Raw genomic sequence first — 141574 nt, 5'->3', positions numbered from 1 at the left:
TCCCATCCCCATCCTGGTGGCGGGCAGCCCCATGCGGTGCTGGAGCTGGCCCTGAGAAGTGGCTCTTGGAAGGCGTTTGAACAAGCTCTGCAAGAAGCAGCGCTCTTGATTGTCACTCCTATCTCTAATCCTGCTTCAAAGCCAGCTCCTTTTATTTACATATTGACGTATGATTCATTTAATTGACTTTCTTGCCTTGGAATTGTACTTACTTAATTAATCTGATTACATTTCTGCTTCTAGTTAAAGAGCTTCTGTGTTCCAGCCCAGAGGTGGCTGTGCTCCTGTGAAGTGCTGTGATTCTGGTCGATCTCACCCGCAGATAGGGTCTGCAAAGCATTTTGGGATCCTTTGGTAGGGGAAGACAGGCAAAAGACATGGAAAGTGCCGCAGCAATTTCCATTTTCACACACGCAGCAGCTTTACTTGTGGCAGAAGTAAGACACCCTCCTAGTCAGTGGGATTGAATTATCTCCATAAATTCATTACATTTTAAAAAATATGATAATCGGCACGAAATGAACATCCCGGGGGAGACGGAACATGTACATCTCAAGTACTGCTAATAATAAGCCTTTAATTTACAAATGCCCAGGGCTGACTCAAAGCCTCCACGTCCCGTGGTGGGGGCGGGGGCTCTGCACCCATCCTCGCTCCCCCCCGAGCGCAGCCACCACGGCTCCTACATGGCACAGGGTGCTGCCAAAGGGTGCTGGGGACCTCGTGGGATGGTGGCCCTTGGTATTCTCCACGTGGTGGCACGGCTCCTGCTGCTGGCCAGGAGCCGCCCCTCCTGGGCACGGCCTTCCAGCGCGAGTATCAATATTTATGAAAAGATTAGCGCCTGTTTAATGCGCGATTGAAGCAATTAGGGAGCAGGCAGCAGCGGCGCTGCAGCCATTTGTAAGCATGCAGTATTCATGGGGGCTGGTGGCAGGGTCCGGGCAGGGGCCTGGGGCTTGGCCCTGCCGAGCTGACCTTTGGCAATGCCAAAATTATGGCCTTGGAGCCCAGCAAACCAACCCAAACTCGCTTGGACGCCACCGCTGCAAACTTTGTCTCTTTTTGATTTTGGAGGCTCTCAGGCCGCCCCTCTTCTCTGCGTTTGTTAAATACTGATTAATTATTAAATTAGCCATTAACTATTAATGGCTGGTTTCATGAGTGTTAACGACAGCCATGTGCAAGGAGATCTGTGTCTATGGCAAACCTGCTAAACCTCAGGGAATAAATCCTCGATAATCAATATGGCATTCGTTCCATTTGCAATTCTTGTCTCATTTGGTCCGCATTTAGCATGCACTTAAGTGTATTTTATACAAATGTAAAAGCCAGTTTTATGGCTGGTGGAAATTACTGTCTCTCAGCAATAATGGCAGGACCCTTTGCTTGCCTCTGAGGCCCGGGAGGAGCCGCACCTGCAGAAGTTTCCCTGAGCCACAAGTTCTCATTGCATCCCAAGTCTCCGTCCTACCACTGGTGGCTTCTGCTCCGTGGGTGATGTCTGGAGTGAGCAGGAGCAAAAAAGCTCCTAGCTTTGCTGCTGGCTCGTCCATGCCCTTGCCCTCTGCTTCCTCCTTCCTTGGGGTGCATGAAAGCTGCAAGCAGAGTGCACAGCGGGGTGAGAAGCTCCATCACCCTCCCTCCATCCCCTCCTCCCCCCTAAGCTGAGGTTTCAGCCTCTCCAGTGGGGTCATGCTGGGCCCCAAGGGCTCTGAAAACACCCTTGGCTTCCTCACCCATCCTCTTCCTCCTGCAGGGATGGATCCTGGTGCCCCTGCCCACGCCAGCGGAGTGGCTTGCAGCAAGCCTGGCATTGAAAATGTGCTTGCTCATTGCGGTGACCCAAATGTTCCATCAGTGCTGTTTTTGGGATGCAATAATGCACCACTGGGGAGAAGTAAGGTAGGATTTATTTTTCCCATAAAATGTCCGTATTGCTTTCAGATCAGTAAGATAAGACTATTTCTAAAACCAACAAACTCCAGGCAGCCAACAAAGAAGCAAGTACCTTCCGAAACCACCCTGGGGTCCCCGGGCACCCCAGCTCCTGCCCACCTCTGTCCACTCTCTCTGTCCCTTGTCCCCAAATTTCTCCCAGTGACTCCCAGGGCAGGATGACCTGGGCAGGGCAGGCAGAGGTGACCATGAGCTGTCCCCAGGGTGCTGCTGGGCACCTCCAGGGGTGCTTCAAGGGAGGTTGGCCAGGCCTGGAGGTCCGTGGTGGAGGCAGAGCAGAGAAGCAGCAGGTCCCTGTGCCCTCCCAGGGGACACGGAGCGAGCGGCAGGGATGTGGAAGGGGAGCAGAAAGGGACACGGGGCTGGAGCCGGCCCATGGCCAGCCTGCAAAGCAAGCGGCCGCAGGCATCTCCGGAGCAAGGCTTTTGAAGCCGTCAGCCTTGCCCCAGGGAAGAGGTTTTGGCCTGGGGAGTGTTATTTTGACTGGTGCCTTTGCACGGTCCCAAAAAAGCAGCACGGCTTTTCAAGATGCCCTCAGAGGAGAACCATTGCTGCTCGAGAGAGAAAGAGGCTTGGATTATTTTCTCATGTCAATTAACGGGGCTTTCCAAAGGAAACCCAGGCTCCTCTGAATCCAGAGCACGGGACCCCGGCCAGGCTGCTCCCCCCGAAGAGCTGGAGCTGGAGGGAGAAATCAAGGCTCTTTGGCCAGCGAGCGGCTGGGCTGAAGCCAGCAAATAAAATAGTCATAACGAGGCCTTTTGAGATAAGTTTGGAGGCTTGGTTTTCTTCTTCTTCTTTTTTTTTTTTTTTTTTTTGGTCTGTTAGGGAAAGCACTTGGCCCAGGGGAAGCAGCAGCAGACTGTGAGCAGCATCACGCTGCGGGCACCCCAAAAGTGCATTTTGTCCCCCCAGCAGCCAGTGCACTCCAGTGGCTGCACGAACACGGAGCCTTGCTCCTGCTCCAACAGCCCCCTGGGGTAAATTCCTGGGGACGGCCCCAGGGATGCACCGAGGTCCCTAAAATGTGGTGATTTCAGAGATACCCCCTGGCAGGGTTGTGCTGCTCTCCCCAGGCAGGCGTGCTGGCCGTGCCTCTGTTGTGTGAGCCTTTCTGCCCAGGACTGAGCGTGGTGCTGTCCTCGGTGACTCAGGGCCATCCGCAGATGCTGTCAGGAAGATGTTTTCAAGTGGGACGCAGATGCCAGCTGGCACGGGGATGGCACAGAGGCTGGCCACGGGCAGGGATTTCTGGCCCCAGCTCCATGGCACGGTCCTGCTCCAACGGGCAATGCCGTGGGTCGTCCTCACCTGGCTGAGCAGGACGGAGCTCGTGCTGAAGGTCTTCCCAAGGAGGCTCCACAGCCTCGTAAACAGCTTGATCCACATCCCTCCCGGGGCATCGGCCGGGATTTGGCCCAGGGCAGCTCGAGGTGGGGAAGGGAGGTTTGCAGCAGGGCAGTGTTGAGGGGGGTGTCCGTGTCTTCTGGCTGCGTTGGCGTGCTCTTCACCCCGCTGCCCTCAATGCTATCTGACAAGGAGAAGGATGGGGACTGTCACGTGCAGCTGAGGTGGCTTCTCCCTGGTGCAGCACGGCGAGCTCACTGCTCAGCTCCTTGGGAAGGAAAGCAGGGCACTCTCTGTGCCCACAGCACCGGAGACACAGGGTTCCTGCTCCGAGGGAGCAACAGCCCCCAGAGCACCCCCTCAGCTGGCTTTTCACCTTTCACAGGCTCCCTGCACCCTTCGCCCTCCCCGTCCATTCCCCAGCACCCCTCTCCTTGGGGCATGCTGGGCTCTTGCTGCCTGCAGGGCTGCCGAGCAGCAGCAGCAGCAGATGAGGCACGGCCCCGAGAAGCGGGATGCCCCCCCCGGCCCCCATCTGCGCGGGAGGAAGCGGAGATGCTGCAGAGCTCCGGAGATCAGAGGGACCACGGGAGGGCTGCGAACCCACCCACGGCGCCAGGGCCGCCACAGCTGACGCCCGTCCTTCGGGGAGCCTGGGTGCCCCCCCTCTGCGATGGATGTGAAACCCCCCCAGCCCCCTGCTCCTCCACCCGTGGCCTCTGAGGCCGTGTCCTCGCCATCCCGTGGGTTTCTGGGGGGCTGCGGGCAGGGGCTGAGCTGGGAGCCCCCCACACCAGGGGGCTGTGCCGGTGTCTCCCAGCCTGGCGCTGCAGGGGACGCGCTGCGGTCAGCTCTGGTGACTCCCCGCGGTGTGAAATGCGGCACCGGAGAGAAGAAAGGCATCCCGGCTGGCAGCAGCAACCCTCACTTGAAAGACGATGACCCCGTTTAGGGTTTCAGAACAAATGGAGCGACAGATAGGCTCAAATCAGGCTCCCCAAACCCTCTTCCTGCCCCTGCCGCCCATCTGAGCCAAACCTCTGATCTCTCTCCAATTCCCTGCATAGCGCTGGGGGCCGTCGTGGGTCTGAGCCGGGACCGTGAAGCCACCCCGGGGGCGGCAGGGCTTTGCAGCCTCCTGCCTGCCCTGCTCGAGGCTTGCTGGGGCCGTGACCGTGGCCCCACAGCACCCTTATGGGATGAGGGCAGCTGGGAGCTCGCCCAGCCCCTGCAAGAGGGGTGAGGGGGGAAATCCGCACCCAGCAGGAAGGGGAAGAGCGAGGGGAGCACGGGCATGGCCTTGGATGAACAGGGTCCTCCCGCAGCCGTGGGCAGCCGAATCCAAAGCCGGGGGCTGGCTATTGGAAGCAGGTGTGCCGCCCCGCCACGCGATGGGAGCCATTAAGGAGAAAGCCTCGAAATAAAATTTATGCCTGTCTCTCCTCACCCCTCTCTCCTGAAACACATTACGCCGTGCTCCTGTCCCGCGCGGGGAGACCCGCTCCGTTTGGCCCCCCCGGGACATCCCGGGGCTGGAGGGGGGGGTGATGGGCATGGAAATGCACCAGGCTGTCCCGGCGGCCCCCAATTCATCTCCCTGGGAGTCCGTCGGGTCGGGACGATCCCACGGGAGGGATCCCACCGCACCTGGGCTGCTGCTCGCCCCCGGCCGCCCGCTTGGCAGCAGCCCCTCGCTGGGCGGGGGGAGCTGGGGGGGGGGGCAGCAGCTCCCCCCATCACCACCGCTTACCCCGAGGTTTATTATTACACAAATGTGAATTCCAGAACCGGCATCTGGGGAGCAGCTGCTGGGAGTTAACCCCTTCTGGGCTGCAAGAAGCAGGGCGGGAGCAGGGCCTGAGCATGGCCCTGGGGGGGTCCTGTGCCGGGGGGGCATGCTGGGACCCCCCCCGTGTGCTGCAGGGTGCCCCGGCAGTGGGAAAAAAGGGCATTGGCTTCGCAGGGACACGCTGTGTGTATGGATGGCGAGCTGGGTTCCTCCCTCTCCTTCTTTTTTTTTTTTCTCTCTCTCTCTTTTTTTTTTTCTCTCTCTTTTTTTTTTTTTTTCTTTTTTAATAACACGCACTTCTGTTTCCATTCAGAGGTTTTATGGGGATTTGCTCTGCCTCCTAGGCAAGGCCTGAATTTGCAGTTTGCTTTGGGACACAGCTGCAGGGGATGCTGCGCTTGGCTCCTGAGGAGCAGCCCCGAGATAAGGGGTGAGAAGGGGAGGCCGGGCGCTGCCTCGCAGAGAGGGCTCAGCCGCACGCCGTCGGTCTGGCTAGCACATTTCTGCCTGAAGACGGATGTTTGGGTAACACCCTTGCAAAGAAGACAGCTCCTCACAGCTCCTACCGTCCTGCCAGCCTTTATGGCACCTTTGCAAGGCTTTAGGGGCTGCTCAAAAAGACTGACATTTCTGCCACTGTGAGTGTCCTGCTCGCTAAGCTCTCCCTTGTGCCCCCCAGGGTCACCCACCGGCTGACCTGCCGGGGCTGGCCAAGATGTGAAAACCTCTCCCTGGCTCCTGGGAGTGGGGCAGCAGGGACGGGACAGCTCCTCGAAACCCTCAGTCCCTCCTGAACTGCAGGCTCCCGCTGCGGCTCTGCCCACAGACCCCCTCCAAGCTCCCGACACCAAAGTGAAGCTGACAGGGAGACTTGACAGACAAAATAACAGCAGCCAGAGCAATCACTGTCTCCTGAGGAGGTGTTTATAATGCGAGGAACCCCTGAAGGGATCTGAGCATGAACGGGAACAGAAGCTCTTTTGCCGGGGCTGAGCTCCTGCCTGCGAGCTGGAGCGTGGAGCCCAGCCAGCCCCGCTCTGCCCGCACTGCCTGGGGCAGGGGGAGCGGGGCTGGCAGCAGCTCCTGCGGCTCAGCAGTGCCTGCAGCCTGTGCTGCCATGCCAAAAAAGCCCCTCCTCGCCTGTCAGGCAAGTGCCTCATCTCTGCGAGCCCAGCTCCGACTCCTGCCCATTCTCCTCATCCTCTTTGTCCCCCTTTCCTACCCCGAAGCTCTCTCTGCCTGTTTTTCTCAGCCTGCAAGACCTCTGGGGCAGGGGATGAGCCTCCCCCAGGCTCCATACAGCCGCCCCGTGGTGCAGGGGTTCGGCTCTGATGGATCTCAGCGTGCGCCTCAGCACCGCGTCCCCGCCGCCCGCAGCTCCGGCAGCGGTGACCGCGCTCGCGTTCCCCGCAACGAGCTCATCCCGCTAGGCAGCAGGGGCAGGATGACAAATTGTTCTGACTAATAGTCTAAACAATGTGGAACAATGGGAGTCAGGGAGCAGCACGTAAAATATGCAGCGCGCGGGGGGCTGGGCTATTTTATTTGATTATCAGATGGGTATTCCAGTGCCGGGATCCATCGGGAGCAGAACAACGCGTGTCCAACTCAATAACATCTCAGGAGGGGCGGTGGGGGCTGCACGAGCTCCTTCCTGGGTGCAGCTGGGCAGCCTAGCCCCAAGCCAACACCTCTCCTTGGTACATGGGGGCTTCCGTGGCACCTTCCCAGGGAGAGGGGCTGCGAGGGGCTGACCCGGTCCCAGGGCTACCCGAAGGGGCCAGGCAGACAGGGCCCACAGAGGATGTGTTTGAGCACACAGGGCAGGCTTGCTGTCATCTCTCTGAAATTCCTTTGCATTCGGAGGCATTCTGAAAGTCAAAAGCTGTTAGTTTCCCCAGGATGCCCAGGGAGGAATATCGACTGGGTTTGCTCTGATGATATTTCTCTGCACAGCTGTTCGTGCCATCAGCAGCGGGGTTTCTCTTTAAAAAGAAGATATTTTATCCATTAAAAAGAAATCTGTAAATGATGGATATGTATTCAGCCTAAGACTGAGTGATGAAATCCTCTCGGAGGTGCAAGGATCCGGCTCTCTGCCTGTCCCGACCCCTGCCAGCTCTCACGGAGGCTGCGCGGCTCTCGGAGAGCCTCGGGGCCGGCAGCAATGTGCAGGGCTCAGGCCAGGAAGTTTTCTCTCCCGAGGCTCCTTTCACTTCCCGTGTCGGAGCAGGGCAGGAATGCTGTGAGAACAACCTCTCAGGAGCTGTTTGGAGACTCGTGCTTCCAGCTGGAGGAGAAAGCGTCGGGTCAGCAGAAGGGGAGGTGGAAGAGCTGCTGGCGGGGAGGAGCGAGCGCTGCTCTCTGCCCTCCGTGAGGGGCCCCGCTCCCCCTTGCCCACCCGGAGCAGATTGCTGCTCGGGCTGTCACCGTGCTGTGTTCCCCTGGATGTGTCCTGGACCCTGGAAATCTGCTGTTCCCGATGTCCTGCAGCCTGCCTGGGGGCACATGGGCAACAGAGCCAGTGCCGGCAGCCTGCAGGGCAGGGGGGGTCTGCTCCCAGCATACATCCTGGGGGGTGCAGGAGGTCTGATGCCATGCACAGGCACGGGGGCTTCTTGACTCCCATCACTCCTGCCTCAGAGCCTCACGGAGACCATCTGTGGGCTCTAACACCTTCCTCCCCCCACCCCAAAGGGTGCTATTTTATTCCCATCGCCATAACTTGGCCTTTAAAAGTCTGCTGCTTCGTTCAGGGGATAAATGCAAGTGACCTGAACCTCGCACGCCCAATTGGCACGCAACGCCTCCTTTCTTGTTTTACACTCCTCGAGTTTTCATTTATTTTTGAGCTAGGTCATTGATGTTGTATGGAAGGATGTGCCCTGGAGCTGGCAGGAGCACCAGCTGTGCTCGGCATGCCCTGCTCTTTGCAGTTGTGCCAAAACCGATGGTGACAGTGGCAACAGAAGAGGCTCGGTTTGACCACCACCCCCTCTTGTTTCCACGTCCTAAGAGACAAAAAGGAAATGCCACAGCTCCTGCCGTTCCTCCTCCCTGGGATGGACTCACCTGGTCAGTAGGAACGCCACGTAGGGTGGTGGGGAAATACCCAACACCTTCCCCCCTCGCTTACAGCCCCTCCTGCACGCAGCAGGACCTTCACCTCCTGTCTCGCAGGTCTCTGCGTGGCTGGAGCAAGGGGAGGAGAAGGCACAGACAAAGGGGGCATGGGAGAAGCAGGAGGAGAGCAGTGAGCCAAATCGCAGGGGCAGGAGGGGGATTTCTCCGCTGAAATTGGGGAGGAGGGCTCAGAGTTCGTCCCTGTCTGTGCCTGATGCAAATCTGCTCACTGGAGATGTTGGGAGAGCAGAGCACTGCTCCCGATATCACAGGTTTGTGTCGCACACAGGAAGATCCCAGGCACGGGGTGATAATAAACAAATAGGAGGAAAAAAGCGACAAACAAAAGGTCGCAAACATCGGCAGCGTTGGAAAGGGAGCGCTCCCCTCAGAGGCAGGCAGGCAGCGTGGCAGAGCCAAAATGCTTTAAAAACCTCCCTTTTATATGGCATTTGTTCTTCAAAGACATAAGGGCTTGTAAAAAAGCTCTGCCATTTACCTCTGCCTCTGACATGTTAATGGTTGTATTTTTGAGTCATTAAAAATTGAAATGTGTAACACTTTCAGCGGCTGCCAAACCTCTCCACAGCCCAGCTCTCCCCCTTCTGCTCTCCTCCACCAGCCGCCTCTCCCTCTGTTTTCCCCATGTGCTCTCTCCTCTCCTCTCTCTCTCATCTCTTCCTCCTTCCCCTCCCTGCCTCCTCCTCTTCCTCTGCCCCCCGCCCTCCCTCTCCCTGCCGCTTGCCCCCGGCCCCCTCCCCATCGCTGCTCTGCTGGAGCTCCCCGGCACAGGAAGCCCTTGATAATCTGCTGCTTTAATATTCGCACCTTGCCGCTCCCCTGTTCAGCGGGACTTGGAGAATTAGAAAATGTATTTATCTAGGTACACTGGAGAGCAAGAGAAACAAAGAAACCAGCAGGGCTTTTCTAACGAGGAATGACTAATATGGCCCAGGAGGGCCTGTCTTCTTCCAAGCACTCAATTTTCCCCGGGTTTTGCATCCAAAGATAACATTGGCAATGCCAGTGGCAACGCTGGGGCACCTGCCAGCCCGCAGCTACTGTGGGTACTGTGCTCCCCGCGGGGGCTGCCGGCAGCTGCAGCGAGCCGCTGTTTGTTTTACCTGCTGTCTCTGATGTGACACAACCTGCCGCAGCCCGAGCCATCGGTGCACAGCCCGCAGGAGCAAGGGCTTGGAGAAGCCGCCGTTTGGCTGCTGGTGGCCCTGCCCGAGGCTCTGGGACCGCTGAGAATTTCAGATCCCAAAGCACTGCCTCGGAGCAGCTTCTGACAGCGCGAGGACCACAAAGGAAATGCTTTGGGGTTTTCTCAGGACTGCCCATGACAAAAGCCTTCGTGGTCCTCAGCGTGGTCTCTGTAAGTTCCCGCAGCAACCACCACGTGCTGCCCAGGCAGTGCCCGGCTGGGTCTGCAGCCTCGCAGGACATCCTTTGGCTGGGATCTCAGCAGGCTCCTGTGACAGCCCCAGCGTGGTGGGGAGAAGCCTGCCTTCTGCTGGGATTTCTGAAGCCTTCCCTCTGCCGGGCATGGTGACCCCCATGTGGATAGGTTAAATGCCTGCTCGCCCCTGGGCTCTCGTTGGAGCCAGGCTCTCTTCCTGCCAGCCGACCTCTTCAGCACCCATCTTGCATTGAATGCATTTGAAAAGGACTGAAGACATCACGGTTTGCCAATTCGTTTGGGATTTTTATTGAAAACGAGGAGCTGGGATGAGATTTACTGACTTGAGGTGGATACAAGGCGTCAGTGGATTTCTTTTTCCCCAACAGAGCAGCAAATGCGGTTTAGTGGGCACAGGCAGGAGAGCTGGGTCTAAGAGTTTTGCTTGTATAGTCTAGAAAAATACAGAGGCTAAGAGGTTTGTACGCTGGGGAGGAAACACCCGGGAATGTAAGGAACTCTTTAAGCGAGAGGACACCGTCAGCATAAAGCTAAATTGGTAGAAACCTGTCACGAGTAAATGTCAGCTAAAAATTAAAGGTTTCTCCTAATCATCAGTTGAGGGAGTTTATAAAATAGCTTTCCAAAGGGGTAATTGAGGGGAGAAATGTAACGAGTTCAAGATGGGAGCCTGACACTTTTCTGAATTTCACTTTGGGACGGAGCTGAATTTGACAGCCCAGCCCCCCGACTAGGTCCCTCTCCAGCCCGCGACCCTCTGCACATGTGGATGGGGGCTCAGTCCTGTCCTGCAGCCTGCCGTGGTCCCAGGCCCTCCCTGCTGGCCGATCCCTTCCCTGCTGCTCCTCTCCAGCACACACGGATGTTCTTGCACACAGATGTTCATACACATGGATGCTTGTGCACTCATGGATGCTTGCACCCATACACACTTGCACCCACAGACACTGTCACCCCCACGGCAGACCCTCCTCCTCCTCCCTGCCCCATGGCACAGTGACCATGTGCAGCCCATGCACACCCCCCCCCCCCAACTCACCTGTCCCCAGCACAGAAGCTTCTCTGCTGGTTAATAAGCTGTGGCATGCCAGACATTGAAAGAATGAAAATTGGCCAATTTTTTAATATTTTAAATCCCATCACATGTGCTTTACAGGTCCGAGCAAAGCGCTTTATGACGCCTTAGCAAGGAAATGGAAACTATCACTGGGTATAATGTACCTGAGCTGGATTGCCCCCTGATCCCTGGTGGCTGCAGCTGTGACACCGGGGGTGCTGCCACCGAGCTGGCCGGTGTCCTCCCCAGCAGGAGGGAAGGAAGGGCCAGGAAGGGGTCCCAGAGCCCAGGAGCCCCTGACCTGGTGTGTAGGGCAGAAATGGGGCTGGCCAGGGGTCATGGGGGCTGCCAGGGGTTGCTGGAGCTTCTCGGGGTGCAGTGGGTGATGTGCAGGCTGTGAGTGCAGCCTGCTTGTATTTGGGTCACCAGAGAAAGCGGTTCCTTCCTGGAGAACTCCTACAATGGGGTGCAAAAGGCACTGGAGAGAGGGAAAGGAGGAGCAGGGGTAGAACAGCAGATGTCTCTGGCCAGCCCTTTTTTTACTGTGCTTTACTCATCCTTCCCCTTCGCTGCTGTTTGCCCCCAGCTCGTTCCCCGTGGAAGGGCTGGGATGCAGGCAGGTGATGTGCAGAAGCAGGAACGATGCCAGGTGAAACGCAGGAGCTGGGGCACTGCTCCCTCCTCCTGCCCCATCCCAGGAAGGGCTGAGCGAGACAGGCTTCTGTATGGGCTCCTTTTTTTGTTTTAAATCAGGGAAAGGTACTTTTTCTTCTCCCTCTTATTCCACCCTGAGTGTTGTGCTTTACCACTGACAAAGGAGCAGGAATTCCACGCATTTCTTTGGCTGTTTAGCAGAGCTGCTGCCCTACTCTCCCCTGTCAGACACTAATCTCTCCTAATATTTAACAGTCCCAGTAGGCAGCAGGATTTATCCTCTGGCCTTTCTACCTGTCATTTCATCCCTTCTCACTAAGGAGCCCTTTGATTCCCTTCCGAAAAGAGGTGCCAGGGCCAGCGTGATGGATTGGCTCACGCTGGCAGTTAGAGAACCAGCTCCATTTTTCTCTGTTCCAGCTGTCGGGTATTTATCTGGGGCAGCTCGGCACAGCTGGGGAAGGCCCTTGTGCCTCCTTGCAGGGAGCCAGGCGGATGGGCAGGCTCGCTGAGCAGGAAGGTGCCGTGGGTGTTAATGCTCCAGCTCCCACAGCCCTAACCGCAGGCTCGGCGGTTTTAGCTCCCGGGTTGCTCTGGATCTAATAGGATCATCCATTCCGGGAGCAGCTCCCCTCCCACCACCTCCAGCAGCCCTCATCCCATCGCTCTGCCCCTGCATCCCGCCCCTCAGCATCCCAGACAGCGTCTCCCCGGAGAAAGAGCCCAGAGGATTGGTACCCTCAGATGGAAGGAGGCTGGTGCTGAGACCTGCATGTAACCCAGCACAGCCCTAGCACCTTTTCTTGCTTCCCGTGGTGGGGCTGAGCAGATTGGGAACCAAAGGTGCCCCCGCCATGCAGCAAGGAGCCCTCTGGGTGCCCTTCCCTTGGTGCAGGGGCTGGAAGTGGTTAGGGTGCAGGCTGTGCACCCGGGGAGGGCAGGACCCCCGCTGCTCCCTGGCTGTTAGCCCCCTGGCAGGATGCGTGCGGTCCCCTCGGAAGGGATCGCCCCCTCCCACCTCCTCCCCGCTCCTTTTCTCACTTTGCTGCTTTCTCTCCTGCCTAAATAGTGGCAACCCCGGAGCTCTGCAGGGCACCATTAAAAGACAGATGATACTGCCAGAGCACAGCTGTCCGAGGCCATGGAAAACACGCTCCGTATAATCTTTCTGAAGGGGCATGTGTTTAACATTGACCTGGTTACTCAGCCCACAGCCGGGCCTCTCCCATATGCACATGCCATTTCAGACAGGAACAGCGGGGCTAAATTGGGCAGCCGGAGTGCTGACTCGGCTACCTTGCAGGCCAGTCCCTGCCTCCTGTCGCCTCCGTCCGTGGTGGAGCAGGAGGAGGAGCAGCAGCGAGATAAATCCTGCTCACTGGCAATCTCCTGGTACGGCGTGAGGAGCAGTCGGACAATAATTGCTATTAATAATTGTAATAATCTCCAGGTGCTAAAACCGTACGAGACTTTCTGGGTTGGAAAGGGAGCTGGAAGGACCCTGTGGGTCTCCCTTATGCGGGGACAGCCCAGCTCCTGCTGGGATGCTCCTGCGATGCTCTTCGCCCCACAGACCCCATGCAGGGCAGGGGGAAGCCGACCCACAGCGCTTGTCCTTGTGCCCTGCCTGGCCCCGGTGCTCGCACTGCTCCCTGCCACCTGGGGCCAGCCCTGCAGCCCTGCTCCCCAGCTCACCCGCCAAAGGTTCCTGCAGGTGGGTGGGGGGCTTAAGGAAAAGAAAATCCACAAAAGCAGAGACAGCAACACGTCTGCATTGCCAGGCTGGCTCTTTTTCTCCTGCACTCTGCCGTGATGCATTTCTTCCTGCCCGGGTGCCAGCCTATTGCAGAGACCTGTGTGCCACCTGCTGCAGGGCAGCAAGTGTGTCATTTCCCATTAATGCCACTTCCCTCAAGTGCTCATCTCTCTCTGCTTTATTTATCCCCTAGCCAGAAGGGGACTTTTCTTCCAATCTTCTCTGCAAATGCAAATAAACCAAGGAGAAAGACACGAGCAGGACCTGTCCCCCTGGCCACCCACGCAAGCATCTGATCACAACCCCCAGTGCAGCCCAGCGCAGCCCTGAGCTGGGCACCCCAATGTGGTTCTCCAGGGGTGACAAAAAATAAAAAATGAGTGGCAGAGGCAGGGACAAGGCCTCTGCTCCCAGTCTGCTTCCTGCAGGAGGGGGATGTTGCATGCACACCCCGAATATCGAGGGTTTCTGTTTGTTCCCCATGAGGGACCCGGGCAGGTGCAGGCAGGACAGACGTCCCCATCACTCCCCTTCTCCCCAGCTGCACATCTCTGTCCTCTCCAACGCAGCCACCACCGGTGCCTGTATTTTGGTCACAGCTCAGTGTGATGGGAACATAGCCACGGGGAAAAACATTTGCAATTTAAGCATCCGTCTGCAGCTATTTCACTACGCTGCCCAGGGGCTGGGGAGGACGGTGCCCGTGCTGCAGCACGCGGCCGCCAGGAAGCATTTGGACACAGCCGGGGCTGCCGGGAGGAGGTGAATAATCATTACTTTTGTCCAAAGCCCAGCGCCGTGGCTGCTGCCGTTGCACGCCGATCAGATGGAAATCCGCGTGCAGACAGCTGGCGAGCCACACCACACACGCTCCGGCCGCCGTGGGCTTAGCAGCCTGAGAGGGCCCCTTCGAAAAAGTCATTAGCGAGGCTTTCAGGGAAGGAGCGTGCACCGCAGTGTCAAGGCACCGAGCTTGTTTAAACAGAGCCAGCGCGAAAGGAAAAGCTCCCCGGGGGCCCCGTGGGAAGGTTTCCGGGAAGCCGAGGGAGGTGTCTCTGCTCCAAGCCCCCGCTGCCTGCCCGGCGCTGCCGTCCCGACCTGCTGCAGGCAGAGAGAGCTGCACAGGAGACAGGCTGCTGCTCCTCAGCCCGGCCTCCCCACCTTTCCCAGCAAAGGACACGCTGCTGTCATTGCCCAAGGGCTGGGGCTGCAGTTTGGGTGGGCATCGCTCAACCCCAACACTCTGAAATTTTCCCCAAGCAGACCCGGTGTGCATACAGCCTCATGGGCTCAAGCCCATCATTACTGGATCCAAATGAGCACACTTTCTACTAAAACTACCCCCCTGGCCCAAGGAACAGGGCAATTCCTATGCACAGCTTGTGAAACCGTGGTGCATCGCCGGAGGGTGTCCCGCTGGGACTGCCAGGGTGCCCCGGGACATTTGGGGGGCTGGTGGATGACAGCGGGGCCACCGTGCCAAACACAGCTCTGGGGCTCTGCGGTGACGGTGGCTGGGTCCGGCCCCAGCCCTGCACCTCAGTTTCCCCATCTGAAAATTAGGGATAAATGAGATCCTGAAAAGGTAGTGATTGGAATTAATTACTGTTTGCAAAGTGCTTTGAGGTCCTTGGGTGGAAGGCACCAGCAGAGCGTAATTGTAATGGCACTGTGCAATTGGCCCGGAGGGCTTTGGTGCGTTGGACAGGAAGGGATTACTGACTGGAGTTAGCAACAGATGCATGCCTGCACGTGAGGGCTCATTACGCAGCTACACATCCTCACAGTGATCGCGTGGAACACGTTTTGTCTGCTGCAGCTTCCACCTGCCGTGGCCGTGCCACCGCCAGTGCCCTGGGCAGGGGCTTCCACCCCCTGTGCCCCACACACGCAGCCCTGCAGCACCTCCTGGGGGGGCCATGGCAGGGGGTGAGGACCCACCAGGAGACCCCCAGATCTCCTCGCCCAGCTTCCATCGGACCCTCCCCTGCAGAGCTGCATCCCTCTCACCACCCGCTCCTGCCCCATCCCCTTCGCCAGGCTTCCCTGCCTGCTGCCCCTGCCCTCCCCTGCCGCTGCCCGAGCCGTGATGGATGCGATTAATATATGCTTGGAGAGCAGTCGATCCTTCCGTGCTTGCTTTCAGCCTCTGATCATTAATGCCTCCATATGGGCACCATTTCTCCTTGTCACGCCGCAGCTGTATCTGGAGGCAGAGGGAAGCAAGCCCGCTTCCCAGCGGCCAGACGCCGAAGAGGCACGGCCCCGGAGGTTTCTCCACCTTTGGGAAAGGTCAGAATATAAAGAGCTGTTGCCAGGAGGTCCTCGGGTGCAGAGCAGGAATGGAGATCACTGCTCGGCTGCTGCTGGGTCTGCCGGGGAAGGTTTTTGTAGCCTTCTTCTGCCTGGTTCTGAACTCTCACCATTCGGCTCTCTTCCCCTCCATCGCCCTCCTGCTCCTTCCCTCCCACTCATTTCATTTTTTTGAAGGGCCTCAATTTCTTTTCAGTTTTATTCCTCATTAAAAATAAATACCGTTGCTATAATTTACAGTGAGTTTAATTAGAAATGAGTTACGTGATCTAAGCGTTAGGATTTAATTGCTCGTTCCTAAAACAATTTTCTCATCTGAAATGTCCCCAGTTAATGATCATTCATTAAGCGGGACTGGAGTCCCTGAAGTGGAGCTGGAAGGGCTGCGGATCACCGCCAATCGCCCCCAGCCTGGCACCAGGGCACGGGGGTCCCGGCGGTCAGCTCCTGCCCCGAGGGGCTTGGCAGAGACGAAGCCCCCACCCTGTGTGCTGTGAGGGCTGTGGTGAGCAGCTCCCACCACAGATTTTGTGATGGCAGGGGGGCAGGAGATGCTTTTCCCGAGGAATGTTGATTAATCAAAATGGAAACTTTTACGGGAAGCATACAGCGATGTCAACCAAGCTGTTTTGTGCTTTACTTGCTCATTTTTATTCCAAAAATGTCTAATCAAAACCACATCTGGAGGCAGAAACCCTTTGCTTGCCCCCAGCCTGTGCCTGGGCAGCAGGGCTCTGGTGGAGCTGGGTGGGCACCGGCCTGGGTACCCCTGTGGGGCTGCAGCTGGTGGGCACGGGGCAGCAGGGATGAGAAAGGACAGCACAGGACAGGATGGGACAGGACGGGATGGGAGCTCTCTCCTGCTTCTCAGTTTTGACCAGAAGTTCCTGAAAAGAGTTAAACTGAAACTAGCACATTCCCGCAAAGAGACTTTGTTTTGACACATCAGCATTTTTTCCATTAAAAAAAAATAAAAATAAAAACAACAAAGGCAACCCTAACCCTCTCCGCTTGGTTGCAAAAGTCCAGCCCCGCTTCTGCTCTGGGCTTTTGGGGGTAGCAAGAGGCAGTGAGAGCTCGGCCACGGGGATGGATCCTGCAGGGATGGATCCTGCAGGGATGGATTCAGCAGTGCAGGGCAGGACCCCCACAGACCACCCAAGCCTCGACTCTGGGGGAGGCAGCAGCCCGTGCTGCACACAGCCAGCAGACCAAGCGGGCACCTTCTTCTCCCCAGGACCTCATGGTTGCACTGGAAGCAGCCTCGTTGTTTTCCTATTCACACCTCTCTGGGACTGCTCCGTGCAGCCCCGCTCTGTCTCTCTTATTCCTCTCCCCAGCCCCCTCTTTCTGACTGCATTCCTGGAGCAAGAGCTTTCGTTCCCCGTTCCCTGTCCCAGGGCTTTATTTACATACACATATTTATCTACCCGCAAAGCAAGGAAACCTGAGCAACGACTTTGGAAGAGGCAGATGATAAGTAACAGCTCCTTCCTCCCGGCTGGGACCCCCAGCCTGCGGGAGCCCCAAGGAGAGGGGTGGCACACCCAGGACACACATGGCACCCCGCGGGAGGACACGGCCACCTGGCAGCTCGTAATCAGCCACCAATGCTTCCCCGGGTGTCGAACATACCAAGGCAGGCATCTCTTCCCAAGGAAGTATAAAACGGGGAAGAGCAGGATTTGAGGAGAGAGACGTGAGCATGAGTCAGCCCCCGGGTAACCTTGAACGCATTAACAGATGGCTGGGACCCAATGAACAACGTTTGCAAAAGCACCACCGTTCAATCAACAAACCTTGTTTTCTGCGGAAAAAAAAAAAAAAAAAAAAAAAAAGAATGTTAAAAGGAAGCCGCAAGGCCGGGGCGGAGGGGTGTCTGATTGCAGAGCAGGGGCGGCCGCTTCCAGCATCTGTCAGTGCACGGCTTTCAGGAATGTATATATATAAATAAATGCAATGAAAAGGTCCCCAGTTCCAGTGAAAGGAAATGATTTCCTTCTCAAGTGATTATGGGCACCATTATGCAAATAGTAGCCAGGCCAACAAAGCGGCCTCATAAGGAAAGGGAAATAGAGCCAGCAAAAGCAGCTCTGGGATCTCCAGGCAGGGGAGAGCAAGATATTACCCATGTAATAACACCGCCGGCGAGTGGTGTGGTGCTGTCCACACGAGGGGTGGGAGCCATGAAAGAAGCTATCAAGGCACTTGTGATGTGTAAGAGTGGTTTTCTTGACAGCGGTGGGAAAAAGAAGAAAGAAAATTAAAGAGGGGAAAAGGGGAAATAAGAAGAAAGAGGGAAGGAAAGGAAAATGGAAAAGAGGAGAAAAAGGAAAAAAAAGTAAAAGGGAAAAAGAAGGGAAAGGAAAAAAAAAAGGAAAATGAAAGGAAAAAGGGAAAAGGAAAAAAGGAAAAGGAAAAAAGGAAAAGGGAAATGGAAAGGGAAAGGGAAAAAAGGAAAAGACTTTGGTGCCTGAGCACAAGCGTCAGGCCCCAGTTTCTCTCTGCTCGCCCAGCCCCGTGCTCACCGGTGGTTTCCCAGCAAGGACAGGAGAAGCCCAGACCTGCACTGTGCAAGCCCAAAGCTGGGTTTGGGGCTGTGCTGCCCAGGCTGGCCCAGCACAGCTGCTCGGCGCTTCCCAGCTCAGCACTGCCACAGTGGCAGGAGCTGCCCCCGCCCCGCAGAGCTGGGCTGTATCCCTTTCTTGTCTCCTTTGCAAGCATTTAGCGGTAGCAGATAAATAAACCGACATCAATCATCTGTGCATAGCAGCACGATCACCTTACGGGACTCATTTCCTCTCAAAATACACAAGTTTAAATTCTATTTAGCTTTCCTTAAATTTTAATGTCTACTTTTGACATAAATATTTTAGCAGTTGGGGAGGGAAAAAGTGGAAACGGGTTAGAGGAGATACCCGGAGCTTCCCCTCGGGCTGCAGAGCGCGAGAAGCCACCTCTGTGCTCCCCATGAAGGGCAGATGCCTGGGCTGTGGCTGGCCCCGCAGCCCCTCCTGGAGCTGGGGCTGGTGTGCAGCCCCCCCACCAAGGTTTGGGTGCTGCATCAGCTGCAGGGCGCTGTGGGGAAGTGATTGGGGAGCAGGGAAGGTGCCTAAGGCATGGCACTGGTTAGGGAGCGAGGACTGACCAAGGATACAAAGAGTATTTCCAAACCCAGCCATGGACCTGCAGGATGTCACCAGCTGCTCTGAGCCCAGTTATCACCCATCAGTGGGGGATGGCAGGCACTGCAGGTGGTCCTGGGGAGGGGGTGCTGCTGACAGCCCCCCACCACACCCCGAGGGCTGCCGGTGCTGGGGCCAGCGCCCCGGTGCTGCCGCGCTCTGCCCGGCCGGGTGCTCCATCTCTGTCAGCTCTGTCGGAGCTGATACGTGCTGGCTTGCCTTCAGCATTAAGCAAATCAGTTTGGCTCATTATTTCTGCAAGACCTTTAAAACAGAACGACCTCTGACTGCAAAAAGTCAGCCAAAGGGTGAGCTCCTTGCCAGGCACGGCAGGGTTAGGGAGGCTCTGTCTGCAAGCAGCCACCAGCGAGGTGGGCAGCACCGCTCTGCCCATGGCCAGCAGCCCCTCCGTGCCACAGGGATGTGCTCTGAACAGTGGCATCTGCAAACATGCCTACGTGTGAGCTGCAACGCCTCTGCCACAGGCCTGCGCCTCCTCTGCCCTGTTTACGTGGAGCTCTGTAAACTCGTCCCAGAGATTCCCGGGGCTGCAGTCAGATGGCTTCTGTAGGTCATCAGCAGTTTGTTTCCTCGTGGAAACTTACATTCCCTGAAAGAAAACGTATGGATAGCAAGAGGAACATGCCCCCGACCTCCTTCCCTCTTCCCCTGATGGAGACGGGGCGCTTTGCTCTCTGCGCCCTCCCCTCACTGTTTGGCTCGGGGGCTCAGGCTGCAGCATCACCGGTGGCAATTTTGGGCAGAATCCAGGTGTCTGGAGCTGGGGACTGCTTCATGGCTTAGGGCTTGCTCCCTGGGGCCCCAAACCCAGCCCAGCAGATGCACGAGGGAGAGGAGCAGCTCCAGCAGCCCCCGCTGCAGGCAGCAGCACCCCGCGGCACAACAAGGCTTGCCTTGGGAGTGACGTGTGCGCACAGCCCGGGCTCTCCATCACGCTGTACCACATGTGGTTATCTACGGGGGAAAACAGGTGCAGCGTGCTATCGAACCCATATGGTAACCGTTTAGCCTCACTTTGCTGCAGGATGAATTATGGCAGAAGGAGAAAGGCAGAGAGTCAGACCCAGCCAGGGCTGCCGGTTTGGAGATTCTGAAAATCAACCGGTTCTGGCCCAAAAACTGGTCACACCCTGGCCTGCTCCTGCTGTTCCAGGGACGTTGCCTCCCCTAGCCCTGAGGAACGCCAGCCTTGTCCTCCTACAGACACCCAAGCACAGCACAGCCCCTGCTGGGAGCAGGACCTGGGTGGCAGCAGGCAGGAAGGTTCGGACGAGAGTGGGCTGCTCTGTGGGTGCAGCAGGGGGGCTCTGCTTTGGCTCCCCCTTTCCACCTCTGGAGCACAGCCCCCGCTTGCTGTGATCTCCCCCAGTCCTGCTACTGTGCATTTGCTGGCTGGAGAAACGACCGCCTGAAAGAGAAGCACTGTGGTTTACCTGGGAGAGGGAGATCAATCCTGCAGCTTGCGGAGACCTCCAGCTGGAGGCCATCAATCCCTCTGTCAGAAGGAACTCCTGCTTGTGCTGCTGGAGTGAGCGATGGACTGACCAGTCCCCGTGTTGGTCATGGTGCATAAATAAAGCACTTTGTCAGCCACGCTGAAGGAACTGATGGGCAGCGCCAGGCTTGACAGGCCAGGACAGATTATCCCTCCGAGCTATTAGCAAATTTAGGGATGAGGCTCGTCTCGACACAGCCCCTCACGCCGGGCACAAACGTTGTCCATCACCAGCAAACCATCTTGACCTCTCCCGAAGAGCCACCAGGATGCTGTTGTTCACGTATTCCTCCACGTTATTAGTTCCAGCCTGGTCTGGGTCTTTTTAACCCTTGGCCTCATGGGCTTACCTTCATCTCAGAGGAGTTTATGGAATGAGATACATGTCCTTGCCCTTTCCAGCCCGGAGAAAGCTCCTCATGACATGACAGAAATCCAAGAAATCAACAACTCCGGAGGTTTGTAATAAGTCTGAATCCTTCCTAAACCCAGACACTCAGCACGAAGAGGGGTCAGTGAACCCCGAGCTCCTTCCCCTCTGCCTCCTGCCATCAGTCTCTGGGTGGATGATATGAAGCAGATGAGGCTCTCCTGGGACACCCAGCTGCTGTGAAGGTATTTCCATGGCTTGTGTCTCTGGAGCATGTGCTGGAGGCTGGGGAGCATCTCAGGGGGACGCCCCGGGGAGGGGAATGAGCCCTGCCCTGTGCAAGGGTCACCTACATGCACACACATGTGCACGCGTGTTCGTGTCCCAGCACACACATCTGTGCAGGACGGGTCCAAGCTCCTGTTCCTCGTGGAAGACCCTCGGAGTCAGCAACCACCCCCTGCAGGAGGAATAGCCACGGAAAAAGTGTTTAATCCTGCTGGGGACCCAGCGCAGCGGGCCTGGCTGCATGAGAGGGGCCCTGGGAGCGGGAGGGAGCCGGAGCAGCAGATGCATCCATCTTCCCTCCTTCCAGCCTGCAGGTAAAATAAACACAGCTTCAAAAACACCCGTGCAACACCACTTTACTTGCTTCTGCAAATCCCGGCTCTGACACTCTCCCTTTCTCTGTCACACACGCTTCCTCCCTGTCCTCCCCGATTTGGCCTCACATCTCTCACTCCTTCGCCTCTCCCGTGGAGCAGCCGGGGTGTGCAGGGGCTGGTGAGGACGGAAACGCCGTGGAGCTGCCCGGGGAGCGGGCTGCCAAGCCCCATAAATAAAAGAACCCTGTTTGCTTTCTCCTTGTCCAGCCCTGTGCAAATATTTACTGCCCCCATGACCCGCGGAGGCAGCAGCGGCCGGGGATGGGGACGGGAAGCGGCGGCTCTGCACGGGGTTGCTGCTGCGGGAAGCATCTGCCCTGCTCCGGGGACTGGCAGCCTTTGTACCGCTCCAGCAATTAGCAGAGCGTCTGAAAACCTTGCCAGCTGCTTGAGGACCTCATCCTGAGTTCGTCAGGTTCTTTCTTAATGGCCTTATGGTGTGTTTTCCCAGGGCCAGAGGCAGAGGTGCGGGGTGGGGAGGTGAGCAGCAGCACGCATCCTGCTCGTCCTCTCCCCAGGCTTTGCCGAGGTTTTACGAGCAGCACATGCAGCACTCAGGGCTGGGAAACCGGGGGCCTGGGGAGCTAGTAAAGCGTGTTAGCTCTCCAGGCAGCCAAAACGTGGTACCTGTGAATGATTCACATCCCTCGTGCTGCAGGGTGAGAAAAGTCTGTCAAAAGCAGTATAATGGCTCACAGGAGGAGATGCCCGCTGAATTGTCTGTCCGGGAGGCTCTCGGTTTCACCCAGGGCTCTGCACATCTCTTCCCCTTGCTTGCTCAGTTGGTGTCTCTCCCAGTCGCTCTGGGCATGTGCTTCCCCTCCTGCCATGTCTGCTGGCCACTGGCCTGCTTTTTAATTCAAAGCTAAGCCTGCACATCTGCTCCGATATACGGGCAGCCTGCAGCTCCGGGTGCCCACCTAGAGCAGTGCCAGGCTCCCAGACACCTGCAGGCACCCCGTGCCACGGAGCTTCTCCCACCAACAATTGGGAAAGCCCACAGCAGGCAGGAGAGCCTTCGCTTTCCCTGGCATCACCCCACGGTGGGTGTATAGCTCCAGGGTGATGATGGAGGGAAAGTGTTAACTGCCCCCCCTCCAGCAGCTGCAATCAACTTGTCTGACTGGGATTTGCTGGTGGCAGGGCTGGGCCAGCTGCAGGCCATGTAAATACTGCAGGGAGGGGACCATGGCCTGGTTTGGATGCTGGTCAGCTGCAGGTGGGTTGTTGGGGCCAGAGCCATCTGGAGATGAGTGTAGTTCAGATGGTACCAGCGGAGGGGTGGCGATGATGTTTCTCTCCCGGTAAGTCAGTCTGCTCTTGGTCTTTTTCTTCAGGGTTATTGTGTTACATGTGTCCCCCTGTGGGCTCTCTACGAGGGAGCCAGGAATGCATGGCAATATGAAATGTCCTCCTTGCCCTTTTAGTGTCCCAGGTGCCTGCAGGCTCCATATCCAGCCAGACCTGTGGCTGAACAGATTCACTAACAGCTTTCTTTTGTAATATCTCAGCTTGGAGGAGTTAATTATCTCCAAATATTGAAAAGGGCAGATGGATTTTGTAGGCTTTACTTGGCTGTGTAATTTTGGTGCCCCAGAGATGCCGCGTGGTCTGGCTGCGCTGAGTGACACGCCGTTGCGCCCGGGCGCAAATGTCACTTGAGTATATCACCTCCTTCCCCGCCTGCTCTGCCCACCGGGGAGAGCTGCCTCTGCCAGGCTGTGCCGAGACTGCTAATGCTGTGCCAGCCATCTGAGGACGTGCTGGAGGCTGCCTTGTGAACCTCCACGCTGTGCTTGTAGCCAAGGCAGAGCTGCAAATCCAGTGCTCCTGGCTCGAGCCTGCGTGCAAATGTCAGGGCAGGATTCTCTGCACATCCTGCGTGTGGAGGCAGCGAGAGGCCCGTGCATCCCCGGGGGATGGTGAGGAGCCCTTGCTCCAGCTGGCTGGAAGGCGGCCCCTCTCAGCCCCTCTTTCATCACTCCCCTTCCTCGAACCTCCTCTCTGGGGTTTCGGAGAGCTGTGCTAATGCTCTGGCAGAGAAATGAGGGGTGGGGTGTGAAGCCTTTCTGTCCCGGGGGGTTGTTCCACCCCTCTGGATCTGCTGTGTGTGTGCTGGAGGTGGGCTCAGCCCCTCTCCCTGCCTTAGTGGATCAGAAACCCACCTGTATGTTTGCATGGACCTGGCTGCGTCTGGGGACAGGGTTTTTGGTGTGATGCTCATGCCGGGGATAAACTCTCCTTGATTTTTATGTCTCCTCCATCTCCTTGTGCCTTGTTTCAAGCAGCGAAAGTTAAATGTGCCATCACATTATCAGCATGCTCAGCCCAGAAACTAAATAGAGATGTTCCTGGTGAACTCACTTTAATCTCCGTTTGTTTGCCAAGCAAAGCAATCTCCCCATGCAGTTATGGCTCTCAGAAGCTGTCGAGGTGGAGGTGACTGCTAAAAAGGAGACAGGCGCAGATTTTTTTGTGCTTGGGTTTAATGCAGGAGGTGAACTTTGTGGGACCTTTGCAACACTTCACTTCTGTTTATAGGTAAAGGTTGACTTCTATGTTTGGGGGATCTGGGTCAAATAGCTAGCGGGGCTGTCTTCCAGGCTTTCCCAATTGTTGGAGTTGATTGAATTGGACTGGGGAGGGCAGTGACCACAATGCTTCCCTCCGAGCCTCCAGCTGGTTTGACTTGCAATGCAAATGCTTTCTCCTGTCACCTCCTAATGATCCTTTTTCCCCTTGCGGGTGTATAATTTCCCCTAGAAGTCTCCAGTGAATGGTTTCCATCACAGTTATTTGTCCCTCTCTTTTCAAGTCTGTGGCAACTTCTATAGAATTGCAGACCTGGCATGATTTGGGGGGGAGTAGATTGAATTGCAGTATTTCATCTCTGGCTGTCAAGCGAGCCTGCATTACCTTCTGTGGGGCTGACAGCAAGGAGGCATCAAACCTGCTGTAATCAGGAAAATGAGCTGACGGTGGCCCACTTTGCAGAGCAGAGCTCCCTGGGCTCTGGCCGAGCCGTGCGGCTCCTGGGCCGGTGGAGAGGGGACGGAGGAGGAGAAAGGAATGCTTGGCTCGGCACAAGGAGGGAGGAAGGGAGAGCAAATGCTCTGCTGGGGGATGCTATTGGAAAGACATCATAGAGGAGGAGTTCATAAATCCGTGGGGCTTCTCACGGCCGAGGCTTGATTCATCTGAACATCAAAGGAGAGGGAAAAAGCCCCTCTGCGAGAGGCTGCGGGAGTTGGGGGGAGAGGGGGCAGCTGAGGCACTGGGGCCCCGCACCTCATCCCGAAACAAAGTGCTTTGAAACCCCTCGTAGCCAGCAGTGGAAAAAAACATCACCTGCAGGATGTGCCGATGTGTGTCTGGGGCCTGATCCACGTCCCAAACGATGGCAGATGATGTTGTGGTGCTGGCTGGAAACGCTGACAGCATCGGTGTGCTTTGTACAGTGCTCACCTGGGGCTGTGTGTGCAAAGGTGCAAACCCAGCCTGCTGGCTGCAAAGGCTCTGGAGGAACGGCCCTGGCCTGCTTTCTCGCAGCCTTTGGGTTGCCTGAGTGCTTCCCCCAGGCTCTCCCCAGTTTTGGTACTTGCTGTGAGCGTCGCCTGCCCCACGAGCAGCTCAGCAGGAGCACAGCCACCTAAAGCTGTGCCTGGGTTGTGAGATGCTCCTTATCCCAGGACGTCCTCGTGCTGTGTCAGCTCTGTTTTCCATTGCAGCGTGCAGGACAGCACATCTCTGCCATCCTCTGTGGCCCTGCAGGAGGCAGGGGCTGGGAGGTGGTGGCCGGGCTCAGCGTGGCTCGGGCTCCTGCCTTGGGCTGGTGTCAGCTCTGCTGATGGGAGAGGGCAGCCTTGACAGGCGATAAAGCACGTGCCGTGTTTATTGACCGCTGCTTCTGCAGGGGAACTAAACCTTTCCTCCCTGGGGGACTGTAAGGCTGATTGATACTTAGGCAGCCTCTTGCTGTGCGTTTTTCTCCTCTCTGACAGCATTCCTGGAGCAGGCGGTGTGGGCAGGGGAACTGCTACACAGAATGGCTGCTTTCCCTGAGCTCCAGTCCTGGCACAGGAACCCCTGCTGTGTTTTGGACAGGAGGGGACTGGTTTTCACTCCTGGGGGAAGGAGAAGCTGGGTCTGTGCAGCAAAGTGTGGGTCCTGCAATGGGCATGGAGCCACAGGGGCTGCGTACCCCCTCCTCACAGTTACGTGGGTCAGGATGTGCTGTGACACCTGCACAGGGACTGGATTTCTGATAGCTCCAACTCCTTGGGACATAGGTGCAATGGGATGGAAAAGGCCCTCTGCTTTTATGGAGACGTTTCCATTTTTGCATGGCTGGATCTAGAGATGACAGCTTTAAGGTTACATGTAGTGCAGCTCCCGTAGCACTGCCCTAAATCCTAAAGGGAAGGGCTGAGCAGTGGGTGTGGAAACTCTGCGGTGCCTCTGGTGTCCCTCCGCAGATGAAGGACGGGAAAGGATTCCCATTTCTGCCGGGACATGGTGCCCCATCGTCCTGCTGGGGTGGGAGGCAGGGTGTGAACCCAGGGCTCAAACCACTTTGTGTTAATGGTGCTGGTGGAAGAAAACTGTCTCAGCACAGGGCAAGCTGCTGGGGATATATTTGGAAGGGTCCACCTGGAATATATAGATCTTGGGTTAAAGCAGGAGGAACTGGTAATCCTTGAGGTCCTCCCTCCAGCATCACAAAACCTGCCAAACATGCTGCTGGGGACCACACGAGCCATTGCTGATGTGACTGCTGCCCAGGCCCCAGCCTTTGGGTGCAGCACTGCCCTGAGCTGCTGGAGCTTCTGCTGCCCCACGGGCTGCAGCGAGCTGCACGGAGCCTAACACATCTCCCAGCAGTTTTTCTTTGCTCCTCTTCTACTTCCCCAAAGTAGGGGAAGTAGTGCTGGAGGAGAAGGCTGTATAAATCAACCTGCTTTATTGCCATGCACTGTTAAACTGCTGCTGCATTTCACCCTGGAGATGGCTGCATTTCAGTGCAGGATGAATTGATTTCTGTATACCAAAGGTCAAATCCTGAGCTTCTGACTTAGTCCTTTCTTAGTCCGTACAAAGGCAAAATCCCCATTGAAGCAAGAATTTGGATATCAGCTGCTCTATAAATAACACAGAAGTAAGTGAGAACTAAGCCAGGCTCTGAAGCTCGCAAAGTGCTTGGGGATCCTCTGGAATGGATGGTCCTGGGTAACTTCTGATTTCGGCAGCAAAGGGAAGAACAGAGGCTTGGATCACAAAGTGGGAAGGCTTTTTCCTTTTCAGCTCTTCTGCAGCCGACTTCCTCGCTTTGACAGAGGAATCCCTGAGAAGTGCAGCCTTGCTCTGAGCCATTTGGTCTCATCACCTCGCAGGAGCTTTTTGGTGCCGGGAGGATTCAAACGGGCAGGCGTGCAGTAGGCAGGCGGATGAAATGTCTCGCGTTCCCCTGCACTTTGTTTCTCTCTATCCAGCTCTTTTTTCCGAGTTTGGCTTTCTTTTCCCCAAGGGAGGCAGTTAGCTTAATGAGGTAGCGTTCCTCTGATTGTTTCTGGAGATGCAGGCGGTGCCCCATCTCCACTCCCTGCCTCACTCGGATCCTGCCAGATAAATCATGCTGATTTAAAATTGATCGTTCTGGGATGTGGAAGAAAGTGGAGTGGGCGGATTTACCCCATTAGGGTGCATTGATCACCATTACTGCGTGTAATCAGGGTTAATCTCAGGATTAATTGGGGGGATTTGCTGATGGAAACGATTGGCAATTTGTGTTAGTTACTGCTCTATTCGCCTCTAATGGCTTAATCAGATTACAAATTAAAAGTGGCTTCTTCCAGAGAATCTCCCTGGACTTCAGCGGCAACAGCCAGAGCAAGAGGAGAGAGGCGCATCCAGAGCATATGGTTTGCAGCTCCGAGCTAAATTACCCAGACAGGAGGATGGATGGAGAGCCGTGTCTTGCTGGGCTGTGGAGGCTGCAGCAGCTCTGGTGCCTCCTCTGCCTGCGGTACCTGAGCTGGGAACGGCAAATGCATGGTGGGGATGTGCTTTGTTCAGGCATTTCTCTGGGCAGGGGGGAAATCCACCCCTAGCCTGGCTTCTATGTGCTGTAGAGGCACTTCTGGAGTGGCATGGGGGGGCTCTGTGGGCTGCGACCGGCAGAAGCAGCACTTGGGCTCTTTCAAAACAGGGAAAAACTTTAGGAGGGAACGGGCAGAATTTCAACTCGGAGCAAACCATTAAAATAACAGTGATTCTGCAGCAAATAAATTAAGGCTGATGAGCTGAGACTGGTAAAACTAATGATAGGAAGGAGTCCTGTCCTGGAAAGAGATTTGTCTAGTGGGAACTGAGCTGAAAGCATCTGAACTCTATTAGCTCCGTCGATTATAAAGCCAGCAGGGTCTGCCCATGAGCATCTCTGCTGCAGGATGCGGGAGAGGAGTCCTGCAGCAGTGCCATTCATCTCACCCAGGGAGCCAGCACCCACTGGCCAGGCCAGAAATGGGAAGAATTAGGTACTGTCAAGCCCAGCTCTTCTGCGGGAAGGCACAAAATACATCTTTTGGAAGTGTGCTACCATCCATTTACCTCAACAGATGGGGCTGGTTATAAGTGGGGAGGGCTCAGTCTCACCTCATTCCTAATCTGGGCTGATACCGATTGAGTTTTGGATATGTGACAGTCAGACACAAGTGTTGGAGATTTATTTATTCAGCTATTTATAAAGACATTAGCAAACGTGAAGGAAGAAAAGAAAGTGGATGTTTCAAGTGGCTGCTGACAAGTTAGAGCAGTTTAATAAATCACTTGCAATAAACTCCTTTACGTGCGGAGAGCAACACCATGGACTTCTTTAATAAGCCACTCATGATGGAACAGGCAACACTTACAGAACAGAAATTCATTTGTGGGGCTTGTTGGTGCGCTCTGCCTGTTCCCTGCTGTAAATTGCTTGCCAGGTACGTCTGCGTTTGTGCGCGCTGGTGAGACCGTGTAAATCTTAGGTCTGCAGCTCCCAGGGAGGGCATCTCTGCCAGGAGCTGCTCCTCATCAATTAAAAGCGGAGCAGGAAGGGGTAGCTCATTCCTTGCTGACACTCCCCTGTTTTTCCACAACCACCTTATCTCCCATCGAGCCAGCTGAGACGAAGCCCTTTTCAAGGGAGTGTATCAGGCAGCCACGTACTTTAGCTGTTGCTGTAAAACACATCTCATTTAGGATTAGGTAATGGCACTCCCTGCTTTTAGCATATCCAGCAGAGGCAGCTGCTGCTTGTCATTTTTTCCAAGCCTTTGAAACGCAGCAGCTCGAGCTGTGGCAGGGCACGGCTGGCCAAAGGACTGGCATTTGTGGAGGGAAGAGGTAAATACCAGGGATGGACTCCAGCGAGCCAAAAGGCGTGTTTGGCCTCAGGAGGAGAGGGGTGCTGGAGGCAGGAAGCTGCCCTCTGGGTTTCAGCAGGTCTGTGGCCATCCTGAGCAGCAGTGTGGCTGCAGCTCAGTCCCAGAAATGCCCCCGAAATCTGGCTGGATGCTGGCGGAGGTGAGCACGGCTGCAGCAGGGTCACGGTGCCTGCTGCATCAGAAAGCTCAGGAGAAAGCCTGGCCTTCTGGTGCCTATTGTATCCAGGGGGAAGAGAAGGAAAACTTTCTTTATTTTTTGTCTTCATACTTGGCTTAGACTGGGGGATCAACAACGTGCTTTGTGCGCGCCAGGCTTTTAAATGGACCTGATGCAGGCTTCGGAAATGTCAGGCATTGTTCTGTCTATCCTGGAGCATTTGTATGAAAAGGTGAAAAAACCCTGTTCAAATAGAGGCGAGACTATCTGACTTGACTTTGAACACTGCTTTTGTTATTGTGCTCCTCAGGCTATGTGGTGTTTTATGAAGGCTTTGCAAGAAATTGCAATAAATATCTTCTGTTTCTAATGTACATGCCTTCTTAAATGCAAACAAAAAGGGAGGAGGAGGTCAGTGGTCATTCCTTATATTTGTTTGCTTGCAGACTAAGTATTCCAGGGACAAAGCACAACCAGGATCTGTGGAAATGGATATTATTTCCTGGGTGGAAAGAATAAGAAATTCTAAACCAAACAAAACCCCTACATCAGTATTTTTTTAGCATCTACATGCTGGCATATGGCGTGTACAAGAACGACACCTTTCGCTCCTCACAGCGTTGGCTTCGAGGAGATACAACTGTGTCTGAGCCGTTCTCCTCTGCCAGGTGCAATTCCTGAAACCCCTTGGCAGGAGCTAGTGGGGCTGCTCTGTTATTTGTTTTTTACTGTTTCTTTATTAAAAAGCTCCAGACGCGGGCAGGCTTGCTTTGTTCCGCACTTTATTGGTGCCTCTGCTCCCCGGTCTGATAAATGGATTGTCTGAGGTTTGAACTGGGTGCTCTGTTTGACTTCCCTGCTTCCGTGCATTTTTTCCACAGCTTTAATCTTTCAATCTCTCTCACAGTCAGCCAGGTAACTTGCCACCACACGCTGGTGGTTGCCCACTGCTAACCTGTGCCTGAAGGCTCCTTGCCATGCAATTAACAGAGCCAAGGACGTGTGGCTGGGGAGGTGGCTGGAGATGGCTCTCCTCGAGAAGAGGGCTTGCTGGGGATACCTCCAAACCAGTGACTTTCTCTGCTGCAAGGCGTTCCAAAATAGCTCCTTGCAGCTTGAAGCACTGGTTATGTCAGGAGGGAGGCTGCCTGTTTTCCAGGACAGCAGCTTGGCTCATATGTGCCAGGAAGGCACCTCCTGGCCAAGAGCACCCCTCTGACATCCCGGCAGTGCTGTGAGCTCCCTGGGGGCTTCACCCTCCTCTGCTTCACAGCAGCCCACGGCTTTTATTGGGTCAGAAGCTGCCTTTCTTCTGTGCCCCTGCTGCTGTCCACTGTTCTTGGAGAGGTGGGGAGCAGGGCTCAGCACCAGCTCCTGCTGCCACAGCTTTGCTTCCCCGGCCAAGAGAGCCCTTGGCTGCCCACTTAGTGGGCAAGCCACACGTTTTTATGGTTGTGATTATCGCTCTGTGTTCCTCTCTCCCTTTTGGAGGTTTAAGAGAAAGCATTCAGAAAACAGTTTTGGTGCTTGGCAAGGCGGCTGGAGACCCCATCTGTTGCTTCTTACATTGTTAAGCTGCTCTTTGCTTCCCATGCCAGCCTGGTTTCTGTTAAATGAAGCCTCACCAGGTCACGAGAGCCAAGCAGCTCCTAAATTAGCGAAGACATTAATCAGGTCCCATTTGGATTAGTGCGGGGTGTCTACGCCCTCACCCTCCCCTCCATAAATTAAGCAGGTTTTATATCTTCAAGGCTCCTCTGGAATCGTGTCCTCTCTGCCCTCCACCCCCTTCTCAATTGCTGGTGACAAGTATACACAGCTTAATTGGTTGGCATGGAAAAGGGCTGACATTAATTGGCTGTGTTTGGCACGCAGACTTCCCATCTTGCAGCGCCTCCCAGGGATCTTATCAATCCCATCTCCGAGACCAGCAGCTCCGAAGCTCGGCTGCCAGCTAGATGGGTTTTGATTCTTCGCTTCTGATGATTGAGATTTTGCTTGGCTTCCTGGCACTCTGGCTGGGGAAGAGCAGTTTTCACACTGCAGCTGGCAGCTCCTGCGCTCGGTGCACGAGGGCGGAGGGGATCTGCAGGGATCTGCAGGCATCACCTCCCACCGCTCCGCAGGGCAGGTGGTGAGTGGGCACCAGCCTTCTGCCCTGCACCTCTCCCTTCCTGGGTGTCCACCTGAATTTCAACGTAATGCACCCTATATACTTCCATGGGGTTAGAAAATGAGCTGTAGATTAACATTTTTGGAAGCTGAGGATGTATGTGGGGATGTATATGTTGGGTCTCTGACAAGTTTCAATATGTGGTTAACTTATTTTAAAGGACAAATTCAATAGTTCCTTACCCTGATTTTTTTTTTTTTTTATCCCTCCCCTTACCTGATTAATTCTTAGCCCATCTTCATAATTAACAGTGTGAAAGACAGCAGCTGTCCCTCCTCTCCAAACAATCTTTTTACCATCGGGGAATGATACTTGTACTGGGATGAACAGGAACTTTCTGGTAGCTCTAACTATAAAAATAATTTGATGCTTTTTTTATTACCTGGTTATGACTGCCTGCTTTCACTGTATTTACTTAATAGGGTCCTAAATAGCCATGGATCCCTCCTTGGAGCAATCAGCAGTGCTGTATCAGTATTGGTGTCTGCACTTAATGGTGTTTAAAGCGTTCAAGTAGGATTACAAAGCAAAACGATTGCCCAGCGGAGGGCTCCGGCAGCAGGGCTGGGAGGGCGAGCAGCTGGGGGTGGTGGTTGGTGTGCCTCTGCATGTGATTGCGCTGCAGTTTTCCATTGATTGCCTCTTGGAAGTGATAAAATTCTTTAATTTAAGCATGCAAAATCTTCCCTTCCATTGTTCTTCAAACAGATCTTGGACTTTATTAAGATGATTTGGGGCTGAAAATGAAAGTCAGCAAAAAAAGAAGGCTCCAAAGGTGAGGTGGCCACCTTCAGACACCGGCAGCGCTCATTACCTCTGGCTCCCTGTGGGACAGGCACCTTTCCTGCCCTGATTTCCAGGGAGAAAAGGCCAGGAGAAAACAGGCCTGCTGACACCACATGAGTCGGTGGCAGATCTGGAACAAAACCTTTAACAGGCTAAAAGAGTTGAAGATAATTAGGCTTCTACAAGTTCTGTGAACAGGGGTAGTTGGAGTGCAGAGAGCAAGCAAGCTCTTAGCAGCTAATTAAAGCTGGGACCTGGCTCTTCCTTAGAAGCTGTGGAGGAGATGGATGTTAAAGGCCCAGCCAGAAGCAAAGGTTCATTTCAAGGGTTAATTTTGTTCTGCCATGCCACATGCAAGACCTTCATGGACAGTCTGGCCCTGAGGGGTGGGGATGACCATGGAGTTATTGAATTCTCAGAGATGGGGCACCCTCCTTTGCTGCACTGGCATGTTCTCACCTGATGCCCTCTCCTTACGCTGTTTCTGCAGCCCTCTCAGGGCTTTCCCTGAGGATCTGCCATCTCAACACACCTTCACTTCGGGAAGCTTAACAATATTCAGCCGAAGCTCTTCATTAACATGATCCCTGGCTCTCAGCAGCGTGTACCAGGAGCCTTTTTCCCTGCAGTGTTTATGCACTTTAGCTATTTGCAGGATGTTGTCATCTCTCCCCTTGGTTGCTGCTTGCTTGAAGTAGGCAGATGCTGCACTTAAAATACTTCTGTCTGGATTCCTCCAGCCTCTGGATCATTATAGCCTCCCCTTAAACTCTTCTCAGTGTATCAATATCTTTTCTAGTAATTACATGCTTAAAGAGCATGCAATAGCCCCGGTTTTAATACACCCTCTCCAGCCCAGTATAAACACACAGCAACTTGTATACAGAAAACAAACCCAAAGCCTTACTCGGGAAGCTTTCCACTCCATCCACAGCTATCTCTCTTGGGGAGTGAATGAGAAAGAGCACATGCTGCGACTGACAGGCTCTCGGCGTCTCTCAGAGCACTGTTGGACCGCGTTCAACAGCTAATGGCAGCGACGCTGGTGGAAGGACGCGGGGCAGCGAGCCCGGCTCGCCTCCCTGTCTGAGCCCGCCGTGGTTGGAGATTGTCAGAGCAGCCTTTCTGGGGATGCAACATCAAATGGGAATTGATTTCTGGTTTAATAGTCTAAATGCACCGTAGGAACATCTACTGAAGGAAAGAAGTTCTGCCAGCATCTCCCAGTGACTGTGGGCTGACGAGGTGCTGCCCTGGACTGGGGGACTGGAGGACCTGTGTCTGAAGACCACCAGTTTTCAGTGTTTCAGCACAAATTAAGATGAGCATCCATGAGGTGGTTAATGATGCCTGGTCCTTGCCGTGGGGCTGTGCTGGCCTACAAAGGCTGCCCCTGTTTTCTCATGGCCAGGGCTGGTGGGTGCTGACAGCATCATTCCCTGAAGGTGTGAAGCAGGCAGGCTTGCTGGTTTGACCTTGTCATCCACCAGCGTGGGGAGATGGGCTGTGGAGCCTGCCAGGCCCTCCCACGCTGGGCATCCCTCATCTGTCAGAGGGAAATGCAGCTGAAAAGTGTCACTGCATGGTGCTGGTGGGCCAGGGACACCCCAGAGCCCAAGGAGCAAATGGTCCTTTTGGAAATGACCTCGGGACGGGCTTGTCCCAGGGCTGCCAGCCTGCCACGTCCAGCACTCATTTCCTGGCTGAGGGAAGGAGAGAACAGCACAGGGGAAATATCCCCGGTGTCAGGTGCTTGCAAATACTGGGGTTTGCTGGTGCGTGCCCTGCTGGAGGGCTGTTCTTCACTGAGATAACATTGTTTTTTACCAAGGGTTTCAGTTTCCTCTAAGCATAACTCACTTTGCTGTTAAGACCTGAATCTCTGCTGATAAAGGAAGACTGAGCTCACAAGAATATAAAGTTTCCAGAGGGTAATTGGAGAACCTCCTCCCTGCCTTGCACTTCCCATCAGCAGGGCCTGCTCCTGCAAGGTGTCTCGCTCAGAGCGCAGCGAGGCAGGGACCCCAGCAGAGCATCCTGTTTGCAGGGGGCAGCTGCGGTCAATGATTTTTCCAGGACTGCAATGCTGTTCCAACAGAGGCCAGCATCTCTGAAATCCCAGGGGATGCTCTGTGGTTTCACATCACTCAGGTTTTCACTCTGAGGAATGGGACCTCGGGGTGACTCCTTCCTCCTTTGGCACACACAAAGAGCTCTCTTGCTGTAAGAAATGCCTTTTCATATGGCATTCCTTGTTAACATAGTTCTTCACCTTTGCCCTAAATTAAAGTGTGATCTAAATGACAGATAGTATCTGTTTTTATTGTACTACTCATTTTTCCTTAATCAGATATTAACCTTCATTGCTTTTGCAATGCAGAGGCATTATTGCAGGTGAGTGACCAGTCCCAAACATTTCAAAAGTCTGGCTAATCTGAGAAGAAAATGGGCCCAGCAGGAGAACTGCCCATGAGGAGGGAGATGAGCCAAGGGGTGTAGAGGGAAGGAGAGATCTGAGGGTGTGACTGTACTGCCTTTGTCCATCTGACACAGACAAACCCATCTTTTTCTCTCTCAAATCTTTCTTTTGGAGTAACAAATTCTTGCCCCTTTTATACATGTACAGCAGGTGAAACACACAGAAACAGGCTGCTAAAGGCAGAAAAAAATTAGTTAATTTTTGGGTCAAACTGTTCACTTTGTAACCAAAGTTTCAGAGTGGCTTTACTTTTTTTTTTTTTTTTTTTTTTTTTTTTTTTTTTTCCTTTGGGAGATTTGAGTTGATCTGGGGAGGGGAGACAAGTCTCCCCCTCCCCATCAACCCATGCAATTAGGGAGCTTTTTATTCTGTGTGCTGGTAATGTGGGGCCATCTGTATTGGCTCCAGCAGGTCCCGTTCCCCAGCTCCTGTGCTTAATTGCACTTCCATTGGCAACTTAAGCAGTCCCTGCATGTGTTTCAAATGAACTCCCCACTTCAGGCTGGTTTTACAGATCACCTTTTGTGATTGGCAATTAAAACCCTTTTCAGCGGAGGGAGAACTACTGCCTGACTTTCAGCTTGTATCTCCCTCCTTCAGCTTGCTCTTTCACATTTTCTAATATTCGCTCAGGTCCTTATCTATTGCACAGGCCCTGCCGAGGAGCTGTTTGTCTCCCCCGATGGGAAGCGTGCCTTTTGGGAGAGCAGCTGGGTTTTCCCTGCAGAACAGGACATCTCCAGCTGCGCAGCAGATCTGCCTGGCTCTTAGGTGCTCGTGGGGAACAGAGGCGGAGGTGAGCACAAAAAGGGATGGAGAGTAAAGGAGGGCAGGCCGAACCCAGTGGTAAATCCATCCCCTGAAGCTGCAGCGCAAACAGGAAATGATCTCTTAACGCTGTGCACCTGCATCTCCAGGAACAACATCCAAAAGGGGCCCAAGCCCGCAGCAGGGTCCAGAGGAATGGCGCTCTCGAGTCCAACGCAGGGATTTTTAAGACTCCTTGGCCAGCTCCAGTCCTCGCTCAGCTTCTGGTTCCTGCCTTGCGCCTCTGCCAGATGCGTGCTCCTTTCCCTCCCCTGCAGTAAAGGATTTCTGTGCTGTGGAAAAGCACCGAGGTGGCAGCTCTGGGAGCTGGGGGCTGGCGGTGCCTGGCTGCCCGGCACAGCAGCACCGCCGTGTTTCATGCAAGGCTGGTGTGTGGGGACAGCGATGCTGCTGAGGGCTTTCAGCAGCCAGATGACCTGGAACCATCAGCACGGTGAGCTCACAGCTCCCGGCTATCCGCTGCCAAAACTCCTCATCGGAAAAAAAATATGCGCTCAGATGAAAATGCGCTTATCCCGAGGCTGGGACGACTGCACCCAGCCCCTTGTGGAGCCGCCCCGGCTTAGCTGGGCGCCATCAGCCGGGATGGGAATGTCAACGGGACCGAAACCAGTGGGACAGATCTCCTGCCCGGCCAGGAATCCGGTCGGGCTGCTGCGAGGCGGGTGGGTGTCAGCACCCACACTCATTAAGCGCAGGCGAGGCTGTCACCTGGCCGAGCTGCCTCCCGAAGCACAGGTTCTACCAGGTCTGCTGGCTCTTCCATTCGGCTGTGACATGAATTAAAGTGTCTTTAAAGATCCAGTGCTGAGGGTTTCCTCTGACCTCGGAGGATCTGACGGGACTTGAAAGGCTGGGAAGCTGCAGCTGAACTCACAGCGGAAGGAAGGTGATTCCTTGTCAGCCAGACTCGCTGGTTCAGAGACAAATACACTCCCCTGTAATCACTGCTTTGCCAGGAGCTTCACCTTTCCTTTGCAGTGCAGGCAGTGTCCATGCAAAGCAGAGCCTGACCTTCGGAGGGATGTGGAGCACTCTGGTGTTGCAGCCACTTCCAAGCCAGAGTCCTCCCCCGTGCTGTGAGACCGAGGTCGGGCGGCGTTCCCAAATCCACTGCACTCGCCCTACAGATGTGGAGGAAGAAAGGGGGCAGAGAGCCTCTGGCAGCAAAGACCTAAAGCTTGGAAAAGCCTGAAAGAAATTGCCTGCAGCTGCTTCTGCAGCAGGCTAAAATGCGAGACATGACAGTACTTTTTGGATCGCAGGGGGGTGGGAGAAGTGTTTTCTGGAGGCTTGCTTCCCCTGTCCCATGGGGGCGTCTAACAGGGTGACTGTGGGATTTAGCTCCGTGATGGGGGGATTAGGCGTTCCTCAGCAAAGACGGTTTCACATTCTTTCACCCTGATTTACCACTCAGTGCTCTCCTTCCCTGCACAGGAATCGTCTCGCTCAGCCCCCTTCCAGTTACGGCGTTATAAGGGTTTACAGCCCAGCGTCCTTTTCTAGTGTATTTGCCTTGATTTAATGCTTTGATTTGAAAGTTATTTTTTACAATAAGAGAAAGATGGTCCATGCCAAAAAAAGCAGTTTCATAAAATGCTGAACATGACTTGCATTCTGTAATTGCAAACCTGAGAGACTTGGAGTAATTGACATTTTGGATGTATTGCAGAGTATCGTATTTAATCTTGAAAAGCAGGTTCCAGGCAAAGGAGGCAACTGCCAAACCAAACTCAGACTCCTCGCCGGGTTCCTACCATAACTCATTTTCAAATCCATTCAGCACAGTCCTGAACCCAAATGTTTACGTTTTTGATTTGCTAAGATAATATTCCTGGGTCACCGAAACTGTTTGTCAGGGAGCGTCTCGAAGAGACAGCCGGACTCGGGGATGTGCTGGCCCAAGTCTTGTAGGCGTGCGAGGGCCCTGGTGCTTTCTGGCTCTCTGATGAGCTCCTGGAGAATCACATCTGTCTCCCAGGAATGCAGTTCCCCTGCTGCATGGGAGGACTGATATCTCGCCTTGTTGTCCACTTGCTCTCACATTGCCTGCCTGATGTCGGTGTTGAGGCTCACGGCGCACGGTGTGCAGGCTCCTGCTCCAGGGCGCTGAGGGGCCGTGCCGGTGGCTTTTGAGCTGCCAGGATATCCATTCGCGAGTGTGTGAAATTGCATAAATGTGGGACCGGACACAAATTAAATTTCACAGGAGTGTGACTCAGTGTATGTGTATTTTTGTCGGTGCATGACTTCAGTGCGTGTGTAATTTTATAAATGTGTAGGATGTGACTGATGCTTGGTAAATGCATCTAAGGCGGGAGAAGCGTTGCAGAGGCAAGCCAAACTTTCAAGTTAACCCACGGGTTCTCCTTTTCCTTTGTCTACAAGTGCAGCTTCTGTAAAGTATCTGTCCCACATTATCGTGGTTTACAGCCCGGCTATAAACATTTGCTTCTGTTTGAAATGCAACAAATATAAGCGGAAATCTGCTCTCTGCTTTATGCGTCCCGGTAAAAGATACCAGTTGAAGTTTTTAAAAAGGCCAGCCCTCTTCTTGCAAACAGAGTGTTTACATTGCCACAGATTCCAGTGGAGCGAATACTAATTTACAACGGTGCAAATGAAAAGAAAGCAGAAAGCCCAGGAATGTAAGAGGGGAATTATACACCCTGACCGTGGAAATGAAGACGCAGCCCTGGCACCGCAGCTCTGAGAGCACCGGCTGAGCCGCATTCATAGCGGGCCAAGTTGTGACTCTGACTCGGGTGAGGCCAGCCCTGGAGCTGGTGGTCAGAAAGGTCTCCCCATTGGAAACCTTTGGGGGCCATAAGCGGCTTCTCCTGAGCGAGGCCATCAGCTTCGTGCCGTGCTTGTTTATTGTAGCAGCTCCCAGCATTGTCAGGATCGGGACTGTGCTGAATTTGGTGCTGTATGCATGTGCTGGGAATGCTGCCCTTGGCCTCAGGGGGCTCCCAGGCCTCCCCGGGCTGTGAGGGGAAGGGGAAGGAATCCATCCCTTCCTTCTGCGGGGATGGATTTTCCAGCAGCGCTGCCAGCACAGTTTGGGGACGATTTGGGGGTCAAGGCTGGCATCGATGGGGAAGGGGTTATTATTTGCCCAGCTGCACATCTTTATTCATAACGTGCCCATTGTTCTTAACATTTTGCATATTTCATTGTGAGAAATGGGGCGGGAAGGGGGGAAGCAGTCGCCGCATCTCTGGGAGTTCGGCTGCTCTTTTATTTCCTCCAAGGCAGGCTGCCGCGGGAGCCCGTGGCTGTCAGGATGTTCACATCTGTTCCTGATTTGTGGACAATGGAGCACCATCCACTCGCTGCACATGTACGGTCTGTGACAACTTGACAGCCTGCCCAGGAATTCAGACCGAGCGGTTACTATCCAAAGCCATCAGCGTTGTCTGATCCAACATTAGAAGCAGGGAGGGAGGGGTTTGCGATTTCAAAGAGAGGGAAATAAAAGTTGCCTTTTTTTTCCTTTTTTTTTTTTTTTTTTCTTTTTCCATTGGCACTTGTGATGAGTGGCATTAGAGACTCCCTTCATCTGGCAAGAGGGGGTGTTTGGAGCATGAGCAACAGGAGCTGGTACGCTTCAAAGCTGGCCCTGCCATGGGAGGGGAGGTGGGCAGGGAGTGGGTTCAGCCTCTGCAGCTCGTTCTGGAAGAAAATATCTGCTCCTGTAATTATCTGCCTGGCAGGAGAGAGGTTCTCCATCTGCCCCTCTCCATGCACAGGAGCAATCCAGTGTGGCATATCCTGCCCACGCAGCAAGGCAGGGGGATGCAGGTTCCTTAGAGTCTGCTGTTCCTCATCTCCTCCTTTGGCTTGGGATGTGATTCCCAAACTGCAGGGTGTGCTGCTCCCCCTTCCCCTTACACCATCTCAGTGCAAGGACAACAAAATGCAAGAGAAATGGAGGGTCTGGCCAAGAGCACAGCAGAGGAGGTGACAGCTCCGTGTGCGTGCTCTGGGGCTGCCTTCCTGCTCCGCAGCACACGAGCTGCGTCGCTTCATCTCCTTCTGAGCAGCAATTGGGTGTAAGTAGGTCTGAGCAAGCCTGACAAAATACAAGGGACCTAAATTACATTACCTTGCACACCAGCTCTGAATCTGACCTTGGGGATTAATTAGATAAACAACAATCTTGTACTGTACCTTATATAAATGTACAAGCAAGGCACCATTAAGGATTACCTTGTCACTAACCTAAGCCCTTAGTGATTTAATTAGACAATTAGAGGGTGCTTGGGAATGCTCTCGTAGTAACCAGAGATATTAACACCATTTATATTTATATTTAATGGCATTGCAGAAGGGATTTTAATTATTCTGAGTCTTACTTGTCTTTAAACTTCCGAGGAGGAAATTCTCCCCTGACTGTGACAGTCTCGCAGGTGCTGGCGCAAGCATTGGCTTGGGCAGGTCCAAGGGCCAAGCCCCTTTCCACTGGAAACCAGTGTTGCTCCTAGGAAGAAGGCTTTTTTTTGTGAGGACGGGGTGGGATTTACTGGTCCCTAGGTGTGGGCAAGAGGGGAAAACAGCCCCCGGCGTTCTGCCTCCCGAGCAGCAGTAAGTACTGAAGCTGGGTCCTGCTGTAATGACTGCGCAGCGGGAAGGTTTGTGCGATGGTGCTTGGGATGGCAAAATCAATGGCGCGCTCAATAACTGTACATGGAAGAGTGATCGGCGTGTTTCGTGGTCCTTGGCAGGCTGTAATGGAGTGGGATGTTTATTGGCACTGCAGCCAAGGTGTTCGATAGGGCCTCCCTCCGTCAGGCAAGGCAAACTCCGTCCCGCCCTGGTCCTCTGCAGAGTCCCGGTCACCAGTAGCCACACGGCAGCTCAGTGATAGCCGATGTAATCTGGCAACTGGGGGAAAGCCTTCAGCTCACGTCAGCTCCAACCTAATTTAGGATATGAGCTGGAATCCCCGAAGGAGGGGAATCTTTGTCTCAGCACAGGGTAGGTCTCAGCCCCTTCTTCATCAATAGCAGCCACGTGCCCTTTCTTCCTGCCTTCCTAAAGATGCCATTCTTGCAATCTCTCTGCCAATAATTGTATTTTCACTGTATTACAGCCCCAGTAATACAATTAAGCCTAAATAATATAGATGAAGTGGAGAGTAATCTGATTTGCTAACTAATGCTTGAGTCAAGTAGATTTTTTTTCCTGTTTTCCTCAATGTACAGTTGACTAAACCCACAGCCATTCCTCCACTCCCTGCCCTTCAGTGGAACGTGGATGCAGAGGGAGGGGTGATTCATCAGAGGGACGCAGCCAGCCTTCCAAAAAATGAGAGGACATTTGCTTTGGTTTTCTACGGGGAAGGGACTGGAATCCTCCGGGGAGCTATGCATGAGGCAGCGAATGGGATGTCCTCGGATAATCAAAGACGATGAGGAGAAGTGGGGTCAACGATCCGTTCAAGGAAAGCATAAGGCACATGATATATTGAGCAGCTCCGGAGTGCGGTGATTTGACAACGGCCTGCTCTGAGCCATCTGGGCAGGAGGCAGGGTGGGAGAGCCGGGGTGTGAGACAGGCACTGCGGGTGGGCTTGGGGGGCTGCAGGCACCGCCGGCTGCTCGACGCGGGCACACACGCAGCCGAGGCATTGGGGTTACGCGGTGCCTTTGCTGGCCTCCAAATGAAAGAAAAATCCTCTTTGGAATCTAAAAGGGGGATGTTCATGTATGGCCTGGTTTTCTGGGAGCTGATTAGCTGGATGTGAGCTCGGTGGGCTGAAGCAGAGGGTTATTGCAGCCATTCAGGGTCAGGACTTTGGTATGTTGTGTCGCTCTTTTCCATTTGCAAAGAGCAAAAATATGAGAGCAGACCTCGAAAAACCTGTGTAAATAAGAAATAAGAAAGGAAAAATAAAACCGCAGGGAACAGCTTCCCCTCATATGCTTTGCTCTGCCTTTTTTAGGCAAATCTGCTGCTGGCCCACGCAGCCCCCGTCTTCCCGAGCTGTGGGGTCCCAACATGCCAGGACCCCCCCCGTGCCCAGGCGACCACCGGGGGACAATGTAGTTTCATGGCACGGGGACCCACTTTGGAGGCAACCTGCAGCAGTGCCGGGGCTCCACCACCTTGTAGCTGTGCTCTGAAGAGGGCCGCAGTGAAATATTTTGCATATCCTTTTTGTTTATTTATATAATCAAAAAGATATGCTAAGCATTGTGTTTGGAGGAAGGAAAACAACAGTACGTGGCCTTGGGAGGGTGCCCCATGTTCAGGCCCTGCCTGCTCGGAGCAGTTGCTGACAGCCCATTTATTTGGGGGGCTATTGCTGTGCCAGGCCAGGTCTCTGGCACATCCAAGCAGCAGGCAGAGGCACGGAGGGAGCTGAAGCAGCAGTCAGCGGTTAGGTGATGGCAGAGGAAATGCCAGGATGTTTTGTTCAAGGTAGATGTGCTCCCCAGGCTGCCAGATGACGAAGGATTTTTTGGGGAAAAATAGTGTCTTTCATGTGGGTTTAGGTCCTCGTTGTGAGGAATTGGCTAGGATTAAGTGTCCCATTGGGTAAGAGCCCTGAGAGCAGCCTCCTGGGGGTGCCTGAGCTCTCCTACCGGGGGGTCTGGCTGGAGCCAGCAGGGTATGGGTGGGCAGGGAGGTAGGATGGGGATTCAGGAATGCTGCCCAGTGCCCCTGCACACCACACCCTGCTCTTCAACCTCCTGCTGCCTCCCAGCCCTTGAGCAAACCCAGAGCCTCGGCAGTGCCACAGGGAGCTGCAGCCCCTCCTTGGAGAGGGCACGGGCACTTCTGAAGCCTCCAAGCAGCCCAGCTGCACCCACTGCCTGTGGCCACCCTCTGGGGGAGCTGCCCCAGCCGTGAGGAAGCCCTCTTTGCTGCTGGAGGGTGGTGATGTCCAGATGAGCATCTGCTTTGAATTCAAACTGGAGCTGAGGGCTCCACTTATTAATCCTTTATTCCAGGCTACAAACTGGTTTGTGTTCCCCCTCACCCTGCCATAATCATGAAATGCCCCACAACAGCATGGGGAGGAGCTGAATTTCAGGCAGGGTTGGGATGGGGAGGTTTCACAGCAGCTAGCTTGTTCGTGTCCAGGGCGGAAGGATCTCGCATGGCTCTTGACGCAGCCCTGGCCATTGTAACAAAGGAAAGTGCCTAACAGAACTCATATGGTGGATAGCGAGAACAAGGAGGAAGGAGGAAAGGCTTGCCTGGTGAAATGAACAGTTTGTCTATTCAGGAGCCAGTGCCAAGGCATGGAGCCCTTGGGTTTGCACTTGGCATCGGTGGCCAGTGCTGGGAACCTCGGCTGCTGCCAAGTAAAGCCTCCTGTTGATCATGATGGAGCACTCTAAACAATTCTCACCCGAATGCTGCACATGGTGCATTAGGTAAGGCTGCTGGCTGACAAAATGCCCACCAGAGCAAACGTTGGCTCTCCTGCTGAACGTGCTTCAGCGATTCCGTGTCTGAGGCTGCGGGAGGAGCCTGCAGAGCGCGGTTCTCATGACAAACCCCGGTCCGGCTGGTTGCACTGGGACTACAGCGTGGCACTGCGGAGGCAGAAACTAACCACTCGTATTTATACGTGTGCTGATATTGTTTCTCTCTTCTACCTCCAAGCTGGAGCTGCCTTTTCCTTCCCAGCAGCTGCTCTTGGTGATTTGTACGTGGCCGATGGCCTCAGCTGTCCGCCGCGATGTCACCTGCGGAGCCCAGTGCCCCTCGCTGCGGTGCCGGGCTCAGGAGGTGCCAAAGGAGCAGAGCCCGGGGCCGTGCAGCTGCTGGCCGTGGGGGTTCTGCTCTGCCAGCTGGGGACCCGGGGAGCCTCACCAGCTCAGTGCCATGCCGTGCACTCACCCACGTGCCAAGCTGGCGAGGGAGCTCCCCGGCTCCTGCGCTGCGCTCCCAGCGCATGGTTGGCGGCACCCTTCATGCTGTCCTCCAGCCAGCAATGAGCCTCGCCCTCTGCTTCAGCCTCTGTCCCTTCCATCTTTCTCTTGGCAGCTAAGTTGTTAATAAGCTTCCTTTTGCTATGATTCCATCTAAATTACTATTTTAAAACAACTACAGATGTGCTAAATTGGCTCAGCATAATAGGATGAGATGGAGAATAAAGGTTCCCCCAGTGGGCTGTCGCCAGTGCAGGTAATTTATTACCTGGGTGGCTAATTATACGCTTCTCAGCTTTCTAGGGTGAAAACATCTTGATATTTCCTAGTTAAGGAGCCCTGACACAAGTGAAATGACCAGACATGTGAATAGGAAGCATGGTGATTAAGTACCTGAGAGATGAAGAATGCAAAGGAAAAGGCATTCTGCAGCCAGAAAAAATGAACTGTGTGATTTCCCTCCGCACCTGGGGGAGCAGGGAAGGGCTGCACCTCCCCAAACTCCAGCCAACTCCGGCACGCTGTGCACGAAAACTGCAGCTAACTGAATTCCAAGCTGGGAAAAACGTTCTGTAAATGAGAAGAGAAATTGTTCCATGAGCTCTGCATATGCGCTCACGAGCTCCAGGCTGGGGGTGGTGGGGAGGAGGAGAGCTCCCACTCCTCCCCTACTGGTTGCTGCTGGCTGCACCCACCCCGCTGTGCAGCAGGACCTCCTTCCCTAGGGGACAGCAGGGGATCCCCAGGACAATGGTTATGTGACCCCCACGTGCCACCCCATGCCCCCTAACCATCATCATGGCATTTCTATGGCCACTGCCACCCACAGCTCCTCATGCCCCTGCTGCCTTCAGCATCTTCAGGACTACACAGGAAACATTTTCTCCCCCATTTGTGTGCCGAGAAGAGGAGGCAAGAAATTCATATCCAATATCCTCACATTCATTATTTGCCTGATAAAACTTATTGTTTGCATAATTAATGTTTGAGACAAAATATCTTATAAAACACAGTCCGCTGAGCACTGTGAAATGGACCAGTTTTCTCAGCACTTAAAAGCTATGGCACGAGGCAAATCCCATCTAGAAGTAGGACACGTGGCTGGGCTGCTTGTGTCACCCCACAGCTCTGAGAGGCCACGCGATCCCACACTGTCTGGGGGAGATTTGTAACAGGGAGGAGGGAAGATAATAATAATAAAAAGAAAACCCTAAAAACCTTGGGACGGAGTTTCTGCTCAGCTGGATGAGCAGGGTGCTGGTGCCCGTCCCTCATGGCAGCTGGACTGGGTCCCTGGGCTCTGATCTTCCCGTGAGGCCATGAAACATCTCCCATAAAGCCAGAACCAGACCTGAAGACCTCTGGGTGCTGTCTGAGCACCCAAACCTTCCCTGTCTGGCAGCGAGGCTGCAGCTGCCTCTACTCGGAGCCATTTCCCACCCCATTTGCCCGTGCCCTTGGCTCGCCCCCTGCTCGCTGAAGGAAAACTCCCGGGGTTGACCCATAAAACAGCCAGAGATGAGCACGGTGCGGGCGCTCAGGCGCAAAGCCGAGCAGATATTTCTCATTGCAAGGCTCATGGAGCAGCAGGGACGGGGGTCACCAGCATCTCCCCCCGGGCTGCAGCAGGGCAGGACGGAGCTGGCTGCATCCCCCTGCTCGCAGGAAGCGGCTGCAGCTGCACCCGAGTCATTGCTCCCTGTGACTGTCACTGCCTCACCCCGGGGCCAAGGTCGAGCTTCTTCCAGAAATCCCCTATTTCTGCCTGACCCTCGGGGCTGTGCTGATTCACCATGTGCCTTGCGCCACGGCCCCCGAAACGCGTGGTAAGGAAGGGGAGGTCTGTGGGAAGGCAGAACTGGCGATAAAAGGGAGAAGCAGAAAGCAAGGTGTTTGCGCTATGAAAGGAACCTCATTCTCAGGGATGAAAGGCAAAAAAAAGTGTGTGCGTGTCTTTGGACTCCACAGCATGTCCCAGAGCTCTGGTTTTATGCTTCTTTATCCTTCAACTTCTTCCTTAATGAGAAATTAATTAGCGTTGTAGTTCCTGCCTGGGAACTTGTAAACACGCAGCAGTGGTGCTGTCACCCCCCCTTCCCTGTCCCGTCCCACCCCCTCCCCGAGGTGTAGTCCAAGATATCTGACAAAAACACTCGAGAACAAAGCTGCCTGGCTAATTCAGGGAATTATCAGGAAGCCTGTAGCAGAGCTGAGATAATGAGCCTTAAATAGCAGCCTGATGGCGCTTCCTCCAGGGGTCTGCAGCAGCTCCCAGGGCTGGGGGGATGCTGGGACCCCAGGGTGGGAGCGAGCCCCAGGGAAAGGCCCAGGTGAGGTGGGAGCACAGACACTTCTGCAGCCTCCTGGTGAAGCCTTGGTGCAAAAATTGGAGTCCCTGAGCCCAGCGCTCTGCCCTCGGGTGCCCTGATGGGGAGAGTGGTGGGGACGTGATGCTGCCCTGTGCCCGCTCGCACAGCAAAGGCTCCTGCAGCCCCGCTGGCATCTGTGAGCCCTCGGGATGGGAGCCGTGGCTCCCACACCGATATTCCCATGTGCATCACCAGAAACAGACAGAAAACATCACCCTGGCAAAGGGAAAAACTGTGAAAGGCTCTGCTTAAGGGCAGCAAGGAGCCAGCAGAGGAGGTGGGAACAAGGCTGAGAAGTGAGGGGCGGGTGAATCCCACTGCCCTGCCACCTCACCCGAAGGAAAAAAGCCATGTTTGTGACAGGAGCATTTTTTTTTTCTCATTAAATGTTATTTTCCATAATGGGGAACATTCAGAGCCCCGTTTCAGTGCTGACACGTCGCTCCCTGGTGCAGCTGGTTGACAACACAGGAGATCCCTACCCCGGAGGGCAGGCGGCTTCCGCACCGAGGAGAGGAGGGACGAGGCAAGGGAAATCTTCTGATGCAAATGTCAAGCCTTTCCCCTGTGATGCTCAGATGATGGGGCCGAAAGGACTACTGTTTTTTTAATTTCCTCATGGAGGAAATGTACTATTCTGAATATGACTTGTAGCTGCTTCAGGAATGAGTCATTACTTTGTACATAAGCTAAACACTGGAGCATAATCATAAATAAATAAAACTGGCTTCATAAACTGGAAATTAAATATATCCTTTCCTTGTTTGAAATGCGCCGTGATTCATGCTGTCGCTTCCTAGTTTAATTTTTATTTTAAACCAGGTTTTGAAGCCTTGTAGGGCTCTTTGCAGTGCTCTCCTTGTTGTGGGTTTGATTTGTCCTGTGATACTGCTTGAGGAACATTGTTTGTCTCCATGCTTGGTGTTAATAACAAAGCCACCCCCCATGTGACTTCTCCTTTGCTGTGCAAAGCACAGGTGAGCTTCAGGGCTTTCAGCTGATCAAATCTTTTTTTTTTTTTTTTTTTTCTCCTTTTTTTTTTCCTCTTTTTTTCTGGGGCAGTTTCCAGGTGGATCAAGAACACCGGGGACAAGCAGAGACTGCAGTGCCACCACGGTGGGTCTGTCATCTTAAGGAGACCACACGGAGCTGCCCAAAGCGCAGAGCTTCCACCCTGCCTGGCTTTAAGCATCAAGCCCAGAAGCACAAATCCTGTGTGTGCACGGAGAGGTGAGGATGAGCCTTGTGCCTCAGGCTCTGTCCCCTCTTCCAAGGCACTAAACTGCAGGGTGAGGGGCTGCTGGGCCACGTCCTCACCCCTGCAACAGTTGGGGACAGTTTCTGCTCCTAATCCTCCCCCAGCCACCTCCGGCTCCTGGGTGTCTGGCCGTAGCTGCAGGGCCGGTGCTTAACGCAGCTCGGGAAGGCTCGCTGGGTGAGGAGGTCAGCGCAGGCATCTGGGGTCAGCGCAGGGTTACCCAGCTCTTCGTTTAGGTGAGAAAAAATAAGTCTGCCTCTCTCCTCCCCTGAGCTCCCACGAGGCAGGGGTAGGGGAGAGGGGCTGGGCAACGCGGGTCTGCAAACAGCTGCTGCTTCCAGGACGGGATGTCCCACATGCTGCAGGGCTCAGGCTGAGCATGGCCTTCCCAAGTCCAGCACCCCTAAAACTGATGTATTTGCTCCTACTTGTGCTATTCCTATGCCTTACTCCAAACCACAACGCACTGGATTCATCTGTTCCCTAAAGCCGAGCCTACCGAGACCAGACCTGCTCTCTGATTTCCACTGTGCCAAGAAACCCCAGAGACCTCGGTGCATCACGGTCCAAGTCGCGTCCCTAAGTTAAATACCTGCAGTTGCCTGTTTTGGCAGAGCTCAGCTGCTAGACCTGCTCCCTGTGAAAGCCAGGCTGGAGCATGTAAAACAGGAACGTTAACTATTTTTCCAGCTGTCTGCAGCTCATGAACTGTAAAACACACACTAATGTTACACCTCCACACCTTGCCAAGGAGATGCCAGGGACATTATTATTTTTCTTCCTTAACTCTGGTTTCTAGAAGTTGGAGGAAGTCTCTGACACCGTGATGCTCCTGCAGGAGCACACACATGTCTGTAGCAGGGACCAGACTGCAGGGTATTCCCTGTGTTGCTCCAGCCCCAGGCAGGACAAGGCAGGCGAGCCCTTCCCCACCAGTGGCTCCATCTGGTGCCTCTTTCTGGTCATGAGCCTTCGGATGGGGAGGTGAGGCAGCCCCAGGTCCCGGTGTCCCGTGTGCCCCCGCAGCACCTGACGGGTCAGAGGGGCAGAAGGCAGCAGCCAGAAGCTGCACGCGCTCCGGGCAGCAAGGAGCACGAGCTGCCCAGCCAGCCTGAAACTAATTTGTGTCTATCTTTGAACCTGATTCCTCCTTAAGCCTGTTTTGGCTCTGTTTGTTTGGAATAGACCCGAATCTAAAGGGAAAAGCAGACAAACCAGACTAAACATCAAATATTAAATAGCAACTGCTAATATGACAGCCATTAAACACAAGCACTCTCCTGCCTCTGGAGCAGCTGGAGGCTGGGCTGCACACCCACCTCTGGATCCCCGCACTGCCGAAATCGAAGTCAGGCTGCACGTGTATATATCAAATTGCTGGAATGAAGAAGAACTCCAGTTTCCTGCTGCCAATCTTTCTGGCACTCAGTCTTCTGCGTCTGCTCTGAGCCCAGGGAGGAGGAGACGATGTCCTCTCCCCTTCGGAGACGCGGGGAAAGGGAAGCACGCAGCTGCCCCGCTCACTGCCTCTGCACAGGCGCTCAGCAGAGGTTGGCAGGGAGGTCTCTCCCCTTATCCTGCTGGAAAATTAAAGAAATCTTATTTTGTTTTGGGACGAATCCAAGAGCCTTTGAAGTCCTGTGAGAGATCTGCTGGCCAGGCAAATCCTTCCCTCCTCTCTCTCCCAGCATTTCAAAGCCACAGCGCTGGGATCAGTCCAAGGAGAGGTCTGCCGCACCGCCGTGGCGGAGGGGAGCCCACGCAGAGCTCCCGGGCTCAGGGCACTGCTTTCTGCAGCAGTGTGGTGATGGCAGGGGCCAGAGAGGTCACCGTGGAGGAAATACCCCAAAGCTGTGTGCAAGATAAGCCCTCGCCCACACTCCTCTTTGCTTGCTGCCCACGCTCTGCTTCACCCACAACTGAGCTGGCCCTTACACTTCTCTGGGAGAAATTGGGCAAAGGTGGGTACCCGAGGATTTCAGGTGTCTGTCTGAGCTGGGAGCAGTGCAGGAATGAGAGGCAGAGGGACCCTGGGCCACCCCGGCACATCCCTGAGCAAAATCCCCGTCACGTTGTCAGCGGGCACTTGTGGTCATGGCACAGCGTGGCCCTGGGTCCCGCTCCTTATCTCCCGTGCTCCTCCTCTTTCCTTGAGCCACTTCTTTATCACATTTTGAGCATACCTTCCACTTGACTTAACACTAACATATGTACAGTCGACATTTCAGTAATGCCTTACAAATTAGCTAGGGCCGATGGAGAGATTACCTGCTGCCTCCAGTCTCTCCCCAGCACCTCCACGCCCGGCCCACCAGCTGCTGGAGCTGGGGCTTCACACCGGGGTGGGGAGCTGCCCCCGGTGCAGCCCCAGCCCTGTGGTGCCCAGAGCCCCCTTTTCTCCTTTCCTCTTGGCCAGAAGGACTTTCTGGGTGCCGCAGTACTTTCAGACAGCCCCAGGGGTTGGTGCTTTAGGGAAAATCCAGCAGCCAGCGATGCCCCCGCAGTACCCAGGAGCTGGGGTGGGAGCAGGATAGGGCCCTGCCACGCTCCCCAGTGCCCCCCCTGCAGAAGGGGCTCTGGTGGGGGCAGGAATCGGGCGGCACCCCAGGGCTCCTCGCAGGGAGCAGCCCCGGCAGCGCCGGCTGCAGCCTGTATTTGCAGCTTATAAACAAAGGGAGGCGAAGGCAGACGGGCTGCATATTCACTGAAGTGCTTTCAGGAGGAAATCTTCAGCCGCTCCACATGACGGCTTGCCGGTTCTGTTTTCACTGCCCCAGCAGTGCAGCCTTCTGGATGGAGAGGCTTCAAGTCCTCCTGGAGGCGTTCCCATTGCCCGGCAATTCCCCTTGATGCATTTTACTGTGGATTTCTTTGTTCTGAGATTTTACGTTTCCTGCAGCCCTCTCGAGTTCCTGAGCACGGGCCACTCGGCGGCTGTGGTGCTTGATCCATGCTTCTCTGTCACTTAGCGCAGGGAAGTGCTCAGAGGGCGTATTTCTGTGCAGGAGATGGTGAAAAATGAGGCTATGCAAAAACGAGGAGATGCTTTATGATGTTCCTGTGTGGAGGGGCCCTGCACCGATCACCGCGAGTGGCTGAGTTATTGCAGCTGGAAGGCACCGCCACCAGCTCACCTGCTGCCTCTCATCCCCTGCACCAGGCTGGTAAACCGTCCCTGGCAGACATGTGCTTAGCCTTATCCTTGAATATCTCTGGGGAGAGCGATTCAACAGCCTCCTTGAGCAGCCTGTTCCACGTCTGAACCCTAGTTAGAGTTATAAAGGTTTCCCTAATGTTTAACTTTAATTTTCTCTACTGCAACATAACACCATTATTACTGGTTTGAGCTCCTTGATGGCTCTTTTTCCCCTAAGCCCCCATTTAGGAGAGACGGGGAAGGAGTTAGATGAACTGACTTACAGCTCGGTTACGACACACTCCCAGCCAATTCCATTTAATACGAGTTAAGGTAGGCAGAGTTTATGGGATCATATCAGGTTTAAATGGACTTAGGCAGCGCTCAAATGTCCTCCGGTGACATGAGCGGGTTTCGAAGCTGGTGCCCTCCTTGTGCCTGCCACCACGCCAGGCACAGCACAGCTGCCTGACCCCCTGGGGACCCCTTTTTCCCCCCCCGGCTCTCGGGGAGCCCCCAGCCCTGCCTCACAAGGGTGGGAAGGGGCTGGTGGGTGGCACTGCCATGTCCCCGTGGGAAGCTGAGCAACCCACACCAAGCTCAGGGTGCACCCTCCATCCCCTGCAGCACAGGAGAAGCTCCCAGACTCCCATCAGTGTGGGTAGGACCTTTATGCTTCCAGCACCGTGGTTCCCCTCCAGTCCTTCAGCATCAGTATGTGAGCAACCTCCCCATTCCCCAGTCCCCCCTGCACCCCATGTCACAGCCACCCCATAACCCATGGGGCCGGGGGAGACCTTGGAGCATCCCGAGTTTGGGTTTGGTCATTCCTCCCCTGTGAATCGTCTGCGGAGCATGATTTTAATCAAAGTAATTCTTTATTTTATTTTATTTTATTTTATTTTATTTTATTTTATTTTATTTTATTTTATTTTATTTTATTTTATTTTATTTTATTTTATTTTATTTTATTTTATTTTATTTTATTTTATTTTCTACTGAGTGATTGCAGCCAGTAAGGTTTATCTGCTCGGGGTCCACTTGTAAGCAGTTTGCCCCCATGCTCGGCGGCGGAGGCTCAGGCAGCCTTGCTGGGCCACGCTGCGCTGCTCTGTTGCCTGTGGATGAATGCGAGTTGTTGAGTGAGGTTAGTAGTGCATACACTTGTGCTTATCAACCCAAAATGTGTTTCCCATGGATATTCCGTAATATTTACTTAAATCTAGCTGTTTCTGCTAAGGTTGCTGGCAGTGAGCACAATCGCCAGAGTTTTCACGGGTAACAAAGACAAAACAGGACGCAGGGCAGGGTCTGAACGGATTGTTTGAGGACTCGAGAACATGCAATATTTGTTTTGTGGTATTTATTTAATTTAGTTTACAATGTGGGGATTTTTTATTTATTTATTTTATTTATTTCTAAAGCAAGTCATCCCCGTCCTGCCCCTCCTCCCCCCCTTTCCCCTCCCCAGCCTTGTAAAGCTTGTGGTTCTATCTGGGATTCCAGTTACAAACTTTTACTGTTTTGCTTCAGCCATGATTTCTTTTATAAAAGTGTGGTTAGGCTATTTTTACTCTAGAAAAAGAGTCGGTTTTCCCCCGTTTTTTTGCTGATAAATTGCAAATGGATGAAAGAAATTTGCTCGGGCTTTCCCCGCAGATTTTCTCCTTTGGGCAGAGATTAAACATGGGGAATTTCAGCCTAAAATGCAAATGCTTTGGACATTTATGAGGGTGGGAAAACAGGAGCTGATTATGAGAGCTGCTTTGAGACTTTATAGGGGTGCTACTGGCAGCTGCTGCTGCCCGGCTATGAGCTGGGGGCCGGCAGGGCCGGGTGCTCACAGCGGGGTCCTGGTGGCACTGGGGTGCCCTTGGGAGCCCCCCGAGACCCCGACAGGGGTGGGAGGAGAGAGGGTGAGCACCACGCCTTGGGGAAGGTAGCTGGGTGGCTGCAGCAGGGTCTGTATCGGGGGCTGTTTAGTGGTTGTAGTGCTGGCAACAGCTGCTGCAAAGCCAGAGAGAGCTGCAGACCTGTGCCGTGGGGCTGCGGGGTGCTGGGAGCCCCCCTGGCCCAGCACAGAGCCCGAGGACGCTGCTGATGGGCTCCGCACGGAGCAGGAGTGGGCTCACGATTAAGGCTCCACAGGGGAAATCCCTGCAGAGTCTGACAGCAGATTTGCACTGTGAAAAATTTACATCTCCTGCTGAGAACTCAATTTTCAGAGGAGATAATCAAATGTGACCTGTGTAACAGAGCGATAGTTTTACAGGATGTTTTCTCTTCCTTTTTTTTTTTTTTTTCTTATTTGTTTATTTTTTTTTTTTGTTTGCTCCTCTCTCTTGAGTTCCGTTTGGCGTCTTTGGCAGTTCCCAGCTCTTGTATTTTGACAAGGATTCTCAAACCACTTGTAAACGCTTCCAAGCGAGGAGGAGGTGGAAACCACGGTGTCTAACTGCAGTCAGTAACACGACTTTGGGAGGCGGTGGGAAGGAGCCGAACCCAGCTTTCCTCACCTCTTTATCACCAAGAAAATATTGGAGGCTGGGTTCTGCAGTCCCGGAGGTTATCGGGGGTTGGTGTGCAGGAGGGGGAAAGGGGAAGACGGGAGGAAGGGATGGAACAGCACCGAAATGGTGCCGGCCTCCACCGGCTGCTGGTGGAGAAGTGTGGGAGAAGCGTGCTGCTGGAGAAGGTGATGCTGGCAAAACAGCAGTGCCCTTCTTCCACCTGCCTGCTCTCCTAAGCCCTCGCCTGTCAATCAGCCCCTTATTTACATGAATACGAAATCCGGCTGGAGATTCTTAAATAAAACAAGAACTCGCACCTTTCTGTAGCGAAACATATTATAGCCGTTTGTCACAGCATCATCCAGTAGGTATTAATTCCCAAATCATTTTATGACATGTTTTATCAGAAGTTATTAAAGAAGGTAGCTGCACCGGGCAATCATTTGATAAACTGCACCATAATTTAACATGCTCCACCGTCATATTAGTGGGGAACAAGATTTATTTTCTCCATGTGACTTTAATTATGGATAACACCAGCCGGGGATTGAGCTGGCTGCATCGCTAAGGTTAATGGTGTCTCCTGCGGAGCACTTTGGGGTGATGCTTGGGGTCTGCCCAGAGCTGCTGATGGACCTGTGGGTGGCAGAGCTGGCTCTAGCTCAGCAGTGAGCTGCACAGCTCGTCTGTGACCCCTGAGCGGCTGACCAGAGGGTCCACCACCACTTTTTCCAGATCTTCAGCCCTGTGTAGTGTTAGAGGAGTTCATGGGCAAGTCAGCAACAGAGCGTGGATATCTGCCCATGCAGAGGGTACCTGCAGGAAAAGGGTGCTCAAAGGGAAACCGAGGCCATGGTGCACACGCAGCATCGGGGTGGAATAAAGTCAACCCCACCTCCCTGCAGGCCATCAGGGTGCTGCGATGGAGCGTCAGGGAAGCAGAAAAACCTTAGGAAACAACCTAAGGGCTTCCAAAAAACTATTTTTCCCCTCCCACTGGGGAAGTTAACGACCCTCCTGGTGAATATCACCCCTAGGCTGGGAACTTGTCAGAGATCCTCGTGTTCCCCTGACTGCTGTGTGGTTGCTCTTTTTCACATATTTACTTCTGGCTCTGGAAATCATCTTTTAATTCCTCCCCCTTTCTGTTGTTCCCTGGTCCCAGAGGAGCAGAGTCCAAGCCCCTGGACCACCTGAGGGCTCCGTCCTGCTGCCACCTCCCCAGGGAGAGCTCGAGGTGCGCAGGGACCTGGTCCCCTGGCAGCAGGAGAGCCAAACGTGTCCCTGCTGCTGGGCTGGGGGCACTGGGGACGTGGCATGGTGAGGGGTCAGCTACACGGCGAGCACCACAGCAGGATGCTGAGAAAAAACAGGCAGATGTGTGATCTTGCTGGGTGTCCTCTGCCACCGCCACCCCAAGCTTCCCTCTTCCAGGATCACTGAAAACAGGGAGTGGGGGACAAAAAATCCCTTCTGAAATTCCAAGTCACCTAATTGTTCAGGGCAGGGAAGGGGTAAGAAGCGCAGGAGGGAAGAGATGCTAAAACACGTTGGGCTGATGTCATTTCTTTTAGTCAGGAACAGGAGAAACACAATCCAGTTCTCTTCCCCCACAACAGAACAAAGGGGAAAGTCCCCAAGGGGAGATTAAAAAAAATAATGAAAAAACACAAAAAACAAAGAAAAACACAACACAAAATGAGGAGAGGAACAAAAAGAAAGAGAAAATAAAAGAAAAAGAAGGCCCAGCCCCTCCTCCTCCCCGAAGTATCCCCTCTGCTGCGTGTAACAGCTTCTCCCTTCCCGCGGCTCCCAGCACCAGCCAGCCCTGCAGCACCATAAAAAAGAGTTTGTGGCGTGTTCAATCGATTATTCCTCCTAATGCACTGTTTTTGGAGACAGGTAATTTATTTCAGACTCTACATGTCTACATACAAAAAAAAAAAAAAAATAAAGAAAGAAAGAAAGCAATCCCCTTCTTTTCCTTTCCTCCCTCTTTTATTGACGGACTCCTTTTGCCCTGTGCCCCCACCCCCCCGCTCCCCCTGCCCCTCCAAAGCCCCCTCAGACGCAGGCGTTTCCCAGTGAAAGGTGCAGCCATTCCCACAGTGAAACCCAAGGCAGGTAATGACTTTCTCACCCCATCCATACTGCTCCAGAGACCGCTGCCTCACCAGCTGCATCCCTTTATTTTGGAGAGGCGAGGGGGAGGGGGCGTGCCAGCCCCCTCTGCTTCCCTCTCCTCTGAGGCCTCCCCATAAAAAAAAAAAAAAAAAAAAAAAAAAAGGAAAAGAAAGAAAGAAGGAAGGAGGAAGATATAAAGGGAGCAAGTGTTTGCAGAGATAGGGTTTCCATGAGGCGGGGGCCTGGGCTGGCTGCGCAGGATGGAGCTGGCTGCTGGGACGGGCAGGGAGCTGGGCTGGGTGCTGCCCAGGACACGAGTTACGGGATTCCACCTGGGTGTACTGTGCCCCAAAGTGCTTCCATCCTAAGCTCTGGTCTCCTGGAAAAGAGGAGATTATCCATCACTCAGAGCTTTGCTGTGAAAAGCCCAGACGGGTGCCGTGGGCTGGGGACCCCGAGCGGGCACGGTGCAGGGAGAGGAGTGGAGCCACAGCGGGCCGGCAGGCTGGGAGCTGTTGTTTCCAATTAGGGGGAGTGGGAGAGATTTTTATCTCATAATGAAAAAAGCATTATGAGGGGAAATAATAAATATCAGGGAACAGGGAAGGAAGAGGGAGGGGGATTTTACTGACAAATGTAAGTTCTGCCAGCCACCAGCCCCAAGCTGTTGGGGCTCCTCGGTGAAACCTTAAGCCTGGTCTGCTGAAACAATCACCCCTGTCCCAAATGGAGGGGAATTTGGCTCAGATTTGGGGTTCTGGGGTGGGATGCAAGGATGGGCAGGGTCCAGCCTGTGTCCTCAGTGGGTTCAGCCGCACATCAGCCCCAGGAGGCAGCATCAGGGTGCTGAGCTTCAGGTGTTGGGATGGGTGAGCTGGCTCTGGGCGCTGCAGGGATTTCAAGCACGTTTGCTAACTGGGGAATCCAGGGGCAGCAAGGACAGGGGGAATGGTTTGTTCATGAACCCTTAGGTATGTTTTGGAGGTTTTAGAGAAAGGACAGAGCCAGCCCGGGCTCCCTCCCCGCTCTTGCTACTCCCACCACCCGCCTGTCCTCCTCCCGGCAGCTCCACCAGGATCAAAGCCTGCCTCAGCTTTTTCCATCTGCCCTTCTATCAGCTGGGCCCCTCGGCCAGGTGGCTTTCCCAGCCCTCAGATGCTATCTGCAGCCTCCCAGAAGAAATGCAATAAAGCTGGGCCAGGGGAGCCATTGGAAAGCAAGTCCCTGGGCACACCTCACCGGCTGTCCCAGAAGGTGACAAAACCCAGCGGGGCAGGGCTGTCACCAGGGTGGGCTGTGCCATCCCTCTGCGTGTGCACCGTGCTGCCACGGGTGGCTTTTTTGTTTTTTCTTCCCCATTTTTCTGCAGCTGAGCCCTCCCCAGCAGGCTGCCCGGGGGCTCTGACCCATGCCAGCAGTGCGTGGAGCCGTTGGCATCTCATCGGGAGCTCGGTGGCTCTTTGGGTTTGCTGGCGAGCAAACAACCTGCTCCGTGTGGCCGTTTCCATGTTAAGCTGCTGAAGTTTTGGTAAATATACGGCCGTGCATCAGGCACTTGCAAGACAAACCATCTCGTTGGGAATTTGGAGGAGAACAACAAAAATGATTAAGCGGCTGAAGGGATTGACTTATGAAGAGAGATTAAAAGAGCTAAATCTGTCTAGCTAGGCTACCCGACATCCGTGGCAAGATCCGATAACTATCTACAAGAATATGAGGGGCATAAATCACAGCTCGGGGGATTTGTGTGGGGCAGCCCTGGGAGATTAACTGGGAGCAACAGCCAGGAGTAGAGCATAGGAAAAGCATAGCCTGGAGGAGAGCTGGTGAGGACTCCTGGGCTGCAGAAGGGGGCAGGAGCAAAGTGCAGGGGCAGGTCCTGCACCCAGCCTGCTGGTAGCACCAGCAGGGACCTGAGGTACCTTTAATTAGCATGATAAGTCATTAAGGAGATGATGGCAGTGTTACCATCGGGAGGGCAGGACCCACAGCAGCCCTAGCTGGAAGGAGGGGTGGTACAGCCTGGGTGGTTTGGTGAGGCTTGGTGGCAACCTGGCTTTGAATGCCTTGGGTCTCTGCTGCTCAGGAGCCACGAGAGCTGCTAATGGGATTCCTGACCCACTCCGTGTCCTAAAGCAAACTTGAGCAGCCCTGGCTGGGACCTCAGGGGAGGCGAGGAGGAGCTGAGGGTCCAGTTCTGCCTCTGGTGACACGTGGATTGCTCCCAGCATTTGTCATCCTTTGGCCAAGGCACCAGCCCGGCGCTGGCTGAAATCAGTGGAAGCTCCTTTCAACCGGAGGCGCAGTCTGTGTCGGTGTAGGGCTAAGAGAATAATTCACACTGAATAATTCACTCGAGACATTCCTACTCCCAGCAGTTCATAATTCCTCATGTGAGGCAGTGTTTGCATTTGCTGAAATGAGGAGAGCTGCGCGGGTTACCTGTGGCTGCATCTCCGGGTGCGTTCCTACCTGCCGGCTGGATGGATCCATACACGAAACCCGGCACCTGCGGGAACCGGCGGGGGGAGGACGGCTCTCTGCCTTTGTTTATTTTCTCTAACATTTGTATATAACAGAAGCAGAAATGAGGCAAGGGAGAGCTACCCAGCAGTGCTCAGAAAGATGAATTTCCCATCCCTGGTGTGGAGCAGGGCAGCGTTCAGCCCAGGCTGCAGCACCTCCTCCCCCAGGACTGGTGCCAAGCCCCCGTCCTGCCCGCGGTCCCCGTCCTGCTCTGAGCCACCAGCTCGGCCCCATGGACAGAGCAGCTCTTCAAACAGGGCATTTCCCCTTCTGATTTCCCAGGAGGAGCTCCCAGGTCTCTCGTTTCTCTCCCGAGCAGCCCAGACTTTGGCTTACACTTGCAAATGACAAATTATGCCTTTGCCTCTAATTCCAGCTTCCCTGGCATCCTCAATTGAAGCAGCCCTCTGCAGAAAGCAGCAGGTTCCTCGCAGCCAGCGGGAGGTAGGCTTTTCCTCTTCTCTCCTCTCCCTCCCCCCGCCTTAATTGCAGCCCAACATGGGCTTTCGAGGTGTATTAAACATACAAATTATTCTGCAAAGCCTCATGAAGTGCTAGTTACCAAGGCCTCTAATGGGAAATGACAGTGCAACCAGAGAAGCCGTTAACGTCAGAGCATTGTCTGAGATCGCTCTGGCAACACGGGCGTTTTGCAGGCGTGGTGCAGGGCCGGGGCCACTGCAGCCACCCCGGGACCTCGGGGCCGGGTCCCCTCGGCGTGGGCACCGCTGCCAGAGGCATCGTGCTGGCCTCCGGGGAGGACGAGAGGCTCTTGGCGCAAGGCTCCCCCGCCTGCACCTGCGATATTGTGCTCCTGGCTGGAACGATGCTGATGGATTGGAGAGAGTTCAGAGGAGAACCAGGAACATAATCAAGGAGCTGGAGGGCATGATTTATATGGCAAGTTTAAAAGGGCTGCATAATAGCAACAATAATAAGCGCTCACAGCACAGTGTTTTTCATCTTTGCACTCAAAAGAAGCTAACATACACTACCCAACTGCATTAACAACTTAACTACCTCTAGCCAGGCCAGCCGATAGCAGGAGGGATATGAGAACCATCTGCAAGTCTCCTCGGAGCACAAATGCCAAGGCGGGGGGAGTTGTTTAGGTTAGCTGAAGGGGCTACAGAGTGATACAAAGGCTTGGAAACGAGAAAAGGAAAACGTAGGCTGAACGTCAGGAATGTGTTGCTGGCGCGGTGCAGTGACCAGGGACTGGGGATGTCCTGGAGCATCAGGGACAGCCTGGCTGGCGGTGGCGTGGCTCTCCAGGAGGACGGGTGTGCTGGGGGCTGCTGGAGAGAGACAGGAGAGGTTTGGGGATCTCCATCAGCCATGGGCGAGAGGCTGAGGGCTGGCAAACTGCAACCACAGCTGGAGCACAGAGAGGAAACCCTTCCTTAGGAGGTGCCCCAGGTCTCCGAGGCCTTTCAGTCTGCACTGAGAGGAGCAGAAAGGCACTCGAATATTCAGGGAAATAAACACAGAGGTAAGAAGCGGGCTGTGCCATCCCGCCAGCCCCCCGGGGTATTTCCAGAGATGCCAGCATGCTCTGGCCACCCGCCCCGGCTGGCCTTGTCCCCAGATTTTGTCCTTTTGTCCCCAGGCTGTGCCAGCCACATCCCTCCCCTCTGCAGCAGGGCTGCGCCAGCTGCGAGCAGGGATTTATCGCTCCATTCCCCGTGCTCTCCCAGGAGGAGGATGAAGCCCTGCGGTCTAAATATAGGGCAGTGGATCAAAGGTGAAGGTGCTGGGAGGGGTGGATGGCTGCAGGGAAAATCTGTTCTCTGTGTCTCCACCATGGGCGGCTGCTTTCCTGGTGGCGGTGGAAGCGGACACGGAAAGTTCCTACCAACAATAATCCAACAAAGGAGAGGGAAATAATAATAATAAAAAAGCCTCGTTTTGCAAGCTCACTCATTTTTTGCAGCTCAGAGGACTGCAAGGGAAAGATAAATGCGGATCCAGCCAGAGGGGACCAGGGCACGGCTCAAGTCTGCGGGAAGATTTAGGGCCTTGAAGTCCAAACGCAGGGCTTGATCGTCACACGAGGAAAGAAAAATCTCTGGGAGTGGATATCACGTTAAACAATGTGTTGTAATAAGTGTTTTATGCTTTAGAGGAGGAGAGAGAACAGTGAAATCCCCCGTAAGAGCTAATTACTGCAAATTCCTTTTCAATAAAACAAGACAAAAAAAAATCCCCTCTTAATGGAAAAATCCATTTAACGCTCAGATGAGGTAACTGCAGCTCGCCTCCTTAGTGCAAGTCCAAGAGGTTTTCCTCCTGGCTCCCCCAGAGGGGCCAGACCCCGGCCGGGGCGGGAGCAGGTGCGCAGCCGAGGTGCTGGGGCTGGCGGGGAGGGCACCCCGGGGACCGGCGGCTTCCCGGCGCTCACGGCAGAGGTGATGCTGAGGCCGGGTGGGACCCCAGTTTCTGGCCATGGGCAGACACCATCGGGAGCTGGGCGGCAGCGGGGGGTTTGCCGGCACGGTGCGCCCGCGAGCAGCGGCGCCCCAGGAGCCCCACACTGCCCCCAACACCGCGCTCCGAGTCCAACCCAATTAAAGTGAAGTAAGGAATTGAATTAAGAGTGGGTTTGCCTCTGTCCCTGATGCTCTGCGTTTCCCCGCGACTTGAAATGGGGCCAGTTTGGTGGATTTCTTGCACATGGGAGCAATATATTGAATTACATGTATGTCCAGCGCTTAGGAGAGATACATTTCTTTTCCACATGTTCGTGCAGCTGCGTGACCCCAGGAAACCCAACAGTGGGGTCTGTCTTCGGAGACAAATAGGGATTGTTTTGTGTGCGTGTAAATGCCTCCCTCCCCCTGCCTTCCCCAGCCTCTGTGTGTGTGTGCATGGGGGGACCATTCCCCGCCGAACACACTCGCATCCCTCTCAAGCCAAAGAGCACAAACACAAGATATTTATTCGCCCAAAACCCACAGGGTGGAAATGCAGCTTTGGTGGAGTCTCGGTGCCCCTTGGGCTGGGAGGATGCTGCTGGCAGCTGCTGGGACAAAACCTCAGCTTGGCAGGCTTGCTGGGCACCACCGTGGTTGGATTTGTGGGGCAGAGGATGCTCCTCAGGCAGGCTTGCTGGGCACCACCGTGGTTGGATTTGTGGGGCAGAGGATGCTCCTCAGCAGCGTGCCCTATCCGTCCCTCCCAGAGAACCCACGGGAGCAGGATCTGCCCCAGTGGAAAAGGGAGAAGCAGCCCATCTTGTATGAATCAACTTGGGAGTGACTGTGGTGCGTTTCAGCTGCTGGCATTCAAAGGGACCTGTCCTTTTCATCCCCTGTGCTGTCACTCAGCAGCCCGCAGGCCGTCCAGAAAGGAAGGAGGCTTTGTTGATAAGATCTGGGGCTTGTGAGAAAATAAAAGCAGAGGGTGGAATGGATTTCTTTCTTCTTCTTTTTTTTTTTTTTTGGTTATAAAGAAAAATGTAGGGTAAAGAAAAATGTTTGCAGGGTAGGAACCTGTTTGATGTGGAACTCTGCTCCCCAAACACATTATTCCCCGAGCAGCACGCCCAGCTGCTTACCACAGCCAGGGCCTGCAGGGGCTGCCGAGCATCTCCGCGAGCACGTTGCCCCCACACCGGCTGCAGGCAGCCCCCAGGGCTGGTCCTTGAACCTCCCCAGAAACCAAACACTGATGGCCTTGGGTGATGCAAGGTTGGAGCTCACACATGCCCACGGGTCCTGCTCCCAGCTCCCCAGGGGCACGGAGCTCTGGCTGAAGCCCTTTGGCCCCGCTGGGATCTAACACAGTGCCCTGGTGTCCCCAAGCCCCCCGCTGTCCCCCTGAGCCCAGGGGGTGTCCCGGTCCCCCCAACCTGTGCCAGCAAGGGCAAGGCAGGGAGGTAAGGGCTCAGGGCCAGGAGAAGTGAAGCTGCTCTGAGCCCCAGGGATGGCCTGAGGCTATGGGATTAGCTACGGGGCTGTGCTGCTCAGCAAAGGAGGAGCCTGGCCGGCCCTGTTATCGCTGGCACAGGGCTTGTAGTGCTTGTCTATAAATAGGAGTTTTAAAGCAAGGCAATTAATCATGGTGCACGCTACTGTCTGGATGGGCTTACAGTGGTTTAACAGCGTGGAGAGGAGTCCAGCGTCTGCTGCGAGATTTACAGGTCCAGCCTACACAGGCAGACATGAGTTTAAGGCTCCTTTCAAGTGTCGCTTTGAGGATGGAGTTGGGGTTATTCCGGTTTAAGGCGCTACCGAGCCTCCGCCGAGCCGCATTAGCTGACCGTGCATGTGCCGAGCCCATGGCAGCCAAGCAAAGGCACAGCGACCGGCCACCCCCGTGGCTTACCTGTTTGATCCGACCTCTGCAGCAGGCTCAGAGCCCGCGCAGGACTCGTTGTCATCGCTAAGCTGATGAGCAGCAGGATTATAAGCAGCAGTAGCTTGCAGAGATCCGCCCTGCCCTCGCTAAGCCCAGACAGCCGTGGGGGGGGACCCGACCCTCGGCTCTCCACCATCACCGCGCTGTTCCCGAGCCCCGCAGCCCACCAATATGCTCTTCTTTTTTTCCTCTGAGCAAGGACAGGGGCAGTCCCTGACCCTAACTGGAGGAGCAGCAGCGTTTTCTCCTCTGCTCAGCAGTCCTCCTGCTGCCTGCAGGGCCAGCTTTGTCCCTGCAAGGGCAGAAGCCTGTCCTGCAAAACGTCCTCTGCTGCAACCAAGCAGACGGAGCATTTCGGCATCTGTGTGTGGGGGAAGGTGTAACCACACCGAGGGTGCCTTTCGGGGAGCTGGGGGAGCCGCCGTCTCCCCAAGGAGCCCGGGGGGCAGCCTCTCCCTCCGGCCGTGCTGGGGGAAGCCGTGCTGGGCCCGTCCTGGTGGGAAGCCACTTTGAGCTGATGGTACAGGGAGGGCCATATTGGTTTCAGTCTGTTCTGCAAAACACTAACCAGCATGTGCAATCTGTGAGCCCCCTGCTTGACGAGAAATGCTAATTGTGTGAGAAGGACCTGCCAACAGCCCACAGTATTCAGCGTGAAGGGGGTTTATTAGTATTATTACCATTGTTCTGGCAGCTGCAGAACAGCCAGCCTGCTCCGTGATAGCCTAGCAAGCGCGCGCGGTGCAGCAGAGCCACTCTCCGTGCCAGGCGGCTGCAGGGGCAGCGACGGGAGGGGACGGGGACCAGAGCATCCCCCCCGCATCTCCCCTGCTCTCCCTGGCCTGTGTGGTAGGCGAGGGCTGGGCACGGCTTGTCTGCCGGGGAGAAAAGCAAGAGGGCTGGAACTGTCAGGTCTGCGTGAAATATGGAGAGCAGCGCAGGGTGCCCGTGGCAAGGGAAGGGCGAGTGAAGGCAGCCACAGGGCCACGGGGTGGTCGGTGATGGTGCGCAGCCCCCAGAGCCTGGCTGGGACATGGAGCCCCAGATCAGGGGCTGGGGACTCAGCCAGTGCCTGATGGGGATTGTATTGACAGAGAAAGGGAGGAAAGGGGAAGGTGGATGGATAAACGGAGGAAGGTTTTTCCTTGTCAAGCCCTGAAGCCAAGCCTGGGCACTGCCAGGTGAAGAGAGGCACCCAGCTTCTGGTAGTGCCACCAAGCCAAAAAAAAGCTGAAGAGGGAGAAATGGTGACTGGGGCTCATTGAAAAACAAAGCCAAAGCTCCATGTGGTGCAAAAATAAGGTTGCCTTTCTGCCTGGTTTCTGTTTTGTTTTGCAGAGGAAAATCAGGGCTCTGCTCTGCAGGGCTGTCCCGAGCTCTCACCAGTGGGGCTGGAAAGAGCAGGGACATTGGCAGAGGCAGTGGTTTTCTTTTTCTTCTGACATTGCTAATTTACAGAAAAGCAACCAGATAAAGTTTGATAACTTTGAAAAGAAAAAGGGAAAGAGAAAGACAGAGGGAGAGAGATGTCCCAGGCAGCCAGCTCCTAATACTCCCCCTCCTGTTGCAGGGAATAAATGAAGTGCTCTTCATTCCCCGCTCGTCTGCCACCCTCCACTGAGTCTGTCATGGACTCATCTGTGTATAAATTAGCTTTTCACAGTAATGCCGTGTAAAATTATTTCTGTCATCCTTTTATCTGACCAGTTTATCTCGTCAGCTTGTCAGTCTTAATTCCACAGCCTTGCTCTCCTCTGCCCAGCGGACAGGAGCCACCTGAGCTGCCTGGGCTGATGGTGGCGGCACCGAGCCCCCCTGCTCTGCACCCACAGCTGGTGGGGTGGCGGTGTGTCCCCTGGGTGCTGAGCACCCCCCTGCCAGGAGCTGGCTGCACAAAGGCTGCCGTTTTCAGGCCGTTATTCACCGTGCAGAATGAGGCAGTGACATTTATCGGGACTGGCACGCGGGAGGTGACCCACTGCTTGGAGCCAAAGCCGGGCAGCGCGCAGTCACATCACTTACGTGGTATTTTCCCCTGACAGTAACGCTTTTGCATTCCGGCTTCTGCTGCGCAGGCTTATGGAAAAAGCATTTAAAATCTATTGTCTGGGACTCTTTGTGCTCGCTTGCACGAGCACTGCTGGAAAGGCAGCCCGAAAGGGATGCAGCTGGATTGCATTAATTAGGGATTCCAGATGAACAGTCACCCAGGCCCTTTTCCCACCTTGAGCTCCTGCAGCAGATGGGTGGTCCCAAGGGGGAAGGGAGAAGGTGTGCGTGCCCACGGGGCCAGCCACCCCTCACCCTCACCACTGCGGGACCTCCTCCAAGCCCTGCGGAGCAGCTGGGCACCCAAACCCTGCCCCAGCCTCACGGATGCTCCTCTCACATCTCCTCCAGAAGCACCCCTGATCCCTTCTGCCTGCCCAGGACACCATCTCTGCTCCTTCCCCCATCCTCAACATCCTTTCCCCTCCCTTTTCTCCATTTCTCTGCTCTCTAGGAAGGATTGATGCCTTTATTTATGACAAAGAGAGCAACACACCTCTCTTGTCCTCCAGGCTGAAGGGATAACGTGGGCACCCAGCCCCATCCAGCTCCTGCCCAGCCTGCTCACCGATGGCTGGGGACCCATCCAAAGGAGCAGGATCGCCCCCGCCTCGCCCTCCGCACCTCCTGCCTCCCGCTCCCTCCCAGGCTACACTGAGCTTTGATTTTTAACAGTTGGTTGTGACTACTGGTTCCCCACATTTTTATCTGTTCTCTTTTTCTCAAAGAAATATTGTGGGTTGTAATTCTGTCTGCTACATCTTGTGAATATTTCTGGACTCTGAAGTTTCCCAGCTCCAGATGTTCTGGCCAGACCAGAGGAAAAAAAAAAACAAAAAACCTCAGCATTAATAAAAACCTTTTGAAAATAAAAAGTTGTATTGCGCAGTAGTGACATCATATCCGTGAAATATGACTTGATGATGTCACAGCTGTGAAATGAAGGATGATTGTCTCTTTTTGGCACAGGCTGGCTGTTTGGGCCAGACCTGTTAAATAAATGCACATGTACTATAAATACGGATATTAAACCCAGAAGTTGTGAACACTGCCTTGCGGTCACCTGGGTCAAGGAACCTGCTAGGAGGGATGCTGACGGGGAGCAGTTCCATGCCTGATATCAGCCCAGGCAGTGCCTCCTGCCCTGAGCATCCTCCCAGCCCCACCAGCCTGCCCACAGCCCCTGCACCGCCTGTGTATGGAGTGCTGGGTCCCTCACCTTCAAAGCCACAAAGGCTCAGGAAGGGCCTTTTTCCCCCTTTTCTCTGTGCACAAGCAAATGGATGGCTGACCAGGAGCGCCACAGGTTTAGTGTGCTCAAAGCATCCATCCCCACTGGCTGCTGGGGACAGGCAGGTGGGACTTTTTTCCACTGGAGATGAACCGCGATGAACCATGGATTTAACCTGCCTCTGCTGGAGATGACCACATCTTCAGAGGCCATATATCAACAAGAGTGCAAGTTTTGCTGTGTTTCCCAGTCAGACCTCTACACGGCTGCTTCTGGTAGCCTGCCACCAGCAGTGGCCAGCTCCTGCAGCCCTGCTGGAGCCAAGCATTCCCTCTCCATAACTCACACGGCCGCCCGTGCCAGGCATCGCTGGAAAATCCTCCCCTTCCTGACCCTCTGACAAACAACTTGCCCCTTAAAGAGTGCAGATTCAGTTACCCTCCTTGTTACCTTAACAAGACTGGCTGCAAACATTACTGCCTTGGCTATCTTCTCTTATACAATATATTTAAGCCATTCGAAGCAACAGTCCATAAAATATCTGCACTGAATTGCCCAGCCTTCATAATCTTGGAACTACCTGGCACTGCAGTGATGCAGTATCTATTACATGCACGCTTTCCTCATCCGCACATATATTTTACATGTGTGTGCAATCCCCTTTATGAAGAAACATGTTGCTATGCCATGGAAAAGGTCTATTTTTTCCATATGGGCTGTGCTGACAGTGTCAAGCCTCTAGTTTAAGCTCACAGCATGCTTTTTTAATTTGTCCTTTCCTCTTTCCCTTTTAGTCCCATTGTTCACAGAGAAGTTTGTACTACTAAGAATGTGCAAAGCAGGAGGGTGCTGTCTGCCAAGGTGTCGATAATTGATAGCCTGAGTGATGGGAAGCTAGCTGGGAATTTTATGATGACTTTTGATGATGCTGGAAAACGCTGCTCAATAGAAACAGAAACATTTATTTGTTTATTCTCTGGGATGGAGTGGATTTGGATGGGCCATAGCAGTTACAAACATTGGAGAAAAAAAATCTGCCTTTGCATTTTCCAGGATGATTTTTTTTGATACTTTGAAAATGAAAATTCCCCAACCTTCCCACTTAACATGGACTTGTGACTCCAAACAGATGGCCATCAAAACAAAACAAAACAAAACAAAACAAAAAAGTAGCAGAAGAAAGGCAAAGGTTACAACAGAGATGAAAGCTTGGGACCAGCCTGCACTGGTGCTGTTTTCATTTACTTAAGTCAATGAAAATGGTATTGTTACTTTCTTAGCCCAGTTTGGATTTTTTCTTTTTCTAATCTGAATTTTCACCAGGCTGAAAGCTGTTTCTCTGACAGCCTTAATCAGAAATAAAAGATTTGATCACGCAGGGAGACAGAATATCAATTTCAGAAACACAGATGAGCGATGGATGCAAGTACTCGTGTGCCAGGAAGTCTGGTAAATTCAAAGGACGGTGCGGGGCAGCACCCCTGTGAACCTAAACAGGGACAGAGCACTGGGGAACCTTCTGGCAATGAGAAGGAGTCTTCAAAAGACAACGTTCGATTCTAGACTGTACAAAACAGGAGAAAACTCAGGCAGGAAAACAGAGCAATGATGCCTCCAAAAGCCTCTCCATCCTGCGTGCTGTGGGGGCAGCATCAGGCACCTCAGCCCTGGTCTGGGGGGCGAGGAGGGGGCTGCAGGCTCCCCCCGACAGCTATTTGGCAGGGCCGGGGGAGGAAATTCAGCTGCATTCGCTGCCTCTGAGGCAGTGGCGGGCAGCCAGCTGCAGACATGTGGCACGGGGACGGGAAGAGCAGCGGGGAACCCTAACCAGAGCCGGCCGCGGCCCAAGTGGCGATGGGGCCATCGTCTGCGGCTGCGGTGCTCGCGTTGCTGCGGGCTAGAAACCTGCAGAAATTGGCTTTTTTTCCCCCCCGGTATTTGTATATTATTATATGAGACTGAAGGAGGCTCAGAAATACCCCGGGGGATCCCTTTCTTGGGCTATTTGTGCATGTTGCAGCCAGTCAGAGGCAGAAAAAGGCAGAGGGACAACCTGCCCGGAGCCAGCTCCCCGCCTGCAGGCGTCGTGAGAGATGTAGGGCTCGCGCCCACGCCGATGGCAGCTCTTCCTGTCATGAACCGGGCTGGAACTGGGCTGAATATTCCCCTGGGATGGAGAAGGGAAGCCCAGCACACCCCTGCTGCTGTGCAGGGAGCATGGGGGCCCCCTGCAGCACCCAGCATTGCCCCAGCATCGCCCCCAGCCCAACCTCCTCCCATGTGCAGCAGCCAGGCTGGGGCAGCCGCCCCCTCCCACACCTCCATTGACCAAAAATTTCTCCATTGTGCTTGGAAAAAGAAGAATTTGCTTGAATCATGTCCTGGGACTTGGTTTTCCAGGGCTGACTCATTCACTGGAAGGAAAGCGGGGTGTCTGAAACCAGGGGATATTCCACAGGCTTCAGAAAGGAAATCCAGCTGGTCCCAAAGTCAGTTTGATCCATCGGTCACCTCAGTGCGGAGCAGAAAGAGAGGGGCAGGGAGCCACGGGGAGCAAGGGACGGGCTGCCCCCAGCACCCAGGCCTGCTGTGCTCTGCAAGGGGCACGTGTTTGGGCACGGTGGGCAGGGGCAGAGAGAGAGCAGGGACACAGGTGTCTACCGAGTCCATCACCTTGACGTCTGAACTTTGCTGTTAATTAGCATATATTAGCTTGTAATTGCACCAGCAAAGTCATAGCACAGCGACCTCAGCACTGGCTAATTCCTGACAAAGGAAGAGAATCTGGGGGCACCTGGAGCACAGCTCAGCATTGTGGCCCTTTCCCAGCCGTGATTAATCCCCAGGAAATGTTCTGTGGTCAGCCCATTACCACTTAAATCTGCGGACGAAAATGAATCAGAGCAGTGTATGACTGTGGGAAAATTGTCACCAAACTTAGATGGTTTTGCTTTGTTTCACCACAAAATTATTAACGAAGCATTGCGAGGGAGAGGGATCTCTGACTGCAACCTGCCATTAACCCCTCAGCGGACCCCGTCGGCTGCTAGTAGCGGCGTTCACGGGAGAGCAATTCCGGACTTCGGCTCTTGGCTGCGTGGAAATTCTCTAAATCAAGACAGAGAGGCTGAGCTGTGAGTTTTACTGATGATGGCTGCCCCGTCTGGGTGTCTGCCTTGGCTGAACTCCTGCAGTCCTCTCCCAGCCCGCTCCGAGCTGTACACAAAGCCTGGTGTGGATTCTCCATCCTCCTCCTGCATCCCTGCCAGGCCTCTTCTGTCCCCCCCGAGCCGTGGGGTTTGTCCCTGGGGAGGTTTGTGGGGTCAGCCAGGAGCAGCAGCTTCCCCGGGCTGCCCGAGGCAGCTGCCATCCCTTCCAGTCCAGCAGAAGCACCGCTGTCAGCGCCGAGCCCCCGTGCGTGCTTTATGGGGTGGCTGCTTGGAGAGCATCCTTCTCGGGGCTGGACCACGCAGTGAAGCAGGACGTGTAATGAGATTCTTGGCAGCGTTGTCTGCCTCTTGCAAACGCCTTCTGGAGTGGCTTGCCAGACAGATACACAAGTGCAACCTCCCTCTGTCGCTCTACAATGAAAGAGGGCTTTGTGGAGCCACCACAACCAAATCCCTCTTGTGGGAGGGCAGGCAGCAGCAGGCAGCCCGATGGCAGAGCCACCGGTGCCACCTCCTCCAGCGGGGCCGGGGACAAGCGGCAGACACAGGAGGATGGACGTGAAGGAGGCTTCTGGGGCCGGGGAAGGAGCCGCAGCGCTGCATCTGCCGGAGCAGCGGGCTCAGGGACCGCAGGGCACGGGGGGGATTTAACTGAGTAACTCATTTCTTATCCACGTGTGTGCATAAAAAAAGTGTTTGAGGTAGAAGGAGGCAGGAGTGCATGTGCATAGCCCCAGCTCTGAAATTTCATCTCAAAGCAAAAGCATATATGTACATATTTTGAAGCCTATTCATTTAAAATAATAAAAAAGAGCCCTGAAAGAGGAGCAAATTCTTCGGCTAATAGGATCCACAGGGAAGCTAAAGGAACCTAACAGCTCTGCAGCAAGAGCAGCGCAGCACCGGTTTGTAGGGCCGTAGGCTGGGGAGGGAGGGGATGCGAGGAATGAGGTCTCAGAAACCCAAAGTGCCTGAAAAATGATGTCAGGTGTCACCGGGTCCCCGAAAGGCCGCAGGTCGCTGCCGTGTTGTGTTGTCCTGGTGACAGCAGGAGCCTGATGGGTTCTTGCTGCTCTCACGCCCGTGGCAAACTGGAGCCATCAATCCCAATTCATTAGGAAGGGAGACGTGCGACTCGCCCCTTGTGTCATCAGCCGGCACGGAGAGCGGGCAGCGGTGGTGCAAACCCGCATATCCTGTGGCACAGCCCAGGCAGGCAGGAGGGGGATCGTAAGAGGAGGAATAAAATAGAGTGGTTTTAATTTTTCAAGGAACCAGCCAATTTCTGTGGGTGAGAAGGGGGCTGGAATGCCTCAGTAATCCTATACGGTGCCAGGCCTGCTGCGCACCAGCTCCACGAGGCAACACGTGGAAAAAATACTGAGGCTTTTCACAGATGAGTATAGGTTTCCTAAGCTGCACGGCACACAAGCATAACAAAAATGGGGCAGGGTTTCCCCAAGCTCCCTTCAGAACTGGCTGTGATAGCTAAATGTTGTATTTATAATGCCTCCTGTTGCACTGCGTGGTTTAAATCGATTTCAATAAACTCAAATTTAACTACTATCCCACTGCTGGTTTTACTCTTCCTCGCCGACTCTATTCTCGCCCGCTATCTCTGTATAAATGTACGTACCCACATTTGGATTTATAGGTACGTGTGGTGCATGCAGTTGTGGTTTCGGCGCCGCAAGTTGCTGCCTTCAGTGTGAGCAGCGCAGCACGGGCTGTGCTGACGGCGTTTGCCCATCAGCAGTGAGGCTCAGGGCATTTCCCAGGAAATGGGATCTGCAATTTACCCTTCTGGTAAGAGACTCTGAGTTGCGCTGGGAGAAATCATGGAAATATTCAGATGTAGGCTTATCTCAAATCAGAAGGGTAAATTGCAGATCCCACCCTGGCCGGAGGAGGCTGCTCCGTTGCTGCTCGCCCCATGTGGAGACGAGCCTGGGTGTGTATAGAGCCCTGGTAGGCTGCAGCCAGCCTGGCCCTGGCAAGATAAAGGTCACAAAGCAGATTAGCCGAAATGGAGCTTTTTAAAAACAAGCTTAATTTGGGGACCCGTTTTGAAGCCAATGAGGCAGCGATGTGTTTAAGCTTTCCTGTTATCAGGAGCCACAATTAGGGCTTTGCCTGCAAAACCCCAGCCCAGCTCTGAACAAGCCCTAGTCACCTCCCACACAAATTTAACATTTCCTTTCTCCATCAGTTTCTATCTCAAGAACAAAATTGGCCAGAGCTGCAATGAAGGGAGGAAATCCTGAGACCTTAGGCTATGTTTGTACATGGAAATCGATCTCCTCCTGGGCTGGGACTGTGATTCATCCAGGCTATGGAGGAGTAAAACCAGCGTTTTGTACCCAATTAGCACAGGAAAATCCTGGTCAAGTTTGGGGTTTTGCATTTTTTTGGTCATTCAAGGCTCTGTAAAACCAGAGCCTTGTCCTGTCATGTTGAGGTCATGTTCTTTGCAAGCTAGAAAGGGAATCGCAATGGAGCGTGGCAGTGCATTATTGGGCAACCCCCCGGAGGGCAGCACCCAGCCTCCTGCTGGGACACAGCATCCCCAGAGATCTGCGTGTCCTTCAGGAGCTGCGGGTCATTCGTCAGCCAGCTCACTTCAGTGGGGTCCCCTGGCACCAGGGAGACCTTGCTCAGCACCCTGCCCTTGCAGGGCCATCCCCTGGGTGCTGCATGGCGTGCACAGCACCACCACCCACCTGTGCTGCATCCAGCACTGCGCCACGCTCTGCCTTACCGTGTGTTGTCTCAGCACAACGCGCTAAAAATGGATCCTGCAGCCATGGCAATAAAGGAAGAGCCATTTCCCTGCTGATTAGCTTAGGCTGTAATTATAGTTAGGTTGTTGGTTTAGGATCCCTATAAACTGGGCCTTGCTAGCGTACACAAGGAGATAGCAGTAATTTACAGAAGCCCAAACTGGGCCAATTCAGTTTGCAGCTGAGTACCGCAGCCTTGGCTGGGGCACCGCAGTGCTCAGAGGCTCTGCTCTGGGCTCCAGGGTTTACAGAGTCCTGCGTGGTGCTGTCCACAGCTGTCTCCACATTTCTGCCCTCCTCCCTTTTCTGCCCTGCTACCTTTTTCCTGAGCAAAAAATATGTGACGTAATGTAGCACTTTTTTTTTTTTTTTTTGCATTGCTTTATTTTGACTAAGCATATGCATATTGTATGTTCATATTAGGAAAAAAAAAAAAAAAAAGAAAAAAAAAAGCAAATCTACCTTACACTTGTGGATCGAGGTGAGGTTTATACTCATCTTTAATTCTGGGAGAGCACTGGTGTGCCTCTCAAGAAGCTCCATCTCCTGCATTAATAAGAACTGCGTTGCCAGGGGCCACGTCTGAGGAGCACCTCTGGAGGCCTGGGTCTAATAAATATCCCTTGAATTAAGAAGATTAACAAAGCAGCCTTATAATGCAGGGCAGTCAAGTGGTGCTGTTGGTTTAACTCAAAATTAACAGCACAACCTACCAGCTCTTCTCCTCCACCCCGCTGACAAAAGCTGTGAACTTCTGAGGCTGCCACAAGAGTTACAAACACCTCGGTGCTGGTGTTCGGGCGTTTGGCTGCTGCCAGCCCAGCAGCCCAGCAGCCAACTCATGCTCTCTCTCCGACCACATGCAACAAATCCCTCATTTTACCTTTCCCATTTATTTATATATATATATATATATATATATATATATATATATATATATTTAATTCCTGATGTCCTGAAGGAACTGAACAGAGCTCGTAGTAACAGGTGCTCAGTGGGGAGCTCTGGGGCTGGATCCAGGTCTCTGACCAGTCGGTCAGCAGCGAGATGTGTTTTGCCACACTCTGCAAATCAGCTGGGGCACCAGGACTCTCCCTGCAAGAGGATAGAATAGGAATAGAGTAGGAATAGAAGAGGAATAGCATTCCTCCTCCCGGGAGGATGACAGCATGCACCATTAACATCTGTGGCGTCTTTCCCCGGATCTAGCACTTGCAGCACACGCGACCAAAAGCCTTTTGCTGCACGCCTCACCCAGCTCTGAGCAGCCACCCGCCCTCTTTCTGCCTCGAATCCCTGCTAAGCCTCCCTGCTGGAGGATGGAGGGTGAAGCCCTGATTTCACTGTGCTTGCAGCAGGCCAGAGCCAGGGGATCGTGGTGCTGGGCTGCCCAGCGCATCCCTTCCCTGGCTCCCCTGCTGCTGGCTCAGCGTCTGGCACAGGTTTTTCTATCTTTGGTCATTTTGGGGACATGGGGAGGGGTGAGGGTATGATTTTCAGCAGCCTGTGACAGCGTAATTAGGTAAATATAAATGAAAGAAAAACACACTCTTGTCGAGGGACTTTCGCATATTTTCCCTGTTATTCCATCTCACTGGAAAAACAAAAGCTTCTCAGCATGCACATTTATTAGCAATCAGTATCCGGGGCACTTGGGACTCCTGGGACAGGCTAGGTAAGTGAAGTTTCCCACAGCCTTCTCCCTGCTTTCTGCCAGCCCCGGGTCCCCGCTGGTCGAGCCCTATGGGGCCAGGGCAGGATCTGTGCGGGGGGAGCCCCGGTCTGCCAGCATCAAGCCCCCAGACTGCCCTCACCCTCACCCACAGCCTGCTTCATCAGTTAATCAACAAATGAAGCAATTGCCCTTAGCAAAAGGAAAAGAAAGCAAATAAAAAATACCACGTGGGCCCAGCATGAAAGGGCAAGGAGAAGTCCTAGCAGAGCAGACTACGAGCAGTTCTGCTCCCAGCCCTCCCTGACACCCAAACCAAAGCCTTCCCTGTGCACTAGGAACAGTCAGAGCTCTGCAGTCAGGCTCAGGTGGCAGACTCAGACGTATGGTCATGCACAGTTTAGGAATCATCTTCATCACTGGGATAGGGAGTATTTGCAGGATGGTGTTTGACCCTGAGAGAAGGCAGGCTTTTGGGGGGCGAGGATTTAAACCTACCCCTGCAATGCTGGAGCCCAAGCAGGCACAGACCGTGGTGGGTGCTGAGAGCAGGCAGTGCTACAGAGGGCAGGGGAAAACCAACAAGGGCAGGGCTAAAACCCTTGCAGACATTTTTTTTTTTTTTTTTCCATTTTATTTTTACCTTCCTGGATTAGAGCTCAAGGTCTTGGCTTCCCCTCGTGAAATGAAGCAATTCAGTACAAATAACATTTATGTGCAGGGTCTCTGAGAAACACTCATCTGATAAAGGAAGCACTCAGAACCCTGGTCTCGTGTCTTAGCAATAAATAAGAGGGGGAAAAAAAGTGGTTTTTAATGACTTTGTTTCTAATCTGCTATCTAATAGTCACAAATGTCTCTGCAGGAGCACGGTGGTGGCCCAGTGAGAGCTGGGCTTCGTGCTCCTGCTCCTGGGGTGGCAGTGATGGGCACCTACCTGCAGCTCCTGCTCTTCCCACAGTTCAGGTGCCTGTGCTCACCTGCAGCAGGGTCCTGGCTGTGAAAGCCCAGACCCAAAGGGCTGGATTTGCCCTGAAGAGTTCTCAGCTGAACCAAGCTGCTGCTGCAGCTCCTTCCCATCCCTTCCGCAGGAGCCACATTGCCCCTGGGACCGTGGGGGGGCTGGCTGCCCCAACCGAGCTGCTGCCACCGCCAGCTGAAGCCTTTGAACATGACTGCTGGTTTTCAATCTGAAATTCCAGCTTCCAACCAAGTAAATAATTGTACATGTCACATTTATTTACTGCCACCAATAATTCTTTGCTGCCCCTTTTGGTTTGGACATGAGTGACTTTTTAATATATATTTTCTCACACTGGTGGCACATAATAAAGTAATCGTGCAATTACTCCAGCCATAAATTTGTCACCTTGGTAAGTAATTTTTATGACTTAGGACAAGAAAAGAAAAGCGTGTCTCCTTTTCTGCCGTGATGTGGTTTGTGGTCACAGGCACTTTAAGGGGTGGGTTAGTTTGTGTCATTCTCTTGATTCAGGCACTTAGAATTTGTTTATACTTTGATCAAGTCTTTCCTCAGCTGCCTGCTCAGTGATACTCAGACACTTTGAGCAGCTAACCCTTGCAAACCACAAAACCCCCATCTGGGAAGCGAGGCACCGAAGACCAAGGCACAGAGGAGTGAGCAGCCCCTGCCCTCACCTGCTGCACCGAGCAGCCAAGGCAGGCAGGATGCTGGGTGCCTGGATCCCACCCGGGCACACCGCTATTTTGCTGGGAAAAGCAACGTCAGAGTAAAAGTCCAGCCAAAAAACAGCACTGAAAGGGTCCCCGGCAGCTTCATCCCCTTGTCCCAAGAGAGAACAGCCCACTCCCTGCTAATCCTGACAGCTGTGTGTTTGCTCTTTCCTTACAGCGGCACCATGGTGGGGAAGCCAAAATGGCCCTAGAAAAAACAAACTTGAAATTTCACCGTCTTCACAGCTAGGAAGATTTCCCCGTCCCCTGGGGTTTGTGCTTCTCTCTGCCACTCTCCCAGCTCCTCCCAAATCCAGCACGCAGAGCTGTGGCAACACCCTCAGTTTTCAGAAAACTCCAGCAGTTCGGAATTTGTTTTTGCAGTGATACCCCTGACTTATGTAAGTAAAGCAAATTGCTTGCTTTTTAAAAAGCAACTTTTCGTAGTGACCTTATTTCATTAGGATATTGTAACAAAAAACATTTCAAGTGATGAAGTTACAAATGAAAAGAGAATATTAATATTCATTTTGACAAATCAGATCGGAAATTTCCAGCTGTGTAGCACTGCTTCATTAGGACTATTTTTGTTTGATCTGTAAATTAAATTTTTCTTCTTGCAAAGGCTTTATTTTGGATAAAATTGTGTTTTCCAGGAGGTAAACATTTCATTAGAATTTTCTTAATCACTTGAAGCCCCATGTCAGCAAGGTTGATTTTAATGTCTTAGTGCTAGGTACACGTTTGAGCACTCCAGGACACCAGAGCAGAAATTTTCAGTTTCTTCCTGTCCTCTTTTCCATCTCAACAAAATGTATCCCTGTAACTCAAGGAAGCATAACCCAGACTCACTCTGCTGCAAATCTGCATCCAAATAGCTGATAACAGTGAATTTGTCCCATTCCAAAATTTTCCGATGGAAAGTCCCAACGTATTTGAGACACTGGAGTTGTGATGCTCCGGGCTGTGGATCTGTGGGCAAACTGGAGTTCAGAGCAGGTGGGTGGCTCTCCCCGCTTTAACAGCAGCAACCAGTGGCAGGGCTCGTACCCAGGCACTACTGCACGTCAAGCAGGAGCTTTCAGATCTTTTCAATTTTCAGTTTTCCCTGGTGGAAAGCAGGATCCTGCTGGTGATGGCTGTATCACGTATCTGGATATGCATTTCTTAGTCACCTTTTGTGCACCTCCGACAAATAGGTCATGACCCCAGACGGGATCTAATGGCCCACAGGGGCACGACGCCTCCCCAGGGTGGGTTTTGCCGTCAATTCCAGATGATTGCTGCAGAAGAGAGAAAATCAGATAAGAAAAGTCTTTCCTCATCCACCAGCATGGATTCCCTGCCGCAGCAGGAAAGGGGGTAATTGTCATCGCGCTGCTCCTGAGGCAGCTCAGACAGCGATCCCTTGAAAGGCAGGTTCACACATTTTGCCCTGTCATAGTCGGGGGCTCTTCCTGACAAACTAGTTGCTGCTGCTACTCAAGAAGCATGTTTTATTCATGCCAAAGAGTGTTCTTTTGGCCGCATCAACATCAAGCAAATGCAGCGCAGAGTGGGCCAGTTGGGTTCATCCCAGGAAATCATTCATCTCCCTTAGGGAAGTGCTGTGCAATGCCCTTAAGCCCTCACTGATATTTAATGGTGCGAGCCTGATGCTTAAGCACCGTCCCCATGCTGATGCTGCCTTGCTTCTGCGTTGCTTTAAGGAAACAATCATTAGCGTTTGCAAAGGCTGAGGGGAAGGATTTGTTTAATGCAGCCCCAAGCCCCTGCCCTAATGGGTTGTTAATCCATACCCAGTGCATCAGATTTGCCAGCTGACTCCCAGGGGTCCCCAACATGCCTCCATCCTCGAGACGTTTGCTGGCAGCTTGCGGTTTCCTGGGATCCCCTGGGGAGACGGAACAGTGACTGTAATAACAACCCCCACGCAGCCCCCTCCCGTCTGACCCAAAAGCAGTTGGCAGCCAAAGCGATGTGCACATTACTGGATTTATATGAAGTGCTGCTGAGCAAGAAAGATTTGAGGGGGTTTAACAGCTAGATGGGACCGAGAGATGATCTCAGTGCATCGGCTTGTGCCTCGAAGAAGGGTGAGAGCTTTAAAGCAACAGGCCAGGAGAAGCCCGCAGAGAGGGAGGGTGCCTGGTGTCCACCCGGGGACAGCCAGCACATCCGAGGCAGCATCAGAAGGGACCATGACTGCACAAAGCCACTGAATGTGCACTGCCCAAAAGTGACCTTAGATGACAAGACTGCTGGTAAAAGATGTAGCAGTAAATGAGGCTTATTCCCAGGGTCTACCCAGCACAGGGGCAGAGGGAAATTTGGCTGATTTCTCATGTAGGCTCCCATCACTCTACGGTCTTGGAAATAGCAAGGACCTCCTGAAAATGGAAGAGGGTTTTATCTAGCCATCAGGTTTGTAACCAATTGAGCCTGGAAAGATATCTTGCTGCTCAAGTTTACTGTCTCTTTGGCTGGCGTTTAGAGAGGACGCTCTGTGTTAACCTGCCCCGTAATCACGAGGGTGACTTTCTGTGCATCTGCAAGCTCTGATAACACCGGCCAGAGGCAGGCTTTGCCCACAGGGATGGCTTGCATTGCCGGCACACGAGCCATCGATGCTGACCAGGAGCACCTCCTGCTAGCAGCCGATACACAGCTCTGGCACCTGCCTAGCGCTCGTGGCAGGACCCTGTTGCTCTCATAGCCCCGCAGATGTGTGCTGTGCTGTGACCCCCTCCCTGCTTCCCCCGTCTGGGCTTTTCTTCCCAGGCTTCAGCTGTGTCAGCCTATTTCTGTCAGGATCTGCAGCAGCCTTCACAACATCTCATGGGCCTCCACAGGTGAAGCCTGTCAGTCTCATGGAACTGGAGCTCAGCTCGGGGCATCTCAGCAAAGCAAACCAGCACCTACTAGAAAGGAAGTTAAGAGCACCCACTAAGCCCCAGCCAAGTGATGGGGACTTAAATCATGTTCATCAGGGGTGAGAAGCTCTGGGATTAACCCCTTTGCTTGCTCCTCACCCCCTTCAGACAGAAAAGCTTTTAATAGGTCAGCAGATAAAAAAGCAGCAGTGAAAACATTCCCTTATCTCCCCTGCCATGCCTGGGCTCTGTAATACAACTGATTCCTGCGATGTGCAGACCTACTCAAACAAGTTTATCTTCATTCGAGGAATAGTCATACAGCGAGATTGCAATGTAATTACCTTCTCACAAACCCTAACTGGAAATCTTCACATCCAGTCATTAGCTTTAAGACAGGCAGACAGGCAATTATATCTGAATAAATGACTGAGAAATGAATCCAGGAGACTCTCAGCCCTGATTCAACCTCCAGTTCACAATTGGAGGTGCCACAGCAAGCTGTCTGTCAGGCCCTTGGCAGGATCCTTCGCTTGCTCCACGCTGCTGGTGCTGGCTGTCCCAAGAGCCCAGGGATGACCCAAGACCCCCCTGAGACCCTGGCGTGGGTGAGCTGCCTGCACGCCTCCTGTATGTGCTGGGATGGACCGGGGTGACCCTGGCGAGGCCCAGCCCCAGGCTCCCACGCTCCCCAGCATTTCACTCCTGGCTGAACTCCTTCTTCACCCCTTCCCTTCCTCTGTTTCCTCAGTAGGTTTATAAGCCTCCGTGCTGGATGTGTGAAGTCTCCTAAACAGGTGAGCAATAAAAGGCACGGGACCTGGTTGCAGGGAGGCAGCAGCACTGCAGGCTGGTGGCTGGAGCAGGCAGGCAGCACGCCAGGGGGCTTGGGGTCAGCGCCTGGCCCTGCCAGAAACCTGCTCTGGGGAAAGGGGCAGAGGGCAGCCGGCTTTCCACAGCAGCTGAGCTCCCCTCCATGCGATGCTTCAGTAGGGCCAGCTTTTCTGAAGGACCTAGTGGCCACTAGCACCCGCGGTGGCAAGGAAACCACCAGGGACAGTCAGGAATAGCTCCCCTTCCACTGGTGCCATTCGCCCTCCTCTTCCTCACTGCCCAGTGACACTGGAGTACCGCTGCTGGCTGCTTTCCAGGCCTCTCCCAGCGAGGGTAGGTGAATATATTTCCCAGCCGTGCTCTTTGTGAAAGCTATTTTAAAAAGCCAAATGCAACGCGCACCCCAAAAGGGTCACATCAGCTGAAGGGTGTGTAGTTAATTGTCCTCCTGTGGGCATCAGTGTCACCATTTACCTGGAGAAGAAAGGGCAGACACATAAGGGTATCATCATCCAGCTCACAGCACCCATGATACTGATTCAGGGGGTGCTGTCTGCTACGCACCAGGTCTGCGTCCTTGCTGCCCTCCCTCCACTTTATCAAGACGGATATTGTATCTTGTGTGATTATTTACTTAACGAAACACAGGTATTTGCAGCCCAGAGGGTATTCCCCACTGGGAGGCTGGAATAACAGTTTTGCACTGCACAGCACATCAGGCTTTGGGAGTACTGACAGCATCCTTTGGAGGGGGAGATGGTGGTGTTGGGGAGGAGGAGGAGCCGAAGCAGCTGAAGAGGTTGTTTGATTGTTTCCTGGTTGTGAAAAAAGTCAGCTGGTTACGGGGAGAGAAGAGGAGGAGGGAGAAGGGAGGGAAGGTGGTGGGGGAAGGGGCGGGTGGCCTGCTGACGATGGGAACGACACTTCTGGCACCAGCTTTGTGCATATGGAAGCCTGGATTCCTGGCGAGCCACGGCTCGTGGGTGGCCAGGTCTCCCTTATCTCCCAGGGGAGGGCGCTTCCTGGATGCACTGCCTCCCTCCACCCCCAAATAAAACAGCTACAACTCTCCCTTTGTCTTCTGCAGAGGACTCAAATTAACGTCTTGTTATGATGCACAGGGGAAGGAACCTCACCACATGCTCTCCTTCTCCATGCTCCGGAAAAGCAAGTTCATGTGGGGGTGGAGAGCCCCAGCCAGGGCTGTGGAGCCGCGGCCGGAGCTCTGCTCTCCCATGGGTGGCAGGGGGGGCCCTGCCCTCTGCTCCCCCATGGACAGAGAGCTCCTTTATGGCCCTGGTAGCAGCCGAGCCAGGGCAGCAGGCTCCCCTCCTCCCAAACCACAGGGAGATGAGCCCCAGCTGATGACGGTACATGCCCTCTACTTGCAGTCCTGGCGCCAGGTCTGGGGAACCGCTCTCACCACACAGGATGAGCACCCCAAACTATTGTGTAAGGCTGACCTTACAAAATATTAACCTCAACAAAAATAAAAAACAATAATGTGGGTTTATGGAACAAAAGAGGCGGAGAGCAGAGGGAAACAAGTCATCTGCACTTCTCCACAAAGAGCCTCCTGCCCAAACCCTGCCAGTCCTTGCCCACAGCCCGAATGAAGAAGGGCAGGGGTGTGCAGTGGGTCCCCATAGAGGTTCTGGGTGTGCAGAGGGGACCAGCAGGGAGGGCACAGCCTTGTCCTCGGGCAGGGGGCAGATGTGATCAGCTGAGGGGTGCCTGTGGGGCCAGCTGCAGCCCATGGTGTGATCTGATCCAACTCCACAAAGCCCCTGCCCAGCGATCCTCCACCATCTCGGGATCCTCCATCACCTCGCAATCCTCCACCACCTCAGGATCCTCTATCACCTCGTGATCCTCCATTACTTCATGATCCTCCACCACCTTGTGATCCTCCGTCACCTTGTGATCCTCCATCACGTCAAGATCCCCCACCACCTCCTGATCCTCTACCACCCTGTGCTCCTCCATCACCTCATGATCCTCCACCACCCCATTATCCTCCACCACCTCACAGCTGGATGCTCCTGGGCCTGCCTTGAGGCTCGTGCCCTGCCCCACGGCTGGCTGGTGCGTTCCGTGTAAGCCTGCATCCCCTCATCAGGCGCCATCTCGCTGAGGAGCAGGAGGGCTGTGGGAGGGAGAGCTGATAAGCAGAATTAGGGTGTTTTAGCCTGCTTAGTTTTTCTTTTCTTTTTCTGGACCACACAGGCCTTCCCTGAGGCATCATTCCTTGCAAAATTAGACCACTGCAAGATTTATTGGCTGAGGGGAGAGCTGGAGCTCAGTTCTCTGTCAGCAGGTTCATAGGCAGTAATTCCAGGGGCCTGGGCCCCTGGGCCCCTCACCAGCCCCCTCTGCTCGAGGGGAGGGTGGGCAGGCTCGGGGCCTGCCGTCCCACACGGTCTGCCTGTCTGGGTCGTGGCTGCCCCCACAAGCAGGTTTTGGGGACACCCATGCATACCCGGGTATGGCCAAAGAGATGGAAACCAGACGGGAGGAGAGAGCATAGGCTAGGGTGTTTTTAAGGAAGGACATCCCTGCAGATTTTGGAGCAACTTGAGCCATCTGGAGGTGCTGTACCAGCCGGCAACCTCCTGCCTCCAGAAGGACAATTAAAAGTTCCTCAGGGCCAAAAAAAAAAGCCTATTTCCTGGTCTGCTCAATGTGGGAAGGGACTCTGTGGCCTTGCTGCTGGTGGTGCTTATCCTCCTGAGAGTTGTCAAATTCCCGGGATAAAGCTCCTTGACAAAACGTGTGGTTTGTGTTGGATGTGGCAGCTCCCGCAGTGCGGTCTGTCCCCTCCGGCCTCTGCAGTGCGTGCCCACAGGGCTGTGCTGAGGAATGGAGAAGGTCTGCGAGGCTCCAGCAAGGCCTCTGGGCTCAGCATGGAAAGAGTGATGGAGAACAGCTCACCCAAGGGAGCTCACAGTGTTTTATGTTGTGAAAGGAAGCCCCCGCCGCATGGCTGGAGACAAGCCTCTGCAGGAGCAGCTCGTCCCAGCGGGCAGGCAGTGTCGGGCTTTGGGAAGCATTGCTAGAGCCTAACCACCTACAGGGAAGAATCATGCAATGACTGCAAGCTCAGTCTGATTTTCCTCAGCCTGAAAGTGGTTGTTGCTGCTGTCAAGGCCCTTCAGAGTGGAAAGAGTGTGGCATCACACTGCAGCAGTCATCAACAGTATCCTGCTATCCTGAGCCTCACCCAGCTACTTCTCATCCCTCCTCCCTCCGCTCCCCTCAGCACAGCACTTGGAGCTCGTAGAGCAGCCACAGCCGGAGGGATGCATCTGCAGATCCCTCTGTGTCTGAGCACAGAAAAGTGCTGATAATCCTACGGGGAATCTCTCTCCCTCTTCTCGCCACCAGGAGCCAATGGCTCACAGAGCAGGCAAGCACACCTGCCAGATTTCTGGCCACTAAGCTCTGAGTGCAGGGAGGTCTGCTTGGGCATGAAATGCTCCCATTTGTAGGGCCATCCCCCAGAACTGGCTCAGAAAGTGAGCTGGGCTCCTGCTGCTCCTCCGCAGGAGGCTGAGCGGGAGGAAATGGAAGATGGCTCGGTTCCCCGTGGCCTCCTTTGGCACTGGTAGTGCTCAGATCAGGAGAATCGATTTTAGCATGCTGCTGACTGACAGCTGCTTGCTGGTGTGGCCAGAGAGTTCAGGCTGGCTCATTAGAGAGCCACCTTCCTTTCCCCATTCATTATCGTTGTGTCTAGCCCCCTGCTTTCCATGCACCTTGCTGCACTGCTGTGTTCCAGCATGCTCCCAGTGCAGACACCTGAAACATGTCTTCTGTACCCTTGGGCAACTGCGAAATATGTAAATGTCTGTCTTACTCGCAACGCAATAATGTTTTGAGACATTGAGGTCATTACGCATTAACCTGGCAACAACACTATGTAATCTTCCCGAGAAGCTGGAATCAAAGAGAAAACATATCGAGCCCATTCCCAGGAGTGTGTCCCGCATTTGTGGTTTTATAATCAGAAGAATGTAGGCAGTGTTTGTACTTTGCTAGGTTAGGAAAGGGCCTTTCTTAGTCGTTTGTTTATTCAGAGGTTAATGCATTAGCTGTAAGGATCCTGCCAGCGAGGGCACAACAGGAGCTCTTTTTCTGTCCGTGATGGCTAACCTGTCAAAACAGCCGTGGCTCAGGTTAGCACCCAGAAGCGTAGTTTGGTGCTTCTTTTCTGCTCACTTGAGCATCTTCCACTGAATAAGCAGTTTGGAAGAGCCTGGTGAGTGCTCTTCCATCACTTCTGTGTGCCCACTTCTGGACAGAAGGGTGAAGTACAGATGCTACTCATCATTCAAAATCACTCTCACTGCGGTCCTTACCAAAGGCTGCAAGAAGATTTGGTGGTTTCAAGTTTGTTTATTCCATACTTACTCGTCTGTGGGCCCCTATGCTGGCTCTCAGTAGGCGATGATGACAACTTTGTTCAGTTCTTTCAGGATTTGATTTGACATCTTTTTCCAGTTCATCATTGGTTGGTTATCTAGGTCCAAACTTAAGTACAAAGTGTTTTGATTGTCCCAAGTCCCAGAGTTATCTGGAATGCTTTGAATGTACCCATTGACCTCTTCAACAAATATGACAGATCAGCTCTAGGAATTTTTAGGAGTTGATTGTTAATTGTTTCTTGGCATGGCAATTTTCTGGTGATGCTGCCACGCCAGCAGCAACAGGGGAGGACAGGTCTTAGGGCCTAGTCACAGCATCACACAGTGGCTAGGGGCTTCGCCGGGATGGAGGGTGGAGATTAGAGCAGATAACTTCTATCAGAGTAGATAATTTACAGTGCTTCCACTGGGAATGTGTCTGCCTGTGTCCTGACAGGCAGGACGTGACAGACACTGGGTACAAGCAGAACGCATAGTTTGTGAACTGGACTGAATGGGTGGTGTCTGGTTCACATGCTGCTAGATAATTACATCACTTGTTATTGAAGGAAGAGAAAAAATGAACAAATTGTATATAAAATTGTATACACAGATCTGGGAAGCACCTAGTCTGTGGTCACAGCCCTGCTGCACAGGCAGAGGCCTCCTCTCCTCCACTCCTGTGCTGCCAATACTGTCCCTGCGTTTTGCTTTTCTTTCACCAGAAGCTGTTGAGGCATCAAACTTTTGTACAGGAGTTAATTGCAGAGAGACTTCAAGTCTTATCATATCTAAAGTGAATTGCTACCACAAGCAAGCTTTCTTTCCTCTGTTCCCTTATATATAATACAGTAAATAAAAGCTTGGAAATTACTGTAGAGATAAGAAAGGCCTTCAACATGACACTGCCTGTGTCCGCAAATTCATGCTAAATTAGCCATCTCCTGGAGGAGACCCTACTGATATTAACTGGATGTAGGACATGATCTTTGTCAGCTCTTCTGAGGCCCTTTGTTGGTCGTCTTCTGTAAGCTCGTGTCTGCTTTTAAGGCACTAATAGAAATGAGTCTGATCCCATCCTCTGCATAAATACCAGGAGGATTCCTCTGGCTAATGTGATTATAGGGGAGACCAAACAGGGAGATGGACTCTGAGAGACAAAGCTCTTGGTTAAACAACACAGATGTCTCAAATATTTGCCAACACTTGTGAACACAAATATTTATGCCAGCAGCAAGAGCCAAGGCATATTTTTACTTCAAGATGTATTAAATGTTTCCTTGAGTGTGCAGAATTCGGAAAGAGCTCTTATATCACTTGCCGGCTCATTTTCCAGGCCACTGAATGCAGTCACTTATTTGGCAAATCTTGCTGTTAACAGTTTTTTTTTCTCATCTGATTTTACTGACTCTCCTGCTTTCCCTGAGAATCTTGTGCGGGGAGGGAGAATGAACACATTACTGTTATTATTTCTCCAGCAAGCAAAGCAGTGTATCAGCTTGCAAAATCTCACTGACAAAGTCGATTTTTGTGACTCTCCACATTCCCTGTGACCTGCTCTTTCTTGAGGCAGGAGGGGAGGACCATGAGCAAGGTCACCGGTCCAAGGCATTGCGGGGACCTCATGAAAGCGCCAAGCCTGCTTGGGCTACAGCCCAGCCCTTGGCATGTCCCAGAGACCCTGCACTGGAGCGAGACACCTGAGCTTGGGAGGCGGTGATGCTCAGGGGAACCAACAAAAGGGTTTGCTTTTCAGAGGGATGGCCAGTCTGTGATTGTGGCCCCACGGAACCTTTTTTTTGGAGGTGTGTCTTTACAAGCAGAGAACCACCTCCAGTGCTGCTGATGCTATTATCTTTTCTTCTAGCCCCCTTCATGGTCCAAGGAATGCCTCTGATGCTAGGACACTGCAGGAGAGGGCTCTGATCTTTCTCAGACAGCTGTGTTCCCCTTATAAAACAGTATATTGTGCTAATAATAAATGTGGGGCTTATTTACAATCTCGAACACTGGCAGACTGAAAAAGGGAAGTGGCAAGCAGTTCCCTCACAGAGAATCATGGGGGATTAATAGGTAGCAATAAAACTTCAGTCAGTCTGTTCCCCAGATCAAAGGGGATTACTCGAGGCACTGGTCAGTCAGACTTCAGTCAAGTAACAAGGATGCTCGTTTGGGGTGAGTGTTGCAGGCCCATCAGAACAGAAACTGAGAGGCAAATTAAGTCTTGCTGTAGTGCAATGCCATGGATGAGTATACAAGGGGGAATATTGGGAGTGAATAAAAATCATAATCTGTTTCCAAGCTGTTTTGCTTGTATAAACTTAAGAAAAGCTACACAGATGTGTTTTGTAGGGGTAATAGAGGGCAGATAAGATTGTCCTTTCTCTGCAAAGACAAAGCAAGTAAAAACAGTGCCTTTTAAGCCCAGAGACAATGTAGGTCATCCCTCCAGCCAGGGAGCAACAGATATCCTGGGTCTGAAACCCATGGACCCAGAACTTCCCTGAAAGGAGTACCTTAACATGCCATCAGTGGGAAAAATCTTGTGTGAAATGGGGTGGAAATGTGGGAAGCACTGGTAGGAGCAGCACTTTACTCAGAAAGCCAGCAAAGCAGAAAGCAGCAGGGGATGAGTGCTTTTGCTTTTAGTGCAGATGTTTCACACTGCTCTGCTAAAAGCCCCACGGCACTGCTTTCGTGGGCAGGCAGGGCAGGGGCTGAGGGTGACAGGAGACAGCAAAGAACATTTGGCAGGGACACAGCAAAGCCATTGCATGGCCAAGACTAAGGGAAGGAGCTGCTCTGGCCCAGAGAAAGGTGAGCAGAAGTCTGTGGATGTTGAGGATGAGAAGTGGGAAGGGTGTGGTGAGGCCTGGGACCGAGAAGCGTTAGTAGGGACAGATGGAGGAAGCTTACCTAACATCTTCCCACTCTGGCTGTCTCCGTCTGGCACTATCAGCCCTTTGCTTAACAACATAATTCGTATTGGCACTCCGATTCACACCCACATATCTTCAGGGGAAAGCAGAGCCCTGACCTGTACTTCCAGTGTGGTTCATCATGTGAGTTGTTTCTGTACCTCAAAGAAGAACCAGAACGAGGTACTCCCTCGCTGTCATGCCTTTCCATGCTGTGCACTTAATTAACCCTTTTCATGCATGACCGAGAGCAGAGATATAAATATAGCAGTGAACAGAAGATACCAGGGCAAATCAGTGGAACATCTCCATGGTCTACTGCCTGGGAAAGGCGCGGGAGGAACAGACACACGACACCAGTTTTGGGGCTGGGAAGCGCTCTGGTACCGCACCACCCACAACTGAGTCAGGGTTATGAGAGGCAGTGTCCCTTCTCAGACACTGGGGTATTTCAGAAGTCGCTTTCCTCGGTCCCAGGAGCGTTCGAGTGCATTCTTGCTGTGTTTATCGTCTTCATACTGTCTTGTGGTTAAAACCGAGCAATGTTTCCTGGAGAGTGGCCCTCTCTCAACCTCGGAGATGGAAATGTGGGTCCCTATATTATGTTCCTTCCTGCATTTGGCAACACAAAATGGAGATGTTAGGAGGAAACAATACAGAGAAACGTTTCACATCAGTGAGACACAAAGTATTTTTGGCAGTGTGGTGTGGGAATTTGGCATAGACTGTTGCTCATAAGCTCTAGACTCGTCTACAGCAACAAGTGGCACCTACATCTATTATGTCTGGAGTGTTCATAGGTCCTAAAAGGAGGGTCTCATAAGAGACTGATAAAGGAACTAATGGCGTTCCAAGATATTTTCATTAAGGAAGAGTCCTTCTGAGTCCCTAAAAATGGTTAACTCCAGGATATGTGGATGTTGTCCATGGTTTTGCTGGCATAGCACTCGTTTCTTGTGCTTCCTGGAAAGACATGGCTATTTCACACCCAAAAGGGACTACAGCAAACCATGTGCTATTGCAGTTTGTTGAAGTGTCTGAGGAGACAGCCCTTGCTGTGGCTATTGCTGCATTCAGAGATTCCTTTGCATCAGTGTGGAGCAGCTTCTTGCAGCATCCTCTGGGGACCATGATTTCGAATGAAAACAAGAGCGAAAGGGAGCCAGAACTCAGTCCCTGCACCAGAACTGCAAGGTCTGTAAATTACCATCTCTATTGTTTTCTCCTTGATTTTGGAACTAAAAATGAAGCGTATGGACCCTGCTCCTTCCCTCGCCCAGAGGGGTGATAAAGAAAGGATTATTCCCGCCAAGAACATCAGTCCTTGATGGTTCTTATTTAACTTAGGAAAAGGGAATAAACCAAATATCCACTTATTTCCCTGTCTCCAGTTCAAGATACACCTTCAAATCTGAAAACTCGTGAATCTCTGGCAGGGTTTCTTTTTGCTAGAAAAACAAACAAAAAATGTTGTTTTCTGGCCAAAAAGCCCAAGCTGTTCATTTCTTCCCTCTCTCTGTTTTTCCCTTTCTTTTTTTTTTATTTTTTATTTTTTATTTTTTCCAGGGCTGTTTCTGAGCAGCTCGGCGAGGAGGACACGCTGTATAAACATGGTACCAGCGGGGTGTTTGGAATGCTTCTCGCTCTGGACCTCTTCCCCACGGAGGAGGAGGCTGGAGGGGTGGGGGATGCTGGGTCATGGAGCAGAGGGCAGAGAGAAGACAGTTTCTCTTTTCTGCTTGCGTGTCCAAATCTTCCCAGCTGAGGAGAGGAACTGGTGTGCGCTGGTCCTTTTATTTAGCATTCTCATCTCTGCTTCCCCTTTCATCCCCATGTGTCAAACAGCTTGTAGGCTTTATTTCAGGGGGCCAAGGAATTTGAACTACAGGCCTAAATACCTCAAGCATCTTTTGATATACAGTCTTGAAGCAAAGTTCAGTGGTGTCTAGAGCCAGCACCCTGGTGCTGGTAGCTCAGAGCAGAGCTGGGGGCACAAAGCGGTTTGCAACAATTTCTAGGCACTATTTCAGTCTGAACTCACACAGAGCTCCTTGGTTTCCCGTTTGTGTTTGGCCAGAGAGGGAGAAGTTGTCTAAGAGCTGAGGTATTAGAGCCCACGAGGGAGTACCTGCTGTTGGACCTGCTCTGGAGGGTGAGGAGGGATAGTGCCAAATGAAAGCGCAGTCCCTGGGGTTTGGCCGGCAAGGACTCAGTCCCACCTGGGACTCAGCAAAGGCCCTGCACTTGACTGTACCACTACATAGCTCAGACATTTTTGCTCCTGCTTAGATGAAAGAGCAGCAACTTCAGTCCTCTTCATGGGTGACCTTCAGCATGGCAAATTACTTACTGACGACGGCTGCTGGGAAGTGCGGCCACCACGGGCCGGGCCTTGGTACTGTAGAGGACCACAGCTACATCATGCTTTATTCCTCATGAATTTAGATCCTCCCTTGGTTTCGCAGTGAGTGGCTTCTCACAGGGAATAATGGTCCCAATGAAAGCCCATTGAAGTCAATGGGAGTCTTTCTGTTGACGTCAATAATTTTGGACCCGGTCCCATGCATACGGCCCTCCTGCTGAAGAGAAATAAGCAGCAAATCTTCTATGTCTGCATGAGGTATTCTGTTGCATCATTCATTGTCTATAACCACAATTCAGCTGTTTTTTTATTGCAAAACTGACAACTGGAAACGTTTAAAAGGGAGGGAGGAGAAAGGGTTGACCATGCCCTCTCTGCCCAGGGACATGGCTGTTACCGTGACACAACATGATCACAGGGAGGTCTCCTGGGCTGTGCCTTCTGCAGAGCCGAGCTCCTCCTTTTCAGAAGATCCTCCATTCACCCCAGGGCTCAGTGGTGACAGTCCCTCCTGGGAGAATCGGGTTAAAACATCCACTGCTTTCACCCTCGGGGCAGGAGGCGTTGTTGGGGACTGAGAGGACTATGCGATGCAGTTGTGGCAGATCTGAATGTTCCCTCTCAGAACAAAACTCATTGCCTCTGCAGAGCCTGTACAAAAAAAACAACAATTGTTATTGTGCACATTCTTGGTGTCTTCCAAGAGCTTGGATATTGGCAGCCCTTTGGGTATGACATGCAGGTGGTGCCAGCCTTTCCCCAGTTAACAAGCTCTTGAGAACCAGTCTTGGAAGAAGGCGAGATGCTGCCCATCAGCCGATCAGTGAGGTGCTGGGTTTGAAGCTCACTGAGACCAGAGGGGGCTGCCTTCTGCAGGGACCTTCCCTCGTGCCGTGGCTCCTGGCTGCCTGCCCTGCCTGCGCTCCTCTGGGTTCTGCGTCCCCTGCTCTCACATGCCATCCTCCACACACGTTGGTGGCTGGCTTCTGCTGCCACTGAACACTGAAATCCTTCCAAAGCAAACAGAGCAAAAAGGCAGACACTGTGCTTCAGAGAAGAGTCTTGTAGCAGGCTGGGGGCAAACCCTCTGCCAGCAGAGGAGCTGGCTGCAGGCAGTCAGGAGCTGGTCCAGGTCTGATGACAGCAAGAGAGGAGTGCTAAAAATGTGACCCAGCAGTGCTTCCACTTGGCACGTCCCTTTTGAACTACCAAATGGATTTTTTTTATTATTATTATTTTTTTTGTTAAATTTTTCATTGCAAGAATAGGATGCTGTTCACCTTGAGTTGACCGATGGACTGAATAGGTGAAAGTCCCTTTGAATCATCAGCAATGGCTATGAAAAGGCAGAGGCCAGCTGTTCTAGCCCTGGCATGCCAAGTGTTATTCAATAATGTGTTATTACACTCCTGCTTTGCTCCACTCTCAACCCTTGCTTTTCTTCCTTGAACCAAGTGCTACCTTGTGGCCATCAGTGGTTTTTAAGTTAACCCTGCCATCACCTGAAAGGCAAAACCCAACATGGAATAAATACGAGTTCAGTTGGCATACGAGGCAAATACAGAAAGTCTTGCAAGAATCTGGAATAATATATTTTAAATACATGTATACATATGGTATATACACACGTTTGTACGTATACACATGTGCACATATAGACAGATACAGTGAGTGTGTACATATGCATGTGTGTGTATAGGCGAAGGGAGGGGGTACTTTGTACAAAAGGCAAAGGTGTAGAATTTGAGGGTTGCCATGGATACAGGTCAGATGCCTTTGTTCTCGCATTGTGGTGTAGCTTAGGGAGATGAGAGATGCGCCAGCTTCAGAGAGAGATGAGAGAAGAATTAAAAAAAAAAAAATTGAGACATGAAGGAAAATATCCATACATTTTTATCAAAGTTTGAAATAAAAGGCAGTGTAAGAAGGCAATCTACAGCTGCATATGCGAATGAACTCACAGAAAGTCTGGGAAATGACTCAGTTGAGTGGCATCAAGGGAAATATCGTGGCATTGTCATGGTCACAGACAGCCCCTCTGTGGAGCCACAAAGCCACTTGTCTGCTCTAGCTGCGCTGGGACTGAGCCTAATGTCTTCGTGCACGGTCTGTGTGCACGAGTGTGCGCCCACACATGTATGTGTGCGTCTAGTGTGCTTCTGTCTTTGTCTCTCCCTTTTAAAGTCTCCTCACTGGCTTTCTGTAGTCCCAGACTATTTGATTTGGTGCTGAGGAGGAGGTTTCAAACCAGGATCCATATGGGGCCTGTCAGTTGCGACTGGATTCATTTTAAAGTCCTTGTTAAGTCCAACAAAAAGCCAAAGATTAGAGCTGATATGTTGGCTTTTATCCAAATGCTGATCCTTGAAAGGCTGCCTTGAGACCGCCAGGCGACTCTCTCATTCCCCTTTTTCTTCTTGCTCTTCTTCTTCCTTTCTAATTGCTTCCCAAATTCGGGTTTATTACCATGGTTTTGAAGCCAGGTAATCAGAACCATGTATGTTTTCCTCTCTCCCATCTCTTTCTGGTACCAATCAGATCGTGTCTCTTTGTTGGTTCAGAAAGTCCATTTTAGTATCTTGACCACCAACGTCAAAGCCTTGGCAAGGCTGCAGCCCTTTGGGATAACTCTTTAAGACCTGCTGTTAGCTAGCAGATACATTACTGGCAGCCAAGCAGCCATGGCTGAAAGCAAAGCAACATGGTTCGTGTCTGCTCACTGGGAACGCTATTTCCTGCTCTCTGCAGCCAGGGCTGCAGCCTCCCCTTCCTTTGTCCCTGAGGCTCATTGTTCGTGGCTTGTTTTCATCGTGGCCAGGGTGCCACAATGGGGGAGAGGTCTCTGTGAGTGAGAGGTCTGGCACTGGCCACCGGGCTCCACCTGGGAACTGGAAATCTCCGTCTTCACAGATATGAGCACTGAGGTCACACCTGTGTGATCGGAGCAAGGACAACAGGAGCTGTCATGGGCAGCTCCCATTGTCTCCTGCGGTCCAGCTGCACTCCAGCACTGGAGGTATCTCATCCCACCTCAGCTGCTCCTCGGTTTTCACATCCCAGCACTGCGCCTGTCTCTCTGAGAACCAATAGCTCCTGGCAGCCTGGCTGTGAGGGAAGCAGCAGACTGCCAGAAGGAGACTAGGGCTCTATTAAGAGCTGCATCTAATCAAGCAAGCAGAGAGGGAGTGGGTATTAGGAGGGGGAATGGATCCTGGTGATACCTTGTGCCAAAGCCAGAAGACTGAGCAGAAGGGAAGGCAGGCGGGAGCTGGGGACCCCAGCCCAAACGTGAGCTGTCATGGTGAGGACACCCAGGCAGATGCTCCTGCTCCATGACGAAGCTGTGCCTGGTTTGGAAGGCCCTCTGTAAAGCCTGCATCACCTTGGCAGTGTGTCCCATGAACAGGCTCTTGGAGCTCTGGAGGAGGGTGTTAAAGCTACCAGAGGCATGGGGAGGGCAAGATTGGGAAAAGCACCTGGAGGGCTTTGGAGCTGAGAGGGACTGAGGGTGTGCTGGAGACTTGGTGAAAGACAGAGAGCACTGCACATTATCCTGCATAAACCTGTGTGCCTGGACAGCCTGATCCTGTCCCCAAAGGGAGGCCCAGCCAGGCCAGCCCTGCAGTCCATTCCCCTCTCCTGCATGGGGAAAGCCGTCCGCACCGCGCCAGGGTGTGGAAAGCGCTTGGAACTGCATCTGCCACGGGGCCTGCGTGCAACAGGGGGCATTAAAAAGCCATCATATATCCTATTGTCCATACATTAATTTAGAATATATGCAGGCACATATAAAATATGGCCTAACACGTAATATTCGTGCAGTTTAAATTAGACAGTAGGCCGATATATTTTCAATATGCGCCACGCAATGTAGTGCTCAGTACGAGCAGGCAGCACATCGATGTGAAATGTGTGTGAGATGCATCTGGACTGGGAACAGCTTGCAAAGCCATTCAGGAAAATATTTCGAGGGGTGAGGGGCGGGAATGGGCTGGTTCTGTCTTTGTTTTTGTGACTGCTTTAACTCCAGGCTTGCTGTCCCGGGAGCCCCACAGTAGGTTTGGTGACCCCCTACAGGCAGCATGAAAAGGAGGCAGCCCAGCCCACTCTGCAGCGCTGTCATCTCACTACTTCAGCGGCTGTTTAATGCGGAGGGGCAGTAAAGAAACCAACATTTCCATTCACTCCTGCCAACATTGGACTCGCTGATAATCCCTCCGTGCAGGCAGGTTTGTGGAAAGGCTCTGGGCCATCCTGCAGGAGCTGCCAGCACAGCGTGAGCACAACGTGCATGGGAAGGAGCCGTGCACATCCCTGCTTCCAGACACGGCGGTAGATTTATCCTGCACTTCACACCCAGCCCCTCCTCCTCTCCCACTTTGCCCTCCCTACACACATCTCCCAGTCCTGCCCCCAGCCCTTTATCCCATCCCCCAGTAAAATCCCCCCCTGCTCATGTCCTCACTGTATGTCCAGTCTGGGATTTCCCACCCAGAGTCACCCAGGTCACCTCCACAAAAAGGCCTGGCTCTGAGCACCCCAGATCTGACACACACACCTGACTTCATTTCCTTCCAATCCTCCAAAAGGAAAAATCACCCGTTAGCCATGGACACTGTACGGGAGGGACCTCTCCTCTACTTCTACCATGAAACATGGATGTAACTGGGAGCAGATAGAGGCAGAGCAGACGGGGAAGCCTTGCCAGTCACTTGGTTGGAAGGCAGGTGGTGGGATTTGCTCTTCTCATCCCTGTTCCCTCGCCTCCCTTCTCAATCACTTACCAGACCCAAGAAGAAAGCCCATGTAGCCTCCTGTTCCAGATGTTTTCTATCTCTAGAAACATTATCTGGGGTATTTTTCTTTAAAGGTTTTAGTTGATCAACCTGGAAAGCGCTGTTGGAAGTGGACATTACCCACAGCACTTTTTGTTTCAACAGAGAGCCAACATTCGTTCTTCAGAGGGAGGGAAAAAAGAAACTTCCAGTGTTTTGTCTGAAGCCTGTTGAGCTGCTCAGCCCTGCTCGTGGCTGGCCCCCGGCATCCCCTTTTCCTGCTTCAGCATAATGGGAGCTCAGAGGCCAGCGCGGAGACACGAAACCAGCACGCTGGGAAATCAGCGGGATGTGTGCAAGCCGGCTTGGATAAAATCCACCCCAAGCACAGCCCGTACCATAACACGACCAAGAACAGCGAGGCTCTGAAGCCTGAGAAATAACATTTCATTTCTCCCCATCCCCCCGTTTCTTTTTCCAGCCCCACTCCTGCCGGCACACCTGGGCTCCAGTTGCTGCATCCAAGGACCACAGAAAGCCCCAGTCCCACAGCACCTCTTAACCGAGGACCCCAGCTCCATGGAGGCTGGCGTTTGGCTTGGCTGGGTTATTTTAAGCCCAGTTGTTGTCGTCGTTTTATTCTTTATTTTATTTTTCTGGTGGAGGGACTGCAACTGTACCAGGCTGGATCTCCCGGACTGGCTAAGCTTGGCCCAGTGCAGGGAAACACCCAAGAGTCGAGGGTAAGCATCTCTCATTCCAACCTCCCCCAGCTCAGAGATTAGGCAGAAATTCAAACAAATGAAGCCAGTTGCTGGAGAGGACAGGAAGCAATTACAGACCACCCTGTAAAGGCAGGACAGCTAGCAGCTTGTGTGGCTGCTGCTGCTGTTTAAACAACAACAACCCCCAGGCCGGGCAGGGCAGGAACATCTTTGAAGAACAATGCTGGAGCGAGGTGCGCTGGAGAAGTCGACAAAGGAGGATTAATGCAAAATGCTCCAGCCCAGCGGCCCTGGGCCCTGGTGGGTGTCCTTCCCTGGCAGGAAGAGGACAAACAGGATGGGGTCGTGGGGCCGGAGGGAGCCGGGACCCGGACCTCCTGGTACCCCGCCAGCGAGCGGACCCACGCAGGTCAGCAGGAGGGTGGCCCTCAGGATGCCTTTTCCATCTGCAGGGCCAGTTCGCAGCAGCATTTTTCTCTCCCTTCGCCATGGAGCGGGGAGCAGGGAGAGGCATTTTCAAGCTGTTTTCCCCAGGATATCCCAGCCACGGCTGACAGCTGGTTCCCATTGGGCTCCTGACCAAAGGCAGTCTCCAGAAAGGGTGGGAGTGGGCGGGAGAGGGGGAAGGGAACCTAATAACGAGGAGGACGAGGAAGACGAAGGATGAAAGGCACTGAAATGTGGAGGGTGGAACCGAAGCAGGAGGACACTCGGTGGGAGGGGCTGCGAGGCTTTGAAGCTCCTCGCTATGGGGAGCCTCCTTTAAACCCTACACCATATTGGTACAAGGTGGGGGAGGAGGGTCTGCCTCTCTATTGCCCTCCGAAACACTGCAAGAGGTTGTGCCCCCCACGTAGGATAGCCCGTTTCTGTCCATTAAGCATTTTAAATGCTTGTCCCATCTCCCGTGGCCTCCTGGTCCTCTGTCAGGGCCGGTCCCTCTGTTCCTCGTGGGAAAGGACTGGGGATGGGGAGGTGCCGAAAGATGCTTTCCTGGGAAGTGGAAGGACATGGGGCAGCCTCCTGCCAGGAGGCAGTCAAAAGGAGGATCTGTGAAAGGAACTGCCTGTGTCCCCAGTCCTGGGGACGTTTCTCTGACAAGCCCAGGGTGCACAGCTAGCTGCCCGTGCAGCAGCTCGTTGGAAGGAGCTGCTCACGTGGGAGATGGAGGAGAACTGGAGCCTGGCTGCAGCAGCGGGACTGGAAGCACCCCACGGCACCCCAGCACCCACAGCACCCCAGCACAAACCAGAGGGAAGGCTGGGGTACCCTCAGGCCCCTTGCAGCCCTCAGAACTGGAGCGAGGGTTTGCTCATCAGAGCTGGGCTGGATGTGCTCTGGAGGACCTGGTGGCAGCACAGAGACCGTGAGAGCCTGGTGGAGGCTGTGCTGCTGGGAAGGGCTCTGCTCAAGCAACTGGGGAGGGCTCCTTGCTTTCCTCTGACTGTGTCGGCACAGTTGCATTGAACAACTGAAAGCATGGTTATACAAGGGCCTAAGGGCTTGTTAGAAATGATTTCCCACTCTTACCCTGCCTAGATCTCAGCGAGCTCAGTGGTATGTGGTCCGTAAGGCTTTGCTGAGGACATACAGAGAAGTTCCCGAGCTCAGTCCTCAGGCATTGCAGACCTTGCAAGCAGCCCGGTGAGCAGAGCTCGCTGCTTCATTGCACAGCCAGTTTGGCTTCTGCTCAAGAAGAAAGCTACCTGCCTTTGTCAAAGCCACAAGATGTGATTTTGGGGTTAGACCCAGCTGAATACTGCTCACCGCAATCTCAGTTTGCTAATGGCATTGTTCTTGTTTGCAAAGCACTCACACACCCATGGCTGGTTTCTGCCCAAGTATTTGTTATCCTTAAATGTTTGCTGGATAACATGGGCTTAGTTGAAGTCAGTGTGCATAGCACCAGGCCATGAGCACCTTGGCTGAGTTTACGGGCTGAGTTTGCGTTAGAGATCCCTGCAAGCAGAGACCCAGTTGCAAAGTGTGTGGTCATTATTTCTCAGGCGATGTGCCTTTCTTGTGGGGATGCCTTCAGGTACCTAATCAGCTAGGCATCTCCCGGACCTCATGGGCTTGCTAAAACAGGCATTGCCACTTCTTTCCTTCTTGCCACAGCATAGGATTGATGGGGACATTTGATGACATTGGACCGTTGTTTTCTAAGTGTCTCACGGCTCCTGTCTGATTTGGGGTTTGATTTGATTCAAAAGAAGACCAAGAAACTCCTGCTTTAGAAGGGTGCTTGGAGGACATCTCCCCTTCTTCCCAAATCAAACCCAAATGAAACTCTCCCCGAAAAGCTGGAACCCTACAGCTTATTAAATTACAACTGACTAAACTCAGGACATCAAGAAGGATCAATGCAGCCAAAATATAAGAGCACATGAGCCACAAAGGAATGTGCCCAGCCAACACCTGCCTTTGGAGTGCTGGATGTGTTCCTTTGCCAGCTGCATAACCCCATAGCATGACTGAGAGGTTACCCCCATGGGATCTGAATTACCTTGCCCTAATCCAACAATGCGTGTGCTCCGAAGCAATGAAGGGAAAAATAGCAGCTCTGAAGCGAGCAGACCTGCCCAGGCTGGTACAACAATGTGAAGTGTCTGGGGCTGAGCACAGACCTGGAGGAGAGCACCCTCATCCCTCAGCCATCCTCGGTGCATGGGCTGTAAATCTCTGGAGGAAAAAATACTCTGTCAGCGCATTGTTCCTCCCAAGGCTGCAGGAAACCAGTGGGGGGAGAGGCATGAGGTGACACAGAAAAAACAATGGAAGGAGAAAGTTAACAATAACATGGGATTTTTTTTTTGAACAGCAAACTATTTCTGGCAGAGAACTAGTTGAAGGTTCAGCATGGTCCCTGGTGCAATGCAGCCAGCTCTGCTCCCAGCTGCTGCTGACTGCAATGGGAGCTGGAGCCCCTTGGCCATGTCTTCAGGAGGTCCTGGAGCTGAAGGCCAGGAGGGGACATGCTGCGTGTGGTGGCATCACCGAGCCCATCAGACTGAGCCCGTGGTGACCAGAGCTGTTCTTCACGAGCTGGCCCTCCTCCTGGCTTCCAGAGCAAACAGCAGAGCTCATTTTGTGCTCATGAATCTGCAGGAACATAGCTCAAAGTAAATAAATAAAAATCAAACAAATACATGCATTTTGGAAAGCAAACAGCTCCGGGTCGTTGTGAATGGGCCCAGCGGGGGACAGTGCCTATTAGCATCCAAAAACACTTACAGAGAACCCGGGGGGAGCAGAGCCGGCTGCGTTAGGGCAGGAGGGGGTCTCAGTGGGCTCCTGCTGCAGTGGTGGCACCTCCTCATGCTGCCCCTGCCCCCCTGTTTGTTTGGGGTTGTACCGGGATCTGCAGGTGCCTGGTACGCTGCAACGAATTGGAAAATTGAATGCGATATTAAGTTAATTAAAACTGCCCTCTGTGTGTTAATCTTCTTGTCAAGTTTTAATTAAGTGCTGATAAAGGTTCAGCACGGGGGGCACTCCTGGTTCCCCCTGGCTGGCATCTTGCAGGCACGGGGGTGCTCCTTAGGACAGCACTCCGCTTACAGCGGCTCCCCTGGGTCATGCACCGGCTGCTTGTGAGCCAGAATAATCCCAGAAAATTGTCCTGCCAGTGTAGCTGCCATCCCCTGCTGCAGGGACAGGCCACTGGGGCCACCAGGAGCTCTCCATGCACTGCTCTGCTTAGCAGCTGTGTCCTCTCTCCCTCCCGGGAGCCTCTCCAGGGGTCTATGGATGCGTGCAGCTGGTGCCTGAGCACCCTGCCCCCAGGGAGATGCTCTGGGGAGGGGTCAGGCAGGGTGCAAGGAGCCAAGAGCAGGTACGGGTACATGCAAAGGGAGGATACCCAAGGTTTTGCATTGGCAAGAAGGGTCCTTCCTCTTGGGGACAATGTTCAGAGAGATTTCTTTCCCTTCTTTGGAATTATTGGAAAGGTTTTAGCACCGTTTGGTCCCTGTGGTGGTGTTTGGATGCAGCACAGGGGCACGATGCCGCATGGTGGGAGCAGGAGCTGCGTCCCAGCCCCAGCTCCTCCTGAGCTGTGGCCAGCAAGGGCTGGGGACTCGGGGTTCAGTGAAGAAGCTCTTGCTCCAACGCTGCAGGAAAAATTCTTCTTAGAAAATTCTTCTTCAAAAAGCTCTTTGCCTGGATAATATCTCCCTAAAGTGGACAAGATGATCCCCCGCCAGGGTCCAACTCTCTTTACTCTCCTTGTTATTTAACAACCGCAGGTTGGAAAACAGTGTTTCTAGCAGCTCAGCTGTCTCTTATGTCTCTTTTTTTCAATGCCAGACAATATCATTTTGCAGCAATTATCTCAATCATTGACCATAGATTGAGCCAAAGAGTTCCTTGCTATAAATTTCTGCAGATATTTCCATTGCGGAGTTGACATTTCCCTCTGAATTGACAATTAAACCATCTTTGCGCAGTTATAGCCATTACATCTAACCTCTGTTGATTCCATTTCTGCCTTTTTTATGGGCAGCGTGTTTCCCACCCTGCATACAAGTCTCACCTAAGCTTTTTATTGTGTTTTTAAGGTCCCTGACTGAAATTAAGACATTTCCCATTTTAGCTTACGACACATTGTAATGCCTCTAAACCATTACAAATATTCTTTGAAATATCTCAGGACCGTATCCAGCACACAAATGGAATTAAAAGTTGCTTGTTTAGAGCTCGAGTCATTAACTTGAGTGGCCAGAGTGTTTCTCCTGCCTCAGGTTTTTCAACTCAGCACAGGTACAGCACCTGCATTTACAATTAGGAAGTTATTAAGTGATACTGCTCTTAAAATTCACTGTGACTGCTCCCTGCTCACGGAAGCCCTGCTGTGGATTTCTGCACCCTCTCCCCAGCCGCAGGATTAGGCAGTGTGTTTTTTTTGGACACGTCTTTCCATTGTGCTGCGGTATCCAGTGTAAAGGGTACAGTTTCACCAGTTACAAGCAGTACTTGTCAATCTCTCGCAGTTTGTTTTGGAGTTAATGAATTTAGGAAGGTTCCCATATATCTGTCCTGCTCTTCGACACGCCTGGGAGCGTGCTTGGCTCAGGCTGTCCAGCGTGTTTCTGAGAGGTGGTTTCTTCGCCCCAGCCACCAAGATTAATTTTGTTGAGACATTTTCATATGCTTGGGAAAAAAAAATAAAAAAATAAAAAAATGAAACCACCTGGAATCAATTGTCAGCACAATGGAAGTTGGCATAGTTAGTGCTGGGGAGAAAGAGGTGGACAATAGTTTATTTACCAGAAATACTGCTTTGGGGACAATCAAATCTATTGGTGAATTAGTGCCAAATTGGATGAATAGAGTAGACTGGAAAAAAAATTAAGGGAAAAAAAAAAAACAACACTGGAAAAGTCAAAACCTTTAGTCATACTGTTTTCTGAGATGAATTTGTTTTTGTTTTGGATGGACACTGATAAATCTGCCTAAACCTGAGCCTGCTGCTGCAGCCGAGCGGGGCGAGCGCTCCCTGCACCCCTGGGCTCAGCCCTGCGAGCCCCTGGGTTTATTCACGCCGCAAACTTCTTGGTGGCAGCCTCTGTCTCTTGTTGCGCTTGTTCTGAATGCTGTCCCCACTCATGGCTTATCCCTAGGCACAGCAATAGCAACAACCAACAACCCTCTTTGCCTACATCGCCGTCTCTTTGCAGCGTTTCCATAATCCAAACCCGCTCACCTAGCTCTTCTTCCTTCCTCCGTGCAAAGCGCCCGCTCCGTGGACCGCTAATGGGGCCAGCTCACACGGAAAGGTTACTGCCTGCGCTGCCAGCTCGTTTTCTGCAGCCCCAGTGGAAACAAGGAAAATGTCAGCCTTGTGCTTATGGGGATGCCAGGCTCCTGCAGGACTCCCCTGCAAACACAGTGCCCTCAGAAGAAATCAGCGCCCCTCGTACAACACTGACACATTGCCTTCTCTTCTTCCTTTCCTTGGAGAGGCTGCTTGGGAGCTGTCAGGGGCTCTGCGTGTCCCCGCCAGGGCTGGTGGGCTTTGCTCAGGCTGATGACTGCACACCTCTGCATGCAGGTTTTTTTTCCCCTCTTTGCTTTTTGCCCGCATAGGAGAGGAGCTGCCTGTGTGTGCGTGTGCCCGCGGCGGAGCTGCGCATGTGTGTGCCACTCGGCTGTCACTCGGCCCGTCACCAGAAGGGAAGCGAGCGCTGGCAGGGACTGAAGGTCAGCAGAAGGACATCTCAATTATTCTGTGTCATCTGTGAGGAGCTCGGCTCCTGTCGGAGTCCCAGCGGAGTGCAATGAAACAGTAACTCAGCTGCAGGAAAAAAGGGAAGTGGAAAAAGAAAAAAAAAAAAAAAAAAAAAAAGGAAGAAACAGGGAAAAAATGGCCCATGCTGTCTGCACAGAAGCTAAGGTCACTGGGATTGACAGCTGCTAGCAGATATCTCTATTTCTCGTGCTGAAAATAACACCTCTCTGGGCTACAGATCTGCGTTTTCAATTAAATATTGGGCAGTGCAGAGGGGAAAAAAAAATCTCAGAGATAATTTCAGAGGAGGGAGAGGAAATGGAAAGCAGGCTTATAAAGGAAGTCTCTCTTGCTGGTCCCAGTAACCTTATTTCCTCGGGACTATCCCTGTGTGTTTCTCCTTCTTGTCTCTTATCTTTAACTCTCCTTTTGAAGCCCTGGGAACCCGGAGGCAGCGACTGGAGGAGTGACTCTGGGCAGAGGAGCAGGAGGGGGAGCCTCTGCCTTGCATCGCCCTTAGCGTGGGGAATAACTGGGCTCTGACAGCATCTCTGCTCCCACCTAACCCACAGCTGAGCTGTGCACAAGGCTGGGCCCAGTCTGTCCTGCAATGCCTGGAATTTGGGGCTGATTTCTGTTTGTTTCGTGCCAACGGAATACCTCCATTAAATACAGTTAAGTTGGAGCCAAGGGCTTCCCCTGTACAGGTGGGATTTTCTGGCTCCATGCAACACCACTGCATAAAGTGCTGCTGTTGGTGATGTAAAATTAATTCATAAATGGGCTCCAACCCACTCACCGTGCCCGGTCGGGTACCAGGAGGGGTGCTGGGAAGCTGGGGAAGGCGCAGGGCTGTGCCGGGGCTGGGGGTGCATTCCCCGGGCCTGTGGGCAGCAGAGGTGAATTAAGGAAGGGGCCAAGGAGTCGTCTGCTTTGCAAGGGAGCTCTGCTCCCTCTCCCCCAGTCCTGGGCTCGTGCACTGGGAGTCGTGCTCACACATCATAAATTGTATCTGCTGCTGCACTGACAGGCTTCCCTGGGACATGGGCCTATTTATTTTATATGCCGAGAAACACAAATGTTTGCACTGAGCAGCAGACATGATGGGAGCAGATGCAGGTATGTCACCTTTGAATCCTGGCCCTGCAGCTTGCTAGGAGCTGAGCAGGAGGCTGACGAATTGCAAACACGCTGAGACCCCAACTTGCTGGCAGACCTCTTGCCTGCCTCTCTCAGCTGGTTAGCCGATGAGTTGTTTAAGTGGTCTTTTTATTGTGCTTCCTTTCCAGCCGTTTGGATGTGCTGGTGGTAGGAGGCTCTGCTGAGCTCCGGGAAGTCTTCTCCAGCCCGTCCTTTGCATCAGTGGGTTTTGGGGCTGGTGGAAAAGGGGCCTGGGGGTCACCCACCTATGGACTGACCCTGCTGGGTCCACGGGTTTTATAATGTGGACCACCTATTGTGATTTGACTTGGGTTTGTTTTTGTTAGAGTCACGTGAACTCATTTGTGAGTGTCCTGAACTGCTGCCCACAACCTGAACAACCGTTCTTCCCCCTCTAAAAGTTTTACTGAGATGCCAAAGCATTTAACCAAAATTGATGTTATTTCCTGGCCTGACATTGCTTCTCCGCTTCTTCTGAGCTCTGTCCAAAAACTGAAAAGCTCCCTTGAGAGCGTGTTTGCCCAGAGCAGGGAGCTGATGTCTGAGCTCCCAAGACCCCCAGCCTGCAGCGTGTTAGATGCTGGATTTGCTCCCCTGTGGCCCTACCAAGCCCCCCTCGAGCCCACTGCCCCATGGCCACATCCTCCCGACGTGGGTGGGAAGGGTGCCCCCTCTGAACCCAAATCTCTTTGGTTTCATGGGAAAGGCACACGGAAAGGTGAGGGCAGCACCCTCAGCGCTCTTCAGGCCTGTTTTTTCCAGGCTGGGAGTCACGGGGCTGTCCCCAGGGAGGTGAGCAGAGGTGGAGCGGAGCCCTCCTGGAGGCAGCGGGGCCGGGGCTGCGGTGGCCAGGAGAGGGGGAGCGGCAGGATGGCGAGACACAGGCACCTGGAAGGAATTAACGCTTACCCTCAGCCGCGGCTTGTGAGCAGAAAGAACAAAGCAGGCGAGGAAAAAACAGAGCTACAAAATGGTGCTAGTGGGAAAAGGCATTCCTGCTCCCCTGCGAGGGGAAGGAGAGGCCTGCACAGCTCTGCACGGCCCTGGAGCAAAGCTGCGCCCTGCACGAGGCTCAGCCCTTCCCGTGTTTTCTTTCCTATTCCTTTCTGCCTCTGATTTTTTTTTTTTTTTCTCTGCTTTTTGTCTTTCCCTCTCTTACCGCCTTTATCCCATCTCTCTTTCCATCTCCGGTCCCTCTGCTTTCTTTCACACATCCTTCTCCCACTCCTCTCCCTTTTCTCTCTATCGTTCCAGCTGGGAAGATAACATTTATTTCTGTGCCCAGAGACCATTCCCCTTTCTCAGCAGCCTGGAGGTTGCACACCCCTGGCTGTCCTTCCTCCGGGATGGAGCCTGAGTGACAATCCTCACCCCCAAATCTTCCCCTGGGGCTGCAGAGGTGGGCTAGGCAGTGTGAGCATTGCTGCATTTAGGCAACCTAATACATTCTGCAAATAGTCACTGACATGAAATGACCCACTTCTGTAAGGGATACTCTGCATCTGGTCCTCCACTGGGCTGAGAGGTCCTGTCCCCTCTAGGTTTTGTTTCCCAAAGACCTTTGATTAAGATAATTGTTACTGTTTGCCTCCTGACTGACTGCTGCTTGCAGCCTACCCAGCCTGATCACAGCAATTGTTCCAATAAAAGGCAAAAAGTTGCATTTTCACCAAGGACTTTTCTTCCTTCATGTCTTCCTGGTGCATTTTGTCCAAGGTGGAGGCATTTGTTACTCCATCAAGGTCTTCACGCTGGGAGCAGGACTGCAGCCAGTCTACTCCGACTGACAGCCCCGGCTGTACTCGTCAGAGGAATGTGTTCCTAAGCCCAGTGTGTGCAGCATTAATAACATTTGCAACCCTCCTTGCTCTTCAGTTGTGCCAGAGGTTTGGCTGAGTGAAACTCTGGCTCGGTTATTGTGCAGCATTCCTGGAGCAGAGGAGCGGAGCAGAGGTTGTAAAGTGGAGCCCTTGGAGCTGGGAGCTGCCGGGCTGCTCGGCAGCAGACACAGCACACTGCCTTCCCAGGCTCTGGAGATGCTCATCTGCAAAGCACAGCCGGGACAAGCCTCTGGGAAACTCAGAAAACTCTTAACTTTTCTGTCCTCTTCTCACCACCGGCCAGACTGGCTTGTCTGTTGGTATTTCTGGCCCGGCCACAAGCAGAAGTCACGCGCAGCTCCTGCGGCCGGCAGAGCTCCGGCCAGTTTTGTTGGCTTGGGGAACTGGATGAGTTTGGGGACGAACTCAAACATCTGAGTGCTTTACCCAAACCTGAGCTCCAGCAGAGCTAGTGACAGAAAGGACCCGCATAACTCGCCCAGTCCCTCTCCCTCCCATTTCCAGCTTCCTGAGTTTCTCCCACCACCATCTTCTGTCCCTATAGGGCCTGATGTAATAGGGCGGCAGTAAAAAGTTACTAGGTATAAATGAACTGATGGGGATTAAAGAACCAGCACATGCCTCCTGGAAGGCTTTAAAAGCATCCTGTTTAGAAACAGCTCTGTTTCTGCGTCCCACATTCTTTGTAATTTTCTTTCTCCTGTTTTTTCATTCATACGGAGGAGTTGCAGATGGAGCAGGCTCACCAGGTCCCGCGGCATGCATCCTCCCGGGGCAAGAGGAGCACTGTCCCACACAGGGCCTTCCCCAGGCTTTTCCTTTCCCCAGAGGTCTTCTTAGGTTTGTGAAACTCATCTGGCTGCAGATTTTCATGGCTTTGCCCCAGAGACCCAGCGGTGCTGGTTGCAGTGCAGCGTGCAGAGGCGGTGTGTGCTCCCCGGAGATGTTCACAGCGCCCGTCCGTGCAGCCAGGGTGCCTTCGGGGACAGGCCAGGCTCAGCCACGCAGGGCAAACAGCTCCTGCCCAGGGCTCCAGTGATACCCACAGGGTCGTGCTCCCGCTGTACCCAGCCTTTCAGGAGGAAGATTCAAATCATTCCCAGTTTAGGATACGGTTAAGCTGTTACGTTTAAGATTTTTGATTGCTTTAAGGGGCATTTCTGCTCACCTTCCACTGGCAGGTTCTGTGGTTTGCTGTTTGTAGCCAGGTGGATATATAGCAGCAGAGCATCCCTGGCAGAGGTGGGAGCCCGGTGCTCCCTGCGCAGGCAAGGAGGTTATGGGAGGATGCCAGAGATGGGTGCGAGCAGTAGCAGAAGGCAAGACAAAGCTTGTGCTGGCCTCCAAGCAGGGTGCTGAGCTTCCAGCAGCCTCGTGAGGCTGGGTTCGGCTGCTTGGCTCATGCAGGATGGTCTGCTCAGTGAGGGGTAGGCATCACTTGGGAGGTGAGGCACGAGGAGGTGGAACCAGGACACATTGGGGCATTTGGGATGATTTCCAGCCGTGTCTCCTCAGGGCCACGTGGCTCTGCACAGAGCAGTTCCTCGGAGAGCCATGTGCCACTGCTGGCCTGCTCGGGAAGGAAATGACCAGGGCTGTGTGTGGCTCATTTAATGTATTCCTGGGGAATTTTGGTCTTGCCCCCCTGCTGTGTCAATGTGTTCAGCCCGATGGATAAATACCACATGTGCTCTGTGGCAAGCTGTGTGGTTAGGGTATTTTTTTTTAATCCTTGTTTGTCTGTTGGATAAAGGCAAGGGTCCCTGGCGTTTCTGGCTTTGGTAGCTGTGGCCAGCAGTCTTTCAGCCTCTCTGAAATGGGTTTCAGTCAGCCCTTGAAAGCACAAAGTCAGTGTACATGAGCAGCATACACGCAAGGCTGGACTGGGCTTGGCCAGTGCAGATTAATTTGTGGCAGTCGGATGCATGTTCTGGCATTTCTGTGGTATTTAGAAAGTCTTAACGACCACAGAGAGCAGCCTGGCGTGGCTCGCATGGAGCTGTGGAGCCGTGCTGCCCTCAGTGGCACTGCTCACAGCTCGCAGGTGAGGCTGCAGAAGGGCTGCAGAGGAATCCCATGAGGCCTGCGAGTTCGGAGCCGCTCAGACAGCTCATCTGGACGCGCTGCAAAGATCTTTGGTTTGAGGATTAAGTTGGAAAACTTTGAAAGATCTCTGCTCCCCTGGGATTTTGTGTGCTTCCTGGCTCCGCTTGAACCAGAACCGCAGCGCCAGAACAAAGGGTTTTCTCATCGCACCTTGCTATTTGAGCTGAAAACAAAGCTGCACCGGGAGAGAGGCTGCTGGATGTGTCCTCCCAAATGAGAGCAAACCAAACATTTTCAGACCGTATCAGCTGAGGTTTGATTGGAGTTGCAGAGCGAGGGCCTGGACCAGACCATGTTTTTCTTCCAAACAGCTTGGAAAAAACAGAAACCTGGTTCATACCCACCTTCAGAAAATCTTCCAGCTTGGATGAGATCCCTCTAGCTGCCCTTGCGTGCTTCATTTGCATTCTGGGTGGCCTGAAGCTTTTTCCCATGGTCACCAAGAGAATCCAGAAAAGGGATGGGCAGAAAACCAGCAGCAGTGGAATATTATTTAGGTATATTGCCGTGCGTTCACACGCCCACTTGCAACTGAGCGCAGCACCCGCCTCTCCCTGGCTGAGCTCAGTGCCATATCTGCACGCTGGCATCTCCCTCCAGTGCCTAATGCATGTGCAGATCCTGCTCTGAAACCAGCTGTGGGAAGGGAAGGTGGCTTGTTCTCTCCCCTGCGAGCTGCAGATGATAAGGTGCATGTGCTTCTGCAGCCACGGTAGTGATATGGGAGTGTTGGTATCACCATGAATCTCTCATCTGGAGAAAAATTTGGCTTTTTATTCTAGACATGCAAGTCATTTTGCAAAGCTCTCCACCAGTGGAGCCCAGGAGCTGTGCCTGTGTCCAGCTGCTTTACGCAAACCTCACTGAACAAACTCGCTGTCAAAACCAGGTGCCTGCCTGAAACCACGAGCTGTGAGACAGGAATATTCTGTATTAAAGCAGACATTGATCCAATCTGAGGTGTCTCTTCTGCTACAGATAGTCTCAGTCTTAATTTCTCCCTGTCATGCCTCCTGCATCTGCCTGCGTGCTTCCCTCTGCGTGTGCACTTTAAGCACCAGCAGAGCTGCCCAGTCGGAGGACCACGTGCATGGGGTTTGCATTGCAATGCCTTTTGTAGATGAGGTGCCCAAACCAGACATTTTTCTGGGCTTTTAGGATGCTGTGCACCTTTTCTCCCTCTTTTCATGAGAGTGTGGGGCTGCAGCTCAGAGGCTGCTCTGGCTGGTGTGAGGGGGCTCAGCCACCACCGCCGCTGGGGGGGATCATTGTCCACGAGGTCAGGGGAACCCAAAGCTGCCCGTGCAGAAGGATGGCACCAGGAGAGAGGTCTGAGGCTGGGATGGAGCCCTGGGGGGTGCTGAAGACCTTCCTCTGCCTCACTGATGGTGTTACCTGGGGGCAGCTCTGGGCAGAGCCCTGCTCCAGCCAGCACTCCCTCCCAGGACACAAGCTGCAGCAGCAGGATTTGTTCCAGCCATGACACAGCTTTGGTTCCCTGCAGTTTGTGGTTTGCATCAGCCGTAGACCACCGGTCTCCCAGCTAGCTGTTCCTCTGCTCCCTTTTCTCTGCCCACACTTGCTGCCAGCAGAGCAGGACCCTCCCAGCTCTCCACTCCCCTCGCTTTGCCCAGCCTTGTCAGAGCCTTCACACGAGGCATGGTGTGGATTTTGTAAGGCTCAGCGTGCTCGTGGGTACATCCAGGGAGTGCTCCCATCCATCTGCTTAACTCTTTGGGAAAAAAATAAAGAAGCCAAACAATGACTGAGTACAAAAGCATATGTGAAGAATTGGCAAGGAGCATTCCCTGACTCACAGCATCCATGCTTCTGCATGTCTGCTCCGCGCACAGATCACTGCCTCTCCTTACCCTTGCTTTAATTAGCAAGGGCTGAGCGTACTCTGGGAACATGCTGGAAGAGGAGTGATGAACAAAACAGCAGCTCCAGATGAATGAAAGCATCTGAGGAGTTTAAGATGGAAAAAGGGGTTGGTCTGCGCTCTCCGGCCGTGCGTGCGCTATGGCTGGAGGATGGCAGCGGGAGGGGGCAGGCAGATTCCCACCCGTGGGTAAATGCAGGCACTGTGGGAAATAATGCCCAGGCATGGAGCTGTGGAGCTGGGGTCTACGTGCCCCGTGCTGGTGAGCTCTCTGGATAGCCAGCATTGTGACTCCCAGGGGCAGGCAGAGGCACAGTCAGGCAGAGAACCTGCCCGCACCAATTACCTGCGCGAGGGCACATTCCTGAAAGCGTCATTTCTCCGAGTGGTATTTAGCTCAGGCTCTTCTGATGCTGGATTAGGGGTCTGGAAAGTCTCTCTCCTTGGGCCTTGGCCAAGGCTGTTCTCAAATACCTCCACCGGCACGCTGCTGCTCCATCCTGAAGGAGCTGGAGAAGTGCCCCAGTCCTCCTGCAAGCTTTCCGCTGCGCTCTCATCCAGGTGCCCGTGGCCAGACCACTGCATTCCCTGTGCGGTGCTGGAGACCCACAGCTCTTCTCTGTCCCACCACGAGCCTACAGAGACCATCCATCTGCTATCCCTCAAGTCTTAGGTAGGACTTTGCTACACTAGATTAATTCTGTTCCTTGCAACCTTCCCAAAGGAGCCTTGGACTTTCTCAGCAGTGCTCCAAGCATGCAGCCTGGTGGCCTCACCGCTGTGCGCCCCTGGCTGTCACCGGCTCCCAGGTGACAAATGTGGGGGCCGAGCATGCCGGGAAGGGGACGGCTTCCACGGGCAGCTCAGCTCCCTCCCTGCAGGAGTAAGATGAGGGCAGTGATAACGGCTTTGTTTAAAAGGAAGAAGAGGAAGGAAAATGGAAGTGATGTCTGAAACAACAGGAGTTGCCTCACCCAAGTATCCCAAGGACCTTGGCTGCCAAAAAGGCATGGAAATAAACGGCGCAAACAATGCGCGGCCCTATCTGGGGGCTGCAGGAACCTGGCCAGCCTCCTCTTCCCTCGCAGGATCTGATACGGTCGCTTGCTGGCACGGGACGGGTGCTCCGGCCATTGTTCCCACGCCTGCCAGCCACGCAGGCACCCACGCCGGTGCACCCGGGCAGCAGAATCGCAGGAAATCGGGCCAGATCATATCCCGCATCTAACTGCATCATGCCTCAGGATGCTATTTTTTCCCTGTTATCATTGTTGGCTCTTTCTGGACACAAGGAGTGGAGCGATGCGCAGACGGCTGGTCTCCCAAAATACTTCCACGTGCATGCATTGCCGGACTGATTCGGGGGCTACCTGCAGCCGTATCCTGCCTCTGCCCTGGGCAGCCCTGCAGTCAGCAGAGCAGGGGAAAACCCTTCTCCTGCCTTTCCTCCTCACAAGTGTGCCTGAGCTATTAAGATAAAGCTGCCAGACCCTGCGGGCACTGCCCCCCGCCTTGCGGAGCCGTTACCTTGCCCATCTCCCAGCTGACAGCGTGACCAAACAGCTTCCTGTCTTTAAAATATTACCCCTAATTAATTTGTCTGTACCGATGCTCCTGCTAATACTATTATTTGTAATACCTCAGAGCATCCCTGGGGAAGGGCACAAGTCTTAATTAACATCTGTAAAGCTGCCTGAGCATGATGCTGGAAAATGTGAGGCAGGGAAGGTTACTGTCATACCAAGATGGTTTTAAGTTCTTTTTTTTTTTTTTTTTTCCTTTTTTGCAGACCCCCTTTTTTCCCACTCAGACACGCAGAACTCCATCTACTGCCGTGCAGCAGGTTTCCTTTCCCAGCGTTATGTGTGCTAGTGAAGAGCCCAGCACCCTGGTTTCCCCACCAGAGGCACGGCCTGCCTGCCTCGCAGGGATGAGGAGTGCTCAGCAGTTTCCTCAGCACCTGCTCAGGTCTCACCCGTCTGCCTGCACACACACACTTGCACACTCACTCATGGGATATACGAGCATTTTCCTGTAACAGTTTGCAGTCCCCAGTGATTCACAGAACCTCACAAAGTGCTTTCTGCCTTCCCTGTAAAGAAGTTTAAATTTGCTTTTGCGCAGGGTGCGCGCAGACAGTCAGTGTGGAAGCATTCATCTTGTGCCCATGTCAGTAGCAGCTCAGGAGCTCTTGCTGCTGTCCACCTGCTAGCTGAGAAATGGGGCACAAATCAAATATAAATCCGCCAGTTTTCAGGCTCCAGTGATGCTGGTCGGTGGCGGCTGCCCTCTCGCAGCACCAGGCAGGGTGGGAGCGGTGCCATAGGAGCAGCCGGCGAGCCCTGCAGCGGGCTGAGGCCCCCGGTGCTGCTGCTGTGGAGTCTCCTCAGCCAAATCTCCAACGTCTTGGCTGGGCTGAGCTCCGAAGGCAGCCAGATTTCTGATGCTTAGCAAAAATATTCATTAACGACTTAATCTGCACACACACAGGGGAAGCTTTTAGTGTATTTGTTCTAGGTCTGTGAAACAGTGATCTGGCCACTGCTTAAAACTCTGCCTTGATCTGTGATCTCAGAGATGAAGAATTCAGCAAAGCGCCATTGGGGGAGATGGTCCAAAGCATCCCCCGTGCTCACACCACAGCGCAGCTGCCGACACGCGCCGCCCGGCCAGAAGAGCACATGTTGCACCACGCCTGGTGTCACACAGCTCGCGGCAGGAGCCCTCCTGAATGCTGCTGCACGGCCTCAATCCAGGCAGCGCAGTTTGGTGATGGTGGGAGGCAGGTGACAGGTCCTGCCTGCCTGCCCTGAGCCCCCCAGCTCACCTGGGTGCAGAACCAGCCGGACCTGAGCCCCAAGGTGTCCCCTGGAAGGGGGGCGCAGCGTGCCGGAGCCGTGAGCCAAGGCAGGGAGCCTGGTCATGGCACCAGATGTGTTTCCTTAGGGCTTGGCTTGTCCACCAGCTCCGTGTGATTTGGGTCACAAGCTCCATGTCATTATCAAAAGCTCCCATACTGAGCTTCACGCCATGAAACTGGGATGGAGCCAGGCAGATCTGTGATGATCCTTCCGAACACAAGGCCAAGGGGAAAGGTGGCTTCCTGGATCAAACCCGAGGTATTGCGATAAATTCCTTCTTGTTCTGGGCTCCTGAGGCCAGAAAGCTCCCCAGGGGCTACCCTGCTCTGCACAGCACACTACAACACTGGGGCAAACACAGGGCTGGAGTGCTGTGGAGGGGCATCCCTGAGCTGGCTGAGCCCACACATGGATGTCTGTGCTGGAAACCCCAGGAGCTGGCTGTAGCATTTTGTAGGTGGCAGGTTCGGGGCATTCCCCAAATGTCACCCCTTAGCTCTTCCCCTGATGGCTTCGGGTATTTTGGGCTCTGGGATTAGCAGCTCCTGCAAATGCCACCTCTGCAGAGAGTCCTGCGGCAGGGAAGGAGCTGGTGGTGGGGGGATGAGTCTCTGTGTGCTCGTGGCTCACACAGGGAAGGAGAGTGGGCAGGGAGCGTGGGGAGGCAGGGAAGGCTTGGGGGAGGTGGGCACGGAGTGGTGCGAGGGCTGGCTGCTGAGGTGTGAGCTTGCATGGCTGCCAGCAGGAGACACCGAGCACGTGGAACTGGCCCAGCTGTCCTCCACAGCACCATCCCTCGTCCTCCACAGCCCCGCCACGGAGGAGGGACACGTGCCTGTGCCATCTCTGCTGGCCAGAGGCCCACTCTGCCAGCCTTTGCCTTCTTCATCTTCTCCACGCCAGCTCACTCTGCTTCACAAGAGGCCGCAGTCCCCGTGCCAACATCCATCCCACACGGCTGGGGGTGCCCAGGCAGCTCCTCAGCCCCTGCCACCACAGGCAGGCACCGCGAGGCTGGGAGCAGCCAGCTCCGGCCCCCAGCACTGCCCAGCCTCGCAGGCGCTTTGGGGACAGGGAAGAGGTCAGGGACAGGAGCAGAGATGCTCCCGAGGGACAGCACAGTCCCCACGGACCGAAACAAGGCAGTGACAAATGACATGTGCTGGTGGCCTCCCCGCTCCCCCCGCAGGCTCTGTTGTGTCTGACGCTAACCTGTTACAGCTGATAACAGCCACAGCCGCCGCTGCTGCTGCTGCTTTCACAAAAAGTCGTGGGATGCCAGATTATTTCCATGCACAACGGGAGCCCCGAGGCTGTGTCTGCACAGGCTGCTTCCCAAACATCTCCCAGGGTCCGGCGTGCCCTGGGGCTGGGGGCTGCCCGAAATGCTGACAGCTGGCTGAGGCTGGACAGTGAGACCTGGGGGACAGACAGACGGATGGACACACAGCTTCTGTAGGAGTTTCTAAGCAAAGGGGGGAGTCAATGCGTGCATCCTTTTGGAAGCTATGTTCCTAATTCCCATGGGAGCATCTAAATGTGTCTGGGGAAGGGCAGAGCACGTCCCTGTGAAAGCCCCTGTGCCGTGCCCATATCCGAGGCAGGAGGTGCTCCAGCAGCACAGCGCAGGGAGCGGAGCGAGCAGTTGGCAGCAGCACAGCTGCGGCTCGGTGTGTGTTTCTGGGGAGATTTTTATGGAGGGAAGGCTGATGAGTAATAAACAAGGTGCTGCCTGATCCTTGTTCGGAGGGAAGAGGAGAGGGAGTGAGGGGCTGAGGGAAAGAGAGAGGAAGAAGAGAAGGAGAAAGAAACGACCTTGGTGAGCTTTGCTGGCTGCTCTCCAGGTCGCAGGCTGATGCCAGAAAAATCTCCAAGTCCCTTTTGGCTGGAAGTCCGCTCCCCGCGTTAGGTGAATCACACACACATTTCTGGAACATTACATGTTCACAGTTGCAAAGCTCACAGTAATTAGAAAAACTACAAGACCAAGGCAGGGGGAAAAAAATATGAGTCACACATGGAAGCGGTGTTATTGTGCTGCAGGAGGAGCAGCTTGGCACATGTCCAAAGGGACGCATGCCCCAGCCGCCCCGGCTGCCAGGAGGCTCAGCCACTGCCCCCTGCCCTGCGTGGCCGTGGGCATCGTGGGGTGAGCAGGGCACTGGAAGAGGCCAGGGCACACCGGGACGTGTCTGCACAGGGAAGCTGAGCTGTGCTTAGCTGGGGTGTGAGATCCATGGGGGATGGCTCCGGACCACGAATCGCTGCGGTGCGGCTAGCTCTCCGTGGGATGTTCTCACACACAACGGGTGTGCTGCCCATGGTGAGCATCACCCACTCCCACCCACGAATTTCGCTGCTCCAAAATAAGCTGTTCTTACTCAAAGAGCTGTCCTGGCAGCAGCTTATCACAAAGCTTTATTTCAGCACGGGATCCTGCACCAGCAGGTCCTCAGCTGCCGCCACCAGGCAATGTGTGGTCGGGAGCCTTCTCCCACCCTCCCGCACACGCCAGCAGTGAATGGCAACCTCTTCCCACTGCCTTCAGCTCCGCATCGAGATGATGCTCGTTTCTGAGGAGGAGAAAGAGCCCCACACCAACCCCCTATGTTCAGGGCAGTTTCATAAATCACGCAGACAGTCTCATTTCAAACGAACTGATGGATGGAGCTTTCATCCCTTTCTTTGCATGACCCTTCTGCTGCTATTCATTAACAGCACAAAGGGTGCTTTAACCTGGGAGCAACGGGCTCTCGACTGTTTAGTTAACTCTCTTCCTGAGTCCTCCCATTTGGCACAGGCAGGAGCTGCTGCCGGGGCTGGCTCCCGAGCACCCGGCAGGACACATGGGATGCCGCACCGTGTCGCATCGGGTCACTCTGTGCCACACCACACCGCACCACGTTGTATCGCCTTGCATCACGACCTGGCACCTTCGGGTGAGAGCAGGGCAGGGTGTCACCACCTGGCTCCTGAGCACTGTGAGCTCATGGCAGCAAGGGACAGAGCTCTGTGTTTAATGGCAGCGGGGACTGCCAGCGGCCACTCCATTCAGGGAAGGCCAAGGCGTGGATTACGCACCAGACGCTGCAGCGATGCTCTGGACAAACCTCACCGAACACAAAATCTTCCTGCAATACTCCAAGACAGATTGCTACGCATCTCTGCCAAGAAATCAAACATTCCTGCTAGAGTCAGGGCTTTCACAGAAGCCCCCTCCGGGACATCAAGTGAGGCTAAGACAACAGTCCAGAGCTTTGCTAGCAAATCATGAGTCCCGAGTGTCTCTCCAGCTGGCAGGACCATCATTGACCTGAATGGCCTTGTCCTCCCTGAAGCAGCTCTGTCAATTTGGCCACAATCCACTTAATAATGTAGCTAGAGTATAAAGATGTATCCAGGCCCAACCACAAAACAGCTGGAGACTGTAGGGTTGACTTAATCCTGGTAGAATAAAACAGGGAAACTAGTGGGAGTCAGCTAGGATGTTGCTGGCTGGGTTTTGAGCAGTGCTGAGTAATAAAAGGGATCAAATGTGTTAGGCACAAGCTGTCTGGAGCCACAGTTGTTGTTGTTGTTTTAACTAATTGAATTTTAGTGCTGGTGAAAGGTACCAGATTGACAGCTCTGGGGAATGGTGTCTGCTGCTCAGGCCAGGTACAGCACAGGCAGTGAATCCCATCCTAATCCCCAGCCTCGCCCAGACACCGTGCTCTGCTCTCACGGGGAGAAAGGCGCTCGGCCCTTGACACGTCCAGCCTTCCTGCTCCGCAGCTGGGATCCGAGCGGAGAGCTCTGGGCCTGTCCCTGTGAGCCTGCCTGATGCCGTGGAGATGCTTGGGGTGAGAAATACTCCTTGGCCAGCTCCCAGAAAACCTTTGGAGAGGAGAGCATCAGGGCTGCGGCTGCATGAGAAGGCTGGGGCTGGGGGTGATGGGGTGCAGGCAGGAGCACAGAGAAAGGGAGCAGCATCCCCAGGAGGGGCACCTGCAGTGTGCAAGCCTCTGCCACAAGTGCCAGAGTGGGTCTGGTCTGGGTGTGCACCGTGGGACAGGGCAGCAGCACCCGGAGAGGCCCCCCGGTTCGGTGAGCACGCTCGGGGCTGCTGCTTCCCAGGGGAAGGCCGTTCACAAGGGCACCTTGTCAGCCCCGCTCCATAAATAGCTGGGAAAAGGCCGGCAGGAAGCAGAGGATTTTCGGAAGGGCAAAAGGAAGGGCTGGGCTTCAGCCGTGCCAAGTCTCGGTCAGGCTGTGCAGGGCCGGGCGAGGCAGGGCTGTGCTCCTGCTCTGCGCTTCGCTCCCTTTGAGCTCCTCTCGCCCTGCTCCTCTCCTCCCGGCACGCTTCAGCTGCCAGCTCCAGGGGCTGGGCGGCACAGGCAGGGGCAGCTCTGCCCTGGTTTTCATGGGAGTGCCACCCTGCTCGCGTAGGTCAAGGCTTTGGAAGTTGTTTGGCAGATGTCGGGAGGGATAAAAGCACGCAGGTCTGCTCATTTCCCGGCAGGCTGGGAATGGGAACTGCCAGGTGCAGAATGTGGGGGGATTGTGCCAGTGATATAGGGCACAGAAATAAAGTCCTCGCCGTGCAGGTCCCCTTGTGGCTGGCTTGACCACTTAGAGGAATTTATTCCTATTTATGGGGCTGAATGGAGGCTGCTGAGTCAGTTCCTGTATTTTGACCCACATCTTGTGGGCATCTATTGGGGCCTGGCTTTGGTGTGAGACTTGCAGGATATCAGATAGCAGCTGCATGGGAACAGTGGCCCTGCTAATAACACCATGCCCCATCCCTGCCCATCCCAGGATGAGGGAAACAAAACCAAGGGAAGATTTTAAAAAGCCATTACTTTTCTGTGTCTTGCCTTAGATTGCCTCGGGTGCTGCCCACACCGGGCGTGCATGCACAGAGCAGGGGAAAGTCAGCACCGGCTCTTTGAGAGCAGCCGTGTCGTGGACAAGTACCCAGCTCCCATGTACATTTTTTGTAATAAAAAGATAAATTCAGCCTTTCATATCTGAGTTCTTCCTTTGGGAGGGATGTCTGGGCTGGAGGACGTGGGGATCTGCTGTCTTTCAATGTCACTTCGGTAATCAAAGTCCTGCAGACGAAGCTCTCGCCTCAGATGCTGAGGGCTCCGGCTGGTGACAAGGCGCAGTATCATCGCTCCACTTGTGGCCAGCCGGTTCTGCTAATTACTGAGCCACTGTTCTCGGGAAACCGTGCGTGCGTCAGAAGCCCGGCATCAAGGGGAGCCAGCGTGAGTCAGACTTGAAAGCCCTGAAAAACACCGTGGCTCGGGCTGGCTCCAACCACAGCAGTCCCTGAGTGCTTCCAAAGTGGAGCAAATCTGCTCTGTGCCCTCCTGCCGGCCCCGTCTGTGGTACTTTGGGGTACAAAGTCCTGCCTGGTCCCAAACTGATGCTGCAGCCTGGGTTGGTGATGCTACTCCTGCCTGTCTCATGGGTCTGGGTGTGCTTCTTGGGTACTTCTCGCTGCCCTGCCAACTCCTCTGCCCGTATCCATGCCAGCAGAGGTGGAGAGCAGAGCTGCTGGTGCCGAATCTGGCCCCTGCCTCTACCTGCCCTGCCTTTTCCACCTCTGCTGTGCAGAGGGGCAGCAGGACGTGGAGGGAGGCAAAACACAGCACGACCCCTCCCCATGGGGAAGGGAAGGGCTGGGCAGTCCCTCTCCCCTCCCAACCCCATCACCTCCAGCCGGGTGCTGCGAGGGGTGGCTGCAGCCCGGGGACCCCTCCCGGCTGTCTCCAGGAGCGGTGACAGCGCTCTGCCAGCACCCGGCACTGCTGCTCCGAGCCCAGGCGTAATTGAAATGCAGACAGCACGGGCGCCACGACAAAGCGGGTGGCGAGAGCGTCCCTGTAAACTGGCCTTGCATGCCACCTACGGTTCCTTCGTGGAGGTGATGCGCGCTCTTTGTCTGACGGGGGAGCGGTTTATTTGCAGTCAGGCTGAGGCATCGGTGGCAGACAGAGATTCCCCAGTGGTTCTCCCTTTATCTGGAGTAAAACTCCAATATAAAACCCGTAATAGGTAGCGCTGGCGCCTGGCCACAGCCCAGCTGTGCTGGAGGGCGGCACGCTCTGCCACCCTCACGGTGGGCACGGAGCGGGTGCTCAGCTGGCAGAAAGCTGCTGTAAATAAGTAATGTTTAAGAAATGAGGCACATGCCATTAAGATGCACTGTGGGAAGTGAGAGGGGTATTGTATCGCAGCACAGGCTGAGGAGACTGTGCATAACCGGTGGAGGACCCCTGCTCTGAACGCTGGCATCGTGCGGGCTGCTGCAGGCTGGGCACCTGAATCCAGAGACATCCAGATCCAGGAGGGAGATGGTCCCAGGGGTGTCCCCACCTGCACCCATCTGCAGCTTCTTGGGGCCCCCAGCCCCTCCTGAAGAGCACTCTCTGCCCCGGCACTGAGATATCTCTCCTCTCCCTCCTCCTGGAGCTCCCAGAGGTGAGCCTGAGCCTCAGATCCCGATGTTCAAATCTCAGCTTTAAATTTCAAGCAGCTTTGTGTTTTTGGCATCCGGATTTGGGTTGGTGGTTCTCCCTGAGAGGAAGAGAAGCAGAACCTGGAAGTTTAAATCCAGGCCCCTGCTGCTCTCCTGCTGAGTCGGTGAGACCTGCCTGCTGCACGGTGCCCTAGGGAACACGGAGCTCAGCTCGGGTCCTGCTGTGTCCCCTGCTGGGGCCGTTAGTGGACACCCTGCAGAACAGCAGTGAGATCCTGCCCTGGGCAATACGGAGCCGGTGGAGCTGAGCTGATGGAGCTGAGCCCCGGTCACAGCCAGGGGAGCCAGCTGGGTTCGTCTGATGCTGGCTCACCTGTGATGCTCTGTGCAAAGACGCGGTGACTTGGAAATCTGGGTCGTGGAGCCCAGACTTCATCAAGCAGAATTCTTCTACCTCATTGCATTTAAAGAGGACGGCAGCCCGATGTCAGAGGGGGAGCAGTGCTGGTCCCCAGCTGGGGCTGGTGCAGCCTGGTATGAGTGCTGGGCCACCTGAGGAGTTCTTCCCACCAGTGTGCATCCAGGCAGCCTCCCCTTTCTGGGGACAGGGCACAGGATGGATGTTATTTATCAGAACCCCATTGCAATGTACCCAGAGATGCCCCTGAAGAGCACCCAACCCAGCAGTGACCACAGCCCCCAGCCCCCTCCAAAAGGCTGTTCTGGCAGGAGGGGCTGGGCAGGGGCAGGGGCTGGCCCCATCACCACAGGCAGCACCGCACCGCGCCACGGCCAGGGTGACACCCCTGCGGTGCCCCCGCTCCTGCCTCTCTAATCCGAATGCCAGGTTGCCTTGGAGACAGTGGGACACGATCCGTCCCTGTGGCTCTGATGGCTCGGAGACGCAAGCTCTTGCCTCCCAGGGTGTTATTCCTGGCACAAAGGTACCTTGCACTGCCCTGTCGCTGCCGTGCTGCGTGCCGCTCACCCTGGGGTGGGCGCTCACCCAGCGTGGGCACCCTGCTCAGTGCCATCTCCCAGCACGGGATGTAATCCCACTGCTCCGGGCACGTGTGGGTGAATTCACCTGCCCCAGGAGGGGGATACCTGCTGTGTCCCATTGCCTGCAGGACAGCTATGGTCCCAAGGGTCCCTGTGAGGGGGGAGGTCACAGGGAGCAGCTGGCGACGGGGAGTGCCCCCGCCTGCCGCCGAGCCCCCGGAGCTGTCCTGCGCTGGAGATCTAAGCTCAAACAATAAGGGTAATGGACAGGAAATTAGAGATAAGTAGGTGGTTTGACAGGATTAGGGATAAGCAAAAGAAACATAATTACGTGATAGCTGCTATCGGACAAGGGCTCCTACGAAAGGGAATGTAAATGACCTAAAAAAAGCACTACACCAGATCAAACAGCCACACTTTGCAGATAACAGCCCAAAAACACGGGGTATAAATATTTATCACAAATGAATTCGCCAAACACTCCCTGCTCACGATCACATTAACAATAGATGGGACTGGGGATAATAAAGGCTTTCCACAATCCTTTTTTTTTAAATTATTTTTTCCACAGAGCTTTCCTGCCCGTACAGCTGTGCGGGTGGATGGGAGACAGGGTGAACATTGGTGCGTACCAGGCATGTGTGTGCCCAGGAAAGGAGCTGAAGGGGGCAAGACAGGATCCTTGGCCCCTCAAGGTCACTGCCAATGCCCATGGCCACTCTGCTGCCACCCCCAGGGCTCAGAGCAGGGCAAACAGAAGGAGCAGGGCAGGGAGAAGGAGCCACCAGTCCCCAGGGAGCTGCCCCCAGCAGCCGCCCTGCTCTTCCTGACGAGTTATTTCGGTTGTTGTTATTTATTTGACAAGAAGCAACACAAAGCCTCCACAACCTGGGCTTGCAAATTACCGAAGCCCAGGAAATGAAAACTCCACGGCGGCATTAATTGGAGGGCTTTTTAATTAAAATCAGCTTGTTTCCCGATCAAAGATTAAAGGAAGGAAGAAAGCTGAAAAAGAAATAATAAAAAACCAATTCCCTCTCTGCCCCTCTCTGGCATTCACGAGGTGTGGGCTGAGCACCCTGCGTCATCCCCGCTGCTTTGCTCCAATTCCTTTGGACTCGTTTCCCCCACAAATGTCTTTTTCGTCTCCTCTTTCCACCTGACTTCATCTTCGGCTGCTTCCCCTTGTCTGTCTGCTCACTGGAGAGGCAGCGGTGCTGCTCCCCGAGCCATCCCTGTCCCCTTGTGCCCAGCATGGAGAGCAGGAGGTGCCTTGCCCAGGGAAGTCCTTCTCGCCTGGACTTCTGGATGTGAGAGCTAAATTCTGGTGGGGAAGCTGGTGTTGCCAAGATTTAGCTGCTGTGACTAAACGGCATTCAATGAGGCTAAACAAAGTGTAGAGCTAATGAAGCTGTGGATTTGTTGCTTCCGAAAGACTGATGTCCCCTAGGCTGCCAGGGAGGAAAAAGCAGGCCCCCAAATCAGAGGGAAATAAGGAAACTCTTTAATGGAAATTCATTGGGCAAATAGCAATTGTACTTTAAGTCAAAAATTGTGCTTAAATGTCCATCTTTTATTTTAATGAGGGTCTTAGTGAGCACAAAAAGCTAGGAACAGGAAACATCCATCAGGAAAGATGGGGAAGTGATAGTAAGGGAGACAGATGGAGATTTCAAGTTTCAAAAACAGCCAAGGGGAGGTAAAGGCATGGAGGAGAACCCGGCGGCTGGCTGGGCTGGATGCTGAGAAGTAAATAAGGTTGGCAGCAGCCTCTGAGTGTGCTGCAATGCCCATAACACGTCTGGGGGGGGTCTGGAGCTGGCACCAGGGATCGTGGTCCTCGGCCGGCGCTGCCTTGTCCACCCACAGAGAGAGCAAAAGGGGCAACCCGGCCTCAGCAGCAGAGGGGGAAAAATTATAAGGAATTTAATAGAGGGAGAATTAGTGTCAGTCAGCACAGCTTTATGGAAATAGATCTTGCCAAACAAACCTGATTTTGCTCTGTAATGAGATTAGGCTTGCGGTGGCAGAGGCAGCGGGGCGGCTGCAGCGCGGGGGCTGCCGGCTGGTCCTGCCCAGCCCAGCGGGGCAGCGCGCACCCCGAGGTGGAGAACGGCAGCTCCAGGGGGCCTGTGGGGTCAGGAGGGGGGCCCCGAGGAGGCTGAGGCTCCAGGGATGCCAGGGGTGATGGGGACATGGCCACAGGGGGTGTGGTGGCTGTGTGAGCCCCATCCTGCCCACCGCCTCCAGCTCTGTTGCTGGCGCTTTGAAAAACCACTGAGAAATGGAAAGCATCCAGAAAAGAGCCACAGAAATGGCTGACAAAAATGCCTTTGTTGTGCAAGTACACATTAGTGCACAAGCGTGGGTTTAGGGAGGCTGGAGAGGATACTAACAGTCTATTTTTTTCAGAGAAGGAAGGTGTAAGGGAAGTGCTGAGCAGAGGCTGAATCTGGACAAGGTCACGCTGAGAATAACCGAGGAGGACGTTCCCTTCCGGGCGGGGAAGGTGGCCCACTCGCCATCCCTTGGGGTTTCCTTCTCAGCTCCGCGTGTCTTTGCAGCGGAGATGATTTCCCCAGTCACTGCCCAGCTGCACAGAGCAAAGGGGAGAGGCTCAAAGGCAGGGGCAGGGGCAGGGGCAGGGGCAGGGGTAGGGGTAGGGGTAGGGGTAGGGGTAGGGGTAGGAGCATCCCCGGCATCATGGGTCAGGGAGGTGGTGGATTCCTCCAACCAGGCTGTCCTAAGACTTCTATGGCTCTCAGACCTAAAAATGAAAGACGTGTGGGGTTCAGTGAGTACTGAATCCCGGGGGTGCCATCAAGCAGCCCAGACCTTTCCCCTGGAGGACACTGGACGTGGCCCCAGGTCTCCACGAGGACCCTGGACCCGCTGCCGCCCACCCCAGACCTGGCTCCTGGCCCCTCAGCCTGCTGCTGCTGTCCTGGTGTTATGAGCGCGGGGAGGAGGGGAGCAGGGCTTTCTTATTAACTTCTGGGAACTGGAGCTCTTCTCCACGTCAAGGATATTATTTATGTGCATGAGATGCAGGCTGATTATGAGAAACATATTGATTGAGGTTTCGCAGCTACTGAACACAGTAGATATGTATCAGTTACACCACAGCCCAAACCTGTATCAATGTGTTTCTAATAATCAGCTGGCATCTCATTAACATAAATAACTGTCTTCTCCCATTTGGGAGAGTGGCTCCGTGGCTTGCTAACTGCGCATTACCCAAATGCCAATTGCTTATTAGAACAATCTTTCCGCAGGTCTAACTCCCAGGGAATGGCGGTGTAATAAGACATCACTTGTTACATAGTTGTTAGACCTTGGTAAATATGTTTCTAATCAGCAATTAGTACTTAATTAACGTGCTGAAAATATCATTTTCAATCTAAATGAAGCTTTTACAGGAAATCTGGAGAGAGAGGTGGGAAGATGCGAGCGAGTGAAGCTGGGGCGATGAGCTGCGATCAAAAGGACAGGTTTGCAAGAAGTCCTCGCCCTGCGCGCTGTGCGAGGTGTCGATCTCGTGTCGATGCAGCTCTGGGGAAGTGGTGCTGCCTGGGAACCACTCGCAGCAGCGGCAGGGTGAGGCTGGGTGCACGGCCCCGTGCTGCAGGGCTGGGGCAGGCGGCTGGGCTCAGCCTTTGGGTGCCTCCTGGGGCCACCCCACCCTGCCCGCACCCCTGGGTGCTCCGCCGGGCCCCGAGGTGCAGCCAGGTGTCAGCCACATGAGCTCAGGGAGGTGGATTCAGAAGCTCCTGCAACACTCCAAGTTAAAATAACACTGATCTGTTTCCATTTTCCTCTGAAGGAAGTTTTTTCACCCTGCCTCCATCCCTGCCTTCCCTCCATCAACACGCTCCTGTTAGGCTTCACTCCCAATTTGCCTCACTGCAGCAAATCCTTTCCTCTCCCTTCCCTCTCTCCCTAATGACAGACGTGGCCAAAACGGGCTGGGACGAGGAAGGGGGCTGTGTGCCACTGAGCGTGGGGGTTTGGCTGCCTGTGCTGGGGGACGGGGACAGAGCTGCTGTCCCCACGGTGCTACGATGCTGCGCTGGCCCTGGCCCTGGCAGTGGTGCCCGCAGGCTCTCAGAGCATCGCTGGCACGCAGGCAGGTGTAGGGATTCAGGGCTTTAATCTCCAGCACTGTGTGTTTGTCCTTTCATTTCTCAAGTGGTTCGGAGGGAATCCGGGCTCAGCGGCAGGATTGTTAATGCACAGCAAACAATGGGCTCTTTAGGTCTTTTCCAGCTAATCACCATTGATCCGGGCTGACCTTTCTGTCCCTCCCCTAATCCCCAAATCTGGATTCTGCTTTGCATTAAGCCACCTCAAAGGAAAGGTATCAGAGGACATAAGCCCTCGGTGCTGCAAGAGCAGGGCTGCGGTCCCGCCATGCAGCACGGCACAGGCTTACCCATCATGTACCCTCTTCCTAAAAAGCCCCCCTCACCAGCCTGCTTTGGGACAAATAGGGATTCTCCTGCCCTTGCACTGATCTGCTCAGCCAGACAGGAGCCCGGCTCAATGGGGGGATGGATGGGGAGCTGTAGGATGCCCGTGCCCATCGGCAGCAGCCAGACCCCAGTTGTGTGCGGGTGCAGAAGCAGAGATGGCATCTGGCAGCTGGCATCAATGTTGGTGGCCACGTCTGGTGGGATGAGCTGGGCTCTGCTCAGCCTCCAGACCCCTTCCAAAATCCCCCAGCAGGACCCATGCCCCCACCTCCTGCAGTGTCTGCCCAGGCAAGGATGTGCCAAGATCCTGGTGCTGGTGCTGCCGGTCCTCCCTCCCCGCAGAGGTGGCAGGTGAAGCTGGAGCTTCTGGGTCAGAGCGTGGTAGACTCAGCCTGACAGCTTTTTCTTCCCCAAATCCACGTTTGCTAAAAAATACAGCTGTGATGTGAAATAAAGCCATTTGTGAGTGTGAGTTAAATTCCAGTAGTTCTAACCCTGTTGGAAGTGACAGAAACGTTCAAATAACCAAAATGTTTTGAAATGCAATACGGCAAGGCTTTTTTTTTTCGTTGTTTCCCTATGTTAAATCACTGGTTTTATTCCAAATAAATGGCCCTGATTTTAAAGAGGAAAAATTGTAAGGTAATCTGAGCAGTAAGCAAAATCTGGTGTCATGTACAAACACGACAAGGGTGTCTGTGTGTCTGTGTGGGTGGAGGTTTTGTTTTCCTGGGATAAATATGTGTAAGAAATGCAGAGGTCAGCTGCCGGGGCCTGGGCTGGGCAGGGCTGGGACCTGCCCAGGAGCACGGCTCTGGGGAGGGGATGCTTTTGTCTAGAGATGCAGAGTACAGCAGCAACCTGGGCAGGACTTATTCTCATTAAGGTCCCAGAGATGCTCAGGACAGGCTGTGCTCCTCGCCACCCAGGCATCGTGTAGTCCTTGTCAGCACCATGCAGAGCCAGTGCCATGCTGGGCTGCTCCTCCTGCCTGCCCAATCTATATCACAGTCTCAGAGCACCTCCATCCATCCATCATTTCTTCCATCCATCCATCCTTCCCCCCAGTGCCCACCTGGAGGCCCATCCCGGTATTTCCAACCTAGACCTGATGAGGAGGTGACTTAATGATCTTAATTAATTGACCTAATTAAATTCCCAGCTGGTGGGAAGCTGGATTTCACGGCAGCTGGGCTATCCGCAAGGGAGGCAATAAAAGCTTCAGTAGCCACGAGGGCTACAAAGAGAGCAGCACAGAGTTTGGGCAGCCAAGCAGTGCATGGGGCTGTGCTTCTGCTGCAGTCCCCCTGGTCTGGGCGCAGGGTGCCTCTTGCCTTTTCCATCCTCCCCACTGCCACCTCCCCAGGGGCTTTGTTCCCGTGGCTGGGCACGAGGTGACAGCAGTCATCACCCAAAGTGATGCCAGCCTTTACGGTGACAGCTTTGGCTCCTGCTCACCCAGGCTGGCACGGGGTCCGTGCTGGGTGGCTCTGTGCAGGCACCCATCTGCCCCTCACCTCTGCCCAGCACCCGCCTGTTCCGCCCCGCGCCAGCACCCTCAGCCCATATGCAGGGCCCTGGCTGAGGAGGAGGCTTTTTTTGGTTCTACGCGTATAGTTTTTTTTTTATTGCTTTTTCTTTTCCAGCAGGCTCCCCACATGGTTTTCCCCCTTTTCCAGCCCTGAAATGGTGACAGCAATCTGTTTCCCTGGTGCTGCGCAGCCCTTGTCAGTGGGTGATGCAGAAATGAGTGAGTGGTGCCGCGGGATGTGCCAGCGCGGCTGGCTGCGGCTGCCTTCCCGAGCGGGGACAGCTGCTCCCTCCCACAATGGCTTTCCTTTCTCTCTTTTAAAATTTGTCCTTGATGGACTCATCCCCCATTTTTGCTGCTTCCCAAGCACTCCTGGAAGGCAGGAGTGCTCGGCTTGGGTGCTGTTTTGGGACAGGGAGTGCAGCTGACGTGTGTGTGCGTGCAGCACCCAAAGCTTGCCCAGTACAACCCCGCTGGCTCCAGTTACGATGGTCCTCCCCGAGCCCTGCCTGTGCTAAAGCCTGCTCTCTGCTTTTCCCAGCCCCAGCTGGGTTTCTTGAAGCCCACCCAGGTGGGGAGACCGTGGGGGGACCCAGGCTGGGCAGCGGGGCTGTGCTATGGGACAGGGGCTGAGGTTTCCTGCTGTCGGGGTTGTGGGCTCAGCCACCCACGGCCTGCCATGCCACAATGCCAGCTGCATCCCTGAAGGTAGAATAAATAGCATAAGAAGGAGAAATTTAATAAAATATATCAAATGGCTCCTTTCAAGCCAAAGCGCAGGGGGTGCGACCCAGCCATTGACATACAATCCATGATAAATAAACAACAATTACTCAAACATCATAAAAACAGACTGTAAAAGCTATATAAAACTCTGGAGAAGTAGCTATAAAGCTGTGTGTGAAGGAGAGATGAGTGTGGATGTCCTGGGAAGCATGGCCACAGCCGCACGAGCCAGGATCTGGGGTGGGAAAGCAGCTGCTGCTGCTGACTGCAGATGAATTGGGATGTCCCAGGTCCTCCTGGGCACTGGTACCACTGGAAGCACTGGAGCAACAAACCAGTCACTGGCAGGTCTCTAGAGGGAGGTCCAAACCCTGGGAAGATGGGTGGCCACTTCTAGTGCCACCACCAGTGGTTCCCAGCCGTGTCTCAGCATCCTGAGCCTCCCCCTTCCCCGTGACAAACCTCTGTGCCACTCCCGAGGCCCTCATTTTGTTGTTGTGCAGCTGAGGTTTATGTTAGGGGTAAATAAATAAATAGGCAGACATGGTCAAGTCAGGAGGGACAGTCTGCTGCGCATCAATCTGGAGCTGTCTGCCAGCAGAATTAACTGGAGAGGGATTTTATCGGACTTTAATAGCTGGCAAGAGCAGCCTGGAGTGTCCTCTGAGAAAGGCTTTTGTGACACCAGCTGGAGAATAAAAGTCAAAGGTAGAGGTGTCCTCGCCTTTACAAACCTGTCCTCATGGGCCATGATCCCATCCCCTTCAGTGGGAAGGCAGACACCTCCCCTGCCCCACTGCTGCCTTCCCATCCCATCCCATCCCATCCCATCCCATCCCATCCCATCCCATCCCATCCCATCCCATCCCATCCCCATCCCCATCCCATCCCCATCCCCATATCTCCAGCCACGTGCACTTGGAGGCTTTGTCCCCGCAGCATCCCGTGGTGGTGCGCCCCGCCGCGCAGCTGGGCTCTGTGCGATAAAAGCCTTCCTCGAATTAGTTTAAAATCTGCTGCTGGGTAACTTTATTGGATGTCCTGGGGGCTTTGTGTCCTGAGAAAAATGTGAATAATCTTTTCTTGTTCACCTCATCTCAATTGTCCATGATTTTATTGAACTCTGGCATATTTCCTCCTCTCTTTCCTCCGCAGGCATGTTGTTCCTCCTGGAATACGCTGCTCTGTTCTCCCGGTCATTCTTCTCCCCTTTCATTACTTCCAGCATTTTTACAAGCCTTCTTCTCAAATCCCTGGCACTTGAGAGTCTTCCGCCCCCTCACCTGGGCTCCCGCTGTCCCCTCGTGCCTGGGGCTGGACTTCCCCTCTAATTCTCCAAAGCCAGAGGCCGCCCACGTTCCCGTCGGGGACCTTGCTGCCCTCCTCTGTTTCCTGCTGGTTCCAGTCTGGAAGTTCCCCTACTGATACCGGTAACTTGTTTTGTACTCTACAGGTGACAAAAAGTCTGTGAGACGAGGAAACTCTAGAAGAAAAAATGTTTATACAATTTTTTTCCAGTGTCAGTGACAGTAAATGCGACAGAAACAAACTGCTGTCGCTGCACAGGGCTGGGTGTCTGTCTGTCCCTCTGGGGCGCCGTGCCGTGCCAGCCAACAGCCTGGGGACATCTCGGGGACAGATCTCTGCGTGATACGTGACCCAGGACAGCGACACAAGCTGCCAGTCCAGCACCCATTTATCGGGCCCCCGCCGGTTTCCCTTCGCTGTGGCTGTCTGTAGGGATCTGGTACCCAGGGATGAACCTCTCAGAGCCAAGAGCAGTGGGAGTGAGCACATGGGGCCAGCAAAGAGCAGAACATCTGCACCACTCTGCACCCCAGGAAAAGGGCAATGGGGACAAAAAGAGAGGAGCAGAGGGAAGGAGAAAACCAGGAGAATTTATTGCACCATCCCATGGCCTGACTGTAAGCGCTGGCTTGGGCAGCCCCAAGACCGAGCCTCCTAGGCTCCAAGAGCCAAAAACAAAGGGTGGGAGGAAGAGGAACTCGTGTCTTGATAAACACGAGGTTGAAAAGGTGAGAGGTCGAGGGATTTGGGCTCCAAGAACTTTCTCAAACCATAAATTTTCAACTGCAGCACTGAAGCCAGGAAACCTGAACCAGCCTTCGGAGATATATTATCCCAGGAGCAGACAGGGTCAGTTCTCAGCCTCCTCCCCGATCCTCACCTTGCCATCTCTGCAGCCAGCCTGCACTCGCATGGGCTTGGGTGTGCGTCTGTGCCAGGGGAATGGGGTGTCCCTGGGCTGAGCCATGGAGCATCAGGGGCAGAGGGACGCCCTTCCAAAAGTCCAGGATGGCATCTGTCCCCTGCAGCCATGTGGAGCAGGACGTGCTCTCAGTGGTGAGGTGAGGAGAGGTGGCCGGACAGCAGCAGTGATGGCAAGGTGATGGCTGTCCCCAGCTGTGTCCTCCCTGCTGCATCCAGACTCAGCCTTTCCCAAAATCCTCGCTCAGCTCGCTGTAAGGAGGCAGGCAGTGAGCTCCATCCCCGCGTCCTGCAGCAAACTATGGAACCAGTTACCAGGAACAACTCGCCCCAGCACAGCTGTGGGACCGTCCGCTCCCTCCGGCTGGGGCATGCTCCCTGAGCCAGGCGTGTGGATATGGGCTGGGCTGGGAAAATCTCCGTTTGGCTCTTTAATTGCACTGTGCGCTAAGCCTCTCCTGGCTGCCTTGCTCAGACGGGGCTGGCGTTGTGCCCCAAGACCTCTCTGCGGCCGGGTGCTGTGCAGGAGGGGCTGGGGCCGCAGGGAGCAGTGTGAGAGCACTGGCAGCGGGGATGCTCGTGGCCAGGAGCAGCACTTTGGGGAGCAGAGGTCTCCTTTCCCCCCGGGAGCTCGGGCTCCTGAAGGGGGGTGCTGTCCAGCAGAGATGAACCTGAGAACCGGCAGCACTGAGTTTATCATCAGTTTTCTGTCTCTCTTGGTGACCTGGAAGGGAAACTGGGTCATCCATCAGCTGCCTTCACCAGAGCTCCTCAGCGGTGCTGCGCAGCTCAGCCTCATGTCATTTGCAGCCCCATGCTGTTTGTGTTGGTTAAACGCTGAGCAGAGCAGGGTGAAAACCCCTCAGCAAAAATCCCCCTTGTGTTTCCTGCAGTTTCTTTCCCCGTGCCTTGTGTCCTTTCGCATTTGCTCTCCGTGGCTCCCAGACAGCACGCTCTGGCAGGAGCGCGTACGGAAACAGCTCATTTAAAATGTAATCTGGCCCGAGAACTAGTTATTGAAATTATTTGATGAATAATTTAGGATAACAATTAAAGTCAAGAAAACCATAAATAGCTCATGAGCAATTCATGAACAGGAAGAGAGGCTAAAGTTTGTCTGATAAGCGATTTGCCACCCATTAGTCACCCGGCCCTGCGCCGGGTGAGCCGGGAGGCGGCAGGGCTGCGGCGGCACCCGTGCAGCTCTCTGCACCCCTCGGTGCCGGGCCGTCCTGATCAGAGGACCTGGAGGGGCAGGAGCGGGGGGCTGGCAATGCAGAGGACCTCCACAAAGAGGGAGAGCTGCCGAGCTCACTGGGAAACGCAGCTTTGGCTGCCCTGAAACTCTCTGCAGGCTTGCTAAGCACAGCTTCAGCCCGGTGGAGTGGCTGCAGGGGCACCTTGGTGGCACGGCTCGCAGTAAAAGCACCCAGCCCCACGCTGAAGAATCCTTTTTGAGTCCTTCCACCAAAGGACATGGCCAGGCTCAGTTCCCCAGAGTTGTGTCCACGAAGCAGCTCTGCTGTTGTGGCGTGTGGCTGTGTTTGCTCCCCGTAGGGAGCCCCAGTCAGGGTGCAGCGCTCCGGCAGGGTGGCTTTGGGGCAGTCCTGCTGCGAGGGGCCACCAGCTCTGTCCCCAGCAGTGGTGTTCAGCTCCACACCATCCCCTGTGCTGCCTGCAAGCCCTCCAGCAGGGCGCTCCCAGCCTCGCCTGCTCTGCTGCTGCCTCCCTGGGGCGCCCGGACAGCAAACGCAGCAACAACAACAACAGAATTAGGTTTTATCTGAGCTGAAATGAACTGTTTCCTGGCTGCTGAAATGGCCCATTCTCCCTCTTCCTCCCCCCCAAAAAATCCATGTTCTTTTCAGTTCAAACAAAATGCTTTGCTCAAAATGAAACAAAATGTTTCAATTCCCATTTGGGTCATTTTTAGCAAGAGAAACATAGGATGAGTGAGCTAGCGATGTGATTAAAAGGCCTGATGTTCACACACTCTGCTTTTTCCAGGGAGTTTTCCATCCCTTCCTGTTGATTCTCCCCTTCCTGGGCATCCCAGCACCAGGAGGTGCGGGCAGGGGGGAGCTCAGCCCCATCCCACCCCATGAAAACCTCCCATGGAAGCAGCAAAGCAAAAGTCTTCCCATCAAAATTCCCCCCTAGAGCAGCATTTTACCTTCTGCTAGCGGGAGTGGGGTGGGAGGTGCTGGGGGACATTCTCTGGGACTTCTGCTTTTCCCCAGGCTGCTCACGAGCACCTGGCAGATCCCGCCTGGTGCACAGAGGAGCATTTTCCCAGGTGGGTTTTGGGGTGTGGATAGAGGGGAGCACGCAGGGTTGAGGTTAGGGGGATGCCTGTGTCAGGATGCTCGTGCTACCCGCGGGCAAAGGGGTCCTGGCCAGCACAGACTGGGATGAGGCCCCCAGCACCATGGCTCAGCCACTGCAGGTCTGCTGCAGGACGCCTCCCTCGGGGGAGCACCGCTCCGAAACCCCCAATAAGCAGAAAGTGTCTCCGAGTTAAAGACCAGGGTCTGCACCAGCAAATCTCTGCCAGATGTCTTTGTCCCAATTAAGGCGGAAGAAGAGGGAGAGAAAAGGCAATTAATTAGCTGGGAACAGAGGAGGTGCAGCAGTGAGGGAGCCTTACCTCATCCCCGGGAGCGGGGCTGCAGCCCCCTCCTCCCCCCACAGCTCTGCCTGTCCCCAGGACCCTGCGGCCCCCAGCCCGCAGACGGGACCTGTCACAGCAGATGGAGACAGAGCCCCCGTGCCTCAGTTTCCCCAGCCGCAAACTGCAGGCGATAACAGACCGAGAGCGGGATGACGCAGTCAGCAGAGCTAACATTTGGCAGAGAGCACGCTGCCTGAAAGAGGAATGCTTTCTGGGAATAAGCTGATAGCTGACGTTTTAGCAGAAAATTTTCAGAGCTATTAGGAGCGGAAATAGAAGATGCCTTTTCAGCTTTCTGGACTTTCCCTGCTAGTGCTACGTCCCTTCCGAGGTGAGGGACAGAAACCTTTGAGGAACATTTTATTCTATGGTCAATTTATTTTTTATTTTTTTTTGTCCTGATGTGGGACTTGAAAACGAAACACAACAATGTGAAATGTCAGAATTTCCCAGAGGGGAGGAACTCTGCTTCAGGAGCAGCCTCCCTCGCGGTGCTCAGCCAGCAGCTGAGAGCTTTACGCGCAGTAGCGGTGCTGGGCACGGGGACAGGTAGATGGCCAGCCTGGCACTCCCCCTGGGTGAGGACAGAGCGTTTTCCTGGGGTCATTTCCCAGCTCGCAGCACTGCCAATAAATTTTAGAATTCAGAAGGCGACAGCCAAGAGCAACAGCCCCGATCTCTGCCGTTTGCTCAGTCTCCCTCCAGCAGGCAGCACCCAGGCCATCTCAGCGCCACCGAGGGTTATCACACATGGTGCTGGCGTACGCAATGCATGCAGCGGGTGATGGGTTACACATCCAGCGGGTGCTGTGCCTGCCCCCGGGGGGCTCCGATCCCTCCCCTGTGCCTGCAGGTGCTGAGCAGTGCCCGGCCCTGGCCCCGCTGTGACCCAGGGCTGTGAGCAGCACCCCCGGAGCCCCCTCGCTGCTGGCACTGCAAGGGGATGGAGATGGGGCCGGGGAGGCTGGGGGGCAGCTCTGCTCCTCCATCACCCCCCAAGCCCCTCCTGGCCTGGTGGGGCTGCGGGGGCATCGACAGCCCAGGCTCAGCCGCCTGCTCTGAGACAGGCAGGGGGGCAGCCGGCAGCCGGCACATGCACAGGCATTTCCAGGGTGAGGGTTTATGCAGATTTATGTTAAAATATTCCTGCGTCTTCACTCCACATTTATTTTTATTGATTTGCAAATGCAAACCTTTGTTCTGCGCGCAGTCCGTACGCCTGACAGTTTGTCAGTAACTTCAGATTGAACATTTTAATATCTTCTTTCTCTCTTTTCCCCCACTCCCCACCCTTCCCCCAGGCAGCTCAAACTGGCACTGGAGGAAATGTGAGAGTCCCCAGCCCGTCCCCTGCATCCCTGTCCCCTGCATCCCCACCATCTCCTCCTGAGGGACGCTGTGCTGCCTCCTGTTTTAAAGTTCTTCCCGGGGTGATGGGTTAGTCCCAGCAGGAGGCCGAGGGCAGAAGGAAAGAGGAGAGTGTAAAATTTTGACCCCCCCTTTCCCTTGCTGTCTCCCTGATGTCAGCCCAGCCAGCTTTCCGCCTGTCACTTTAAATGGATGTATTTAAAGCAAATGCAGAAATTGCCATTCAGAGCAAGGCTTGTAATAACGACGACGTCTCCGTTTCCAATATATATTTATATGTACTTTGGGTTTTGTCTGGGGGGGATGTGGGGAAAATCACCAGAAATGCCAAGCGTCGACATGCGGCGTAGGAAATAGCTCGGTGACGTGGTGACATTTACCTGGAGGGACCTGTGGCAGCCTGTCTGCTCGGGGCAGCACGGCGGGGGGATGCCAAGGAGGATGAACAGACTGAATGGTGGCTTAGAAGCCTCCTGGTGTGGAGGTGCTCCTGTGTCCTGCAAACCTCGTCCCCTCCTTTACCCCTGGGGCTGAAGGAGCCAGCCGGGACCAGGAGCATCCCACGCTGTGGTGCCTCCAGCCTGGCACGGGGCTGGCCCCCAGCAGCACCACGCTGCAGGACCGTGCCTGCCCGGCATCGACCGTGCCCACGCCGCCTCCCCTGCTCTGTCTGCTGGAGCTGGGCTTTGTTTAATCGCTCTGCCCAGCCATCAAAGCTCCTCGGCCAGCCGGCAGCCTGGATGCATCCACTTAATGGAGTGCTGCGAGACACATCCTTGCTTTGTTACTTCATTATTTACAGGAGGAGGTTTCGTGCCGGGCTGGCCGCCCGCATCCCTCGCTGCTGGCAGGGCGGCCGCAGGGCGGGCAGCCTCACAGACACGGGCACCCTGACCCCCGGAGCCCACATTACACAGCCATTAGCCATCTCTCTGTTTAGAAACTAAAAACAAAAGGCTTTACATCCTGAGTGAGGAATTCTCACTCTTTCTCTCTCTTTTTTTTTTTTCTTCTGCCTGATTGCTCCATTTTTCTCCAAAGTTGGGCCGCTGCAGTGCTGGGAGCCAGCTGCCTCTGGCACCAACCACACAAATGCTTTGGGGCAGAGGGAGAAAAGAAACGTCTGCCAAGGATCAGACACGGAGGAGCCAGGCAGGAGGGCAGCTTGAAGGTGAAGGGATTTTGTGAACCTTTCTGGGTGCTCGCAGGGGGTGCAGGGCTCAGCACACAGTCGGGGGGCTGCAATTTTCTGGTTGGCATTTCTTCAAGTGCATCAGGCCTCTACACCCCACGCCCAGCTGGGAGCAGGCAGACCCCTCCTCTTCCTCAGAGGCTTGCTTTTTGGGGTCTCCTGGCTGTAGAGTGCCCATCAGCAAAATCAGCATGCCCAGCGTCAAAGCAGGGAGCTCAGGTGGGTGCTGGTGCCCAAAGGGAAGCACAGAGCAGCACTGGAGGAGCAGCATCGCAGGAGCAGCACTGGCAGAGCTGCCTCGATTCTCGCTTGCTCTCCAGGACTTTAAAACAAACCAATGTGCAACCTGACCCACCAACCCCAGAGGAGCCACACCAGGCATGGAGGGCTGGGAGATTCTCCCCCAAAACCCCAAATCCACCCTTCACCTTCAGCCAGTCCCTGGGGCTGAACTACCTTTCCAGCTCTCCTGGTGGAGATGTGATACTTCGGAGAGCCCAGACAAGTGGGGCTGTGGGACCAGCCTGCAGGAGGTCACCGAGACAACCAGTGTAACCAGATATTCTGAAGAACTGGATCATTTTATGACCATTAATAACATTTGCAGCTACTGAGCATTATCCGGCTTGCAGGGATGGCCAGACCTGCTGTTGCAGGGCTGAGGCTGGCCAGAGCGGCCGTGGGGGAACCTTTTGCTCCCCACATTGCAGCACCGGGTTTTTGGCTGGGCACAGCCTGGCTGACCTCTTAGAGGCAGGAGGTGTTGGAGGCAGGACGCACACTGCATGAACCAAAGGATCTGGCCAGGAAAAGGGGCTTAGGCGGAGGAGCAGCCTCCGGTTGTGCTCCTGGCACGCCAAGGAGCAGGGCGTGTAGCAGAGCCTTCCAGTCACATTCACTTTGCTGCTCGTGGAGTTAAAGATATGCTCCCTTTGCTGGTTCTGTCAAACCCTCCTGTCTGCCCGTGTGTATATCTATCTATCTATATACATACACGCCGTTCATCACACCAGAATCCAAGTGACCTGGAGTAGCACAGTACAAACACTGCAGATCCTATATAAACAGAGGTTATATATATTTTCCTCATTTATTCCTCTCCGGCAGAAAAGTGGCCTCTTTCACGAGGAAAAATAAACGAACACAATGGCAATCCCAAGTTCAGCAAGTGTTTCCTAGCAGATTTTAACCATGTTAAGTTAGGTGGTTGTAAACAGACTGACAGCGTGCCTCCCAACCTTTGAAATTCCTTACAGTCAGTTTCCTGTCTCAAATTCACACCATAGCATTTCCACCAGGGCCTTAAATTAATGCCCGGCTGGGGTGCATAATTACCAGCTCCCTAATGGGCCAAAACATCCTGAAGGGCTGAAGTTTCCTTTTTGATTTGTGGCTCTGGGTTGGAGTTGTAATTACCAAATTGATTTTAAATGCAGGCTTCGCTGACAGACTATTGGCAAACTGCATCTCAGAGTCTTCAGCCATTCATAAAAAAAGAGGAAGCCCTTGATGGATATACCTTGATCTGCAGCTGCTGTTTATTTAATACAATTTATGGGCAACGGTATTAGGTTTTATCAGGGAGCTGCAGCTCTGGAAGCACTGCTTTGGCAGGAGCGGTTGAGATGAAGAGTTGGGCCATGGCTGGGAGCTGCCGGAATCCCTCTTCCACAGGACGACCCCTCGGGTCTGCTTTTCTCTCCTCTCTTCTCCTTTCCCGGACCCTTCGTCCTGCACAGGAGCAGTTCAGGGCCGTGCTGGTGTCTTCCTCCCAGCCCTGTGCCTCCCACCAGTGCCTGTGATCCATTTCTCTCTGAGTTTTCAGTACCCAGCACAACGGGGCCCCAACCTCCTAAGCAGGTTTTGTGGGGTGATCTCGGTATGCTGAGGGCTTGCTGCTGTAGTGCCCCTCTTCTGTGTGGGCCACAGGAGAGAGGAGAAACCTGTTGAACACCACGGCTCAAGGAAATGATATTTCCTGGGATCGGGACACCTTTCTACTGTGGCTTCATCTTTTATATCGGAGACTCTCATTTTAGCTACCTATTTGCAGAAGGCTGACAGAGTTTATTTTGCCCTCAGCCAGCTCTGGAAGCTGTTGATTAAAGCAGAAAATATGAAGACTCTCAGCACTGAAGGTACATCAGCTGCTCCCTTCCCTCTCTGGCGATGGCAGGAGGGGTCTCCCTGCTGGCATCCCACCAGCCTGAGGCACTGGGCATCGCTCGGGGTGCCTCGAAGGTCAGGGTGCAGGGATGGGGTGCCCTGAGAGCCACGGGGCCATGCTGGGTCGGGGTGATGGGTCAGGGGGAGCAGAGGTAGCAGCAAGACGGGTGCCTTGGTGGCAGGAAGAGATGGCACAGGCAGGGATGGTGCCCACATCCTCGTGAGAACAGCAAAGTGGGGGTCTTGTTCTGGTCCTTTCCTGCCCTGGGGCACCCCCGCTGGTGTCCAGGTGCCATCAGGGTCCCTCTGGAGGAGCACCCACCCTGCAGCCACGGGTCTGGGGCAGCAGCAGGAGCTGCGGGGCTGGGCTGCACCTTTACGCAGCCCCAGGGGCTGAGAGGCAGACGAGGGAGTGTCTCTGGGGTCAGGGCAGCCTGGAGAAAGGTGTGGGAGAAACCAGCTGATAGGGGAGCAAATAGTTTGGCTGCCTCCGTGGAAAAGTACCTGGTCTGTTTTGTTTCCTAGATTAGTGATGAAGGATAAGGATTTAGGAGAAAGGGAGGGAGAGCTGCAGATAATCCAGTGATTAACCTGAGGAGAGATAGGCAGAGGCTAAATCAAAGCAGAAGGGCAGAAGAGAGAAGTCAGCGTCACCTACCCCAGCCACAGCGGAGCACGGGGACGGCCCAGCTCAGGCAGAGACCGTGGCCCTAAGGGAACTGGGAGGCAGGACTGGGAACACCACAAAGAGCCGGAGGACAGGGGAGTCTCAGGAGAGAGCAGGGACGTGGAGGAGGGCAGGACATGTTTTCCTGGAGAGGTCAAGCTGCCCTTTTGCCTGCTGCTCTCAGTGCGCCCAGGGCTGGGGACCCACAGGGAGTGACATGAGCCCGGGAAGGTGGCTGGGGCTGTGTGCTGGGGGGGTCATGGCCAACGGCCTCTGCTCTCACATCTGGGTGCTGTGATGTTTACCAACTAACGAAGGAGAGGGGGATTAGGTAAGGGATTAACCCGGTGACAGCCGTGGGCAGGACGCCCTGTGCCGGAGCCACCTTGCTGGGGCTGCTGAACCTGTGTGTGGAGCTGCAGGGCTGCGAGGCAAGGACACTTGTGGGACCCATACCCTAGGAGCAGGAGTGGGGCGAGCCTGTGCTCTGTGAGCACATCTGCTTCGGGAAGTATTTGGAAGCAGATCTGAACTGGGGGGATTGGGCCCGATCTCGGCATGGAGGGATGGGAGGCTGGGGAGATAAGGGCATATCCAGTTTCGTGGGATCTGGCACGGCTCAGGCTGCTTAAAGCCACAGAGTGTGATCTGGGTTCAGCACTGCCGTAAGCAAAGCTCTCCCCTTCCTTTTAGAGCTCAGGCCTGGCAGCCCCGCGAGCGTTGCGGGGAGCAGCCCCACGCCGCGGCTGGGCGGCAGCGCGGGTCTCCTGCCGAGGTGGCTTTTTGCATGCCGTGGGTATGAGCGCATGGGGCAGGGCTCAGCAGCACTGGGGCAGATTCGGGCTGCCCTGCTGATGCTCAGGAACAGCCCCGGCTGCCACAGCACAATTTCAGCTCGGTGGCTGAGTGTGCTGGGTGCCCGCTGGCAAAACCCACCTGCTCCGTGGCTGTGTGGGACTGCTGGCGTCCCCAGAGTGTATGGGGGATGGCACTGCCCCGGTGTCCCACTCACCCTGAGCTCAGACGCTGAGGCCTGTGCCATTAAATACGTGTCTGGACAGAGAAAAATGAACATGCAAAGAAACCTGCCCTAAATCATCTCATCCCTTCCGTGGATAAAGCTCTTCTCCCCCTGTTGTGCTGCCACATGTAATTGCTAGCACATTGCTGTCCAGTATGCGGGAACGTGTGCGAGATGTGCACCCGTGTGCTGGAGGCACACGATCCTGTGAGCAGGATCAGTGCGCGGTGCCAGTGTGTGCCTCCGTGCACCGTGTGTGTGCCGTGGTGTGCAGCCCGTGTGCACACGCACACATGGTTCTGCTTTGCTTACTATCATTACAACGTATTTACCACTCCGCGTTTCACGAATACGCTATTTATACCCCAGTAGAGTGTGTCATGCTTTGCATTAGTCCAGCCAAATTACAACTTCAAAGTTCTCAAATTCAGAGGGGGCTCCCCGTCTCTCCCTGGCGGAGGAACGGCCACAGGTCTGAAAGGTTTCTTATTTATTTTTTTCAGCATGGAGCTGAGGAACCGCTTTCCATCTGGAACCATGTGGAATTTCTGCATTTGAGATATTTAACCTGACTTTAATTTGAGTCGAAACGTCTGATATTTCTGATAGTAATACCATGCCGGGGGGGGGGACCGGCAGCGCTCCCCCTTCGCCCCGCAGAGGCACTCCAGCCGGTCCCTGTTAAGCGAGTCCTGGCATGCGAGCGCGCGGCAGACAGGGATGGAGAGCCTAATCAGATCTGGGGAGCCGCCGGAGCAGTGGCAGCAGAAGTGGTGTCCAGGAGAAACCCAATCTCACCCACAGCTTTCCTCCCAGCCCCCAGCCCTTGCAGGGCCACTCGTGCCTTGTCCCTGGGCACTGGCTGGGTGCAGGGGGACCCACACCGGCAGAGGCTGATAAAGTCCTACAACCCCACTATTATTATTATTATTATTATTATTATTATTATTATTATTATTATTATTATTATTATTATTATTATTATTATTATTATTATTATTATTATGTTATTCCCCCACTAATGTTTTTAAATGCCACTGGAGCACCTCCCCAATACATTATTTGCATCATGAGAAAATGAGGCATTTGCCATTTGTATCTCATTGCCTTCATTAAAAGGTGTCTGCGCTTATGCTGGGGGAACCCAGAGCAGAGCTGCCCCCGAGCTCTTCCCAGGAGGGTGTTCTGCAAGCAAACCACAGGGCAGGGAGGAGAAAGAGCATGTGCGAGCCGTCCAGCTCCTCTTTGGAAACATCAGCAGTAAGGGACAGCCACGTGGAGGAGCAGCCCTGCGGTGACAAAGTGCTGGGCACTGCCACGGGCAGCGTGAGGGCTCTGCTCCCTCAGCAGCAGCGTGGAGCTGGGCTTTGGCCTCGCAAGGGTTAAACAACAGTAGTCGGGCAAATAATTGCAAAATCTAAATTTAAAGTTCTCCTGCACTGTGGCCCCTTCTTTAAACTTCAATAAGGTCTTTTAAGAAAATGCTACTTAAAGGAATACTGTGCTATGGCAAATCAGATTTCCTGGCTCTGGTGCAGGCTTTGCGGCCAGCCCAACAACCCCAGTGCAGATCCCGAGATAAGGGCTGACCCCTGCCCCGCAGCAGGCGTGGGTGTCACAGGTAAAGAGGAAATCCCCCTCCTTCCACCCCAAACCCACCGGGATGGGCAGGGGGCCTCAGCCATCCTAGAGCACAGGATCTGGAGGTAGAGGGGCCAGAGCCCAGCTGCCAAACGGGGGGACACTGCACGGGGACACGGGAGGACGTGGGACAGAGATGTGGACCACAGCCGGGATGGGGCTCCAGCAGCGGGGAAGAGCCTCCCGCCTGCAGAACAACAGTTTGTGGAGCTGCTTCCTGGCTCAGGCATTAAAAACTAGCTGGGTTGTTATAATCTGTATTAGATTTAAACTGTGCAATAAACATTTCGGTTTATTGATGCCAGACTGCAGCCAATTACAGCTGAAGTCACCAATGGATCAGCGTGATGAGAGACCAAATGGCTTGGAGAGGGGGACCGGGGGCAGTGGGGAGCTGGTCCCAGCGAGCAGTGCTGCCCCAGCTCCGGGTCGTCAAACCCAGAAAATAAACCTGTTGCTGTCACTTTGGTCCCATCACATGCTGCAAAGCCACCCGCCTGTTGTGCTGAGTGTGTCTGCTCCAGCAGGGCTGCGATGGAAGAGATCTACAGGATCCCCCTCCTTTCACCCCAAACCCACCGGGATGGGCAGGGAGCCCATACAGGATCTGGAGGGAGAGGGGAAGGAGCCCAGCTGCCAAAATAGGGGACACTGCATGGGGACACAGAAGGAGGCAGGATGGTGCCCACCCAAAATCCAGTGTGTTCAGTACTCAGATGTGCTGCTGGTGAAAAAAAAAAAATAAATAAAATAAATAAATAAAATAAAACAGAAACAAACAAAAAAACAAACAACTCCTGCCTCTCTGGAAAAGAAAGACTTGTTAGAAGGTGAAAGACCCTGTTGCTGGAGGCAGGTTGAAGCCTCCCTCCCCATATGATGTCCTGGTGGGACAGCTCAGAGGCCACAAGTCAGGGGTAAAGCAGGGAAGCAGCACCACAGATGAGCATTTGACATCTCCATAAAAGCTTGAAGTGGACTATGGGCGGTGCAGCAGCCAATATGCACAAACCCAGAGCATGTGGTCCATGGGACAAGCTCCTCTTTGGCTGGTGAGCCAGGCTTGCTGAGGCCCAGGAGAGTTTTCCCTGCTCCCTGCCCTGCTGCTCTCTACCTTGGATGCCCAGGCATCTGCTGGCCCTGCCAAGACATAGGCTGGAATAGGAAGTTAGTGTCAAAGCCAGAAAGATGCAAAAAAAAAAAAAAAAAAAAAAAAAAAAAAAAGCATTTCCAGGGCCCCTGCCATGGGAGGATTAGTGTAAAACCCACGGATTTCTCAATATTTTCCTGACCCAAAGTGCTGAGTTTGTTTTGCCATGATTTATGGGATCCTGTTACTCGCTCTTTGTGAGTAGCGAGACAGTCACTGGGGATTTATTAAAACTTTCACAAGTCCCAAAACTCTGTCAAATTTTTGCATGAGTAATAACTCGCCTGAAGACGTGGAGGAGAAGGCAACTTGCTTGCTCCTTGCTGGTTACGGCGCCAGCGGGCGCGCTGCCGGCACCCGGCGCAGGAGGGCACGTGCCCGGCCACCCACCCCTGCACCAAGCTGAGGCCAACACTTCAGATCTTCATCCCAGCTACTCAGTGTGGGGCCAAGGGGGCTGCTACCAGAAGAATGAGTCTGGTAATAAATGCCTCCCTGCTGCCGATGGGCGCTGTGCTCATTGCTACCAACATTTGTCGGCGGTGGTCACCCGGCCCGGCCCGGCACCAGAGCTGAGCCAAGCCTTGTTTTCGTCCACCTAAAGCTCCAAATAAGCACCAAACAGGCCTACATTAAAATAACATTAAGAAACAATCCAAACCATGAGGGGAAGGAAATTCCTTTTTTTATTTTTCTAATTCAGATGGAGCTTTTTTTTTGGTCTGAGTCCTGGCAAACAAACAGCTGAAATCAGGTCCCGATTAGGTTCTTTGGCCTCTGAGAGCGATGAGAAATGACCTAGCTGATTTCAGGCCTTTCCCTGAGCCCCTCATGGAAAGGTCTTGCAATCTCGAGGTCTGGGGGTGAGATCTGACGTGCTGAATTTCTCTTTGCTGCTGCCAAGTGGCAATGATGATCCTGAGCCATCCCTGGCTTGCTTTCCAAAACCCAGCCGCTGTCCGGGGCTGGGATTCCCTGCCCCACTGACCCTGGTTCAGTGGGTCCAGGGCTGAGCCGGGCCCGTCCAAGCCCCAGAGATCTCTGAGGATGCTCCAGGAGCTGCAGTGGGTGGCTGGTGGCTAGGTAATTGGGTTTGAAGAGACCATTGTGTGTTTTGTTTCTCCGGGAAATGGGCACTGAGCATTGTCCTTGCTGCATCGTACCTGGGGTGAGAAGAGCATCCCCCAGACAAGCCCCTGTCCCTCACTCCCTGTCCGCCTAACACTGCTTTTAAATATCAGCCGCAGAAGTGTCTGACTTCTCCTGGTGGCTAGCTCGACCTCCATCGACAGGAATTTGAAAGGTGCCTGAGCACAGAGGACGCGAGGACTTTGCGCATCGCACCGGTGCGTGAGCGCTGCTTGCAGGGCCGAGCAGCCTGCCCGCAGCCAACAGCCCCATCCCCAAGCTGTGCCAGGAAATTCTGTAAGCATATCACAGATTCCTATTGGCAAAACAGGCCAAAGAGAGGCTACAAAATAAATAATCGCTCTCATCCGAACTGCAGCAGAAGAGGCAATAAAATGAAATGAAAGCACTGAGCAAAGCTGTTGTGTCTAACAGGAATCCTGACCCCTGATCTCAGCTCCCCTCTTTTATGTTTTTCTGACTTCAGCACTATTGTGGGCAGATGCCTTTGAATATGATTTATTTGTTTGTCTTGGCATCCAAACAAGGAGCCCTGGGACCAGAAAAGACTATCGAGAGCCCACTTCCGAGTTCTCCTTCCCTTTCAGCCCGTGCACAGACCCTGCCCTGTGTGCCGCTGCAGAGGCTTTGTTACGCGAGTCAGCGGGGGGGGGGGAGAAGCATGCAACAGTTGATCGTCTTAAAACAATACACTTCGCTGGCCCGGGGCCCGAAGGGTTGGACTCTATTACTCCAACTGTCAGGGAAATGGGGCCGGATTCAGGAGAGGAAAGTGCCTCTGTCCGAGCCCATCAGTAAATGCATCGCAGCAAGGGGGGCAAGGGGCCGCTCTCAGATCCCTCCCCGCAGACCCAGCGCCGCTCTGCCCATGCGTGCAGGGCAAGTCCCCTGGTCCCCGGGGAGCCGGGCTGAAACCAAACCTCACCGCCAGTGAGCGGGGCGAGGGCTGCGGCAGGGTTTGGCCCAGCGATGCTATCACGAATGACTCCAAGAGCTTTTTGGTGCGGTTCCAGGAGTCTTTGTGTTTCCCAGCTTTCTGCTGTTGGATTGCAAAGGATGATTTAAAGCCAGAGCCAACTATCTACCAGAATGAAACAGTTTCACAAATTGTAAGGCCAAAGGGACCATTAGATTACGCAGCCCAACCTTCTGTGCAAGGCAGGCCAGCTCCACTCTGTCTCATTAGTGCCTTAATGCTGTTGCTGCAACTGCTGCCTTCTGCTGAGAGCTCCGTTTGCTCTCCAGCCCCTTCCCAGCCCTCGCTGTCAGCTGTGTCCAGGCCTGGGGAAGGATAAAGGCACCTCGGGCAAAAGGAAGCTTCCACCTCGGGGGCTTTTCAGAGCTTCGTGTGCTCTGCTCTGGGTCCTTCTTCCTCCCTACGTGTGTTTCTCATGCTGGTCGCAGGGTCCAGAGGTGATAACAGGAGTGGGGAGTGGCTCAGTGGAAGTCATCCCTCGAGGACACGTGGGCTCCGTGAGCTGCAGGAGGTTTCTGTTATTTAACCCCTGAGTGCAAGGAAAACTCGGAAGCGTTCAGGAGCCCCAGTGTTGTGATTGCAGTGCAGTGAGACAGCTCATTGAAACACCCTTGGCTCTTACCAATTTTGACTTCTACTTGAGAAGGAGAGGGTTGGGCAGGGGTGAAGCTCGTCCTTGGTCTGCACAACAGCTGGACAAGCTCACAGAGGCCATTCCCATTTGGAGAGTGTGGGTCTTTGTGGGTCCGAAGTCCAGAGGGGACAGTGCAGTGTCCTGCTGTGGCTGCAGAGACGGCTCTGAGCACAGCACAGAGGTCACCAAACCTTCCCCTGGCTTCTGGCTCACGGGGAACAAATTTGTGAAGGCCCACGGAGGATCTCCCTCAGTGAAAGCTGGTTTGCCTGCCCTGAAAATCTGGCCACAAGCTGCGATGGGCACACACAGCAACATCCTTGCTCTCTGCCTGGCTGTCTGCTCCTGGCCTGCAAACCGTGCCCAGCACATGGCAGCCCAAAGTGCAAACCTCACAGCCACCAGCTGATGCTTTCTGGAAGCTGTGTCACGTAGGTGGGAAATGTATATTTATTTCTCTTCCTCCCTCCATAGTGTCCCCTCTCAGCCGAGGAACGTGACGCTGAATTTTCTGCCTAGAATATACTGCTCTGTTTGAACAGGTTTTTCTATTCCCCGATCACTCACCATCTCCGCTGCACAAGATTTATTGACTTTTATTTATTTATTTTGACTTAGTCATTTTTCATTTGGGACAGAGCAATGTGCCGAGTGAAGACGGCCTGGGAAGCCCTCTGCGTGAGTCACGGCCCTAAGCCTTTGAGCCGCCTTGTTTCCTTTGGTTTAATCTCCTGCCTGCAGTAAACACATCGGACAAAGCTCCGCTTGTTCAGGGACGGCCGGGGCTGGTGCTCCATGGGGTCAGATAATGGGGTCCAGCCGTGGGTGGGAAGGAGAGCAGAGCATTTCTGCACGGGCAGCTCAGGCTCCTCTCCTGCCTCCTCCAGGAGTCTCCACGCATGGCGATCCAGAGCTCCTGTTCCCTTTGTGGCTCTCCTGGCACTGTGGCACACCTTGGCTCATGCGAGGCATGGGACGTCAGGAAATCATACCCACACGCCGTGTACCCGGGCACTCACTCGCAGCCCATGTGGGAAACATGAGCACTGGCTCCTCGAGCTGCAGTAGCTCTCCCAGCCTTTTCCTCCAGCCCTTAGTCATGCATTTCCTTTCACGCTTGAGTGCCACCAGCAGAGACTGCTGCTGAAAAGGGGCTGGTGAGCAGCTCCCGAGGAGGCTGCGGGGCTCACAGGAGCCAGGAGACTTCAGCGGGGCTGGAGCCGGCCCCGTTGCTCCCGAGCACTGTCTGCGCACGGCCGCCACGCACGGCTGCTGCCGCTCCCACAGCATTTGCCAGCCCCTCGCAGAAGCCTCCAGCCCGCTCTCTCCCTCTCCCTGCTGCTGCAGCAGCTGTCGGTGGGGCTCTTCCAGCATGGTTGGCTGCTGGCAAGGCGCTCGCGCCGGAGGAGCCTGCTCCAGATGTGCGCAGCTGTGCGCACGCTGCCGGCTGCAGCCACGGCCCCGCCGCGTGCCAGGCTGCCTGGCGAGGGGACGGGGAGCAGGGCTGCCAGGAGACGTGTCACCTCGCCGCACGTGGCGGGGCCGTGGGGACAGCAGCTACTGTGCGCGTCCCCCCGGGTTTCGCCCTGCCTGGTGCTGAGTAAGGCCAGCCAGTGGGACTTGCAGTATTTCCTTTGGCAGAGGATCTTCCAGCCTAATTATCTCGCTCTTACGTCACTGCTGTTTGTCTAAGCTAAGGTTTCCCTGACTCGTTCTCACCCTAATGCTTCTGGTTTTGCCCTGCTCTTTGTGTGCGACTGCTCTCCCT

This window comes from Aythya marila (assembly GCF_965140915.1).
Source record: "Aythya marila genome assembly, chromosome: 13".
NCBI classification, from domain to species: domain Eukaryota; kingdom Metazoa; phylum Chordata; class Aves; order Anseriformes; family Anatidae; genus Aythya; species Aythya marila.
Note: the sequence above shows the minus strand (reverse complement) of the source record.